At 41.2% G+C, this 144,179-nt stretch overlaps 2 protein-coding genes and 1 pseudogene across 2 annotated transcripts; 2 read left to right on the top strand and 1 right to left on the bottom strand.

The window, feature by feature from the left end:
- The first annotated feature begins 23,941 nt into the window (after nt 1-23,941).
- On the top strand, nt 23,942-30,506 carry LOC137250277 (long-chain-fatty-acid--CoA ligase 4-like; annotated as a pseudogene).
- A 12,564-nt stretch (nt 30,507-43,070) lies between these two features.
- LOC137250276 (myosin heavy chain, clone 203-like) lies at nt 43,071-120,432 on the top strand. The gene is made up of 2 exons (XM_067782778.1): nt 43,071-43,390; nt 117,322-120,432. The coding sequence occupies exons 1-2, from the start codon at nt 43,275-43,277 to the stop codon at nt 119,015-119,017; spliced, it is 1,812 nt and encodes a 603-aa protein (XP_067638879.1). The 5' UTR covers nt 43,071-43,274; the 3' UTR covers nt 119,018-120,432.
- LOC137250275 (uncharacterized) lies at nt 87,127-90,257 on the bottom strand. The gene is made up of 6 exons (XM_067782776.1): nt 90,155-90,257; nt 88,133-88,205; nt 87,999-88,064; nt 87,752-87,939; nt 87,451-87,610; nt 87,127-87,392 (listed from the first exon to the last, which is right to left on the bottom strand). Exons 2-5 carry the CDS (start codon nt 88,188-88,190, stop codon nt 87,509-87,511), a joined length of 414 nt encoding a protein of 137 aa, XP_067638877.1. The 5' UTR covers nt 88,191-88,205; nt 90,155-90,257; the 3' UTR covers nt 87,127-87,392; nt 87,451-87,508.
- Nucleotides 120,433-144,179: the final 23,747 nt, after the last annotated feature.

The following is a 144,179-nucleotide window of genomic DNA, read 5'->3' as shown; positions in this document are numbered from 1 at the left end:
CATTTTTTTTGACTATGTCGCGTGACCAGTCTTTTGGGCAACCGGGCCGCAATACTCCGTTCGGGAGTGCGGGGAATTTTAGGGGTAACCAGCACCGGGGTGGTAATAATAGGGGGGCTTTCCCCAAGGCCAAGCGTCCCTTGGTGGTACACACCCCAGTAAGTGGACAATACGGAGATCCCGCGGGAATGAACATGGGCTCGGACCTGAATGACCCTCGCGATAAAATGGACAGATCTGTAAGCATCAGTAATCTTAATGCGCCCCTATTAAACGCGCACGATATCTCGGGGCTAATGACCAATGTGTCGACTTATGCACCGGATGGAGCTGGTGCCTTACCATTACACCAAGGAGTTGAAAACTTTAGAGAAGCTGCAGGGGACCGGGCGAATACCCCAGGAATGCAGAACGAAGCTACTCGTGGAGACTCGTGGGTGGAAGTGCTGCACCGACTGTTCCAGGCTTCGCAGGAGGAAATGCGGAGGGAGATGGGGTCAATCAGAAACAATATGGACCAGCTCAACGCCGCTCTCGAATCTGCGCAGCAATCAATTCATCAGAACCGGAACGCAAATAGGATGGACCGTAACCCGCTCCAAAAAGTAGTACCAGCAATGTACCCTGTTCCGAGCAGCATAGTAGTGAAACCACAGGAGTGGAAAATCGCGTTCGACGGCACTGGAAGCGTAGCAGATTTCCTTTTTAAGCTAGACACCTTGTGTGAGCGCACACAATGCACGGACGAACAAATAACGGCTAGTTTCCACCTGTTTCTTTCCGGGCGGGCCGAAGAATGGTACTGGCTGTTCACGAAACAAAACCCAAATGCGACATATGCCTTTTTGTGCTACTCATTGAAAAGAGAGTTCGGTACTTTGAAAACGGCCCCGAGATCATGATGGAGATCTCCATGCGTAAGCAGAAAGCAAGCGAGTGCTATGACGTGTTCCACACAGACATTATATCCTTGAACGCGCGCTTAAGAGAACCCATGTCGGAGGTTCTATTGATTGACATAATAAAAAGAAACGTCAACAGTAGCCTTAAGCTGATGCTTTTCAACGCAGAGGTAAGCACCCTTCATGATCTACGCGATGTAGCACGCAGAGGTGAACAAGTGCTGAAAAAAAGCAAGCTGTTGGGAGCCACTTACCCAGGACGGCATGTAAACGAAGCACGCGTGACAACCCCGGACATGAGGATGGAAGGCGAGGATTGCGAATTGGATCCGCAGATAGAGGCGCTGGAATATCGACGCAACAGGAGACCGGACTATTCGGGAATCCAATGCTGGAATTGCCAGGCAATGGGCCACTCATACATATACTGCGAGGAACCCATTAGGAATCCTTTTTGTTTTAAATGTGGCCATAGGGGAGTATTAACTCCAAAATGCCATAGGGACCATCACAGGCAAGGAAACCAGTACCCGAGCGAGAAGGCGGGGGAACCTCGTTCGGCATCATAGCTCCCACACCAGCCAGTGCTCGAGGCGTCGCCCCGTGCACTGAACCAGAGGGTGAATCTCTGCATGGAGGTGGTGAGCTTCCGAGGTGCAGTAGTACCCTGGAAGAAGAACCCTCAAACGTGATAATAACTTACCCTGACAGTACGGACAATTGGAATAGTTCTGAATCCGAGAGTCAAACGTCCTCATCCGCGATGGGCGAAGCGACCAGAATACTGCAACGCCAGCATAGGGATGTCGCTTGCCAGACGCATTTTTCACCAAGTCTAGAAGAAAGCGAACCTAGGTATGAGCGAATAAGACATACCATTTTTGAACAATACCCGGTATCGGACAATATTTTGAAGTGCAGGAAGAGATACCACAGGAGAGTACAGGAGCGTAGACTACTGCCAGCCACCACGTTAACGCTTACAGAGGATTAAAGGCCTCTAGTAAAGTCTAAAATTAAAGCTAGTTTTATTGTAGGGTTGTTGAACTCGGGAGCCAACGTCTCCATCTTAGGGAAAAATGGATTAGACTTCCTAAGGGATAACGGCTTCGATTATCAGCCCTTACATGCACATGCGTTCGTATATACCGCGGGCGGCAACAAGCAAAAAATTTTAGGTTCAATATCTCTACCGGTCACCTTCAAAAATACCACAAAGGTTATTCGTTTTTACCTTGTTCCTTCATTGCTCCAAGAAGCGTACTTCGGGGTAGATTTTTGGAGAGCATTTGCGTTAGCTCCCGAAATATTCCCAAGCGTAGAGTGCATAGAGATTAGACCTGAAAAGGAAGAAGAACTTAACCTCCATGAATTGTCACCAGCCCGGAAATTAGAATTATAAAAGGTCATCGAGACGTTTCCTTCGTACGAGAAGTTAGGCCTAGGGCAAACTAAATTAATGGAGCATCACATTGACACCGGTGATGCAGTTCCCATAAAAAGCAAACATTTCCCTCTTTCGCCACCGAGGCAAGCCGAAGCTTTTGCGAACTAGACAGGTTACTCGAATTAGGAGTTATAGAAGAATCAAACTCCCCGTGGTGTAGTCCTGTAGCACTGATCCGGAAACCAGGTAAAGTTAGGCTGTGCATAGATTCGAGGAAGGTCAACGCGGTGATTAAGAAGGACTCATACCCCCTGCCTCATATCAACGGCTTATTGAGCAGACTGAAGGATACGCATTTTATTTGTGGCATTGATCTGAAGGACGCGTTCTTCCAGATCAAACTGACAGAGTCATCCAAGGAAAAAACAGCATTCGCAGTTCCGGGGAGGCCTCTGTACCACTTCAAGGTAATGCCATTTGGTCTGTGCAATGGACCGAAGACTATGAGTAGGCTGATGGACAATGCAATCCCTTCGCGTCTGCGAGAGAACGTCTTTGTCTACCTGGACGACTTGATGGTATGCAGCACTAATTTTGAAGACCACCTGAAATTGCTAGCGGAAGTGGCCAAATGTTCGAGAGACGCAGGGCTGACAATAAACGTGAAGAGAAGTAAATTTTGTCAGAAGGAAATACGCTACTTAGGGTATTTGATAGGCAGCGGGTGTTTAAAAGTGGATCCGGGAAAAATAGAAGCAATGCAAAACTTCCCGATCCCTAAATCCCCTCGGCAAGTGCGTAGGTTTGTGGGCATGGCGAATTGGTACAGGGCGTTTATTACCAATTTTGCTGACTTGGCAGGTCCCTTGACCGACTGTCTCCGTAAGTCATCAGGCCCGTTCAAGCTTACCTCTGAAGCTATAGAGGCCTTCGAAAAACTAAAAGTAGCTTTGAGTTCCGCTCCTGTCTTCGCCCAACCAGACTTTTCCAAAGAATTCGTAATACAGTGCGACGCTTCCAAAATAGGTGTTGGCGGAGTGTTGTTCCAGGTCGATGACGAGGGCGCTGAGCATCCGATCGCGTTTGTATCGAAACAGTTGAACAATGCTCAACGCAATTATACGGTAACCGAGCTGGAATGTCTCGCCGCCATAATCAGCGTGAAGCGCTTCCGACCCTATGTTGAGGGATTACCGTTTCGGATTATCACGGACCACTCCAGTCTCAAGTGGTTAATGACACAAAAGGACTTGAGCGGAAGGTTGGCGAGGTGGTCGCTCTTACTGCAAAGATACGATTTTAAGACGGAACATCGTAAGGGCACCCTGAATGTAGTACCTGATGCGCTTTCGCGGTTTGATGCTGATAAGTTAACTTTCACTACCACACCCGGGGAAATAGATTTAGTCTCTCCCGAATTCAGCAGTAATGAATATTTAGACCTGATTCGGACCATCGCCGAAAATGAGGAATCGCTTCCGGATTTACGAGTGGTGGACGGGGTAATTTTCAAAAGAGTTAAATTTCGTAAGGGGGTGGAAGGGGAAGAAGACTCGCTGTGGCGATTATGGTTACCGAAAGGGTTGACTGAGGAAGCAGTGAGACTAGCACATGACGCTAACCGGAGTTACCATGACGGGTGGCAGAAAACCATAGAACGCGTTAGGTAGAAATACTTCTGGCCGCAGCAGGCTAAGGACGTCAGGGACTACGTCCAGCGTTGTGATACCTGCAAATCAGTAAAACCTACTAATCAGCATTCGAGACCGCCTATAGAAAATACCTTTGCATCCGAGAGGCCATTTCAGCGATTATATTGCGATTTCCTAGGGCCGTATCCGAGATATAAGCGGCGAAATCAATTTCTTTTCATATTACTAGACCATTTTTCAAAATACGTTTGGCTAAAGCCCATGCAGAGAGCCACCACTGTTAACGTTATAAATTACTTCGCTTCAGAAATTTTTCCGGCTGTAGGGGTCCCTGAGTTTATTCACAGTGACAATAGTAAGCAGTTTATCTCGAAGGAAATGAACCAAATTTTTGCAAATTACGGGGTGACGCACGTGAGGACGGGGTTATATTCTCCACAAGCAAACGCATCCGAGCGCGTTAATAGAGAAATTGTTTCGAAAATTAGGATTTTCCTGAAAGATAAACCTGACCATACCGATTGGGATAATCCGAGATTTTATCTGTTTTGAGAAGTGATTTCCATACGGCGATTCAGTGCTCTCCGTACTTTGCATTATATGGCCAAAATATGGTTGAACATGCCTCAACGTACAAAATTTTAGAGAAACTCGGCAGCCTTCGGGAAGACCAGGTTACGGTAGTAAGCAGAACTGACAAGTTGACTAATATTCGTGAGCAGATCCGTAGAAATTTAGATCAGGCCAAGGATAGGGGAGTAACCACCTATAACAAGCGCTCTAGGCAAGTCAACTATAAGGAAGGTCAGGAAGTTTTTCGGAAAAACTTTGCCTGAAGTAACTTCAAACAGGGCATTAACGCCAAATTTCTGCCAAAATACCTGAAGTGTAGCGTGCTCCGAAAAATAGGCAATGCACTGTATGATCTCGAAGACCTAAACGGGAAATTGATAGGTCGCTTTCACGCTTCGGATATTTGTCCGCAATGAACCAGAAAGAACGTTTCTTTGCCAAATTACAATTTGATTTTTTTGTATATCTACCTACCAATCGGACTTTTTTTTTGTCTGGGCGTTTTGGCGGTCGGGGACATCTCGCCCAGTATTCTCCCCGAGCACTGACCTCATAGGATGTTCACACGCGGACTCACCGAGGACCGTGAACACCCTGGCAGTCGGACTAGACTTTCGGAGTTTGGACGAGTTCTCCATATCAAAATGTCTACACCTTTTTTTTGTTTTGCCTTTCTGTGGGGGCGATAGCCACTAGAAATAAAATTTCGGAGTTTTGACGAGTTATCCATAACAAATGTCTAATTGCCGCAAAGCCCTTTTAAACTAGGAAACAGAATTAATTCCCAACTTGACTTAATTTTTTTTGATGGACCTATGTTGCCCGGCTAGCTTCGTAGTAGGACTTTGAGACTCTTATCTCAGGGGTGAGTCGTGCCCCACGTTGCTTGTCGTCGGAGGTCCCTGGCAGTGGCTTCCCACAGATGATCCGGTTTCCTGTTCGCTTCGTCGTCAGGTCTTCAAAGCGAAGCAGGTTTGTTACGGTCTGCTGTTATGGTCTACGGTTACGGTCCACTTGGGAGCGTTTTCGTGCGAACACACCTAATGACTAGTGATGGGACCAAAAAGTTGCGATGCAATAGTATCGAAACAAGAAAGAAAAGACCGGCGATCACTAGCGAAAAAAGCCACGAGTTTCCGGCCGTAGAAACACCAAGAAGGAGGATACAAATTTTAAAAAAGTAAAGAAAAGATAGCCACGAGTTTTCCGGCCGGGAAAAAACGCAAGAATTAGCTTTTTACTTGCGCAGTTAATCGGAAATTTTTATAAAACCAAAAAGGTTTATCGCAAAATTAGTCCTATAAGGCGTTATGCCAACGAGAGGATTTGTGATTTGCTTCAGCCTAAATTTTGGCGGCCCTGCGACCATACCAAAGGGATCGTATAACATCTAGGACACAACTTCAACACCAAAGGCGTCAAGCTCAGAGACTGCTTCATTAGCACTATTGCTTACCTCAACTGCACGTCCCCAACCATATTCAACTCATCGAAAAACACCCTCACGTGCTGTGCATATTTTCAAGAGAGTATTGTGAAGAACCAAAGGACTGCAACGAGGAACCGCCGGCCGATTCCTTAACCCAACTACAAAAGAATAAACCGGGAAATGCCCATAAACTAGGATGAGTCGATAGCGCAAAGTACCGACACAGTCCATTCCGACAAGCCTCGTTTTACTCGTCTATTTCGGGGTGGTAATAAACCTTACAATGGTTGTGTGGTGGTGACACAAGCTCCACGTATAGAATATCCAGTTGAAGTGGGTTGGCGTTTCACAGTCACACCTAGTGAGGATAGTTCTGGTGATTCGGATTCGGATTCGGACGGCACTAAACTAAATGGCGATGAGAACCCTTGTTATCCGAAGATAAACCCCTTTCTCTACGTTTACGAAGTACACTACCACCTTCGGAAAAGAGTCCGACACCACTTCTGCCTCCAGGGCCAGCAGTACGATGCCGCGTAATACAACTAACGCCAAAATTACCAAGTCATCCAGATCGTAAAGGTCAGCACGAAGTTTTATCGCCAACAGGTTCACTCGATTACCTCGGACCAGAGCGCAACAACCACCAACAGTACCAACACAGCGCGCCCAAGACCGCGCGCCATAACCAACAACGGCGACGGCTTCACCAGTAACAACAACATCACCAGTAACCACGCCGGCAGAGGCCCATGGTACGTACTCTGGCGGCTATGTAAGTACCAGCAAAGTATAACCTTAGATGTAAATAGTTAAAAGAAACTTCTAAGCAGTACCTAGAGAGTTTTATACAGCGCGGTTGAACCATTTAACAAGGGTCGATTTTTTTCGTCAAATTTTATTATTGAATACTTGAAATTGTTAGCTTTACAACAAAGGACATACATTTTTTTTTATATCATTTTAATAATATATTTTGTCGCTTTAAAATGGTTGAAGTTAGCTCTATAAATTTTATTCATAATAAGCCGTCTTTATCACGTGAAACGTTTTAGCGATCCATTTTTGGAGCTCAACCATAAATTGTTAGAAAAAATTTGCGACCGCAGTATCGTTCGAACAACCAGAAGAAAATAATATACGTGCATATAATACATAGCGCTATCACAATTTCATCTTTATTGCTTTTATAACAAATTTTCTTAGTACATATTACATATTAGTGTCATTAGACTATGCCGTTATACCAAATTGATATTTTGTTACACTCAAAAATAAGTCCTACTACAACAACATAATAATTTTGTAAGAGAGCCCCAATTATCGGAATTTGTATCCAAACTTTATAGCCCTAGAATATGTTTTGTGAATGAAAAAAAGGGTATTCAACCAAATTCTTACTTTGTATGTAGTGTATTTACTATCCATAAGTACATTTAATTACATAATTTTTTTTTCACACAAAGCGTTTATAAAGCTTATCAAAAAAAAAAGGGGGAGACATAAATATACATACATATGTATAACTTGAAATATTACGAGCAAAAGTAAGAGAAAAGAAAAGAACCACCAACAGAACAAACGTAGCCAGACTTAAGTATTCATATTAGATTTCGTTTTCGATTTCGGCCCAATAAAGTGTGAACTGTTGGATCATTTTTTTTTTCTCTCACTTTATATACTACACACACTTACATACATTTTCATAGTGTAAATAGCTATTCGTAGTTCAACATTTTTTTTCTCGTTCTGAATTTGTCTTGGGACGATGCTATAAGCAGCCTTGTTTTGGCTTTGGAGCCTATGCTGTAGCCCTGGTTAAGAAACCTGCACTATCGTATTTTTTTTTGTAGCATACATACGTTAATAGAAATGAGTATTGAATAAAATTTGTAAATAAAATGGGAATGCTGGTGTTCTGGCTCATTTAGAAGGAACGTAGGGTTACCAGGCAAGGGGCCACCGAAATATAGGTGCGTCGGTGGCCATGGTTTTTGAGGGTGGGTATATGCACCGGGCGTCGCAACAACACCCGCGGCGCCCCCAAGTTATATTCGGCCCTTTTTGTTTTTCTTATTTTAATTTTCAGCGTTTTTTTTTGCATTTCAGCGTTAGTAACCGGCCATGTCCGGTTCGGTAAATTTTTTTTTGCGGTTATTTCTTTTCGGATTTTAAATTTTGAATGTTAACGGTCTGTCCGTGACATCCGGTTCGGCCGGATGTTGTTTTAGTTTGAATTTATAAGCGTTTTGAGTCGGTCTCTGCGCTTTTTTCGGTTTTTTTTGAACTTGACAGCTGCTAGTTTGATAGGCATGATAGGAACTTTTTTCTGTTTATGGCGCAGGAACAGTAAGGTTGGCAAGGACCCGCCCCAGCCGACAATGACTAGCCACTGTGCACCACCACATCATGCCGACCGCCTTTCTTACTGCTTCCACCGAAAATGCGTAACCATAACAATATGCTATAGGAGGCGTTTTATCACAACTGGTCGATGGACAGGAGAAGGTAGTGGCATATTACAGCCGTTCGATTGGAAAACCAGAGAGGAACTATTGCGTTACACGGAGAGAGCCGTTGGCATTTGTAGAGTACATTAAACATTTTCACAAATACCTCTACGGCCAGCGATTCCGCGTCAGGACAGATCACGCAGCGTTGAAATGGCTTCTGCAGTTCCGTAATCCGGAAGGACAATTGGAACGGTGGATCGAGCGACTACAATGCTATGAGTTTTCCATTGAGCATCGAAAAGGTAGTACCCATGGAAATGCTGATGCAATGTCACGAAGACAATGTAGTTTGGAATGCAAGCACTGTTCAAAGGCCGAGGCTAAAGAAGACATTATAGATGTCCGGCTATAACGTGTACGGATGAATGGGACAAGGAACAACTAAGAAAGTGTCAGCTAGAAGATACAGATCTGTCACATGTTATGCAAGGGCTCGAACGAAACGAAAGACCAAGCAGAGAAGAGATGCCAGCAGAGAGTCCCATTGCGAACTCATATTGGGCACAGTGGAACAGTTTAGAATTGATATCCGGTTGCTTGCATCGAGTATGGGAGAGTGAGGATGGTCAATGCAAGAAGAAACTGATAGTTGTTCCCAGAAAGAAGATTCCTGACGTGCTCAGCGAGCTGCATAATGGTCCAAGCGGAGGTCATCTTGGAATCACAAAGACGCTCGAGAAGATTAAACGGAGATTTTATTGGGTTGTTTGCCGTCAGTCGGTCACCTAGTGGATTTCGAACTGCGAGGTTTGCAGCAGAGCGAAATTGCCCAAAACCCGAAGTCATGGCCGGATGAAGCAATATAACTCAGGTGCGCGTTTTGGAAGGGTCGCTATGGATGTCGCAGGTCCATTTCCTACTAGCAACTGCGGACACAAATATGTACTGGCGGTTATGGATTATTTCAGCAAATGACCAGAGGTATACCCAATCCCAAATCAAGAAGCGGAAACAGTAGTAGAAGTGTTTATAAACAATTGGGTTGCAAGGTATGGGATACCAATGGAGTTACATTCTGACCAAGGCAGGAATTTCGAATCAGCTGTGTTCCAGGAAATGTGTAAATCATTGGGCATTCGAAAAACACGGACAACTGCATTGCATCCTCAGTACGATGGTATGGTGGAACATTTCAATAGAACCTTGGAAGAGCATTTAAGGAAAGTAGTAGACAAGTACCATAAGGAGTGGGATACCCGCATACCATTATTCTTGATGGCTTACCGATCAGCAGTGCATGAGGCAACGGGCCAAACCCCTGCAAAAGTAACTTTTGGCAATGACCTTCGACTGCCAGCTGATTTGAAGTTTGGGATAGATGCCGATGCGGAGAGAATTGTCAAGAAATCCACTGGTGTCTTGGAAGAAGAGCTGAGAGAGATACACGATCTTGTAAGGCAACGAGCAAAGATTATGAGTGACAGCAGCGTTTAGATCGAGAGATTTGTCTGATCGGGACGATCAGACTTAGGTGGAGGGCACTGTAACGAATAATAGCAGAACTAAGGGATACTATCATGTCTAAGCCGATGCTAAGCAGTGACTTGCATGCACATCAATAATTCAATCATTATGTCTACACATATGTACATACACGCAGCGGAGAATCAACGGCCAACCACTTGCATAAATCTGAGATACTCCCGAAAGTATGCAATGGTTGTGCAAGTGTCGCTCACACATACAAACACATGCAGATATCTTATCTGAGATGCTCCCAAAAGTATGCAATTATAATTGTGTTCACACATACACGCGCATATGAGAAGCTAAAGACGTAGTAATTTTATAGCTGATGGCCAACTAGTAGATTCTGGAAATGGAAGCGCCTAGAAGATGCGAACGAGAAATCACAGAGTATAAAAAGGCGCAAAAGTGGAGGCGCGACAATCAGTTTCATTTAAGCAAGCTATTGGTTGTGAAGTATCAGTGTTATTGTGAAGTACTTTAATAAAGGTCATTTTGCATTATTGAATATTGGAGTTATTTATTCAACAGTTTAGTGATACGGACGTTAGTACAAGGTTGCAAATAAGGGGAATTGCAGTAAATTCGTTACAATATCGATCTTTTAGGAGGGACTACGACAAGAGCACTAGGAGCAGTTTTTTCTTGATTATTTTGCTCTAATATCTGATCAGTGGGCGGGTTGCAGGAATTTCAGTCGAAGTAGATGCAAAATTAGCGTCAGAAGCTGTCACTTGAATCGAGGCAGAGGTAGACGTGGACGAAGCCCCAGCGTCCTTACAAATGTTCTCTTGAACTAACGCCGTTTTAGACCTGGTCATATGTTAGGTTAGGTTAGGTTCAAGTGGCTGCCGTCCACATTGGAGCGGCACACTTAGGCCTTTACAGGCCCATTTTGAAACCACACGGATTTGTTCCTACTCTCCTAATCAAACCACTCCGTTGAGTTTATGAAGCTAACTAAGCGTCGTGTATTGACCTCAGCTATATCAGTCAGATCTACGAGAAACATCTTGCCCATAAAACGTTGCCGTCTTCTACCGAGCGCTGGACATTCACAGAGTAGATGCCTAACAGTTTCAGGTTCTTGTTCGTTGCCGCAGCTTCTACAATAATCATTAAATGGAGCGCCAATCCTTTCCGCATGCGGTCCAATACAGACATGACCCGTAAGAAGACCTACAACTAAGGAAATATCCCTCTTACGGAGGGTGAGAAGCTCTCTCGATCTCTTCTCATTCCATTCTGGCCATGTGAGTTTTGCCGTGTGGCATCTATCATGATGCTTCCACCTGGCTCCCGATTCCATCAGTTGAGCTTGCAGGTGGAGAGCGGCATGCCCAACCTCTTCCAGGATGGCGAAAGTGGAAGGGATGTACCCTTTCTTGCAAGCTCATCCGCCATCTCATTACCTGGTATTCCCTTATGTCCCGCAACCCATACCAGATGCAGAGTAAACTGTTCAGCCATCATGTTAAGTGATCTGCGACAGCATACTACAGTTTCAGAATTAGCTGTGACAGAGTCAAGGGCTTTCAGTGCTGCCTGACTGTCTGAGAAAATATAAATGTGTTTCTGAGAGACTGCCTTCTCCCTAAGGCAGTCCACAGCGTCTTGTATGGCCGCAAGCTCGACCTGAAATACGCTACAGTGATCCGGAAGGCGAAACGATCTTTGTATCCCCAATCGTTCCGAATAGACACACCCTCCGACCCTGTTATCCAGTTTATATCCATCTGTGTAGATCTGAATGCTGTTAGTGGGCCAATCAGAGTCATTCGTCCACTGTTCCCTCTCAGGGATTAATATCTCATATCCCTTGTTAAAGTTGGTATGTGGTTTGCAGAAATCTGTCCATTCTGGTATGCAGAATCTGTCGAGAATTTCAGTATGTTTGCCGTGCGACCATGTGGTCAGTTTCCTCAGCCTGATAGCTGCACATGCTGCATATTTAATGCCTACTATATCTATGGGTAGTAGGTTCAGTATTACATTCATAGCCTCTGTTGGCGTTGTGCGGATGGCTCCGCTTGCCTTGCCTGCCACGACACCTCCTATTATAGCATATAGCCAGCTAGTGCTGCATTCCAGTGACTGTTGCAGTTGTATAGGTGTAACTCCGTTCGGCCCTGGAGTTTTGAATGCTTCAAAAGATTGGATGGCCCAAGATATCTTATCTATTGTAATTAGGTTGTGCAGTATAGGTTGCACTGTTTCTTGTGTCAAGCTTTCTGTGCATCTGGAAAGCCAGAGGCTTTAGCTGCATTGAAAGTGGTCCTACTTAACCTGCGAGGGTTTTCTATTTGTGAATTCCACATTGGTGGCTTCTTTTTACCCCTTTGAATTCTCTTGGGTCAGACTTTATCTAGTGCCTTGCGGCATGCCCCCGTGAAGTTATTTACCAGTCTTTCCAGTTCTGGTATGCTACCTGGTGTTTCGGGTACGCTCTCAAGTGGCACTATCTTAACTAGTTCCCTATTGTATTCTTGCCAATTTGTATTTTTAATATTTCTGATGGCAGCGCTCTGCTTTTTCACCAAGCCTAAGTCGAATTGGATGTAACGATAGTCAGGGAATGAGTGGTCATTAAGGACCTTCCAGTCTCTGACCAACTCTTCCGCATCTTCTGAGACTAAGGTGACATCGAGAAATTCCCTTCTTGTTTTTGTAATAAAGGTTGGTTCAGTTCCCCTATTGCTTATGGTTAGTCTAGAGTTTAGAATGAAATCAAAAAGTAACTCACCCCTTTCGTTTTCGTCATTACTCCCTCAGGTGGAGTGGTGCGCGTTCACATCTCCTCCAAGTATTAGAGCACCTGATGTAGCTTCCACCAGCTTCCTGACGGTCGATATCGGCACCGTCTTCTCATGGGCTAGATAAATTGATCATAGCCTGATTTGGCCCATACTCATGCTCAGGCTGATCGTTGTTGTGTCTTCATCACTAAATTGAGGAAGAAACAAAACATTAAGCTTGATACTAACAAGTATACACGATCTTGGCTTTCCCGAGGTGCCACAACTTACCAGTGTGTAGCCGGTGGACTTGAGTCCGCAAATGTTTTGTCCTACCACCCACGGCTCCTGGATGAGGACAATATCAGCTGCTTCTTTAGATGCCAGTGGGAGCAGCAGTGCAGCGGAAGCTGCTTTACTATGGTGCATGTTTATCTGGAGGACCCGCACCAACATCGCACACTTTCTCTCCCTCCTTGCGCGTAGAGTTAGCCGCATCCTCCATCATCAGCTCCTCCTCCGTATAATGCAGGTGTAACCCGCCTATCCCCATGGATGAGGTAGACGAGGCGTAGCCGTCCCGCGTATCCGGCTCTCCCCCATCTGCCTTCGTAACCACGTCTTCGTCGCTACATTCTCCTTCTTCTTCTGGCTCCAACTCGGCTGCCATGTTCCTAGCGGCGTTGACGTCGTTACTGTAGACCCTTACAGTCACGATGTCTAAACCATAATTTATCTTGCCTCCAGTTTTCCTCAATACTGTCAGCTATTCTTCATTCAGTAGGAGGACAGCCTGACGTGTGGCTCTGTCCCCCTTTTCCACGCTGACAACTCTCCAGTTGGCGGCTGGAAGCGTCGGGTTGAGGATCCTTATCATACTGAGTATCCTCTCTGGTTAAGCTAGTTTTGCCGGTAGCCACACCCTTGCTCGTGGCCGTGACGGTATGTCTTTGAAATCGACCTCTCGTCCCCGCATGCCACGATTTTGATACTACCCTGGAACCACCCCGCATCCTTTCATACCGCTGGCGGTCCAGGATTGCGCATAAGAACGTCCAGGGTGATATTCGACAGCTCGCTTTTAACCCATTTCCATTTGTCTTTTTTATTGCGCCGTCTTCCTGATTGTCGTCAAGGACCCCTAGCAGGATTTTGTCCTTAACTACTTCTGCAAAAGAGCGCCCATGCACCTTCGGCCTCTTTGGTTTGGTAGGCACTACTTCCGCCGACCTCGCCCTTTTGGTTGCCACTTGTGGCCCCCTTTCTTCTGCCAGACGAAAATCGGGTATCATCTCTGCCGCCCATTGAATCTCTGCCAGTATTTCTCATACGCTGTCGCTTTCCGCTCTACTCTCGAGGTCTGGCATACGTGCGGATCTGGTTAGGATCCTTGCAGCCGCTCTCCTGTGCTTGTATCCAACTTCACTGGGATTTGGCCGCTCACTAGGCTTCGTGAAAGCCGTGGGTGTCGGGGGTGGGCCACGCGGGGCCTGCGCACCAGCTTCAACCGAGGCTGCATACTGCATACCTGCTGCGTCTCTGCCTAAAGTTTTTTTGGGGAGAGGGTTCTTACCCGGCATCGCCACTGGTCTTGAACCATCCCCTTTTTAGCCATATTCTGGCGGTTAGAATGACCCTGCATCGCACTGGTCACCGTTGTGGTGGGCAAAAGCCCTCCCGGCCTTTGAAGAGCGCCGGTCTCTTTTTGTTTTTTTGTATTTTTGTTACTTTTGTTCATGTTCCCACGAGTGGCAGAGAAAAGGAACGTCCACCCGGGCAGAGATCCGCAATACCCGGGTAAGGTCTCCATACAACCTGGTGCGACCTGGTGCCAGGAGGGCGTTCGCGACTGGGATATTTAGGGCCCCCAGCCTGGCTGATCCTTGGCACGGAAACGCATAACGCCTTGATCCAGCCCCCGAGAAGGAAAGGAAACAGGAAAGAAAGAGACAGAGAGAAAGAGTAAAAGAAAGAGAGAGAAAGATACCCCAGAAACCACGGTCAAGAATCATTTCCGTGTAGCCAGGCCATTAATGAGTCAGGCACACAGCCCTGATTCCTGATCTTAGCTGGACACCGTCCTGACATCGTACAGGCCAGGCATGCTTAACGAACGAAACGATATCATTTCGTTACGATAATCAACGCTAATAAACGAAACGAAGTCACTTCGTTTCGTTTATTAACGTTAAGATCGTGAAATTAACGTTAATTAGACGTTCTTAACGTTAATAAACGAAACGAAGTGACTTCGTTTCGTTTATTAGCGTTCATTATCGTAACGAAATGATATCGTTTCGTTCGTTAAGCATGCCTGGTACAGGCTCAATACTGTAGTGTCCATTTCCAGTCGGCACCCTCGTGGAGGGTTCAGTTGGGGATTTACGCCGACCTGGTCATACGCCTAGTATCATTATCTAGTTCAAGGCATGGCGTGTTAAGATCGAGCAAGTCAGGGGAGTCTATATTTTTCCGTTTTAATTTTCAGCCGTTTTTAGTTTTCGTTTGTTTCAGCGTTTGGTAACCGGTCATATCCGGTTCGGTAATTTTTTTTTTTTTGCGTTTGATTCTTTTTTGAATTTTAAAATTTGAATGGTTAACGGCCTGTCCGTGGCATCCGGTTCTGCCGGATGTTGTTATATCTTGAAATGTAAGCATTTTGAATGAGTTCTGCGCTTTTTATACTCAGTTGAGCAGAGCTCACAGAGTATATTAAGTTTGATTGGATAACGGTTGGTTGTACATATATAAAGGAATCGAGATAGATATAGACTTCCATATATCAAAATAATCAGGATCGAAAAAAAATTTGATTGAGCCATGTCCGTCCGTCCGTCCGTCCGTCCGTTAACACGATAACTTGAGTAAATTTTGAGGTATCTTGATGAAATTTGGTATGTAGGTTCCTGAGCACTCATCTCAGATCGCTATTTAAAATGAACGATATCGGACTATAATCACGCCCACTTTTTCGATATCGAAAATTTCGAAAAACCGAAAAAGTGCGATAATTCATTACAAAAGACCGATAAAGCGACGAAACTTGGTAGATGAGTTGAACTTATGACGCAAAATAGAAAATTATTAAAATTTTGGACAATGGGCGTGGCACCGCCCACTTTTAAAAGAAGGTAATTTAAAATTTTGCAAGCTGTAATTTGGCAGTCGTTGAAGATATCATGATGAAATTTGGCAGGAACGTTACTCTTATTACTATATGTACGCTTAATAAAAATTAGCAAAATCGGAGAAGGACCACGCCCACTTTTAAAAAAAAAAATTTTTTTAAGTAAAATTTTAACAAAAAATTTAATATCTTTACAGTATATAAGTAAATTATGTGAAGATTCAACTCCAGTAATGATATGGTGCAACAAAATACAAAAATAAAAGAAAATTTAAAAATGGGCGTGGCTCCGCCCTTTTTCATTTAATTTGTCTAGGATACAAACGCCATAAGTCGAACAAAAATTAACCAATCCTTTTGAAATTTGGTAGGGGCATAGATTTTATGGCGTTAACTGTTTTCTGTGAAAATGGGCGAAATCGGTTGATGTCACGCCCAGTTTTTATACACAGTCGTCCGTCAGTCCTTCCGCATGGCCGTTAACACGATAACTTGAGCAAAAATCGATATATCTTTACTAAACTCAGTTCACGTACTTATCTGAACTCACTTTATCTTGGTATGAAAAATGAACGAAATCCGACTATGACCACGCCCACTTTTTCGATATCGAAAATTACGAAAAATGAAAAAAATGCCATAATTCTATACCAAATACGAAAAAAGGGATGAAATATGGTAAGGTAATTGGATTGTTTTATTGACGCGAAATATACCTTTAGAAAAAACTTTATAAAATGGTTGTGACACCTACCATATTAAGTAGAAGAAAATGAAAAAGTTCTGCAGGGCGAAATAAAAACCCCTTAAAATCTTGGCAGGTATTACATATATAAATAAATTAGCGGTATCCAACAGATGATGTTCTGGGTCACCCTGGTCAACATTTTGGTCGATATCTGGAAAACGCCTTCACATATACAACTACCACCACTCCCTTTTAAAACTCTCATTAATACCTTTAATTTGATACCCATATCGTACAAACTCATTCTAGAGTCACCCCTGGTCCACCTTTATGGCGATATTTCGAAAAGGCGAACACCTATAGAACGAAGGCCCACTCCCTTTTAAAAATACTCATTAACACCTTTCATTTGATACCCATATCGTACAAACAAAGTCTAGAGTCACCCCTGGTCCAGAAAGGCCCACTCCCTCTTAAAATACTCATTAACTCCTTTCGTTTGATACCCATATTGCACAAACGAATTCTAGAATCACCCCTGGCCCACCTTTATGGCGATATCTCGAAACGGCGTCCACCTATGGAACTAAGGATTACTCCCTTTTAAAATACTCATTAACACCTTTCATTTGATACCCATATCGTACAAACGCATTCTAGAGTCACACCTGGTCCATCTTTATGGCGATATCTCGAAAAGGCGTCCACCTATAGAACGAAGGCCCACTCCCTTTTAAAAATACTCATTAACACCTTTCATTTGATACCCATATCGTACAAACAAAGTCTAGAGTCATCCCTGGTCCAGAAAGGCCCACTCCCTCTTAAAATACTCATTAACTCCTTTCGTTTGATACCCATATTGCACAAACGAATTCTAGAGTCACCCCTGGTCCACCTTTATGGCGATATCTCGAAAAGGGGTCCACCTATAGAACTAAGCCCCACGCCCTTTTAAAATAATCATTAACACCTTTCATTTGATACCCATATCATACAAACAAATTCTAAAGTCACCCCTGGTCCACCTTTATGGCGATATCTCGAAAAGGCGAACACCTATAAAACGAAGGCCCACTCCCTTTTAAAAATACTCATTAACACCTTTCATTTGATACCCATATCGTACAAACAAAGTCTAGAGTCACCCCTGGTCCAACTTTATTGCGATACCTCGAAAATGCGTCCACCTATAGAACTAAGGCCCACTCCCTCTTAAAATACTCATTAACTCCTTTCGTTTGATACCCATATTGCACAAACGAATTCTAGAGTCACCCCTGGCCCACCTTTATGGCGATATCTCGAAACGGCGTCCACCTATAGAACTAAGGCCCACTCCCTTTTAAAATACTCATTAACACCTTTCGTTTGATGCCCATATTGTGCAAACAAATTCTAGGGTCACCCCTGGTCCACCTTTATGGCGATATCTCGAAACGGCGTCCACCTATGGAACTAAGGATTACTCCCTTTTAAAATGCTCATTAACACCTTTCATTTGATACCCATATCGTACAAACACATTCTAGAGTCACCCCTGGTCCATCTTTACGGCGATATCTCGAAAAGGCGTCCATCTATATAACTTAGGTCCCCGCCCTTTTAAAATACTCATTAATATCTTTCATTTGATACCCATATCGTACAAACGCATTCTAGAGTCAACCCTGATCCACCTTTATGGCTATATCCCTAAATGGCGTCCACCTATAGAACTATGGCCCACTCCCTCATAAAATACTCTTTAATGCCTTTCATTTGATACACATGTCATACTAACACATTCCAGGGTTTCCCTCGGTTCATTTTCCTACATGGTTATTTTCCCTTATGTTGTCACCATAGCTCTCAACTGAGTATGTAATGTTCGGTTACACCCGAACTTAACCTTCCTTACTTGTTGACATTTGATTTTGAATAGGCATGACAAGAATTTTTTTTTGCAAAATAAATTACAGAGTTATACAGCCTTAAAAAATCAGCTATGTTGAGGCGGACAGCATAGCAAAAAGTATGGTGAATTCCTCTTACAGCCGTCCCACAATTTCCACAAAGCTTTAGAACTCTACAATGTACCATCTTATATTTAGAGCTGGGCTATTCATTTCATAGCACAATTGTGCCCTCTCAATCCACACGCATATGATTCGCTCTGTTGTCGTTAATTGAGTTAAGCTGGAGACATTGGTGCTTTATCGGTAACCGTATCGGTAACCTTTTAACAGCTGATTCGACCAACCTTATGAGAATCAATGCAATCGATTATTGGTGCCGCTAAGGTCGTAACCGTATCGTAGCCAACCAATTGGGTTTTGGTTTACCGTCGAAACGATAAACAGCTGATTACGTTAGGGATACGGATACAGCGATACGACATACGGCACCTATGAGTCCGGCTTTATTTGTCGCTTGGCACCATTGTGAATGATGACTAAGTGTGTTATCTTATCTGTCAACTGCCTGACAGGCTGTTCAATATGGCGGCGCCTATCTTCAGCGGGTGATAGAAAGAGAGACAGCGATAGTCAAATACAAACCAGGTGATCACTTTGGAATTTTGACGTTTATGCAGAAGATATCACACTTAGCCATCATTCACAAGGCTTGGCACTTGGCGTAGGAACATCAGTGGTTGGTATCGGCTGATTGGTATCAAAATATGTATGAAAAATTATGAGCGATACATATGTATCCTTGTTGTTAGCTCGTTGCTTGCTAGTAAGCGACTAACGCGCCGATTCTGAGCGTTACCGGTAAAATAGTACCCAGAACATTATGTAACCGAAAATCGTTACCAGTTCATTTATTCGCGATTCTGGCCAAAGTGGAAACGCTGTCATCACCGAAGAACTCACCAATGTCTGTGGTGAAATTTAAAAGTTAGGTTTCTTCGCTTTATCCATGGCGGAACGATACAAAGTGGCAGCATGCGACAGCTGAATATAAACTTTTTTATATGATTTGATACATTAACTTCCGGCGCACTACGATTTTGACATTCGTCCATCGAATTTACAAAAACAAAGTAAATGCAATTTTTATTTATGTTTGTATGTATGTCACCATGCTGCCACCTTGTATGGTTCCGCCATGGCTTTACCGAAAATGTGTCACTCGTAGATACGAGGTTAACGAATAAACGAGACGATGTGTATATATGTACATACATGCATAAGATTTTAAATAAAAATAAATAAATGTAAGGCGCGATAACCTCCGAACAGATCTAAGGCCGAGCTTCTCTTCCAATTTGCGTCGTGCTCCTCTTGATTTTCCCTACAAATTGGCCGGACGGGACCTACATGCTGTATGCCGACTCCGAACGGCATCTGCAAGGCAGATGAGTTTTCACTGAGAGCTTTTCATGGCAGAAATACACCCGGAGCGCTTGCCAAACACTGCCGAGGGGCGACCCCGCTTAGAAAAATTTTCCTCTAATTGAAAAACCTTATTTCTAAAAATTTTGATGTTGCTTTGCCCGGGAGTTGAACCCAGGGCATACGGTGTGATAGGCGGAGCACGCTACCATCACACCACGGTGGCCGCCCGAGATAAGATAAGATTTTACATAGTTATATTGTAATTTATTCTGTAAAAGAACATAATGTATACAAATATATAATATATAGCAAGAGGCAACACTTTTTTACTATTAACTTTACTTATTTCCGCTTACAATTCGTTATTTTTCAGTTTTGCCTTTTTCTAAACAACAGCTGTTGTGTGGGTATTTCGATGTAACCACCTACCTTTGTGGGTAAACAATTATCCGGCTACTTTCGCGGATAGAATACCAAAAGGGTGTAAAAGTTTCCACATGATTTCGTTACCGTGGCGAAGAATGTTGTTACCACACTAGAATCGGGGCGTAAATGAAAAATCAATTCACCCGCACGATCATCGCGACGATTGCGCTCTCACTAATACAGGTGCACTTTCAGTTTTGAATAGCCTTGAATTAGAAAGTCTTTGCTAATGTGCAAATTTTCTGTCAATCATTATTTGCTGAAACTGTGCAAATGTATGTTCTGCGCATGCGCGGACTTTGTTAGTGTTAGTGAATTGTAGTAGCGTGTGTAAAACAAAGTATTAAAGGGTAGCACTATCCCCTTTACCCAACTTCTGCATACTAATTGTTATAAAATCTCAGCTTAGTCGATTAAACAATGAAAAGGCCAACAAATACAATACAATGCTTGATGTATTTATTATTTAAACATGGGCTGCAGCCATTTACATACGTATATCTGCGCACAAATCGGTAATGCTATTCTGCGGAGTTCTTAAAACAATTAAAATTTTTTAATACTAATGGAAAACAAAAGCTTACTTTTTCATTTGGAGAATGAAATAGCCTAATGTACAATATTGATAGAAGCAAGACGGCTTGTTGAATTATACATATATTTAAGCCCCTTTTTTACAAAAATTTAACGACAGCCTTGAGATTTTGTCTCCTTCTCTCGTTGTATATCTGTCCTGTAATGTTTGACAGGCTGCACAGTTCAGTAGTAGTGATATAGAAGTATTACATATATGGTGCCCCTAGAACTGATAACGCTAACTCGATTACATTGATGTCCATAAGGTAGGTTCGATCAGCTGTTTTATCTGGTTATGGCTTTATGGTTATAAGTCACCATTTTCGCCCTTTAAGGGCGTATTAAACTTCTTTAACCCTAACGCCATAGTCGTAACCATACCCATATCCATAACCATCTCCAATGTGATCGATTAATGGTGCCTTAACTAAAAATCGTGAGAATTTCATAAAAATGAAGAAAACGCAAAAAATTACAAACATATTCCACAAAAAATAAGTCTCTTAGTCATAACGTATCCAAAACAATGAATAAAATCTACAAGAAGTTTTTAAATTCACCAACTCAATTATTTTTAGGTTATGGATATGGCGAGAGATCAAACACCAATTGGTTGGCTTTGGTATGGTTATGGCTTTAGCGTTATGGTATGGCACCATTAAGCTGGAGACATTGGTGCTTTATCGGTAACCGTATCGGTAACCTTTTAACAGCTGATTCGACCAACCTTATGAGAATCAATGCAATCGATTATTGGTGCCGCTAAAGTCGTAACCGTATCGTAGCCAACCAATTGGGTTTTGGTTTACCGTCGTAACGATAAACAGCTGATTACGTTAGGAATACGGATACAGCGATACGACATACGGCACCAATGACTCCAGCTTTAATCGATTGCATTGATTTCCATAAGATAGGTTCGATCAACTGTTTTATCTGGTTATGGCTTTATGGTTATAAGTCACCATTAATTGGCCTATAACTTGTTAGGTTATGTATATGGCGAAAAACCAAAAACCGATTGGTTGGCTATGGTACGGTTATGGCGTTAGCGTTATGGCATGGCACCATTAAGGGCCAATTAATGGTGACTTATAACCATAAAAACATAACCAGATAAAACAGCTGATCGAACCTACCTTATGGAAATCAATGTAATCGATTAATTGTGCCATACCATAACGCTAACGCCATAACCATTCCATAGCCAACCAATTGATTTTTGGTTTCTCGCCATATCCATAACCTAAAAATATTTGAGTTGGTGAATTTAATAATTTCTTGTAGATTTTATTCATTGTTTTGGATACGTTATGGCTAAGAGACTTATTTTTTGTGGAATATGTTTGTAATTTTTGCGGTTTCTTCATTTTTATGAAATTTTCACAATTTTGAGGTTAAGGCACCAATATGCGATCACATTGGAGATGGTTATGGTTAAGACTATGGCGTTAGGGTTAAGGAAGTTTAATTGGCCCTTTAACCAGATAAAAAAGCTGATCGAAACTCCCTTATGGAAATCAATGTAATCGATTAATTGTGCCATACCATAACGCTAACGCCATAACCATACCATAGCCAACCAATTCGTTTTTGGTTTCTCGCCATATCCATAACCTAAAAATATTTGAGTTGGTGAATTTAATAATTTCTTCTATGGCGTTAGCGTTATGGCATGGCACCATTAAGGGCCAATTAATGGTGACTTATAACCATAAAAACATAACCAGATAAAACATCTGATCGAACCTACCTTATGGAAATCAATGTAATCGATTAATTGTGCCATACCATAACGCTAACGCCATAACCATACCATAGCCAACCAATTGGTTTTTGGTTTCTTGCCATATCCATAACCTAAAAATATTTGAGTTGGTGAATTTAATAACCTTTTGTAGATTTTATTGTTTTGAATACGTTATGACTAAAGGGCCAATTAATGGTGACTTATAACCATAAAACCATAACCAGATAAAAAAGCTGATCGAAACTACCTTATGGAAATCAATGTAATCGATTAACGGTGCCATACCATAACGCTAACGCCATAACCATACCATAGCCAACCAATTCGTTTTTGGTTTCTCGCCATATCCATAACCTAAAAATATTTGAGTTGGTGAATTTAATAATTTCTTGTAGATTTTATTCATTGTTTTGGATACGTTATGACTAAGAGACTTATTTTTTGTGGAATATGTTTGTAATTTTTTGCGTTTTCTTCATTTTTATGAAATTTTCACGATTTTTAGGTTAAGGCACCAATAATCGATCACATTGGAGATGGTCATGAATATGGGTATGGTTACGACTATGACGTTAAGGAAGTTTAATTGGCCTTTTAAGGGCCAATTAATGGTGACTTAGAACCATATAACCATAACCGGATAAAAGGCCTATTAATGGCGACTTATAACCATAAACAGATAAAATAACTGATCGAACATAGCTTATGGAAATCAATGTAATCGATTAATGGTACCATACCATAACGCTAACGCCATAACCATACCATAGCCAACCAATTGGTCTTTGGTCTCTCGCCATATCCATAACCTAAAAATATTTGAGTTGTTGAATTTAATAACTTCTCGTATATTTTATTCATTGTTTTGGATACGTTATGACTAAGAGATCTATTTTTTTGGAATATGTTTGTAATTTTCTACGTTTTCTTCATTTTTATAAAATTTTCACGATTTTTAGGTTAAGGCACCATTAATCGATCACATTGGCGATGGTTATGGATATGGGTATGGTTATGACCATGGCGTTAGGGTTAAGGAAGTTTAATTCACACTTAAGAGACTTATTTTTTGTGGAATATGTTTGTAATTTTTTTCGTTTTCTTCATTTTTATGAAATTTTCACGATTTTTTGGTTGAGGCACCAATAACTGATGCCAATTTGATATGGATAAGTAAAAATATCGTTACGACTATGATGTTAGGGTTAAAGAAGTTTAATTGGCCCTATATGTGACCGAGCTATTATGATAAGTAGCCCGTTTCTATAACCTTGCGTTATAACAACGAACGATTTGCTATCGCAATGCTCGTATCACTTTCGATATGAAAAGTGTTTCTGTAACGCACTCAATTCACCTTGCGATATAATAGTGGGGAGTTTTTATCATATCGATGGAACAATCGAAATGGAACATAGGATCTGTCATCAATAGCTAAAAATGTAATAACAAACACAAATTCTGTTTTCGTTGTTGTATTCCATGAATTAATTCAAGAGAAAAAGTTCAATATTCATTATATAAATCGTCAACTCTTATTTAAGTTGGTATTTTAAGGAATTGACAATCATCCCTTGACTATAATAATAAAGGAAAAGTATTGTGCTACGGGTATTTACTTTGGAAGATTCAATTCCCAAAACCAAAAAAAAGCAAATCAGTCCACCGAGAAGCTATAAGTAAGTAAATGTGTACATATATGCATAGAAAGAGTTAACTCGGGCCACGTTACTTTACAAATTGCCTTGTGCTCTTTAAGTTTTACTAATATGTATGTACTTTTTTCGCAGGAAAAATGTTTGCGGCTGCACTATTTGCTCTGGCAACTGACCAACAAAACATGTTGCGCATACACACACGACATTTACGGGATGCAACGGACCCCTTTCAGTTACCTGAAGTACGCTTCGAAGAGCTCTTTCGCTTCAAAAAAGAAGCAGCTATCGTGTTGCTCGGCGAAATCAGCCCGTACATGAAGAACGGGCAAAGAACGACGTTTGTGCCAAAGGCACTTAGAATGCTGTCAGCACTACATTATTTTGCAACTGGCTCGTTTCTTCGAGATGTTGGGCAGGATTTTGTTTGCTTCTTCAGCAAGACGATGGTCAGTAGATCGATTAAGGAGGTTGCGCACGTTATAGAAACAGAATTGATGTGCAGCTACATCAAATTTCCTACTACGGTCGATGAGCAAGATGCCGTAAAACAAATGTAAGTACTTTAAGAGCAAGCGGGCAAGCTTTTCAGTGCTGGTTTAAACTCCAGTCAAAGTTGATCATAGTTTAACCTTGCCACTTTGGCTACACTTATTATTAAAGCTGACCCACTCAGCATTTAGGTGATAAAATTTTGAATCAAAATTCAAAAATCAAATCAAATCAAAAATTTTTAACAATTTTTCATTCAGCTTTCTGAATCTTTTCTGACAATCTTTGTCGACTGAATAATGAATTTCATACTTGTTAAAATTTCACTTTTGATTGAAGATCTTATTTTTTCGCATACACACATTTTTTCAATCATGAAGTTCAGAAAAAATATATTAAAATTTTATCTTCAAGAGAAGAAATAATGTATATACTGCGCCTAACAAAAGATTTCCCGAACCATTTCTCCACCTTCGGCTTCCCAGAAAATATAAATCCAACCATTACACAATACAAAAGGTTGTGAACTATTTGAACCCCAGGTAAGTGAAACTCTCTTGACATATGTACCTGGATATGGCTTCAACATCCCGTACCATATCGTATTTTAAGATGTTGACGATCATATCTGATGCTGGATGTTGTAGTCGCAGATGTATATTGGTCTAGTTTGTTTGCGAATTACCTTTGGTTCAAATAGCTCACTTCGGCATGCTTTCTTCCCCTAATGAAATAAGATTAGCATGTAGTATCTTATTTTGTATGAGATATGAAAAATAAATGCATGATAATCGCATTCAAAAATGATTCAAAAATCTCAACCAAAATGCCTGAAATATGTTTACGAATATGATCAGAAAATGATTATGAAAAACATTCAAATATTACTCTAAAACAATTAAAGCCCAATTTCACAATGATATCAGATATGCACAAAAAGCGTTTCGAAATACATATGAATCATAAATGATGGTTCAAGAATAATCACATTTATGGTACATTTTTCTCCCGACGATACGTTAATTTTTGAACAGAGAATGCTTTTAAATGGTTCGGGAAATCTTTGGTCACAAGCAGCATTTACATTATTTCTTGTCTTGAAGAATATGTATAATTATATAAATAATAAAATTTTTATATATTTTTTCTGAGCTTCATTATTGAAAAAATATGTGTATGTGAAAAAATAAGATTTTCATTGAAAAGTAAAATTTTAACAAGTATAAAATGCATTATTCAGTCATCAAATATATTCATAAAAGATTCAAAAATCTGAATTAAAAATGATTATAAATTTTTGATCACCTAAAGTAAATACATTTGATTCAAATAAAATTCCAAAATGTGATTGAAAAACTATATTTAGTTTTTGATCATCAAAGGTAAGCATATTTGATTATTCCTTTTGCTATTTTTTATGAAATATAAAAATTTAATCATCAAAGGACTTCAAAAATGATTCCAAAAAGTGATCGAGAAATGATTTTCAGTTTTTGATCATCAATAGTATTCATATTTGATTATTTCTTTTGTTCAATTGTATGACAAATCATTATTTAGTCGGAAAGAGTAATCAAATTGTATTGATATGTAGGTAAATTCAAAATTTAATCATCGAAATGCTGAGTGGGATGGTACATTTTTCTCCCGACGATACGTTAATTTTCGAACAGTGGATGCTTTTAAATTGGGACGTTTTTGATCATCTTGGGGCATGATATTTGAATATTTTTTGATCAAAATTTTCAAAAAAATGCAAGCTGGGGAGTGTATATATGAAATATACTTATACCAGTTAATTTCGTTTTCAGATTTTACTCTGCTACCGGCTTTCCCGGATGCATTGGCGCTATTGACTGCACACATGTAAAAATTAAGAAGCCGGCAACCGACATTGAAAACTGTTATATAAATAGAAAAGGATTATTTTCAAAAAACGTGCAGTTAATATGCGATTACAACCTACGTATACTCGCCGGCAACGCACGTTTTGGTGGAAGTACCCACGATGCTTTTATATGGGAAAATAGTCTTTGTAAAGATTTCTTGGGAAGGCAATACAGCCTAGGTGCAAATACGAGTTGGCTTATTGGTGATCCCGGATATCCGCTGCAGCCATGGCTTATAACACCGTTTCGCGCTCCGACAACAACTGGCCAAACCAATTTAAATTTTGCGCATATAAGAGCTCGAAACTGCGTAGAGAGACTAAACGGCGTTGGGATTCAGGGGGTTGTGTAGCGCAACATATATCTTCTCCAACCCAATTGTCAACCTCACCTTCGAGCGGCGAATCCCGTTTCACTAACAGACGAGGCTCTGGCGACCCCAAGCTCCTCATGGAACTTGGGGGTGGGGAGGGAGGGATGGCCTGAAGGTTCAATGTGGCCATATAAATCGTTCCCGAGATGGTCGGGCCAGCACCTTAATGGTGCTGTGTTACCGGAGCGTATCGGATCTGTATCCGACAAAGGACCATCACATCGATAACACTCCCCAAAGCCTTCGGGGAGTAACCTAATTGCTACAACAACAACAACTAAACGGCGTTCTAAAAAAAGTGTTTGCGTGTTTGTCCCATGAGCGCGGAGTGTTGGTGAAGCCTGAGTTTGCAGGCGCAATCATAAACGCGTGTCTAACTTTGCACAATTTTCGACTGCAACATAGGCAAAGTATGCCAGACACAGCAAATGCGAATGGAAATCCATCAGAAGTAGATTTTCTTGAGGAAGACCGCCCAAACGACAGCTTACTACAACAAGGTTGGACGGTTCGGGAGAGGATAGTTAGGCATTATTTCAATTAATCTTATACACTATTATATCTATATATATAAAAGAAAGTGGTGTTAGTTACACTATTTATAACTCAAGAACGGATGAACCGATTTGGCTGAAAATTGGTGGAGAGGTAGCTTAGAACCAGGAGACGGACTTAGGATACTTTTTATCCTGTGTGGCTAGGGTCTTGAGATCAAAACATGGACTTGGTGTCAGCGAAAATGACGTCACAACAGTAATTACGTCACGTGAGCTGCTGCCCAAATTTAAACAGTTATTGGACAAGTGTCCTAAGTTTCCTTCCATTAGCACATGTTTTCATGCTACTCGCCAAGAGTGTTTGCTTAATAACTGGAGTGCCTATTGGCTATTCCACGCCATTGACTTTAATTGATACCAGCAGTAAGATAATGCGAAGGTGATGCGGTTGTATTAAAACCTACGTGCATGACTTCCGTACCGGTTAGTATAGATTTTTACAATATATATTTTTTTGCTTGAGTACAATGATTTGGTTTTCTACTATTTTTTTTTTCTTTTAGCTAATTCTGGATCAAACACCGTTAATTGATAAGTAAATTATAACAAACGCCGTTAATTGATAAGTAAATTATAAACGGCATTTAAAACAAATATACATTTTATTTATATTTCAATTCGCTTATAAAGATTGGTTTTCCAGAATGTTGTTAAACTTATGGGTGGACGTGTGCACTTCATTATGTGCGGTGGATGGCAAAATGTGGTTTAAGACTGGTGATATTGGTGAAATGCATCCAGATGATGTACTTAAAATAATTGGTGAGTGTGCGTATTCAATATTTTACATTCTGTTAATTATTCCGCTAAAAATTGTGTCATAGATTTATATGAATTAAATAATGGGGTCGACTAAGTCCATAATTATCTCCAGATAGCTAACGTTAATGCAAGGGGATTTGCAGTTGTTGTTGTAGCAGTGATTTCCATGAGTATTTGGCAGTTCTGCCATATATATGATTTCTTCCTTGCATATCGCGTCTGCCACATCAAAGCCTATCAAAGTTCAAGCCTCACCTACGCTTGATGTACACTATACAAAATATGTACATAGATACCAAATAAAGAATGTGGGTATTGCAGATAATACTTAGGTATTGAACACGACGTGTTTGCATCTGTACTTTTCAAGATATGCTGTTTTCAATCAAGTCAGAATATAGAGCTTTTGATATGATATTTTTATTTAATATTCGATAAAAAGGTCAAACTTTGATTCCTTATACGTGCAACTGTAGATACTGCTAACACTTAACGAAAATTTGTTACAAATCTAATCAGAAGCCGTATTAACAACTTTATATGGCGTTTTTTTTTTTTTTTTAAGAAAGTATGGTTGGAAAAGTGTATTGAATGCTTCGTGCACTATGGTTAACACAGTAGTTCACACCTATGCATATAAGACTACTTCTGGCTAAAGCGTACTTAATACCTACGCTACTCTAGGGTTGTGAGATTTACTTAAATTGTGACTTGTCAACTTTTATCTACCTCGGTATCTTTCTCCATATCCAAATAACATTAATTTACTTTCATTCCCTTCCAGACCGTAAAAAGGATTTGGTTAAACTGCAGGCGGGCGAATACGTTTCTCTGAGGAAATTTAGTCCGAATTGAAAACGTGTCCTCTTGTGGAGAATATCTGCTTTTACGGCGGTCTAAACAATTTACAGTGGCGTTGCTAGTTCCAAATCAGAAACATCTGGAAGAACTAGCGGAACGAAATGGTTTCCAGGGTAAATCGTTTGAGTAATTATGCGCGCCAACAGCTATGGAGAAGGCAGTTATTAAGGAAATTGACGAACATGCTAAAAAGTGTAAGTGCAAAAAATAAAATAAAAAAACAACTTCCAAAAGAATTATGTTTATCGAATTTCCGTGTTAAAGACCGGGTTATTATTTATGGGAGAAAAATATTAACAGATTAACGGTTTCATAAATTTAGATTTGTCAATCCTTTTTACGGATGTATTTAAATACGACGCATACAAATTTAAGAGGTCAGCTGAATTGCCTAAATAACTTAGCACATTTGACATACATACGTGGGCTGTTGGATTGTACTTTTTATTTTAATTTTATATGATAACCAACAACAAAGCATAAACGAGGGTTTTTAAAATCATAAAATATGCGAAGAAAAGGCGACCATATAAATTGCCTACTTTATTTTATAAAAATAACAAACCCGGTCTGGAACACAATTGATCATAAAATATGCGAAGAAAAGGCGACCTTATAAATTGCCTACTTTATTTTATAAAAATAACAAACCCGGTCTGGAACACAATTGATTTGCAAATAGCTAGCACATCAGTAAAGGTACGATTTTACATCATGCTCTTTAACATTTACCATCCAGGCAAATTACAAAAGTTTGAAGTACCCGCAGCTATTACGCTCTGCAAAGAAGTTTGGTCGCCGGATATGGGTCTCGTTACGGCCGCTTTCAAATTGAGACGCAAGGAAATTCAAGATAAATATCAGCATGACATCAATCGCATGTACGCTTCAATAAAATCAATATATTGATTTGATGTTGCGGGAGAAGTAAATTAAAGCGTACATTTTTCCGCTGAGCATGCAGAGTTTTTCGAAAAGGAAATTAATTTCAATATTTTCCAAATTGTAGAAAAGAGGATACTGGCCATTGATTGGCTACGAATAATTGTACAATTAGACTAGCAAGAACGCAATTAGTGACCAAGGTGAAAAAGGCAAACAAGTTGCATTAAATTATAAACAATAGACAAAAAATGAGATATAGATGATATTTTTTTTTGTAAATTATAATTATTAAATATAATGGAAGTTGTAATGTGTTCTTAGGTGCGTTATGACGTTTATATTTGAATTGTGTAATGAGTTAGAGAAAAAAGAAAACGTTATCTATTTGAATGTTGATTTATTTAATTACTAGCCTTTACCCGCGGCCCCGTCCGCAAGGAGAAATTTAAATATATGGGCTATTCGCGTTAGCCTGCTTATTATCTGTGTAAAATTTTGTTTTCTGTCTAATGCATTTTATTTTTGTAATTGAGTAAAAAAAAGAACTAAATGAGCTGATAACCTGAGAGGATCCCAAATGATCCCGAAATTATCCAGAAAAAGCTACGAAATGACCCCCACGCTATCGCGGACGGATCCCGAAAACCATCCAGAAATGCCCCAAAAGGGTCTCTAAAAGTTCCCCGAATAGTCCCAAAAAAACCCGAAATGACAGCGAAACGATTCTAGACGTATCCAGAGACCCACGCAGAAATGATCCCTGAAGGTGTTCCAAAATGATCCCGAAAACGTTCCGAAATGACCCTGACGGGCTCCCGGGCGGATCTCAAAAACCATCCAGAAAATATCCAGGAAGGGTCCCTAAATTATCCCGACATACTCCAGAAAAAGTTCCGAAATGGCTCCGAGGGGATCCACGACAGATCGCGAAAACCATACAGAAATGATTCCGAAATAGTCCGGAAATGACCCAGATGGGATCCCGCACAGATCCAGAAATGATCCCGGAAGGGTGCAAAACTATCCCGGAAAAGTAACATAAAATCCGGAAATGGCTCCTACGGCATCCCGGACGGATCCAGGAATGATCTCGGAAGGGTCCCCAAATGATCCCAAAATAGTCCCGAAATGACCCTGATGGATCCGGCAAACCATCAAGAAATTATGCCGAAAGGGTCCCAAAATGATCCCGAAATAATACAGAAAAAGTCACGAAACGATCCCTAGAGGATCCCCAAATGATCTCGCATTATCCCCGAAAAGGTCCCGAAATAACCCCAACGGAATCCCGGACAAATCCCGAAAACCATCCAGAAATGATGCCGAAAGGGTTCCCAAATGATCCCGTATTAGTCGCGAAAAAGTCCCGAAATGTCCCCGACGGCATCCCGGACGGATCCCGAAAACCATCCAGAAATGATGCCGGAAGAGCCCCAAATGATCCCGAAAAGGTCCCCAAATGACCCCGACGAGATCCCGGACGGATACCGAAAACCATCCAGAAATGATGCCGGTAGGTACCCCAAATGATCCCGAAATAGTCCCGAAATGACCCGTCCGGATCCGGGACGGATCCCAAAAACTATTCAGAAATGATGTCGAAAGGGTCCCCAAATGATCCCGTATTAGTCGAGAAAAAGTCCCGAAATTACCCCGACGGGATCCCGAAAACCATACAGAAATGATGCCGGAAGAGCCCCCAAATGATCCCGAAAAAGTCCCCAAATGACCCCGACATACTCCAGAAAAAGATCCGAAATGGCTCCGAGGGAATCAACGACGGATCGCGAAAACCATACAGAAATGATTCCGGAAGGATCCCAAAATGATCCCGAAATAGTCCGGAAATGACCCAGATGGGATCCCGCACAGATCCAGAAATGATCCCGGAAGGGTCCAAAAACTATCCCGGAAAAGTAACAAAAAATCCCGAAATGGCTCCTACGGCATCCCGGACGGATCCAGAAATGATCTCGGAAGGGTCCCCAAATGATCCCGAAATGACCCTGATGGATCCGGCAAACCATCAAGAAATTATGCCGGAAGGGTCACCAAATGATCCCGAAATAAAACAGAAAAAGTCACGAAACGACCCCTAGAGGATCCCCAAATGATCCCGTATTAGCCCCGAAAAAGTCCCAAAATAACCCTGACGGGATTCCGAAAGGATTCCGAAAACAATCCAGAAATTATGCCGCAAAGGTCCTCAAACGATCCCCTAATAGTCGCGAAATGACCGTGACGGGATCCCGACAACTACCCAGAAATGATGCCGAAAGGGTCCGCAAATGATCCCGTATTAGTCGAGAAAATGTCCCGAAATGATCACGACGGGATCCCGGACGAATCCCAAAAACCATCCAGAAATGATGCCGGTAGGTATCCCAAATGATCCCGAAATGACCTCGTCGGCATCCCGAACGGATCCCGAAAATTAACCAGAAATGATAACGGAAAGGTTCCCAAATAGTCCCGAAATCACCCTGATGGGATCACGAAAACCATACAGAAATAATGCCGAAAGGGTTCCCAAATTATCCCGTATTAGTCGCGAAAAAGTCCCGAAATGACCCCGACGGGATCCCGAAAACCATCCAGAAATGATGCCGAAAGGGTTCCCAAATGATCCCGTATTAGTCGCGAAAAAGTCCCGAAACGACCCCGACGGGATCCCGAAAACCATCCAGAAATGATGCCGGAAGAGCCCCCAAATGAACCCGAAAAAGTCCCCAAATGACCCCGACGAGATCCCGGACGGATCCCGAAAACCATCCAGAAATGATGCCGGAAGAGCCCCCAAATGATCCCGAAAAAGTCTCCAAATGACCCCGACGAGATCCCGGACGGATCCCGAAAACCATCCAGAAATGATGCCGGAAGAGCCCCCAAATGATCCCGAAAAAGTCCCCAAATGACCCCGACGAGATCCCGGACGGATCCCGAAAACCATCCAGAAATGATCCCGAAAAAGTCCCCAAATGACCCCGACGAGATCCCGAACTGATCCCGAAAACCATCCAGAAATGATGCCGAATGATCCCGTATTAGTCGCGAAAAAGTCCAGAAATTACCCCGACGGGATGCCGGACGAATCCCGAGGACCATCCAGAAATGATGCCCAAAGGGACCCAAAATAACCCCGAAAAAGTCCCGTAATGATCCCGGAAACCATCAAGAATTTATCTCTCGAAGGTACGCAAATGATCCCGAAAGTACCCCGACGGGATCCCGGACGGATCCCGAAAACCATCCAGAAATGATGCCGGAAGGGTCCCCAAATGATTGCGAAATAGTCCCGAAATGATTCCGGAATAGTCCCGAAAATGTCCCTAAATAACCCCGACAGGATCCCGGACGGATCCCGAAAACTATACAGAAATGATCCCGGAAGGGTCCCAAAATGATCCCGAAATAGTCCCGAAATTACCCCGGCGTAATCCCGGACCGATCCCGAAAACCATCCAGAAATGATCCCGGAAGGGTCTCGATATGACCCTTACGGGATTACAAATAAGGTGAAGCTAATTATAAAACCATGTTAATAAGGCAGCAGACGCATTGGAGCGAATAAAAAGTTACATAGAAACATACAGGTAAAGCTAATAAAAGCGTGCTAATAAAAACCATTGATGGAGGGCGGATGGCGGGAGTAGAGGAGAGGACCACTGATCGTCCCTCCAAAATTGTCTAGATCTCGTTCTGTATGTACCAGATACCAAAAACTATTGATTTAGGAGAAAATCTATATAAAAATTATAACAATTTATAGATTTTACACCAGAGGGGTAGATAAAGGGGGACGGGCGGAGGGTGTCACTGCTTACTTTGTAAGCCCTCGACTTATTTGACCCCTTGAGTCTGTGATATTGGTGAAGGCCAGTATACGTAAAGTTATAATGTGTAAAAATTATTGAAAAATAATTCTCGAAGGGGTCGTGGGACCTCCGCCCCTCTTTCCATGTTCGAAAAAAATTTCGCTAGTAGACTACTGTCTGTGTCCCAAATTTCATCAAAATCCGTGTAGCCATTCTGGCGTGATTCAGTCGCAAAGACGAAAAAATATAATAATTAAATTATAACTGTTCCTAGGGGGCGGAGACCACGCCCCTTTTGAAAAATATATAGCTAGTAGATCCTTCTAGACTATTGGCTATATGTGTGCAAAATTTCATCCAAATCGGTCCAGCTTTTCTTGCGTGATAGAGTCACAAAGACAAACGTCTGGACAAACATCCAAACATCTTAACATCCAAACTTTCCCATTTATAATATACTAGCCTTTACCCGCGGCCCCGTCCGCAAGGAGAAAATGAAATATGTGGGCTATTCACGTTAGCCTCCTTATAAAGTTATCTGTTTAAAATTTTTTTTCTGTCTAATGCATTTTATTTTTGTAATTGAGTAAAAAAAGAACTTTATGAGCTGATAACCTGATAGGATCCCAAAATGATAACGAAATTATCCAGAAAAAGCCACGAAATGACCCCGACGCTGTCGCGGACGGATCCCGAAAACCATCCAGAAACGCCCCGGAAGTGTTTCCAAAAGTTCCCGAAGTAGTCCCAAAAAAACCCGAAATGACGACACGATTCTAGACTTATCCAGATAACCACACAGAAATGATGCCTGAAGGGTACCAAATTGATCCCGAAATAGTCCCGAAAAAGTTCCGAAATTACCCTGACGGGCTCCCGGACGGATCTCAGACACCATCCAGAAAATATCCAGGAAGGGTCCCAAAATGATCCCGAAATAATACAGAAAAAGTCACGAAACGACCCCTAGAGGATCCCCAAATGATCCCGTATTAGCCCCGAAAAGGTCCCGAAATAACCCCGACGGGATCCCGGACAAATCCCGAAAACCATCCAGAAATGATGCCGGAAGGAATCCCAAATGATTCCGTAAAAGTCCCGCATTGATTCCGACGGGATCCTGAACGGATACCGAAAATCATCCAGAAGTGACGCCGGAAAGGTCCTCAAATGATCACCTAATAGTCTCGAAATGACCCTTAATGGGTCATGGACGGATCCCATAAACCATCCAGAAATGATCCCGATATATTCCCGAAGAAGTCCCGAAATGACCCTGACGGGATCTCGAACGCACCCCTAAATGACCCTGACGGGATCCCGGACAGATCCCGAAATCCATCCAGAAATGATTTTGGGAGGGACCGCAAATGATCCCGAAAAAGTCCCGCAATGATTCCGAGGGGATCCTGATCGGATACCGATAACCATCCAGAAGTGATGCCGGAAAGGTCCTCAAATGATCACCTAATACCAAAATGACCCTGACGGCATCCCGGACTGATCCCAAATCCATCCAGAAATGATCTTGGGAAGGTCCCAAAATTATCCCGAAATAGTCTCGGAAAAGTTCAGAAATTACCCTGACGGGTTCCCGGACGAATCCTGAAAGCCATCTCTAAATGATCCCGAAAAAGTCCCGAAATGACCCTGACTGGACCCCGAAAGGATCCCGAAAACAGTCCAGAAATGATGCCGGAAATGTCCTCAAATGATCACCTAATCGTTCCGAAAAGACCCTGACGGCATCCCGGACAAATCCCGAAATCCATCCAGAAATGATCTTAGGAAGGTCCCAAAATGATCCCGAAATAGTCTCGGAAAAGTCCAGAAATTACCCTGACGGATACCGGACGAATCCTGAAAACCAATCTTAAATGATGCCGAAAAAGTCCCGAAATGACCCTGATGGGACCCGGAAAGGATCCCGAAAACTAACCAGAAATGATGCCGGAAAGGTCCTCAATTGATCTCCCAATAGTTCCGAAAAGGCCCTGACGGGATCCCGAACGGATCCCGACAACTATCCACAAATGATACCGAAAGGGCCCGCAAATGATCCCGTATTAGTCGAGAAAAAGTCCCGAAATGACCCCGACGGGATGCCGGACGAATCCCAAAAACCATCCAGAAATGATTTTGGAAGGGACCCCAATGATCCCGAAAAAGTCCCGCAATTATTCCGACGGGAATCTGAACGGATACCGAAAACCATCCAGAAGTGATGCCGGAACGGTCCTCAAATGCTCACCTAATAATCCCAAAATGACCCTGAGGGCATCCCGGACAAATCCCGAAATCCATCCAGAAATGATCTTGGGAAGGTCCCAAAATGATCCCGAAATAGTCTCGGAAAAGTCCAGAAATTACCCTGACGGGTTCCCGGACGAATCCTGAAAGCCATCCTTAAATGTTCCCGAAAAAGCCCCGAAATGACCCTGACGGGATCCCGAAAGGATTCCAAAAACTATCCAGAAATGATGCCGGAAAGGTCCTCAAATGATCCCCTAATAGTTCCGAAATGACCGTGACGGGATCCCGAACGGATCCCGACAACTATCCAGAAATTATGCCGAAAGGGTCCGCAAATGATCCCGTATTAGTCGAGAAAAAGTCCCGAAATGACCCCGACGGGATCCCGGACGAATCCCAAAAACCATCCAGAAATGATGCCGGTAGGTATCCCAAATGATCCCGAAATAATCCCGAAATGACCTCGTCGGCATCCCGAACGGATACCGAAATTTATCCAGAAATGATGCCGGAAAGGTCCACAAATGATCCCCTAATAGTCCCGAAATTACCCTGATGGGATCCCGGACGGATCCCGAAAACCATCCAGAAATGATGCCGGAAGAGCCCCCAAATGATCCCGAAAAAGTCCCCAAATGACCCCGACGATATCCCGGACGGATCCCGAAAACCATCCAGAAATGATGCCGGAAGAGCCCCCAAATTATCCCGAAAAAGTCCCCAAATGACCCCGACGAGATCCCGCACGGATCCCGAAAACCATCCAGAAATGATGCCGGAAGAGCCCCAAATGATCCCGAAAAAGCCCCAAATGACCCCGAAATACTCCAGAAAAGGTTCCGAAATGGCTCCGAGGGAATCAACGACGGATCGCGGAAACCATACAGAAATGATTCCGGAAGGATCCCAAAATGATCCCGAAATAGTCCGGAAATGACCCAGATGGGATCGCGCACAGATCCAGAAATGATCCCGGAAGGGTCCAAAAACTATCCCGGAAAAGTAACAAAAAATCCCGAAATGGCTCCTACGGCATCCCGGACGGATCCAGAAATGATCTCGGAAGGGTCCTCAAATGATCCCAAAATGGCCCTGATGGATCCGGCAAACCATCAAGAAATTATGCCGGAAGGGTCCCCAAATGATCCCGAAATAAAACAGAAAAAGTCACGAAACGACCCCTAGAGGATCCCCAAATGATCCCGTATTAGCCCCAAAAAAGTCCCAAAATGACACTGACGGGATCCCGAAAGGATTCCGAAAACAATACAGAAATGATGCCGGAAAGGTCCTCAAATGATCCCCTAATAGTCCCGAAATGACCGTGACGGGATCCCGACAACTATCCAGAAATGATGCCGAAAGGGTTCCCAAATGATCCCGTATTAGTCGCGAAAAAGTCCCGAAATGACCCCGACGGGATCCCGGACGGATCCCGAAAACCATCCAGAAATGATGCCGAAAGGGTTCCCAAATGATCCCGTATTAGTCGCGAAAAAGTCCCGAACTGACCCCGACGGGATCCCGGACGGATCCCGAAAACCATCCAGAAATGATGCCGGATGAGCCCCAAAATGATCCGGAAAAAGTCCCCAAATGACCCCGACGAGATCCCGGACGGATCCCGAAAACCATCCAGAAATGATGCCGGAAGAGCCCCCAAATGATCACGAAAAAGTCCCCAAATGACCCCGACGATATCCCGGACGGATCCCGAAAACCATCCAGAAATGATGCCGGAAGAGCCCACAAATGATCCCGAAAAAGTCCCCATATGACCCCGACGAGATCCCGCACGGATCCCGAAAACCATCCAGAAATGATGCCGGAAGGGTCCCCAAATGATCGCGAAATAGTCCCGAAATGATTCCGGAATAGTCCCGAAAATGTTCCAAAATAACCCCGACGGGATCCCGGACGGATCCCGTAAACTATACAGAAATGATCCCGGAAGGGTCCCAAAATGATCCCGAAATAGTCCCGAAAAAGTCCCGAAATTACCCCGGCGTAATCCCGGACCGATCCCGAAAACCATCCAGAAATGATCCCGGAAGGGTCTCGATATGACCCTTACGGGATCACAAATAAGGTGAAGCTAATTATAAAACCATGTTAATAAGGCAGCAGGCGTATTGGAGCGAATAAAAAGTTTGATAGAAACATACAGGTAAAGCTAATAGAAGCGTGCTAATAAAAACAATTGATGGAGGGCGGATGGCGGGAGTAGAGGAGAGGACCACTGATCGTTCCTCCAAAATTGTCTAGATCTCGTTCTGTATGTACCAGATACCAAAAACTATTGATTTAGGAGAAAATTTAGATTGAGTTATAACAATTTATGGATTTTACACCAGAGGGGGAGATAAAGGGGGGCGGGCGGAGGGTGTCACTGCTTACTTTGTAAGCCCTCGACTTATTTGACCCCTTGAGTCTGTGATATTGGTGAAGGCCAGTATACGTAAAGTTATAATGTGTAAAAATTATGAAAAATAATTTCTCGAAGGGTCGTGGGACCGCCACCCCTCTTTCCATGTTCGAAAAAAATTTCGCTAGTAGACTACTGTCTGTGTCCCAAATTTCATCAAAATCCGTGTAGCCATTCTGGCGTGATTCAGTCGCAAAGACGAAAAAATATAATAATTAAATTATAACTGTTCCTAGGGGGCGGGGACCACGCCCCTTTTGAAAAATATATAGCTAGTAGATCCTTCTAGACTATTGGCTGTATGTGTGCAAAATTTCATCCAAATCGGTCCAGCCGTTCTTGCGTTATTGAGCCACAAAGACAAACGTCTGGACAAACATCCAAACATCCAAACATCCAAACATCCAAACATCCAAACATCTAAACATCCAAACATCCAAACATCTTAACATCCAAACTTTCCCATTTATAATATATATTAGATATTAGATTAGATAATTAATATGTATGTACTACCATATGAACTACTTCGCGATTATTCAATATTCAATATTTCTTTATTTAATTAATTTCATAAATAAAAATAAACAAATATAAATTCATTTCATAAGTAGTTTTGTATGAAATAGTTACTTTTTATGTATGTACAGCTACTTAAAAAAAAAATATCAAAATTAAAGCACAAATATATGTAAATTCTATATATTTTACGTTGTTTGGTCAATTTCTAAATTTTTTTTACATAATTTTATGTCAAAAAGCGTAGTAATTGATTTGAAACTCCTTATTCAAAATTCTAGAAACTTTTTAAAAGTCATCACAAGTTTTAAAATTGTTTTCTTATAATTCGTAGAAACTTTCTGAATATGCATTTTTGTACCCCCATCCATCAATTCTAGCTAAACAAGATTCAACTTTAATCTTCCTAAAATATCCGCTTTTTAAGAATTCTAAGAAAACAATTTTAAAACTTGTGATGACTTTTAAAAAGTTTCTCGAATTTTGAATAAATAGTTTCAAATCAATTACGATGCTTTTTGACATAAAATTATGTAAAAAAAATTTAGAAATTGACCAAACAACGTAAAATATATAGAATTTACATATATTTGTGTTTTAATTTTGCTCCTATATTTTTGACCACGGCTACGTATTTTTTGTCGGTCGCTTGAGATATGTTAGTATAATAGTAAGAGTAGTAATTCAGTCATTAATTGATTGTGGTTTTAACGCCATGTCTATTGATTTTAGCGTTTCATGCATGTCTTTCAGCGTATTTAAAATTTCGTTAGTTAATTTTTGTTGCCCATTATTGAACTGTCTTTGTCTTTCATCCTAGTCTTCCATAAACTTTTTTATTTCGGCGTAAGCACTTCCAAAAGTATTATGACCACGTGGGGTCGATTGAGAAGCGGCTGGGTCGAGTACGGTAGCGTTTGGGTTTGGAGTCGCCCTTGAAGTCACTTTTGGAGTTTCTTTTGTGAGATCCAAAAATTCTATACCTTCTTCTTTTATTTCATTTTTCTGCAAATAAAAACATAAAATCATATATGTAATACTCCTATATTGCTAATAGAAAACGCTCGCAATGTGTTTTGAATTCGAAATCAAAACAAGACAGCCTATAAAATTATTGTGATTTTAAAAGCATAAGCGTGACAAGAAAAAATTAAAATTTAGGTACATTCGATTATTCAATACAAAAAAAAAACGTTTAAACAGCAATATATCGGCACTCTGATGTTTGGGAATGTACCTAGCCTTTTGTAGCAATGTAGGCGTATTACATATATGCATAAAATGTTAGTATATATAAACAAACAGCAATAAAAATTTGTGTTCACGACACAATCCAAAAAAAAAACCAATCTCCTTGCCGAACTTATTTTGAACATTTGGGTTGCGAAGTTTTTCCCGAGAATATTTATGTACATTTACCTCAGTAAATCCCGCTTCCTTTGTTCTGCCATCTCCGTCTATTGAATCTGATGGTAGAAACTCCAAAACTTCCACATCAACTCCCTCGAGTGGAATAGGTCCCTCGCTTGCGGGGAGATTGCCGGTTCTATTTCGGAATTTTTTATTTTTTGCCTCCTGCTTTTTCACGGCACACTTCCAATCGGACCAACTCTATAAATAAAATAATACAATACATATATATATTACGTTTAGTTCCATAGTATATACGCACTTTTTCCACTGTTCGGCTGTCTTGAAAGCTCCCCCACCGCATTTAGCTCAAGAGCAACGGCTTCCCATACACTGCGGCTCAGGTTAGCACTATTGGGACCGCTAAAAGTCCCCATTGCCACTTTTTTATTGGCCTTCATCAATTCCACCAGTTTCACCTTCTGGTTTTTTGCGATTTTTCCACTTCTGGTTTTTTTCTATAAAATAAAAAATTAATTAGAAAACAAAAAATCCAATTCAGTTTCAAACTAACGAACTTCGCTCATTTTCTTTTTATAGTTTGATACTATCACGACCTTCGGAGCTAGTGATATGAATATCGCAAGAAATATCGAAAATGCATACTCACCACTCGTACAGAAACACTACCTTGCGATAACCATGAATTAGGGTTGCATTTTGCGATATATTTCATATCGCAAGGATACAGAAACGGGCTAAAGTCTTCGTGGGGTATTTGTGTTTATTTTATTGATTGTATTAAATTAATTAATTAATTCTCTTTCCAAAAATCGTAATTATGCAGTCACTTTACCGCATAAATATATAGGATTCAGTTAAAAAAAACTGAACAAAACTTCCCTGAGAATCACATTCGACATGACAGGGTTGCTTTGGCAACAACAAAGTATCGAGTGATGCCTCTTAACAAATATATACTCTTTGTGCTAAGATGAAAAGGTAAACTTGGCGGAATTTCACAATAGCTATCATCCGGTGGCAAAATCCTGAGCCAGATAAATAATTTTGCATGTAAATGCAACAACAACGATTTGAGCCAGATAAATCCAGATAGAAGTCTGGTTCAATTTGTGAGCCAGATAATTTGTTAATTACTTCTTTTTAGGTTGGAAACGCGGCCTTTGATATACTTACTTTTTCAAAAATAGATGTCGCTGCTTAGCCTTTCGCCGTATGAGTTAAATGAAAAACAGCGGCGACATCTGCCTAGCACATTTCTCGTGTGTGAAAATTTCACGACATCTGCTTCTCAAGTCTCTCAATGATCCAGAGCATTCCTGTGAGAATTGAGCGTGAGCCGGAGCTGTAAAACTCACTGAAAGACGGCAAATGATTTAAGCTGCCGGGCAACGCACAAATTTACTTGATGGCTACCATAGCAACGGGTAGTTGTGTGCATATTGGGTGATTGTCGCTTGCCCGGCCACCACACAAGCATAAAGCATCAAGCGCCATTTGCATTGAAAATTCGTAGCGTGCGGACATATACATGTCATCGGATAACTATTTTTTATTGCTTATAAATTTTGCGAATTTTCATAAACATATTTGAACTTTTTTCTAAGAATTTTTTCGAGTATGAAGTTTTGTAGCTCATTCAATTTTAATATTATAAGATGCTAATCTTAAGCCACTAAGAAAATTACCTGATTTTTGGCATTTTTGTTTTCCATCCGACCTTTGCATTCGTAGGTTTCAATAAACCGCAATGTGGAATCTTTTAATGCTTGTCAACCACGTCGGCCACGATCAAATAGACCAGCTATCAAGCGAAAAAATCTAAAAATTTTGATTTTCATCAACGCGAAGCCGACAACAAATACGTGTGTGTGAGCACGCCATCGCCCGATACGCACACAACTACCCGTTGCTATGGTAACCATCAAGCAAATTTGTGCGTTGCCCGGCAGCTTTAATTAATGTATACCATGATTTATACTTATAAATAGGGGAATTACACTAATAAATGTCAAATTTCTTAAAGCCTTCCGCGATTTACAACCAGATTGACTGAATTTTTGTATGTGTGCGTGTCGGGTATTTGACGCTTGCCCCGCGACTATCAAATAAAAAGCCATCAATCAACATTTGCATTGAGAAACCGTAGCGTTCGGACGTGAATATGTCGTCATCGGATGATGACTTTTTTTTACTTGCAACTACAGCAGTTTTATTAAATAATAAAAAAATGTATAAACATTTTATTAAATAATAATAAAAGCGTTACATTCCATAAAGCTAGTAAACATTGATAATTTTCAATAAATTTTAATATGAATTGCAGTTCTTCCGCGCACTTGTTCATTTTGAATGTCGACACAAACTAAATACAACACTGCGTTTTGTCAATCACACCCCGCGACTATCAAATAAGCTAGCGTCAAATGAAAAAATCAAAAATTTTTGATTTTCATCAACGTGTAGCCGACAACAAATACGTGTGTCACGAAGCCACCCGACTGCACTAACACACACAAAATTCAGTCAATCAGGTTGTAAATCGCGGAAGGCTTTTACACAGCATGGTAATATTCCACCCATAGCGGAATGGTACAAGGTGGCAGCATAAATAAAAATTCCATGTACTTTGTTTTGTAAATTCGATGGTCAAATGTCAAAGTCGTACGGGCACCAGAAGTTGATGTATCAAATCAAATAAAAAAAGGGTATAATCAGCTGTTCCATGCTGACACCTTGTGTCGTTGCGCCATGATTCCACCAATTTTCAGATCAGTAGTTTATCAGCTTTTGATAATTTCAGCTTTTTGCTAACTTTAAGTGGCGTTGGGGAATATAGTGTGTCTTGGGCAAGAGCTTAAACGGAATAATGCCTTGCCTTACTTGTACGATTTGTTCAGAAGTTTATTCCAACAATGATGTTATTTATAGTACGGCGTGTGGGCATATATTTCATTTCGCATGTATGCAACAATGGCGAAGTCGGTAAGTAGACAACCTTTTTTTTATTGTCAATGGAGTGCAATATGAGCAAAAGGTAATAGTCTAGTTGAGGGGTCGACTGCTAATACGCTACCAAAAATATCGAAACCGGGGGTCGGATCCATAGTATTTTTGCGCAGAACATCTTTCTGAGTTGGCGGCCTTCGGCCGCGCTTATGACAAATAACCCTGGGCTACGCCATGCCAAGTCCGGGTGTGTGGTATAACCGTGGCTACCGCCACGGTGATGGACAATTTTTTTTGTGGGTACGAACACAACAACAACCATATGGAAATCGCCAACTTCAACTGCAAATATCTCCGGACAGAGATAAAATTTTTCCGCCTTCGGATTATTGTTCTCGAGATTAATACGCGTCTTTTGACACCTCACCCGATATTTTTGGTAGCATATTAGCAGTCGACCCCTCAACTAGACTATTACCGAGCAGAATTCTTGTATGTATGTATGTCTATACTACGGGGAAAAGTACATAGAACTCCATTTGTCGAGTTCTGGGCAGACTGTATTCCGCTATCTAGATAAGAAACTGCAGTAGCATAGTGAGCAGTTCGTAAAATTGGTAAAGTATGACAGATGCGAAAACTGATACGTCACCTATCTGTAGTTTTAGAATTAAAATTCAGTCAGCTCATCTGTAAGCTACAGTCAAAGTTGAGGTAACGTTTTACAAGACGGTGCACCACCTAATTTTTATCAAATATTGTCAAAGGTGGTATCAAAAGACGCGTCTTGACCTCCATTTTTAGAATCAGGAAGCGAAAATTAAAATTTTTTATTTCTGTCAAATGATATAAGCAAAACATCGGTTAAATTTTTCATGTGGTTGTTGTTTTTTTGCCAGATATGTTGTACACACACGCACCCTAATGCAGAAAGGTGTTCTGCGCGCATTTAGTTTTGATCCCCAAACCGGTGTTGGACCCGCCCAGGGTAATTTTTTAGCGGCCGAAGGCCGACAACGCAGAAAGGTGTTCTATGTAAAAACACTATGGATCGAGCCCCATATTTCGGCCTCTCGGGGTCATTGTACGGTTTTTGTTAATAACTTTCGACAGAAATACAATTTTTGATTTTATTTATTTATTTATTTATTTGTTAGTCTACAAATTTTACAATCAATCAGACTAAATATGAATGAATGAATGAATATAAATGCGGATTACAGTGTAAAATTAACAAGCATACATAGTGAGCAAGATTATATTATAAAATATGTATATACATATATTATTGAATCAGTTGTCGGGATGGACTGTGATGCCGACCAACGGAATTGATTATCAGTGCTGTCGGAATGGACGTGATTTCGAGCAGCTGATGTATATTTAACACACAATAGTAGGGCTTCAATGTGTGGGAGGTTGGAAAGGACGTGATTCCAACCCACCCGCCCAAAGTAACTATTGATTATTAGTGCTGTCGGAATGGACGTGATTTCCAGCAGCTAATGTATATTTAACACACAATGAGTAGGGCTGTGATGTGTGGGAGGTTGGAAGGACGTGATTCCAAGCCAACCGCCCAAAGTAACTATTGATTATTAGTGCTGTCGGAATGGACGTGATTTCGAGCAGCTGATGTATATTTAACACACAATGAGTAGGGCTGCGATGTGTGGGAGGTTGGAAAGGACGTGATTCCAAGCCACCCGCCCAAAGTAACTGGAGCAGGTAACAGATTTAGTTTAACATGTAATTTTGAAACCGTTATGAGTTCAAGGCAGTGAGAATATATTTTTTATACTGTAAAGTGCGTCGCAAGTATCAATACTATTGCAGTGATTACTGAAATCTTGACACAGACAACGAAAAGGTTCATGCATTTGAAAATTCGATCTACATGAATTAAAAATGGTTGGAAATACCGAGAGGGCCTAAAAGGGACATTAAACATCACCTCGCCAAGCAGAAATGGACTGTTTATCATCCCCCTTAATAGTTTTACCATAAATAAAACGCCAAGCATCTCCCTACGGCTCAGTAGTGAAGGCAGCTGTAAAAGTTTTAACCATAGGGCGGTAGGTTCTTTGATGGATCCCAGGGCAAATGATTTAAAGCAAAGAGCAAAAATTGCTTCTGGACCGATTCCAATTTTTCGCTATGAACCTGATAACGCGGGTTCCAGATAATGGAAGCATATTCCAATATAGGTCTTACTAACGATAAAAAAAGAGTTAGTGACAGGGGTCATTGAATTCCTTTGACCACCTTTTTACGAAAGCCAAAGTGCCTCTAGCCCTATTCACACACGATTCGATATGTAATTTGAAGTCCAGTTTAGGGTCCATTATAACGCCAAGATCAGTAAAGTTTGTGGCTTTCGGATTCTTAAAACGGAGGTAGAGACGCGTGTTTTGATACCACCTTTGATAATTTTTGATAAAAATTAGGTGGTGCACCGTCGTTACAAAGTTTACTAGAGTTTAACACCCCAGCGGGTTAGGGGTCAGAATATAACCGCGGCAGGTATGCCTGTCGTAAGAGGCGACTAAAATACCAAATCCCAAAGGGGCTGTGTACCAAGCGGTAATTCTATACGACAGCATGACACTGCTAATACGCGTCCAAAAACAAACAAATAATCCAACAAATAAAGACAACAATAATCCGAAGCCGGAAAATAAAAATTTTATCTCTGTCCCGAGATATTTGCAGTTGAAGTTGGCGATTTTCATGTGGTTTTTGTAATGTAGTACCCACAAAAAAATTGTGAACATAAGTGTTTTGTGCGATATAGTTTTGTTCTCCAAACCGGTGTTGGACCCACCCAGGGTAATTTCTTATAAGCCCGGCCGAAGGCCGCCAATGCAGAAAGGTGTTCTGCGCAAAAATACTATGGATACCACCCACAGTTTCGGAGGGACCCGCGGGGAATTTTTCGGTTTTTCGTTAATATCTTTTGAACGAGTTAAAATTTTTATTTTCCGGTTTCAGATTATTAATACTGATGGACGCGTATTAGCAGTGTCATGCTGTCGTATAGAATTACCGGACCATCACATCGATAACACTACAACAACAACAACAACTAGAGTTTAACCTTGCAACTTTGACTAAAAGTCTAGTTAAGGGTCGACTGCTAATACGCTTACCTACACCGGCAGAGAGGTTACAAGTCTTTAAGTGCTCCTCCCATTTCGCCCGCTTGTGTCCATCCACTAGCAATCTGATACGTTGGTTTATATCCCTTGTTTGGGGGGTCGCCGGGTTGTTGTTGTTGTAGCAGTGCTTCGCCCCATCCAATAGGTGCGACCGATCACAAATTGTCATCAATATCCTCTAACGGGAGTCCAAGGAAACTTGCTATTTCAACAGGGGTGGACCATAACAACCCTAGAGGCGTTGGTTCCACAATACAGTTAAAGAGATGGTTGGTGTCATGTGGGGACACATTACAAGCAGGACATATGTCTTATATGTCGGGGTTGATTCTGGATAGGTAAGAGTTTACTCTGTTACAGTATCCAGCTCGAAGTTGAGCTAGAGTGACTCACGTTTCCCTAGGGAGAGTGCGTTCCTCTTCTGCTAGTGAGTACAGGATTCACCGGGCAATTCCTGGCATAGAGGTCCGACGCCTGTTTGTGGAGTTCACTGAGGACCTGCTAGTGTTTTTTAGCTTCACACGGTGTTCTCAGGAGCCGTATTTCCTCATAATGCTTACGGAGATGCCCCTGGGCGGTATAGCCACATCAATCAGATGTCTGTTGGGATGCCCAGGTTTCTGGGTATTCAATAAAAACTGTTTGGTTAATGGTGTTCTGGGGACATAAGGAGACAGCCCGTAGCGGTCCTGAGGGTGGTATTTTGGCAGACCTATATTTTCTTCCAGTGAGTAGCCGTTAGGCTTGGCGACCATATCGGGGACGCGTAGCATGCAACCGGCTGGTCAATTGCCTTGTAAGTGATAATGAGCGTTTCTTTATCTTTACCCCAAGTACTGCCAGCAAGAGATTTGAGGATTTTATTACGACTCTGGATTTTCGGTACAATTGCGGCTGCATGCTCACCAAAATGTAGATCCTGATCGAACGTCACACCCAAGATTTTGGGGTGTAAGACAGTCGGTAGCGTAGTGCCATTGACGTCGATGTTCAAAATGGTCGATATTTGGGACGTCCATGTTGTAAATAAGGCGTTGATGATTTAGTCGGTGATAATGTCAGGTTTCGCGAGGTGAAAAAACTAGAGAGATCAAGGAGGTAGCCGTTTATTTTGTTGCAAAGCTCATCACTCTGTGGGCCTGGGCCTATGGCCATTATTGTGCAGTCATCGCCGTAGGAAACGATAGTAAATCCTTCTGGTGGCGAAGGTAGCTTTGATATGTAGAAGTTAAACAAAAGTGGGGATAGGACACCACCCTGTGGCAAGCCTTGTTTAATTCTGCTTGGTTTCGATGGTGCGTTTCTAAATTGCACCGATGCCTGCCGGCCAGCCAGATAATTTGCGGTCCACTTTTTAACCCTAGAATATCATACTTATTTTTAATACGAAAACATCATACTTCGTCGAATCGACTACGGTAATATTTAAAAGGGTACAAAGGATGTCTCCTATTTAAAAAAGATGTTTAAATTTGTATTAATAAATTCCTTTTAATGTATTTTATTGAAATAAGACAAAAACAGTTTAGCTTTTTAATATTATCTATACAAAAAATCAGCAAAAAAACATATAATTTAAGGAGAAAACCCAAAAACAATAACATGCGTCGTCGTTTCGACGAAGTATACGTTTTGAAGAATTCAGAATAAGTAATTTGCCCTTGCGAATATTTCAGAACTCAGCACTCGTTCATGTTCATAAAAGGTGTGTGGGGTACTTATTGCGTTAAAACGTTTTTACAGAGCAATGCATCCGGTACGTTTCGGTACCAATCATCTCGCGAACGATTTGTTATGACCACATGCGACCTTCTTGATCATCCCGCCCTCCCACCCCCTACAGCCATGAGGAGTACGGGGTCGCCAGAGCCTCGGCTGTTAATGAAACAGGATTCGCCACTGACAGGTGAGGTTGACAATTGGGTTTGGAGAAGCTATATATTGCGCTGGCAACCTGAAAGGGTTGCGCTACACAACCCCTTGAATCTGGTATTTTAGTCGCAAGACGTCGAGGCCTATCCGTCCGGTCAGGCGATGCAAACCTAGAAATTATAAACATTTACATCCCTCCTGCCACCTGTTGCCCCAGTGGATACCGCCCTAATATTAGCGCCTTACTCACTGGCAACAATCGCATTATCTTAGGCGACTTTAATGCCCATCACGATCTATGGCATTCAAACTTGCGGGCGGACAGTAGGGGTGAGATGTTGGCGGATCAAATAGAAGAAACGACGTTCTGCACAATAAACGGAGACGCCCCCAAACGTATGGCAGGAAGCTGTCACAGTTCGCCGGATATCTCAATCGTGAGCGCAGAACTCGTAAACTGCGTCAACTGCGATGGTAACATTGGCATCCGACCACCTGCCTATATTTATTTCGTTCGAGCGTACCGCCGTTACAGAAAAGAGCATTTTCATAAACTTTAATAAAGGAAAGTGGGACGAATACAAATCTTTTACAGACAACCTCTTTGCTGCCCTCCCTATCCCGACTGATGCCCACCAAGCGGAGCGTGCTTTCCGCAAGGTCATTGAATCCGCCTCGGCATGTTTCATTCCCGCCGGGAGAATTCGCGAAATTCGGCCTCACTTCCCGGCGGAGGCCGCAAATTTAGCGAGAGAACGTGACCTTATAAGACAGCTCGACCCAGGTGACCCCCAAATAAGGGATATAAACCAACGCATCAGATTGCTTGTGGATGAACACAAGCGAGCGGAATGGGAGAAGCACCTAAGAGGCTGTAACCTCTCTGCCGGTGTGGGTAAACTTTGGTCCACCGTAAAGTCCCTATCGAATCCGTCTAAGCACAATGACAAATTTTCTATCGCCTTCGGCGATAAAGTGCCAACAAGTACCCGCTGCTGCTCGCGCCCCACGGCGCCAACAACTCAAACAGCTGCTACCACTCATAACTACAATCTTCGTAGTAGAGTCGGAAGCAATGCTGAGCAACAGCCCCTGCCCCCGTCTTCTCCCCCCCCCCCCTCTTTTCCGGCAGCAATCGTGTAGGTCAGGGAAACAGACTCTTAGTCTCTACCTCCGTTTGCACCGTTTGCACCGTTTGCCAGCACAGAATATATATGTTTGCGACATCCGCCCAATGCAGCTCCTGCCTTGGGTGGTGCCACTTTCCTAGATGTTCTGGTCCCCGCGACGGCAACCCCCCGACGGGTTTCATCGCGCCATGTTGCCAGGTCGCAAACCCAAATCATCCGGGTACCCCAATGTTTGCCCAAGGACGCCCAGTCCCAGGGCCACAACAGCAATTGCGTCCTGGCCATCCTCAACCCAGTCGTAGTCACCCGTCACTTACCCCCAGGGTGGCGACGTCTCCCCCACATTCACTTCAGAATTCTGCAGTTAAACTGTAATGGACTAACTGGGAAGATTACGGAGATAGTCGATTTCATGAAGCGGCACAACATCCGCATTGCTGCGATTCAAGAGACTAAACTCACAGCACGATCTGCATTGCAGACCTGCTCTGGGTATATTGTCCACAGAAAAGATCGCGAGAGCGGAAATGGAGGCGGCCTCGCGTGTATAATACACCACTTTGTGCAATATTATATATTTGATCCTGGCATCGACCGCAGGGACAATGTCTTAGAACGTCAAGGCCTATCTGTCCGGTCAGGTGATGCAAACCTAGAAATCATCAACATCAACATCCCCCTGCCACCTGTTGCCCCAGTGGATACCGCCCTAATAGAGCCTTACTCACTGGCAACAATCGCATTATCTTAGGCGATTTCAATGCCCATGTTGTTGTTGTTGTAGCGATTAGGTTACTCCCCGAAGGCTTTGGGGAGTGTTATCGATGTGATGGTCCTTTGTCGGATACAGATCCGATACGCTCCGGTAACACAGCACCATTAAGGTGCTGACCCGACCATCTCGGGAACGATTTATATGGCCACATTGAACCTTCAGGCCATCCCTCCCTCCCCACCCCCAAGTTCCATGAGGAGCTTGGGGTCGCCAGAGCCTCGTCTGTTAGTGAAACGGGATTCGCCGCTCGAAGGTGAGGTTGACAATTGGGTTGGAGAAGCTATATGTTGCGCTACACAACCCCTTGAATCCCCATCCAACCTCTTGAATGCCCATCACGATCTATGGCATTCAAACTTGCGGGCGGACAGTAGGGGTGAGGTGTTGGCGGATCAAATAGAAGAAACGACGTTCTGCACAATAAACGGAGACGCCCCCACACGTGTGGTAGGAAGCTGTCATAGTTCGCCAGATATCTCAATCGTGAGCGCAGAACTCGTAAACTGTGTCAACTGGCAGCCGATGGTAACATTGGCATCCGACCACCTGCCTATACTTATTTCGCTCGAGCGTACCGCCGACTTCATCGTCACCGAAAAACGCACTTTCATAAATTTAAAAAAAGGAAAGTGGGAAGAATATAAATCTTTTACAGACAACCTCTTTGCTGCCCTCCCTATCCCGACTGATGCGAGCGTGCCTTCCGCAAGGTCATTGAATCCGCCTCGGTACGTTTCATTCCCGCCGGGAGAATTCCCGAAATCCGGCCCACTTCCCGGCGGAGGCCGCAAACTTAGCGAGAGAACGTGACCTTATAAGGCAGCTTGATCCAGGCGACCCCCAAATAAGGGATATACACCAACGCATCAGATTGCTTGTGGATGAACACAAGCGGGCGAAATGGGAGGAGCACCTAAGAGGTTGTAACCTCTCTACCGGTGTGGGTAAACTTTGGTCCACCGTAAAGTCCCTATCGAATCCGACTAAGCACAAAGACAAAGTTTCCAGCGCCTTTGCCGACAAAGTGCTGTCGGATGCGAAAAAATGCGCGAGCGGTTTCTGCCGGCAATATATAATGCGTTCTACGGTCGACAAAGATAGACGGAGGGCCAACAGACACGCACATAAACACAAATTCAGCGCGTCACCAATCACCATCACCGCTATAGAGGTTGAGGACGCCATTGGTCGCGCTAAACCACCCAAAGCAGTGGGCCCAGACGGCATAGCTATGCCGATGCTTAAAAGCCTAGGGAAAGAGGGTTTCAAATATTTAGCGCAGGTCTTCAACCTGTCTCTTTCCACCTTTGTCATACCCGAGAAATGGAAAATGGCCAAGGTGGTCCCGCTACTAAAGCCTGGTAAACCAGCTAACTAACATAGGAGAGTCGTATCGTCCGATATCTCTCCTATCGCCAGTGGCAAAGACGCTCGAAGCCATTTTGCTCCCTTATTTCCAAGCAAATTTGCAGCTAGCCTCTCATCAGCATGGCTTCAGAAAACTCCATAGCACTACCTCCGCGCTAAATGCCATTAGCACCCAGATAAATTGCGGTTTAATTCAAAAACCCCACCATAGAACAGTACTCGTAACGCTAGACCTATCAAAAGCTTTTGATACGGTCAACCATGGCCCGTTACTGCAAGACCTGGATGGGTCTACCCTTCCCCCATGTCTTAAAAGGTGGACCGCAAATTATCTGGATGGTCGGCAGGCATCGGTGCAAGAAACGAAACATCAAAACCAAGGAGAATTAAACAAGGGGTGCCACAGGGTGGTGTCCTATCCCCACTTTTGTTTAATTTCTACATATCTAAGCTACCTTCACCACCGGAAGGAGTCACAATCGTTTCCTACGCCGATGACTGCACAGTAATGGCCACAGGCCCAGGCCCACAGATCGATGAGCTATGCAATAAAATAAACGGCTAAATCTGTACTAATATACCATATGTCGCGAAGTAATCCTTAGGGTCTAGAGTAACAAAAGCCGCGTTTGTAATTGTATGTGAGTTCGTTTACAATATTCCCAGCTCTTCAAATTATAATTGAAACGTGTATGACGATAATACAGGGAGAATAATGCTGCTTTGTACGAAAGGTAGGATATACATGCATATGTATATTTTGCCTCTTCCCTAAACTGGAAAAGAAAGTAGGATAGATATTCACACAAATTAGAAAAAGTACGAGAAATGAAAAGAGACATTTTTTCACATATGATCTGGCAACTCTGTTCGTGTGAAGTATTGTTTTAAAGTGAGCGCGCAAATAATTCAAAAATTGTATCATTTCTGTCGAGAATTTAAGATAAACTTTCAAAATCTCTAGCAACTCCCAAAGTGTGAAGCACGGAGTGCAGCTGAAACTCATCATTTGTAGTGAATTTAATGAGAATCACAATTGTCATAATACAATAACAACAGTGGTACAACAAAGAAAGTTTGATAATATACATAGCTACCAACAACTGAAAATCTCCCGGCAATTCCTGTGCTGAAAGCTTTTAGTAATTCAACAATCGCATTCGCGCCATCTATCGGTTGATAGCCTAAAATAAATTATACCGCCTACGCCTGTGCTGCCACCTGGTTCCAACTCATCTATTTTTTGGAGTATTTTTTTGGAACACCATGTCTCAAAATTCTGGAAAGCGTCGTGGCGAGACCTTGGGCAATGAAGCTGAAATAATTAAAAAGGCTCCTCGTCTAAGCGATTCATCTCCTAACCTCATCCGTACAATCGACCAACGACTCATAAAGTACAATGACTCGTTGTCCAATAAAATTATGGAAGCAGAAAAGCGTATGATGGAGTTTACATGCAGAAAACTGGAAGATAAATTTGAAGGCCTGAAGGAGTTAAACGAGTTAAGTGGTAGAATTAATCGCATGGAGGGTATGTTTGAGAGCATTGGGCACCTCGAAAATGAAATAGCCACACTAAAACAGAGAGTATGTAAGCAGGAAAACTTTATATCTAAGCAAGAACTCCAAATTGCTGCATGCGACGTCCGAGTTCATGGGATTCCCTTCGAGGAAGGGGAAAACTTACAAAAGATTTTCCACCACCTCTGCTTCACGCTAAACTTACAGCCACTCCCCTTAAAAAGTGTTTTTCGGCCGAAACGCAAACTACCCCAGGGTACGGTTGATCCGGCCGTTATCATTAAATTTTACACACCCGCGGACCGAAATACGCTGTTGAAAACGATTGCGAGCTTCAGGCGCCACAACAACACCAAAGGGCTAGATAAGAAACTGCAGTAGCATAGTGAGCAGTTCGTAAAATTGGTAAAGTATGACAGATGCGAAAACTGATACGTCACCTATCTGTAGTTTTAGAATTAAAATTCAGTCAGCTCATCTGTAAGCTACAGTCAAAGTTGAGGTAACGTTTTACAAGACGGTGCACCACCTAATTTTTATCAAATATTGTCAAAGGTGGTATCAAAAGACGCGTCTTGACCTCCATTTTTAGAATCAGGAAGCGAAAATTAAAATTTTTTATTTCTGTCAAATGATATAAGCAAAACATCGGTTAAATTTTTCATGTGGTTGTTGTTTTTTTGCCAGATATGTTGTACACACACGCACCCTAATGCAGAAAGGTGTTCTGCGCGCATTTAGTTTTGATCCCCAAACCGGTGTTGGACCCGCCCAGGGTAATTTTTTAGCGGCCGAAGGCCGACAACGCAGAAAGGTGTTCTATGTAAAAACACTATGGATCGAGCCCCATATTTCGGCCTCTCGGGGTCATTGTACGGTTTTTGTTAATAACTTTCGACAGAAATACAATTTTTGATTTTATTTATTTATTTATTTATTTGTTAGTCTACAAATTTTACAATCAATCAGACTAAATATGAATGAATGAATGAATATAAATGCGGATTACAGTGTAAAATTAACAAGCATACATAGTGAGCAAGATTATATTATAAAATATGTATATACATATATTATTGAATCAGTTGTCGGGATGGACTGTGATGCCGACCAACGGAATTGATTATCAGTGCTGTCGGAATGGACGTGATTTCGAGCAGCTGATGTATATTTAACACACAATAGTAGGGCTTCAATGTGTGGGAGGTTGGAAAGGACGTGATTCCAACCCACCCGCCCAAAGTAACTATTGATTATTAGTGCTGTCGGAATGGACGTGATTTCCAGCAGCTAATGTATATTTAACACACAATGAGTAGGGCTGTGATGTGTGGGAGGTTGGAAGGACGTGATTCCAAGCCAACCGCCCAAAGTAACTATTGATTATTAGTGCTGTCGGAATGGACGTGATTTCGAGCAGCTGATGTATATTTAACACACAATGAGTAGGGCTGCGATGTGTGGGAGGTTGGAAAGGACGTGATTCCAAGCCACCCGCCCAAAGTAACTGGAGCAGGTAACAGATTTAGTTTAACATGTAATTTTGAAACCGTTATGAGTTCAAGGCAGTGAGAATATATTTTTTATACTGTAAAGTGCGTCGCAAGTATCAATACTATTGCAGTGATTACTGAAATCTTGACACAGACAACGAAAAGGTTCATGCATTTGAAAATTCGATCTACATGAATTAAAAATGGTTGGAAATACCGAGAGGGCCTAAAAGGGACATTAAACATCACCTCGCCAAGCAGAAATGGACTGTTTATCATCCCCCTTAATAGTTTTACCATAAATAAAACGCCAAGCATCTCCCTACGGCTCAGTAGTGAAGGCAGCTGTAAAAGTTTTAACCATAGGGCGGTAGGTTCTTTGATGGATCCCAGGGCAAATGATTTAAAGCAAAGAGCAAAAATTGCTTCTGGACCGATTCCAATTTTTCGCTATGAACCTGATAACGCGGGTTCCAGATAATGGAAGCATATTCCAATATAGGTCTTACTAACGATAAAAAAAGAGTTAGTGACAGGGGTCATTGAATTCCTTTGACCACCTTTTTACGAAAGCCAAAGTGCCTCTAGCCCTATTCACACACGATTCGATATGTAATTTGAAGTCCAGTTTAGGGTCCATTATAACGCCAAGATCAGTAAAGTTTGTGGCTTTCGGATTCTTAAAACGGAGGTAGAGACGCGTCTTTTGATACCACCTTTGATAATTTTTGATAAAAATTAGGTGGTGCACCGTCGTTACAAAGTTTACTAGAGTTTAACACCCCAGCGGGTTAGGGGTCAGAATATAACCGCGGCAGGTATGCCTGTCGTAAGAGGCGACTAAAATACCAAATCCCAAAGGGGCTGTGTACCAAGCGGTAATTCTATACGACAGCATGACACTGCTAATACGCGTCCAAAAACAAACAAATAATCCAACAAATAAAGACAACAATAATCCGAAGCCGGAAAATAAAAATTTTATCTCTGTCCCGAGATATTTGCAGTTGAAGTTGGCGATTTTCATGTGGTTTTTGTAATGTAGTACCCACAAAAAAATTGTGAACATAAGTGTTTTGTGCGATATAGTTTTGTTCTCCAAACCGGTGTTGGACCCACCCAGGGTAATTTCTTATAAGCCCGGCCGAAGGCCGCCAATGCAGAAAGGTGTTCTGCGCAAAAATACTATGGATACCACCCACAGTTTCGGAGGGACCCGCGGGGAATTTTTCGGTTTTTCGTTAATATCTTTTGAACGAGTTAAAATTTTTATTTTCCGGTTTCAGATTATTAATACTGATGGACGCGTATTAGCAGTGTCATGCTGTCGTATAGAATTACCGGACCATCACATCGATAACACTACAACAACAACAACAACTAGAGTTTAACCTTGCAACTTTGACTAAAAGTCTAGTTAAGGGTCGACTGCTAATACGCTTACCTACACCGGCAGAGAGGTTACAAGTCTTTAAGTGCTCCTCCCATTTCGCCCGCTTGTGTCCATCCACTAGCAATCTGATACGTTGGTTTATATCCCTTGTTTGGGGGGTCGCCGGGTTGTTGTTGTTGTAGCAGTGCTTCGCCCCATCCAATAGGTGCGACCGATCACAAATTGTCATCAATATCCTCTAACGGGAGTCCAAGGAAACTTGCTATTTCAACAGGGGTGGACCATAACAACCCTAGAGGCGTTGGTTCCACAATACAGTTAAAGAGATGGTTGGTGTCATGTGGGGACACATTACAAGCAGGACATATGTCTTATATGTCGGGGTTGATTCTGGATAGGTAAGAGTTTACTCTGTTACAGTATCCAGCTCGAAGTTGAGCTAGAGTGACTCACGTTTCCCTAGGGAGAGTGCGTTCCTCTTCTGCTAGTGAGTACAGGATTCACCGGGCAATTCCTGGCATAGAGGTCCGACGCCTGTTTGTGGAGTTCACTGAGGACCTGCTAGTGTTTTTTAGCTTCACACGGTGTTCTCAGGAGCCGTATTTCCTCATAATGCTTACGGAGATGCCCCTGGGCGGTATAGCCACATCAATCAGATGTCTGTTGGGATGCCCAGGTTTCTGGGTATTCAATAAAAACTGTTTGGTTAATGGTGTTCTGGGGACATAAGGAGACAGCCCGTAGCGGTCCTGAGGGTGGTATTTTGGCAGACCTATATTTTCTTCCAGTGAGTAGCCGTTAGGCTTGGCGACCATATCGGGGACGCGTAGCATGCAACCGGCTGGTCAATTGCCTTGTAAGTGATAATGAGCGTTTCTTTATCTTTACCCCAAGTACTGCCAGCAAGAGATTTGAGGATTTTATTACGACTCTGGATTTTCGGTACAATTGCGGCTGCATGCTCACCAAAATGTAGATCCTGATCGAACGTCACACCCAAGATTTTGGGGTGTAAGACAGTCGGTAGCGTAGTGCCATTGACGTCGATGTTCAAAATGGTCGATATTTGGGACGTCCATGTTGTAAATAAGGCGTTGATGATTTAGTCGGTGATAATGTCAGGTTTCGCGAGGTGAAAAAACTAGAGAGATCAAGGAGGTAGCCGTTTATTTTGTTGCAAAGCTCATCACTCTGTGGGCCTGGGCCTATGGCCATTATTGTGCAGTCATCGCCGTAGGAAACGATAGTAAATCCTTCTGGTGGCGAAGGTAGCTTTGATATGTAGAAGTTAAACAAAAGTGGGGATAGGACACCACCCTGTGGCAAGCCTTGTTTAATTCTGCTTGGTTTCGATGGTGCGTTTCTAAATTGCACCGATGCCTGCCGGCCAGCCAGATAATTTGCGGTCCACTTTTTAACCCTAGAATATCATACTTATTTTTAATACGAAAACATCATACTTCGTCGAATCGACTACGGTAATATTTAAAAGGGTACAAAGGATGTCTCCTATTTAAAAAAGATGTTTAAATTTGTATTAATAAATTCCTTTTAATGTATTTTATTGAAATAAGACAAAAACAGTTTAGCTTTTTAATATTATCTATACAAAAAATCAGCAAAAAAACATATAATTTAAGGAGAAAACCCAAAAACAATAACATGCGTCGTCGTTTCGACGAAGTATACGTTTTGAAGAATTCAGAATAAGTAATTTGCCCTTGCGAATATTTCAGAACTCAGCACTCGTTCATGTTCATAAAAGGTGTGTGGGGTACTTATTGCGTTAAAACGTTTTTACAGAGCAATGCATCCGGTACGTTTCGGTACCAATCATCTCGCGAACGATTTGTTATGACCACATGCGACCTTCTTGATCATCCCGCCCTCCCACCCCCTACAGCCATGAGGAGTACGGGGTCGCCAGAGCCTCGGCTGTTAATGAAACAGGATTCGCCACTGACAGGTGAGGTTGACAATTGGGTTTGGAGAAGCTATATATTGCGCTGGCAACCTGAAAGGGTTGCGCTACACAACCCCTTGAATCTGGTATTTTAGTCGCAAGACGTCGAGGCCTATCCGTCCGGTCAGGCGATGCAAACCTAGAAATTATAAACATTTACATCCCTCCTGCCACCTGTTGCCCCAGTGGATACCGCCCTAATATTAGCGCCTTACTCACTGGCAACAATCGCATTATCTTAGGCGACTTTAATGCCCATCACGATCTATGGCATTCAAACTTGCGGGCGGACAGTAGGGGTGAGATGTTGGCGGATCAAATAGAAGAAACGACGTTCTGCACAATAAACGGAGACGCCCCCAAACGTATGGCAGGAAGCTGTCACAGTTCGCCGGATATCTCAATCGTGAGCGCAGAACTCGTAAACTGCGTCAACTGCGATGGTAACATTGGCATCCGACCACCTGCCTATATTTATTTCGTTCGAGCGTACCGCCGTTACAGAAAAGAGCATTTTCATAAACTTTAATAAAGGAAAGTGGGACGAATACAAATCTTTTACAGACAACCTCTTTGCTGCCCTCCCTATCCCGACTGATGCCCACCAAGCGGAGCGTGCTTTCCGCAAGGTCATTGAATCCGCCTCGGCATGTTTCATTCCCGCCGGGAGAATTCGCGAAATTCGGCCTCACTTCCCGGCGGAGGCCGCAAATTTAGCGAGAGAACGTGACCTTATAAGACAGCTCGACCCAGGTGACCCCCAAATAAGGGATATAAACCAACGCATCAGATTGCTTGTGGATGAACACAAGCGAGCGGAATGGGAGAAGCACCTAAGAGGCTGTAACCTCTCTGCCGGTGTGGGTAAACTTTGGTCCACCGTAAAGTCCCTATCGAATCCGTCTAAGCACAATGACAAATTTTCTATCGCCTTCGGCGATAAAGTGCCAACAAGTACCCGCTGCTGCTCGCGCCCCACGGCGCCAACAACTCAAACAGCTGCTACCACTCATAACTACAATCTTCGTAGTAGAGTCGGAAGCAATGCTGAGCAACAGCCCCTGCCCCCGTCTTCTCCCCCCCCCTCTTTTCCGGCAGCAATCGTGTAGGTCAGGGAAACAGACTCTTAGTCTCTACCTCCGTTTGCACCGTTTGCCAGCACAGAATATATATGTTTGCGACATCCGCCCAATGCAGCTCCTGCCTTGGGTGGTGCCACTTTCCTAGATGTTCTGGTCCCCGCGACGGCAACCCCCCGACGGGTTTCATCGCGCCATGTTGCCAGGTCGCAAACCCAAATCATCCGGGTACCCCAATGTTTGCCCAAGGACGCCCAGTCCCAGGGCCACAACAGCAATTGCGTCCTGGCCATCCTCAACCCAGTCGTAGTCACCCGTCACTTACCCCCAGGGTGGCGACGTCTCCCCCACATTCACTTCAGAATTCTGCAGTTAAACTGTAATGGACTAACTGGGAAGATTACGGAGATAGTCGATTTCATGAAGCGGCACAACATCCGCATTGCTGCGATTCAAGAGACTAAACTCACAGCACGATCTGCATTGCAGACCTGCTCTGGGTATATTGTCCACAGAAAAGATCGCGAGAGCGGAAATGGAGGCGGCCTCGCGTGTATAATACACCACTTTGTGCAATATTATATATTTGATCCTGGCATCGACCGCAGGGACAATGTCTTAGAACGTCAAGGCCTATCTGTCCGGTCAGGTGATGCAAACCTAGAAATCATCAACATCAACATCCCCCTGCCACCTGTTGCCCCAGTGGATACCGCCCTAATAGAGCCTTACTCACTGGCAACAATCGCATTATCTTAGGCGATTTCAATGCCCATGTTGTTGTTGTTGTAGCGATTAGGTTACTCCCCGAAGGCTTTGGGGAGTGTTATCGATGTGATGGTCCTTTGTCGGATACAGATCCGATACGCTCCGGTAACACAGCACCATTAAGGTGCTGACCCGACCATCTCGGGAACGATTTATATGGCCACATTGAACCTTCAGGCCATCCCTCCCTCCCCACCCCCAAGTTCCATGAGGAGCTTGGGGTCGCCAGAGCCTCGTCTGTTAGTGAAACGGGATTCGCCGCTCGAAGGTGAGGTTGACAATTGGGTTGGAGAAGCTATATGTTGCGCTACACAACCCCTTGAATCCCCATCCAACCTCTTGAATGCCCATCACGATCTATGGCATTCAAACTTGCGGGCGGACAGTAGGGGTGAGGTGTTGGCGGATCAAATAGAAGAAACGACGTTCTGCACAATAAACGGAGACGCCCCCACACGTGTGGTAGGAAGCTGTCATAGTTCGCCAGATATCTCAATCGTGAGCGCAGAACTCGTAAACTGTGTCAACTGGCAGCCGATGGTAACATTGGCATCCGACCACCTGCCTATACTTATTTCGCTCGAGCGTACCGCCGACTTCATCGTCACCGAAAAACGCACTTTCATAAATTTAAAAAAAGGAAAGTGGGAAGAATATAAATCTTTTACAGACAACCTCTTTGCTGCCCTCCCTATCCCGACTGATGCGAGCGTGCCTTCCGCAAGGTCATTGAATCCGCCTCGGTACGTTTCATTCCCGCCGGGAGAATTCCCGAAATCCGGCCCACTTCCCGGCGGAGGCCGCAAACTTAGCGAGAGAACGTGACCTTATAAGGCAGCTTGATCCAGGCGACCCCCAAATAAGGGATATACACCAACGCATCAGATTGCTTGTGGATGAACACAAGCGGGCGAAATGGGAGGAGCACCTAAGAGGTTGTAACCTCTCTACCGGTGTGGGTAAACTTTGGTCCACCGTAAAGTCCCTATCGAATCCGACTAAGCACAAAGACAAAGTTTCCAGCGCCTTTGCCGACAAAGTGCTGTCGGATGCGAAAAAATGCGCGAGCGGTTTCTGCCGGCAATATATAATGCGTTCTACGGTCGACAAAGATAGACGGAGGGCCAACAGACACGCACATAAACACAAATTCAGCGCGTCACCAATCACCATCACCGCTATAGAGGTTGAGGACGCCATTGGTCGCGCTAAACCACCCAAAGCAGTGGGCCCAGACGGCATAGCTATGCCGATGCTTAAAAGCCTAGGGAAAGAGGGTTTCAAATATTTAGCGCAGGTCTTCAACCTGTCTCTTTCCACCTTTGTCATACCCGAGAAATGGAAAATGGCCAAGGTGGTCCCGCTACTAAAGCCTGGTAAACCAGCTAACTAACATAGGAGAGTCGTATCGTCCGATATCTCTCCTATCGCCAGTGGCAAAGACGCTCGAAGCCATTTTGCTCCCTTATTTCCAAGCAAATTTGCAGCTAGCCTCTCATCAGCATGGCTTCAGAAAACTCCATAGCACTACCTCCGCGCTAAATGCCATTAGCACCCAGATAAATTGCGGTTTAATTCAAAAACCCCACCATAGAACAGTACTCGTAACGCTAGACCTATCAAAAGCTTTTGATACGGTCAACCATGGCCCGTTACTGCAAGACCTGGATGGGTCTACCCTTCCCCCATGTCTTAAAAGGTGGACCGCAAATTATCTGGATGGTCGGCAGGCATCGGTGCAAGAAACGAAACATCAAAACCAAGGAGAATTAAACAAGGGGTGCCACAGGGTGGTGTCCTATCCCCACTTTTGTTTAATTTCTACATATCTAAGCTACCTTCACCACCGGAAGGAGTCACAATCGTTTCCTACGCCGATGACTGCACAGTAATGGCCACAGGCCCAGGCCCACAGATCGATGAGCTATGCAATAAAATAAACGGCTAAATCTGTACTAATATACCATATGTCGCGAAGTAATCCTTAGGGTCTAGAGTAACAAAAGCCGCGTTTGTAATTGTATGTGAGTTCGTTTACAATATTCCCAGCTCTTCAAATTATAATTGAAACGTGTATGACGATAATACAGGGAGAATAATGCTGCTTTGTACGAAAGGTAGGATATACATGCATATGTATATTTTGCCTCTTCCCTAAACTGGAAAAGAAAGTAGGATAGATATTCACACAAATTAGAAAAAGTACGAGAAATGAAAAGAGACATTTTTTCACATATGATCTGGCAACTCTGTTCGTGTGAAGTATTGTTTTAAAGTGAGCGCGCAAATAATTCAAAAATTGTATCATTTCTGTCGAGAATTTAAGATAAACTTTCAAAATCTCTAGCAACTCCCAAAGTGTGAAGCACGGAGTGCAGCTGAAACTCATCATTTGTAGTGAATTTAATGAGAATCACAATTGTCATAATACAATAACAACAGTGGTACAACAAAGAAAGTTTGATAATATACATAGCTACCAACAACTGAAAATCTCCCGGCAATTCCTGTGCTGAAAGCTTTTAGTAATTCAACAATCGCATTCGCGCCATCTATCGGTTGATAGCCTAAAATAAATTATACCGCCTACGCCTGTGCTGCCACCTGGTTCCAACTCATCTATTTTTTGGAGTATTTTTTTGGAACACCATGTCTCAAAATTCTGGAAAGCGTCGTGGCGAGACCTTGGGCAATGAAGCTGAAATAATTAAAAAGGCTCCTCGTCTAAGCGATTCATCTCCTAACCTCATCCGTACAATCGACCAACGACTCATAAAGTACAATGACTCGTTGTCCAATAAAATTATGGAAGCAGAAAAGCGTATGATGGAGTTTACATGCAGAAAACTGGAAGATAAATTTGAAGGCCTGAAGGAGTTAAACGAGTTAAGTGGTAGAATTAATCGCATGGAGGGTATGTTTGAGAGCATTGGGCACCTCGAAAATGAAATAGCCACACTAAAACAGAGAGTATGTAAGCAGGAAAACTTTATATCTAAGCAAGAACTCCAAATTGCTGCATGCGACGTCCGAGTTCATGGGATTCCCTTCGAGGAAGGGGAAAACTTACAAAAGATTTTCCACCACCTCTGCTTCACGCTAAACTTACAGCCACTCCCCTTAAAAAGTGTTTTTCGGCCGAAACGCAAACTACCCCAGGGTACGGTTGATCCGGCCGTTATCATTAAATTTTACACACCCGCGGACCGAAATACGCTGTTGAAAACGATTGCGAGCTTCAGGCGCCACAACAACACCAAAGGGCTGCGACTCGTGCATGTGGGAATAAATTCCAATGAGCCTATCTTTGTTAGCATCGCTGACCAAAAACAACTATGAGATCTTCAAGGCTGCGATCCATCTAAAGAAGAGGAAAAAGGTTTCATCGGTGTTCACAATGTGGGGTATGGTGCATATAAAACGAAAATTCGGCGACCGACCCGAAGCAGTCCCCAGCCTGAGTTTTCTCGAAAGTCTCGACCCGGAAAACAATACTTCCTTTCGTGAAGACGACACGCCGGTTGCGAACAACGCCCTGGAGGGCCACCAAAGGCTTAACTAACAGCCCCCTGCTAATAAATATTTCTCTTTGCTCTCTTCTAATCTATTCCTTCTCTGTCTTTTTCTCCACCTACAACATCACAAAATCATTAATTATGTTGTTAGCCAAATTCAGTGTAAATCATTCACTTAATTATTTTTATAATGTTGGTCTCCGATAATGAGTCCCCGAGTTCCAAAGACTCTATCTACTTTGTTGCGCATAGTCAGCAAAAAAGCCAACGGGCTGAAAGTTATTCATATCAATGCGCAAAGCCTTTATAAAAAGCTTGACGAGTTGAGGTTTCTGTCAGAAGGCTCCGATATTGATGTCATATGTGTTTCAGAAACATGGTTTTCTTCGTTTCATAGAAATGATATGGTGAAGATAAATGGATACCAACTTTTCAGAGTTGATAGAAGTGGTCATGGTGGTGGTGTTGCGATATATGTAAAAAGTAGTATGTCCTGTAAATTGTGTTGTTGTTCTAGTCCAGGTGATCCTGTGGAATATGTGTTTGTTCATATGTTTCTGATAATAATAGTAGGCTTCTTATCGGCTGTGCATATAGACCGAATCGACTAGTAGATTTTTCCGCGTTTATTGAATTTCTTCAATCGTTACTATTAGACTATGACAATATTATCATCGCTGGAGATTTTAATAGTAACCTACTGGTGGATGCCACTTTAAAACAAAGCATGGAATCTCTGGGACTTTTTCCCACAAACTGTGCTATACCAACGCATTTCACAAATACTAACTCTTCTCTATTAGATTTATTTTTTGTCAATGATCTTCATAAAATGATTCACTACACGCAACTATCCGCCTCCTGCTTCTCAAAACACGATCTGATATTCCCAAACTACAACTTCCAAACATCATGCAGGACAAGTTCGTTCGCGTATCGCGATAACAGAAGTATAGATTATTATTCTCTTGCTGAGTCCGTTTAGTCGGTTGAATGGAGCTTGATTCGTACGTTAACATCGGTTGATGACCAGACAAAGTTTCTGCAGGATAATATAAATAAGTTATTCGATGATCACGTTCCACTAAAAATAAAAACACCTAAATACAAGAATAGCCCTTGGTTCAATGTTACATTAAAACACCTTATCCACCTTCGTAACCAAGCCTACTCACGGTGGAAAAGGTACAAAACAGTCGAAGCGCATAGCTGCTTTAAAACAGCTCGGCTTACTGCAAACAAAGCCATAAGGCTGGCCAAGGCAAATTATTTTAAGTATAAGTTTAGTTCTGCTTTGAATACAAAAGAAAAGTGGAACAAAATCAAACAAATAGGAATTGGTAAGCCCAAAAGTGACCTGTCTCATCCCCCTGATGTCGACATCAACGAAATAAATAATACTTTTGTAAGACTACTCAAGAAAACTCAGCCGACAATGTGTGTATTGATAACTACTCCGTGCGTGTTAATGTTGACACTAGCCCTTTCGAGTTTGTTTGTGTCGATAATTGTGATGTTGTCCAAGCCATACTTTCTGTGAAGTCTAACGCAATGGGGCTTGATGGTATATGTTCAAAGTTTTTAAAAGTCATTCTTCCCAAAATCCTTCCCCACATTACTTACTTGGTCAACTCAATTTTGACGACCGGTGTCTTCCCAATATACTGGAAAGCTGCAAAAGTTATTCCAATCCGTAAACAAAATAATGAGTATCGACCAATAGCCATAGTCCCTCTCTAAGGTCGTTGAACGTATCCTACATGGGCAAATCGTATCATATGTACATGAATACAAGCTCCTGTTAGACAGTCAGTCCGGTTTCAGGCCAAAGCGCAGCGGTACAACGACACTATTATCTGTGACAGAAGAAATTCGTGAGCGAGTGGATGAAAGTTACATTGCCTTCTTAACACTTCTTGACCACTCTAAAGCTTTTGATTCTGTAGACCACACTCTGCACTGTAGGAAGCTGGAAAACTTATTTCACTTCTCTGGTCATGCAGTTGCCCTTATAAGATCATATCTTGGCGATAGGACTCAAGCAGTATGTATAGATGGTGAAAAGTCTGATTTCCTTCATGTCTTAAGAGGCGTCCCTCAAGGCTCTTTCCTGGGTCCTCTGTTATTTGTTCTGTACATCAATGACTTACCCGATGTCCTTAAGTATTGTAATGTTCATATGTACGCTGATGATGTGCAGTTGTTTACGTGTTGTCCTCGTGATCAAACTAGCTTGTGCATAAGTAACTTAAACCACGATTTGAATCAAATATTTTCATGGGCTGCTATGAATGGCTTATGTATAAACCTGAATAAGTCAAAATGTATTGTTATTCATAGAAGGTCTTTTCCCACTAATGATTTAGAGAATGTAGTGTTCGACAATTCCGTTATAGAATACCTAGATACGGCGAAAAACTTAGGCCATATTTTTAGAACGGTTGGGAAAGTGTATGGAATGCTTCGTACACTATGGTTAACACAGTATTTCACGCCTTTGCACATAAGACTACTTCTGGCTAAAGCGTACTTAATACCTACGCTACTCCATGGTTGTGTGATTTACTCAAACTGTGACTATCTGTGCAAGAACAAACTAAATGTTGTTTACAACAACATTGCTAGATATGTTTATGGGTTGAAAAGATTTGACCACGTATCTCAACATGCTGAAAGGTTGCTAAACATTTCTTTCGAAAATCTTTTAAAAGTCAAAACACTGTCCTTCCTCCATAAATTGATACACATGAAGGAACCTGACTACCTATATCGTAAGCTTATTTTTCTGCAATCATCAAGATCGGTGCTTCTTCTTAAGCACATCAGATACCGCTCGCTAACCTCTGAGCGCCAATTCTTTGTTACTGCAATACGTCTTTGGAACTCGCTACCTACAAGTCTTCGACTCTTAAGTAATGCTCTGCACTTCAGAAAAGAACTAACATCACTTTTTAACGACTCTTAAACTGGATCTCAAATTGTTGTTCTTAAAATGTTTATTTCTAAGTCCTTTTCCTTTCTCTGTGTCTTCTTTCTTTATTTGTTAAATACTATTCAATCTATAACCAGCCAAAGGTTATCATCACTACTGCTGTCTTTTAATATTTATTAACTACTTCTCTTTAGTTTTAAGATTTACATTTACATACATAAATATTTCACTATTGTCCGTTATATTTAATTTAATTTGATTAATCTAATTTATTGTTATTATAAATGTTCAATTTTTATAGCTCATGCTATTCAGGACTAGCACTGTTAAATAATTTGTCAAAATTGTTGTGCTAGGAACAAATTTTCAAATAAATACATACATACATACATACATTTTTGCAAAAGTTATGGCGAAAATAACCTTTGACTTGAAGATTTCCCTTTTGAAGTATTGTTACAGATCAATGATATCTTATCCATTTTATTTTCATTCTTGTTTTTAAACTATCACCATACAGGTAAATAAAATTATTTCTAAAGTTTCTTTTGCAAGAGTCATTCGATTTTGACGTTCAACCAAAATTATAAGGCAATTGGTGACTGAACGTCAGATACTCGACCAGAGAAATGGACTCGTGTTTAACTGCTCAATAACATAAGGAATTGCTATAAATCGAATTTTGATCAAATGGGCGAAATTTAATAAGTTTTAGTTTGGGGTCTTACTTTATTGCACAAAACTGTAAAGAAAATTTTCATTGAATTTCGTTCATAATTACTTACACGAAAATTCTGAGCTCCTGATATATTTTATTGAATATTTAAAAGAAACCAATCAAATTAATTTGCAAATATCACAGATACTACTTATACGTGATGCCTTTGTAACCGAAATTTACATTAGCCGACTAACCCCTAGTGTGCGGTTAATCGACTAACCGTAAATGGGCGGTTAACCGAATAGTCTAAATGTTTTGACTACTCTAATGACCTTGCGGAAAGCACGCTCCCCTTGGCGGGCATCAGTTGGGATAGGGAGGGCAGCAAAGCGGTTGTCTGTAAAGGATTTGTATGCGTCCCACTTTCCTTTTTTAAAGTTAATGAAAGTGCGTTTTTCTGCGACGATGAAGTCGGCGGAGCGCTCGAGCGAAATGAGTATAGGCAGGTGGTCGGATGCCAATGTTACCATCGGCTGCCAGTTGACGCAGTTTACGAGATCTGCGCTCACGATTGAAATATCCGGCGAACTGTGACAGCTTCCTACCATACGTGTGGGGGCATCTCCGTTTATTGTGCAGAACGTCGTTTCTTCTATTTGATACGCCCACATCTCACCCCTACTGTCCACCCGCAAGTTTGAATGCCATAGATCGTGAGTACGGCGCTGATATTAGGGCGGTATCCACTGGGGCAACAGGTGGCAGGAGGGATGTAGATGTTTATGATTTCTAGGTGTGCATCGCCCGACCGGACAGGTAATCCTTGACGTTCTAAGACACTGTCCCTGCGGTCGATGCTGGGATCAAATATATGACATTGCACAGAGTGGTGTATGATAAACGCGAGGCCGCCACCATTTCCTCTCTCGCGATCTTTTCTGTAGACATTATACCCAGAACAGGTCTGCAATGTATATCTTGCTGAGAGTTTAGTCTCTTGAATCACAGCAATGCGGATGTTGTGCCGCTTCATGAAATCGACTATCTCCGTGATCTTCCCAGTTAATCCATTACAGTTTAACTGCAGAATTCTGAAGTGCATAGGGGAGACGTCGTCACTCTGGGAGTAAGTGACGGGTGACTACGCCTGGGTTGTGGAAGGCCAGGACGCGACTGCTGTTGTGGCCCTGGGACTGGACGTCCTTGGGTAAGCATTGGGGTACCCGGTGTATTTGGGTATGCGGCCTGGAAACATGGCGCAATGAAACCCGTCGGGGGTTGTCGTCGCGGAGACCAGAACATCTAGGAAAGTGGCACCGTCCGTGGCAGGAGCTTCATTGGGCGGATGTCGCAAACGTATATATTCTGTGCTGGCAAACGGTGCAAAGGGAGGTAGGGACTAAGAGTCTGTTTCCCTGACCTACACAATTGCTGCCGGAGAAGAGGGGGTGGGAGAAGACTGGGGCAGGGGCTGATGGTCGGCATTGCTCCCGACTCTACTACGGAGGTTGTAGGTATGAGTGGGAGCAGTCGTGTGAGTTGGTGGCGCCTTGGGGCGTATCGGGGGAGCGCTAAGGTGTAGACTACGGGACGTCCTAGGGCGTGAACAGCAAGGAGCCACAAAAGATTTATAGAAGTTACGTGGACGTCTGGTTTTAGGATCTAGCCCAGAACAACCTGTCCGATGCAACCATCCCTTACACGAGACACACTAACAAGAGTATGACCGTCCCCTTCCGGCAGATGCAGCAAAACCATTTCTCAGGACCAGGGTCAGCAGACGGACCCGGATTTGGTTCGATACCTTCCCGGAGCAAGAGAATATGGAGCAGTCCCGCTGCAAGGAGCTGCTGGGAGGATGACACTTTGTGGGAGGGACGCAACAAATTAAATGGGGTTACACTGAAATGGCAGTCCTTGGTCGGGAAAAATCCCGAGTCGCTCCGGTACATAGAACCGACGGCCTTGGGAAGCGTTATCTGGGTGCTGATGGCATTTAGCGCGGTGGTGGTGCTATGGAGTTTTCTAAAGCCATGCTGATGACAGGCTAGTTGCAAATTTGTTTTGAAATAGGGGAGCAAAATGGCTTCAAGCGTCTTGGCTAATGGCGATAGGAGAGATATCGGGCGATGCGACTCTCCTATGTTAGCTGGTTTTCCAGGCCTTAGTAGCGGGACCACCTGAGCCATTTTCCATTTTTTGGGGATGACAAAGGTGGCAAGGGACAGGTTGAAGATATGTGCTAAATATTTGAAATCCCCTTTACCTAGGCTTTTAAGCATCGGCATGGCTATGCCGTCTGGGCCCACTGCTTTAGATGGTTTAGCATGACCGATGGCATATTCAACCTCTTTGGCGGTGATGGTAATTGGGGACGCGCTGAATTTTGTTTATGTGCGCGTCTGTTGGCCCGCCATCTATCTTTGTCGACCGTAGAATGCATTATATATTGTCGGCAAAAAGCGCTCGCGCATTTTTTCGCATCCGACAGCACTATCGCAAAGACGATGGAAATTTTGTCATTGTGCTTAGTCTGATTAGATAGGGACTTTACGGTGAACCAAAGCTTACCCACACCGGCAGAGAGGTTACAACCACTTAAATGCTCCACCCATTTCGCCCGCTTGTGTTCATCCGCAAGCAGTCTGATGCATTGGTCTATATCCCATATTTGGGGGTCGCCGGGATCCAGCTGTCTTAAAAGGTCACGTTCTGTCGCTAAATTTGCGGCCTCCGCCGGAAAATGAGGCCGAATTTCGGGAATTCTTCCGGCGGGAATAAAACGAGCCGAGGCGGATTCAATGACGTTGCGGAAAGCACGTTCTACTTGGCGAGCATTAGTTGGGATAGGGAGGGCAGCAAAGCGACTGTCTGTGAAGGATTTGTACTCATCCCACTTTTCTTTCTTAAAATTTATGAAAGTGCGTTTTTCGGTGACGATGCAGTCGGTGGTTCGCTCAAGCGAAATAAGTATAGGTAGGTGGTCAGATGCCAATGTTAATATCGGCTGCCAGTTGACGCAGTTTACGAGTCCTTTGCTCACGATTGATATTATAACGAATGTTAGCAGCACTGAGCGATGCTATCGTCTCTAAGCCGATGCTAAGCATCCATAGATCAATCATTATGTATCTACATAAACGAAACACTAATTGCGTCTACACATATGTATGTACTATGTACGTATACGAGCAGCGGAGAGTCAATGCACAAACACATGCATATATCTGAGATACTCCTGAAAGTATGCAATGAGAAAAAAACTGTAAAATCGTGCAATTGTAGTTACAGCTGAGAAGTTTGAGAGCTGCTGGACTAGTAGATTCTGGAAGCGCCTAGAAGATGCGAACGTTGAAATCAAAGAGTTATAATTCCGGTTTATTTGTAATAATAATGCCAAGGTTGGGTTTTTTATGTATATCTGTTCGCATTCAGTGCTCTATTCTCAATCAATCTTCTTTCTTTTTTTTTCGTGTCTCTATAATTGCCATATTTGCACATTTTTTTAAACATCTTTCTTATAATAAGTTATCGATGTTTTCCTACAGAGGGCTGCGTCAGCTAAGCAAGAATCAAAGCGAGCACCTGATTGGCTGATCGCCAGATTCTTGCCTAAAAGACAGCGCTGCCATACTTATATTTTTCACATTACACCTTCTGCTCGTGCAACCGATCTGACTGTTAGATGGCGTTGGCTGCAATCCATCCAGTGACTATTAGGGCTGGCACACAATTATTACTAACGACGAGTGTCAGTACCTTCATTTCTGATGGATTACAGCTTCGGCCAATCTGACACTATAATCGACCACGATTATTAAGTCACTTATTTCTATTTGTAACTATAAGCTAAATTGTTCTTACTTAAAATAAACACAATATACTTGAAATATATGGAGTGTCGCCTAAACGGGAGTTGAGTGGCATTCAGATGCATCGGCAGACCACATTCTAATGCGCGATGCTTCTATAATACCATCATAGGGTAACTGGGTTAACTGGCAATTTTCTATGTCTTTCATTACGTATCGGTCATGTGGTAATACCTTATGAATTACGTATGGGCCTCTATATTTTGGTATAAAATTTTTATTAGAACCGTCGATGTATCTACATTACGTATGACAACAAAGTCACCGACACTGTATGTCTCAGGAAGCTTGGAGCGATTGGAAAAGTATTTTGAGTTATATTCTTGTGACTTTTCTATAGCAGCTAAGGCAGACGCACGGGTAGCCTCAAGGTCACGAGGTGCACTGTAATGGTTTTTATCCTCTAGGTGTTCTGTCAATTCATCGATTATCGCTCCTCTCTGTTCCTCACCGAACAGCAACATACTTGGTGCGTAACCAGTGGTGGAGTGTATTGTATTATTAAGACCGTATTCTACTTGACCTAACTTGGCTGACCAGTTGGCATGGTTAATCGGCTCGGAGATTTTACTCAACATGGCCTTGATTATTCTATTCACCCTTTCTACCTGTCCGTTTGCTTGTGGGGAAGCCGTGGTACTTTCACGTGACATATGTTGTTTTTTAACAAATACGCGTCGGATTCGAGAGAGGTGAAACAAGAGCCGCGGTCAGATATCAGCCTCTTGGGTCTGCTGTAATAACTGAAGTATTTGTCTAGGGAAGCTATGACTTCTTTCGTACTCGTTGAGTTTACTGGATACAAACGAACGAACTTCGTGAATGCATCAACAACCACTAAAATATATTTGCGCTTCGAGTTAATGGAGGGCAGGGGGCCAAAGTGATCAACATGTATGGTGTCGAATGGTATCGGTATTTTAGCAATGCTATGCATATTTCGCTTGTTCACGCGGGCTGGGGCTGAGTACATGATGCATTTAATACAATTTCGAACAAAGTTTTCTACTTTATCTTTCATCTTGGGTAGCCAATAGTGTTTCTTTAGTTGATCGCACGTCTTATCGACGCCTAAGTGACCAATTTTCTCATGAACCAGTCTAATAATTTTATTCTCCATTTCATTCGGGACGTACAACTGTAGCCTCCCCTCCCCCTCTTTCCTAAAGACGAGACCGTCTACTAATTCAAAGTTCGGCACGGGACCTGTCTCTAGCTTTTCTCGTAATTGTTTTATGTTATTGTCGCGGTATTGTGTCGCTTGGATGTGAAAATCTGCTTCGTCAGCATCCGCGGCGAAGACCATTTCGCAAAGTTTTGTTATTCCCGCAGGCTTCTTGTCGATAGTAGCGACGATTGATTCGGATTCATCGGCAGTTCCGGCTTCAGGGCAGCGGCTAAGCGCATCAACGTGTCCCATGTTAACTCCACCTCTGTGTTGAATTGTATAGTTATAATTTTCAAGCTCTAGAGCCCATCTGGCTATCCGCGGGTTAAGTTGTTTTTTACTTAAAGTCATCGTAAGGGAGTTGCAATATGTGACTATCTTGAACGGAATTCCTTCCAAATAAACTCTAAACCGGCGTAGAGCGTATATGATGGACAGGGTTTCCAGTTCGAAGCTGTGGTATCTTGCTTCCGCGGGTGAGGTGGCTTTTGAAAAGTACATAATCGGGTGCAAACGACAGTCCGTTTGTCTTTGGAGTATGACCGAACCGAAACCTGCTGAACTTGCATCGCAGTGCAACTCAGTTTGTTTCTTCGGATCGTATATTGCAAGCACTGGGGCGGACGACAGTTTTATTTTAAGTTCCTTAAAGGCTCGTAAACAGGCTTCTGAGGGTTCGAATTTAACACCATCTCGTGTCAGTTTTTGTAATGGTCCAGCTATTTTAGCAAAATTCGGAATAAACCTTCTGAAGTATGAGAAGAGGCCTAAGCAGGTCTTAAGTTCTTTACAATTTTTCGGGAGCCTATATTTTTTGATTCCTTCTATGTGCGCATCGCTGGGGCGAATGCCATCCGAACTGACTGAATAGCCTAAATATTCGAGAGTATTAAACCCGAACATACATTTATTTAGCCAAAGTTCTAAATTCGTTTCCTTCATTCTTCTAATTTGCCGAGGATCTTAACGTGGGTTTGGAATTCTACCGTGGCTACAATTAAATCATCCATATATATCATTATCGATCCATCGTCAACCAAATCTTTGAAAATGTTGTGGACATATCGCTGGAATACAGTGGGGGCGTTTTTTAACCCAAACGGCATACGCATACATATATTCAAATTGACCGTAAGGCGTTACAAAAGATGTATATTTAATGGAATCTGGGGCCATTTTAACATGGAAGACCCGTTTTTAGGTCTAGTGTTGGGAAAAAAATTTTTCCGCCTAGATAGTCGAGGCAGTCTTCGATCAAGGGGAGCGGGAAATTGTCCCGAACTGTTAATTTATTCAGCGGTCGGTAATCAACACATTTACGAATTTCGCCATTCTTTTTTTTACTTATACAACCGCAGAGGCATATGGTGAATCGCTTGGCCTAATGATACTTTTCCAATAATTCATCCGTTATCTTTCTAAGTTCAGATTTTTCATAATGAGAAAGTCGCCTTGGCAACGCATGGAATGGTTTATCCTCAACTAACCTTATTTTCATCTCGTAATCATACGGTTTAGATTCGATATTTTTTGGCCTCAAATAGTTATCTTCTAAGGTCTTTCTCAATACATCAGTACTATTTTTTTCTAATTCTTGATTTATATTAATTTCAGATATGCAGGCGGCCTGTTTATTAAAAATATTCTCACTAAAATTTTGATCAAGTGGGCATAACCCATCGCTGCAAGCCTCATGAGACACTACGTTTATTTCTTCGAGCTCAACATCTTCTACCCGTATACTGCTATTTGGTACAGAGATTTGTAATTCTGAATGCCTCTTTTCACCCTTAAGACTAGGTATATTATTCAAGTTAAGCGCACAGAAATAAGAAGTGTTATCTGGCATATCATTATTTTCTTGTTTTGTATGTTTAATTGTCGCATCACCTAATAAGCATAAGCAAATATGAAATCTTTTTAAAAAATCTCTGCCTAAAATTAGAGGAATCTCCATAGTGTCATCAGGCACCACATTTAAAACAAATTCATCTATTTTATTTTTAAATTTTATTTCGCATTTAATTTTTCCAAAAATCATTAATTTGTTATTTCCCAATCCTCAATATTTTGACTGCTTGACGACTCCGCTCACATCAAATGGCACGGCGGACTTGCGAACAAAGCTAGTTGGACTGCCAGTATCAAATAGAGATAAACAGTCCATAAATCTTTTGCACTTAACTTGTTTTGTTACATAGGCGACACTTACCATATTCATAGATCCTAACATTTGGTAGCAACGTTCTTCATCCCCATTTTCAGTGTAGGTCCCGACTGCAGCAATGGTTTTCTTCAAGTTTAGTACCTTTTTTGAGTTAGTACAACTGCGGTGGTCATGGCCCATCTTCCAGCAACGGAAACAACTTCCCACCGGCCTTTTTTCGTATGGACATTTGCTCTGAAAGTGTCCCATATGGGTGCAATTGAAGCAGCGTATTTCTGCTGCATCAGTTTCATCGTTCTTTGGCGTATTTGATTTTGATGGTTTCGGTTTTTGAACGTTGTCGTATATAGATGGGCGAGATGAGCGACGACGCTCGTATAGGTCAAGCGATTGTTTGAATTCTTTCATCGTCCTTGCGTTTATTAGGATATATATTTCCGGGGACCTGTCTTGGAGGCCATCAACTATAAAGTTGATCAGTTCAAATTCGTCGACATAGTCACAACGAGCAGCGATGTTTTCCATTTCCAACACATATCGGCGAATGCTGCTTTTTTATCCCATTTATGAGTGGCCAACGCTTTGTATACTTCGTGACGGCTCACCACCCGACCAAATTTTCTAACCAAAAGCGATTTTAAATCTTCGTAATTTAGAACGTCTCTATACAGTAAAAGTTTAGCGTCACCGCAAAGAGAATTGCACAAGCAAGTGTACTTAAAAATGTCGTCCGCATTTACCATCTGCATGACTCTATCAAAATTGCGAAGAAAGTCGTGCACGCTATATGCTTTATTTTCACCGTCAAATTTTGTGATGGTATGTTCGATGTCCCGAAAAGTTAAACGATTTGGGATTTGTAGCCTACCGTTACCAATGGCGGTGTCGTTTCGTGCGTTTTGGAATTTACGTTTTAAGTCCGCAACGGATTTTTCCAACGTCAGTATTTCTTTTTCCTTTCTTAGGATTTCTATCCTTTTGTTCAGTTCATCTTTTATATGTTGTGGACTGTTAGGCATTTCCCCGTATAATATGCCTGCAGTTTCTTCAGTGAACTCGGTTGTGGTATTGGCCATAGTGGCAGCGGTGGTGATGGCGTCGGTATTGGCAATGACAGCGGCGGTGGTGATGGCGTCGGTAGTGGCAGTGGCAGCGGTGGTAGTAATGGCGGCGGTTTCAGCGTCGGGAATGGCGATGACAGCGGCGGTGGTGATGGCGTCTGTAGTGACAGGGACTTCGTGACAGCGGCATCGGTTACGGCAGCATCAGCAGTGCCGGAAGCACCAGAAATAATAACATCATTGGTAATGTTTTGGTTATCCGCGGCAAATGAATCATTTGTATTAATAGCTGAAGGAACGCGTACTGCAATATTGGTGGAAGGGATTTGGCCAGTCCCAACCACGTTTTTTAACAATTTCCGCAACTGCGTTGTTGTAGCTGTTTGTGGAAATTCCACTCCAGCATCAGCCAAGATATTGGCCATTTCCTCACGAATGTTCATTTTTCAATTGTTTTTGTGGTACGTGTGGTACACCTGAGCTATAATTCCGGTTTATTTGTAATAATAATGCCAAGGTTGGGTTTTTTATGTATATCTGTTCGCATTCAGTGCTCTATTCTCATCTTCTTTCTTTTTTTTTTCGTGTCTCTATCATTGCCATATTTTCACATTTTTTTTTAACATCTTTCTTATAATAAGTTATCGATGTTTTCCTACAGAGGGCTGCGTCAGCTAAGCAAGAATCAAAGCGAGCACCTAATTGGCTGATCGCCAGATTCTTGCCTAAAAGACAGCGCTGCCATACTTATATTTTTCGCATTACACCTTCTGCTCGTGCAACCGATCTGACTGTTAGATGGCGTTGGCTGCAATCCATCCAGTGACTATTAGGGCTGGCACACAATTATTACTAACGACGAGTGTCAGTACCTTCATTTCTGATGGATTACAGAGTATAAAAGGCGGCAATTGTAGAGGCGCTGGAATTCAGTTTGATTTGAGATTTCGATTAAGACGCTATCTAGCGAGCAAGAGCAGTATTATTTTGAATAGTAGAGTTTCATTTGAGCTATCAATCAGTTTGGTTATTAAGCAAGCTATTCGTTGCAAAGTTTGAGTGTTATTGTGAAGTACTTTAATAAAGGCCATTTTGCGTTATTAAATATTGGAGTTACTTATTCAACAGCTTAGTGATTCGAACTTAGCAGAGGATTGCAAATAAGAGGATTTGCAAGTAAATTCGTAACAATATATATGGCAAACTGTACAGCTTGCTACCATACGAGTGGGGGCGTCTCCGTTTATTGTGCAGAACGTCGTTTCTTCTATTTGATACGCCAACATCTCACCCCTGCTGTCCGCCTGCAAGTTTGAATGTCATAGGTTTGAATGTCACCACCTAACATTGGGTGGACAGATTACCTTCTCCCTTGATACTGACTGTAGATACGGGCGCATCTTATTCCATAATCCGATCTGATTTGGTCAATAGGAGAGTAAAGCCATTACACGGAACAAGATTGCGTGCGGTCACTGGCGAATACAACCAAGTACAGGGAGAAGTGACTTGCGAGGTTATAATTGGAAAAGACTCCATTCTACACAAATTCGTTGTGGCAGAGATTGTTGATGAAGTCATAGTCAGGAGTGGACTTCATAGTTGACCATGGCATCAAGATCGACAAGCAAAGAAGGATTATGCCCCATAAGAACAAGGCCATGCCACTTAACTTCAGTTTTGAGAAGGGGTTCAGCAGTAAGCTGGTGGGGGAGATTCGACAAAGACCACAAAAGTCAAAAGCAGTAAATTGGGCAAAGATTGGTGGAACGAATGGAAGACATAAATACAAATCGAATGAACCTGCGGGGAAAACACTGGCATTGCCATACCCAAATGGACGCAATAAAACGAAGAAAAGAACTTCCCAGAAATGCAAGGGGTGGTTTCAAGTCAGGGCGGACTACTGTTGGGAAACTTCAAAACGATACTGATTATGCAAAGCAAATCCTTAAAGCTCAAGCTCTTCGAAGTAGTCCACTAGCTAAACAACAGAGTGTGAGGCAACGAACCAGGGTCATGAGTAGTAAGATGAAAGACAGGTACGACAGAATATACCCGCGGTAGGTATGCCTGTCGTAAGAGGCGACTAAAATACCTAATAGATTCAAGGGGTTGTGTAGCGCAACCTTTTCAGGTTGCCAGCGCAATATATAGCTTCTCCAAACCCAATTGTCAACCTCACCTATCCGTGGCGAATCCTGTTTCACTAACAGACGAGGCTCTGGCGACCTCAAGCTCCACATGGAGCTTGGGGGTGGGGATGGAGGGATGGCCTGAAGGTTTAATGTGTCCACATAAATCGTTCCCGAGGTGGTCGGGCTAGCACCTTAATGGTGCTGTGTTACCGGAGCGTACCGGGTCTGTATCCGGCAAAGGACCATCACATCGATAACACTCCCCAAAGCCTTCGGGGAGCAACGTTATCGCTCCAACAACAACGGGTAGGTACTGTTATACAACCCTTATCGGCGGAAAGGTGTTCCATCAAAATGTCACTGTAGCTGGGAAAGTCTGTATAATGTGAAGCGAATCAGTGATGTCTTCTACCGCATACAAGCAATTGGGAAACTACGAAATAGAATGGTGGTTTATTTAGAGAGGCTAGCAGCAGTTGGATCGATAGATTTGTCTGACCCCAAAGGGGTTATGGGGTTAGAATATACCCGCGGTAGGTATGCCTGTAAGAGGCGACTAAAATACCTTATAGATTCAAGGGGTTGTGTAGCGCAACCTTTTCAGGTTGCCAGCGCAATATATAGCTTCTCCAAACCCAATTGTCAACCTCACCTATCCGTGGCGAATCCTGTTTCATTAACAACCGAGGCTCTGGCGACCCCGAACTCCTCATGGATCTAGGGGGTGTGACGGCGGTATGGCTTGGAAGGTCGCATGTGGTCATAACAAATCGTTCCCGAGATTGTCGGGCTTGGTACCGGAACGTACCGGATCTGCATCCGGCGAATGACCGTCAACATCGATAACACTCCCCAAGGCCATCGGGGAGTGTCCTTATCGCTACAACAACAACAACAGAGATTTGTCTGATCGGAACGATGAGACTTAGGTGGAGGACAGTGTGGCGAATATTAGCATTTAGATACATCAGTATGCTGCTACTAAATAAATGCACAACAACAGTAACGCAAGCAGCCGCACATATATACATGTAAACATCAAAGTAAGCAGCCACTTATAATATAAAAAGAGACATGTAGTCAGCACCTAAGAGCAGAAGTATTTATTCACACATATACACGCATATAACTAGTAGACGAACGTGAATATCAGATATAGAAATTAGAAATTGTAAATAAGCAGCCGTTCAAGACGGCTGTTCGTGAAAATTCCAAACCTTTAGAGAAATGGGCGAGCGAGGTAACCGAGAGTATAAAAGCAGCGCAAGCTGCGAAATAATGAGTAAGTTTGATTTTAACACGCTATAAGTAAATACGCGGGTATTGTAATTGTGAAGTACTACTACAACAGTAGAGAATAAAGAAAATTTTGCTATACTGAATATTTGAGTTATTTATTCGACAGTTCGAAGATTCGAACGTTTACAGAAGATGCAAAATAATCAGGAATCCCCCAAAATTCGTTACAATACTAAACGGCAGCCCTTCGGAGCGGATATCTGTTGTAACTGATCTAAGTGTTATTTTTGAGCCGAAATTAAGATTCACCACACATATCTCAACCACTATAAACAAAGCAACTGGTGTACTAGGATTTACCAAGCGTTGGACTAAAGAGTTTGACGACCCTTAGTTAACCAAGATCCTTCATACTTTGCTGGTACGTCCTATTCGCCAGTATTGTTCATGTGTTTGGTCTCCAACCTATCAAAGCCATATAAATCGGATAGAGTCGATTCGAATTGATTCTCGCAGCAAACCGTTTGAACTGCCTACGACCTACTTCTACCCTCATGATCCCATTCCAAGCGCTCCATTTCCACTTCTGTCGACCACTGCTCCCAGGCGTTGGACAATTCTTAGTGCTGCACGGTGCTGCGACAGACCTCTCTTAACACCTTTGCTCCGTACTCCCCACTCTACTACTCCGTTTTCATTTGTATGCTTTTCCAACACGGAGTTCATTGAATCAGCACTACCCTAGTTACTCGAGTCCGACGCACCGCTTAATGCGTTCTTGTCATCCTTAGCTTGCGACTCAGTCCTCCCTTATCATCGTCCTTATTAGATATGGCATCGTTTATCTTGCTCGTACGCCCACCTGCCCGACAAGAGGGGTTCAGCGGCCCAGTATTATATACGGGGAAAGAACCGTCCGGCACAGCAGCGCCCCTTACTATGGTAAGGCCATCAATATTTCCCGAGGTGGCCCGGCTGCAAATCGACCAATAGCCACAGTCCGCATAACACCCAGCCGCTCTCCTATGAGGCGAAACGGCGTAGATGCCAGTCCTAAACTGCTCTGCCTCATAGTCGGGAGCTATAGAGTTCGGCTAAGCCCTCACATCAACGACAAGGTGCCATAGTGAGGGTAGAATCCAAAACAAAATAAAGTAGTGACATAGGTATAAATATGCCATACAAATTCTTTTTATACTCAGTTGAGCAGAGCTCACAGAGTATATTAACTTTGATCGGATAACGGTTGGTTGTACAGGTATAAAGGAATCGAGATAGATATAGACTTCCATATATCAAAATCATCAGGATCGAAAAAAAATTTGATTGAGCCATGTCCGTCCGTCCGTCCGTCTGTCCGTTAACACGATAACTTGAGTAAATTTTGAGGTATCTTGATGAAATTTGGTATGTAGGTTCCTGAGCACTCATCTCAGATCGCTATTTAAAATGAACAATATCGGACTATAACCACGCCCACTTTTTCGATATCGAAAATTTCGAAAGACCGAAAAAGTGCGATAATTCATTACCAAAGACGAATAAAGCGATGAAACTTAGTAGGTGAGTTGAACTTGTGACGCAGAATAGAAAATTAGTAAAATTTTGGACAATGGGCTTGGCACCGCCCACTTTTAAAAGAAGGTAATTTAAAAGTTTTACAAGCTGTAATTTGGCAGTCGTTGAAGATATCATGATGAAATTTGGCAGGAACGTTACTCCTATTACTATATATATGCTTAATAAAAATTAGCAAAATCGGAGAACGACCACGCCCACTTTTAAAAAAAACTTTTTTTTAAAGTCAAATTTTAACAAAACATTTAATATTTTTACATTATATAAGTAAATTATGTCAACACTCAACTCCAGTAATGATATGGTGAAACAAAATGCAAAAATAAAAGAAAATTTAAAAATGGGCATGGGTCCGCCCTTTTTCATTTAATTTGTCTAGGATACTGTTACGTGGCTGACTGTTTGGGTGGCGAAGGAGCGGCGGCAAGCAGGTATGCTTGCGGGCCCAGGCTAGCTCGTCGTCTTGGGCGGGGTATTTCACCACCGTCCTCACCCGCAGCCACATGAACAAAAAGGGGGTTCATACCTGCATATTTTGTAAAAGAAGGGAAAACTGAAACAAATAGAAATAAACGTGAGGGGCAGAGTTAAGAGGGGAAAAAGATGGAGGCCTGTCCTGTCAGGTGGAGTCTACCCTCCCTCTGCAGTGCAACTTGCACTGCACCGTGGGCACTGTGCTGACTCCTGTTTACCTTACAGTGCCCCCAAACCTGACTTAAGTCTGTCCATCCGTCAATAAGTCTTTTCCCTATCACTCACCTTCACCTTACCTTACGGCGCGCAAGCGCAGCACCAACACCAAAATTCGACTTAGCCCTGCATTATTGAAAATATTAAAATTTCATCCAAACATAATTCTTATGATTTATTTACAAAATTTTTTGGTTTCCAAATTACCAACTAGTAATAAGTGCAATAATTTCAACAAACTTTGAACTCAAAGTTTACGACAAAATAATTTGCCAAGGATTCCAAAAGGCTTAACTAGTATCAATTTCTTAAACTCCTACTTACTCGAAGTAAAAAAAAAATACTCAAATATAATACTGAACCTTATTACTAGCTAACATTACAAATTCATGTGAAGGCAGGACGAAGTAGATAAATTCCAAATTCCATACAATACAAAATATTTATGACTACTAGAAAAGTCTCTGAACTCAAATGAAAAAAAACTTTTAAACCTTTAGGGCCACCCTAATGACATATTATTAATAGGAGCTAATTCTAAATGATAAAATTACAAATTCAAATAAAATGAAACAAAATAAGAGGGCGAACAAAAAAAATTCAAGTACCCTAATCTCTGACCTACCGCAACCGCTCAAGTAAACATAAGATCAAATATGTACAACGCAAAAGTAGGTCATCAAAGCAAAAGAATTTATGTTTATGAAAACAAAATGTATGTATGTAAGTGCAAATGTACGTTTGTGACGTTTTTCATGCATGCACGTATGTTCGTTGCAATCTGTTCTTATTTTTCTGATTTGCTAATTCCTGTTCTATTTGTGGAAGAGCAGGAATCTGTGCTAACACATATACATACAACTAAACAGGTGTATTTTGATAAATTTTTATGTTTCACTCAAAACACTCACCAAGTTACTCTTCTCGTCCAACGGCGCCGCTGCAGTTGAGTAGCTTTGCTGAAAACGCTGAAAAGAAATACTCTTAGCATGCATACAATTCTACAGGCCACGCCCACGTTGGCCACCCGCAATCACTCACCAAGATCACTCGCTAGTGATCTTTAGTAATGAGTGCTTTGGTAGTATTAATTCTACCAACGTGACGGTGAAACGTGTTTTAAAAAAAAGTATATTCGCACCAGCAAAACAAAGGATGCCTATGATGCTGAAGGCATCATTACAATTTCGGGGTGAGTGACCAATAACGAGGTATATTGGCCGGAATAAAAATAAAAAAAAAATATTTTTTTTTTTCAAAAATCAAAAAAAACCGAAAAAAATATTTTAAAAGCTCAAAGTTTAACGATTCTGAGTTACGGCTACCATGCATAGCCAAAAGAAAGAAACACCTAAGAAAAATATGTATCTGGTAAGGAAAGATAAAAAAGGGAAACACCAAAAAAACAAAAAAGGGATGAAAGGAATAAACGAATGAGAACATTTAAATGGGAGGGAGAGTGCCACCATTAGGAAGTATGGTGTTAAAGTGAATCCCAAATAGGCGTCTGACCCCTGAAACTAAATGACCCCTGTTGCCCGTTTCCTACTAAAAGTATGCTCCTTCCGACAATATAAACGAGATATAAATAAGCGTAATAATAAAAAAATACAATAAAAAAAATAATGTGGTGACCAAATCCAACGCCGGGACCGTTCCTCCCTCCGCCTGTGCTTGTGGTAGTTTGTAAGGCCAAAATGTGTAAATGTTGCTGCCAACTTTATTGTGATAGTTGCTGCCGTTTTTCTTTATTTGTTGTGTTAGCTCCCTAGGATTTTAGTTACCTGTGGTGTCGTTGCCGTTGTTGTTGTATTGCGCGCCAATACATAACGACTTAGTGTGGCGCTTGTGGGTATTGTTGTTGCAACCCAATGCCGCTGGTGGAAAATGCTCCTCCTCGATATTGCCAAGTTCTTGTGTTTTCACTGTGGTTGTAGTGTATGTGCCGCCAAATAAAATTATAGTCTAGTGATTTTGGATGTGTAGTAATAGTTGTTGGGCGGTGCGCCGCCAATCTCACAAAAATTGTGTTGTTGTCGCCGAGCGGTATGTCGCTAAGATGGAAATATATACAAGTTGTGGTTGTTGCGGCCGTGTGTTGCCAACAAAAAAAATTCTGTAGTGGATGTTGTTTGCCGGTACCAATGTAGTTGCTGTTGTTGCTGCTTTCTAACCCCTCCAATAAGACATGTTGCTAAAATTGCTTTGCCGTCGGCTAAATAATAAAGTGTTGTGACGATTACTGTTGGCGTTGCGCCGCCAATACCAAAACTCGTGGTTGCTATTGTTGGAGCGGTATGTCGCTAATTCGGCCTTTAGCCGCAAACCGTAATTTTCAATGCTCTGCCCAGTGCGTTCTTTCCAAAAGGGAGTGTCCTGTTAATATAAGGAAAGAAAAACATTATTCTTGGGGAATACCTAGTGCAAGAAGCCTGGTGATGCTAAAACTATTTTTTTTTGTTTTTTTTTTGTCTGCATGATTGATATACACACCGACATACATATGTCTGTACGGAGGCGTGCATATATGCATGCAAATTTGCTTTTGGCTTGGAAAATTGGCTATGTGGACGCCAGCTTCCCAGTGGGCATGCCAAGTTGGTGGGAGATAGAAAAAAATTCAAGGGCAGAGAAAACCATTGTACTTACCAGGAACTTCTGCTGCTGTCCTGAGTCGGGAACTGCTTGGTGGTGGACAGGATATCCCTAGCCTTTACTTCTTTGTGCGTCGTTTTTTTTTCACGTTTCGCGAAAAACTTTTCGGCGCGCACAACTTTCACAAGTTTCGCTTTTATTCACGCACAACAACCTTTTTTTTTTGTTTCGCTTTAAGCCGCGCACTTCAAACTTTTTAAAATATTTTTCGTGGCACAAACTTTTAAATATTTACTCACTCACACTGGGCACTTCATAAAGTAATACTTTGTCCGTTGCCTAACGTTGCGCCCTTTTATAGCTACCGCCGTGGCAGAGAACGTTACTTAGAACGGAAAATTTTTACCTATACGTGCAAAGCTATCTTTCGGTTTTCCCGTATTTTCATTTATGCATCCATACACTCATACATTCACACGCTTACCGCTCCACAAAACGAACACCTACACAGATACATTCGGTTCGTGCCTTGACCGCTCACACTGATGCACTCACACGCTCATAGCCTTGCCAAATACACATCCTCATACACACCAGAACAGAACAAACACATATGTAGGTACATGGCATTCGTCAATGCTGCTAGGTTGCTAGCAACATGGTGAGATTTTACTTATGATAACAGCATGATGCCAAGCGCAACATCTTATTTCCGTTGCAACATTGTGTTCACTATAGGTACAATGTTGTCAATGTTAAAGCTGTTATGATAATATTATGTTAATGGCAACATTGCGGCTAAGGCACGGACCTGGACACAAAACACATAGACACATATACACGCTGTCACCCATTCAAGACAGTATGGAGACAGGCTGTCGTTACAGGCTCGCAACCGCCGATGGTGCCTGCACTATGGAGCGTGTGCGTAGAAAAGTTTAAACGCAGCCTGGCAAGTATTATTTCCCGCGTCCAACGTGTGGCCTCGACCCACGACTCAATGCCGGGCCTATTTCTCTTCACGCCTTTAAATTTTCACACTGCTTACCTACAAACTAAATCACCGGGTTAATGCTACTACTTAAACCTATATCACAGATACTACTCTACATATCTAATAGTAAATAAAATATCACAGATAAAAAAAAAATAAATAAAAAAAATAACATAACAGATCAAATAGTCAAGTAGGTAAAATAAATAAATAAATAAAAAAAAAATAAATACAAAAATAATCAAATAAATAAAAAGGTCAAAAAAAAAACATAAATAAAAATAATTTAATAATACAATCACATACGTCAATAAATTAATAAATACAATACGTCAATAATTAAATAAATACCATAGGACAAAAGTACTAGCACTACAAAAAACATTAAACTATTTTGCAGAAATGTCTTTAGCGTGGTATACGCCGATCTTTTTCCCACTACTATCGCCAAGTTCATACATAGAATTCCCTATAACGTTTAAAACAATACATTTGACTTGTTTTGGTGCTAATTTGGCGTTGTAATTATCAACTTGGGAGCTTTGTTTGAAGTTGCGGCGATATACCACTTGTCCAATCTGAAACTTTATATCCTTACTCCTGGTGTCGTAGACCTTTTGACTTCTATCGTGGGCCAGCTTCAGCTCCTTCATAATTCTCTTTCTTATGAGCTGCATTTTATCACCAGCCGTATCTATCTCCACGTCACCATCCTTCAACGCCGCCAACTTTCGGTATAGCTCATATGATGCAGCATGCTGTATCATAGGCACACCGAAAGTGGCATAGTATGGTGACATGTTGATGGCTGAGTGAGTAACGTTGCGTAGTGCAAATGCGGCATCGCTGACGCATTTGTCCCAGTTCTTTTGGTTGCCCTTTATGAAGGACCTAATTATCTGCAGCACAGATCGGTTGACTCTTTCCGCAGCGTTACCCTGAGGTGAATAAAATGCAGTTCTCGCGTGTGTCGTGCCTCTTTGAATATTTCCGAGACGAATTGTTTGCCGTTGTCCGAATGGACATATTCGGGGACACCAAACACGTGAAAGACTTCTTTCTCTAAAAATTTTATAACCTCAGCTGAAGTGGCCCTTCTCATAGGTTTTAAAAACACAAACTTAGTAAAGTGATCTAGACAAACAAAGACATACACGTTACCATCTACAGTACGCGGATACGGACCCATACATCAATATATGATATACACGTAAGCATTTGGTGAAATTTGAAGCTTCTAGCTGTTAAAATGGGGCCGAAATCGCAAAAAAAATATATATATACTATATATATATACTATATCTACCATCATATATATATTATATATATCACCGATCTCTATGATTTTTTGACACAACAATACATACTATATACGTAAGCAATCGGTGAAATTTGAAGCTTATAGCTGTTAAAATGGGGTAGAAATTGCGAAAAGTTTCTTATCTGAACAATCGGTTGTATGAGATATATACTATATATACAACCGATCTCTATGATTTTTTCAGACAACAATATATGCTATATACGTAAGCATTTGGTGAAATTTGAAGCTTATAGCTGTAAAAATGGGGCAGAAATTGCGAAAAGTTTCTTATCTGAACAATCGGTTGTATGAGATATATACTATATATACAACCGATCTCTATGATTTTTTCAGACAACAATATATGCTATATACGTAAGCAATCGGTGAAATTTGAAGCTTACAGCTGTTAAAATGGGGTAGAAATTGCGAAAAGTTTCTTATCTGAACAATCGGTTGTATGAGATATATACTATATATACAACCGATCTCTATGATTTTTTCAGACAACAATATATGCTATATACGTAAGCAATCGGTGAAATTTGAAGCTTATAGCTGTTAAAATGGGGTAGAAATTGCGAAAAGTTTCTTATCTGAACAATCGGTTGTATGAGATATATACTATATATACAACCGATCTCTATGATTTTTTCAGACAACATTATATGCTATATACGTAAGTATTCGGTGAAATTTGAAGCTTCTAGCTGTTAAAATGGGGCTAAAATTTGCGAAAATATATATGTATACTATATATACCACCGATCTTTATGATTTTTTCAGACAACAATATATGCTATATACGTAAGCATTCGTTGAAATTTGAAGCCTCTAGCTCTTAAAATAGGGCAGTAATTACGAAAAGTTCCTTATCTGAACAATCGGTTGTGGGGGATATATACTATATATACGACCGATCTCATCAATTTTTTCAGGGAACAATATGTGGAATATACGAAAGTATATGGCGAAGTTTGAAGCTTCAATCTGTTAAATTGGGTAAGATATTACAAAAATCCTCTTTTTCTGAAAAATCGGTTGTATGGAGGATATATGCTATAGTGGTCCGATCCGGTCGGTTCCGACAAATGTCTAATCGGACACCCAAATACACCCGCTCACCAAATTTTATCAAGATATCTCAAAAATTGAGGGACTAGTTTGCATACAAACAGACAGACGGACAGACGGACATGGCTAAATCAACTCAGCTCTTCAACCTGATTATTTCGGTATACTTAATGATGGGTCTATCTATCTTCCTTTAAGGACTTACAATTTTCGGTTTCGTGACGAAATTAATATACCATTTCATTTTCATGAAAGGTATAAAAATAAAATTAAAATAATTCAAAATCCTAATTAAACAACACAGTGATTAAAGGTACATTTGCACATTTCATAATTAAAAATAAATTAAAAATAATTCAAAATCCTACTTAAAACTGAAACTTTAATGGTCCTATTCCTGTGTGTTTGCTTTTTTATTTTCTTTATAGCACTTTTTCTTGGTGAAGCGTCCCTTGGCGTGTTTAAAGAATGCTATCGAAGTTCGCTCGAAATCTGAATCTGTCGAGTGCGGGAACTTGGACGAAAATGTACCTAAATACAAAAACAAATAATTAGTGCTAAAGGTATTTCACAATTGGTAGTATTATACTTTTTAAGTAGGACGTCACACTGAGTGCTCTTACAGCCTTTTTTTCGTTTGTCCCTTTTCAACATAGCTGCTGAGCAACACCGTCTGTCAATATTTTCCGCCATGCATTTCTAACGAACTTTTCGCCAGTGTGAGCCATTACGGTGGATAATTCGTCTTTCTGAAAATATACATTTTTGGAAAACTTATAATGTAGATAAAAACATAGTTAGATAATATGCAAATATTACGCTTATTTTTACAAAGCACTATTGAAAATAAATTATTCATATATGTACGCCATTAAGTATTAATATATTACCAGGTTTTCATATTTGCTGCCATGGTCCTGCACTTCCTTTTCAAAGTTTTGAAACTTTTCCAAATCATTGAAAGGAGTTTTCAACAAAAGATTGCTCCGACGCTTTTGGCTATGGTTTGTTCTCTGCTTCGTCTCTTGTAAGATGCGCGTCATAGTCCTCTTCACAGATTTTTCATTATGATGCGTTTCTGTAAAATAAAGACATATTAGTTACTGATATATTAAACAACTGTAGGTCCTGGTTTACCTTTGAGCATTTTTTGCTCCGATGCTTTTGTATGGTCCAATATTTTTTTTCCGAACTCTTCAAGATCTGGTTAAACAAAAAAATATCAAAATTGTTTATTACTTCGAATACTTTATTGATTTAAAAATGTTTACCATTTTTTGTTATGGGGCTGTCATCTGTGGCGCTTTCAAAAAATCTGTTGAAATTCATTCTGTCTTCGTCTGTCTGTTTGAAAAATATACGTTCTTTTGAATCAGTAAGTTTTAATTTAAAGAATTTGAAGCTAAATGTTTATACATATGTGTAAATTAATGAAGGAAAGGTGCAAAAAAATGGAGGTCGCTGTCATAAAAATTGAACTTTATTACTTTTCCTGAAACTTCGTTTAAGTTATGTTGAAATATAGCGTTTGAAAACTGCAACTTACTGGTTGATTTTATTTTAGACGTCCAGATCGTATAGGTGCCTCAAAAAAATTGTCTAAATTTAATACTTCTTTCCCTAAAAGGATGGCGTTTTGGTTAATAGCCTCTATTTTATAAAACTTCTCAGAAACAGTGTAAAAATTGTCAGGTTCCTTACGCGAAAAGTAAAATGATGAAGATTTTACATATGAGAGTGAGCCATTTATAAAACTCCCCTTTTTCAGCTCTATTACTGGGCTTGTTTCATTTTTTGAACACATGCTTTCTTCCACGATACGATTATATACCTGTGCAGCGACATTGTTATGCTTCCGAATTTTTCGTTTCAATTTTGATAAATAATTTTCGAACTTAAAGGCACTAAAAGTTTCCAGAGGTCCAAAATGCAAAGTATCACTTGCCAAATGGGTTAAGCAATGGAAATTGAAGGTTGGAAAATCACTATCATAATACTCGGGTAGAAGTTCTATAAATTTATCCAACATATGGCTAGCTCATTCATTGTATTTAATACAGTGATCTTTATTTAATAGTATTCTGATGCTTAGAGCAAAAACTGGGTCCAAAATATCTTTCAATAAAAAAATTCCTGTGTAAAGTAAGAATGCCCTCAATTCAGTGGCTGTGAATCGTTCAAGTTCTTTCAGGGATCGTGGACGTCTAGAAAATTCGTTTGGCACTTGGCTATATAAGCACTGCAGTCTTGAGTTTATTAACTGTATTTGTTGATTTGATAGTGAATAGTGTCTATTACGTTTCCTTAACCAAGCCATCAATAAAGTTTTAGTAACTCCAAGACAGACTATGTGCATATAGTCCAAACCAAAGCTTTTCACAATATCTATTGGAAGTTTTTCAATCGCGGTTGGCTCTGAAATAACATGATGCCGTTTATCTAAACGCGCTCGGAAGTCTGAATCAGTTCGAAGGGAACAGTTTTCTTTAATAAACACCATTTTATGATTTTTTAACTCCCCTTTTTGAGTACATTTAGGGCAACAGGAATACTCCGAATGACTTTTAATACCAAGAATATATGCTCTTGCGGGTGCGTCACATATAAAGGCTCGGCAAGTCACAGTGTAAAGCTTTTCGTTAAAGAGTAATCCATTTTCCATTAAACAATGTAATTCATCAATAAAATTACTTAGAAAGTTGTTCGCACTCGCTGATTTGCAATAAGCTCCAATAACCCTAACATCATCTGACCCGTTTATATTAACTAAAATTGGCCATATTTGTAAACTAGAACTCTTGGCCAAAGGAAGTCCGTCAATGTTAATGTTTAAATCCAAGCGAATATCACGAAAATCATTCTTGCGCAAGAAATCCATTAACGATTTTTTAACTCCATAGTGAATATATTCACCCGAACCCATTTGTACTCTTTTTGATTCTTTTGGCGTATTCTTGAGGGTCCTAGAGCATAAAGGAAGTCCTGAAATGCGTTTCCCCAAAATTTTCAATAAAGCGTCAGTCGCAGCACTCGATATATTGAAGTCGACGGCCCAGTCGGACAAGTCTTGTCTCAAGTCTGTATCTTCCTGCTCTGATTCATTGTCATCTGTATCACTATCGTATGTTTCACTACTATGTATTGTGTCTAAGTTTTCAGTTCCAGTTATTCCCTCAGGATTGGCCTAAGCGTTGGTTTGAGCTGCCGATGAGGAAGCGTTTTCTTCATGCCATAGCACTTCAATAATTTGCTCGCTTTCCCTTTTTAATTTTTTTTTATTCATTTTCACTTACTATTTTTGTTATAAATAAAATAAACTTATTTCACAGCTAATAAAATATCTCAGCACAACTTTTCACTATTTTTATTTTGTTGGTATAACACTAAGGATGAGTGATCATGTCGTGCAAATAATCGATAACTCTGACAATAATCATAACATCGCATTTCTAGTGTTATTCGAATCGTTCCACAGTCGAATTCTAACCTAGTTCTCTAACCTAGTTTTCGATTCGAAATACATTAGAGAACTACATTAGAATTCTAATGTAAAATTACAATATTTCTCTAACGTTAGAAGCAAGGCTTCAGGAATAGGGGCATTAAGACCTCTGGGATCCCCTACTGGTGCGCCCATCACTGGAACATCGCCCCCTCGGGCACCCTCATCTCCGCTATCCGACATTTGGCACACCAAATCGATCTTCTGGGAAAAGTTCAATGAATTTCAGCCTCACTGACTGACACCCCGTTCGCGACAGAGATCCTAATCGGGCGTTCAGGGCCAAAAGATCCGAAGATCCGCGACGCGCACCTATTAAAATAGTCTGTGGGCACAAAGCCGACGGCCCTCGGAATACCAGTGTCGATCTGGTTGAAAACTGAACCCACGATTTGATCAAGCGCTCGAGTGTGACTTCTCGTAACGCGCCTATCGGAATTTAAAATCCCCAATCCCCCAATTACGCGGTTCTCTGTCTCTTTATCAGACATTCACTGTCTGAACAATAGATTTATGTAAAAAATTTGAAAAAAAAAATTAAATAAAAGAATCTATTTAGCCAGACACCCTAATATATCCAAGGACACGATATCCAAACCGCAACCCAAATGGAAAAAAAGAAGAGAAAAAAAAAATTATGCGAAAAAGAAAAAAAAATGAGATGCAAAGAAAATATCCCGATAAAACCAATCTGCTTGTACTTGCAGATCCAACAAATAATAAAAAAGTAAATACTATAAGATAACAGGTCCAAATTCACCCAAAACCCAATAAAAAAATATATAAATAAAGGATATTAAATAATGGATATAAAAATTACAATATATGTATGTATATAAAAATTCAATTCAATTATTAAGTGATAGGTTTGTATGTATGTATGTATGTGTATGGTAATTCAAGTGATTTGTGGGTTTATGCGTATGAGGAAAAAAAACTTATACGCTAGTATCAAAAACAAAAATGCTTAAGTATATAAAAAAAATTAATTAAAACTGAAGTTAAATTCAGGGGCTATGTGCGTGTGTGTGTGTGTGAGAATTAAAACAAGGTTTGTTTGGGTGTAAAATATTATGTATATGCTAATCGAAACATAGAAACTTAGGACTTGCAAAAGGGAGAATTCAAATTATATGTTGGCTCTTGTGTGTATGCGTCGCAAGACAAACCTTTTTTTTTTTTTTCTGCCTTAAATGTCTCGTATCCAACCCAAAAATATGATCCAAAACCAAAAACAAAATAACTCAGGGATCAAAAATTAAATGCGAATAATATTTTTGATACCTAGTGATCTAGGTTTGACGATTTAAGGGTCTGACCCAGAATCCAAAAAAAAAAATACCTCAGGGATAAAACTGAAAACAAAATTAAACTAAAACTAAAACCAAACTCTAATACTATGTTTGTGTGGGTGAGCTAGTTGGATGTAAATTTTCGAAAAAAAAACGCAATTCAAGCAAGATGTTTGGAAATAATCCTCCTAAGAAATATTCAGTAAAAAAAAAAAATTTTTTTAATAATCTCGAAACTCCAAGAATATTAAATTTTGAATTTGAAATCAAAAGTTTCCAAATGAAATTTAATGTATTTGTATTGGTGTCTGTGGTGCTGCCTTGGCGAAGGTTCAGCGAAGGTGGTTAGTCCGTCTCTATGTATATGAAGTCTGGTCAATCGTGCTGTCCGTGGAAGTGTGGCACTTCACGTTCACGAACTTATACCTATGAGTGGATGCCACACCTCCTACTCCTAAATATCGTGGCGACGACTGTAAACCTCACTTACCGGCAGTGCTGGACTCCCGGTAAGGTAGCTTGAACAGCTCGCCACGATCTCCTACCTAAGTCCGTCGCTAGCTAAGTGTCATACCAGTTACCACTTTGTCGAGCTGTTAAAGTTCAACAAAGGAACCCTGACATGGACACTCAGCTAATCCCTATCATCTGGTCATGATGACACTTGTCGATCAGGTGAACTCAACCGGCGTTGCCATCATGACTGTCCCTGTCCTGTCAAAAGACGGAAATAAGGATTGGGTTTGGAAGGGTAAAAGAAAAAAAAAATGGAAAATCTAAGAAAGGAAAGGTTGAAAAAAATTAAGAATTTCAAAAATGACAAATAGGTTAGTCCGTCTCTATGTATTTGAAGTCTGGTCAATCGTGCTGTCCGTGGAAGTGTGGCACTTCACGTTCACGAACTTATACCTATGAGTGGATGCCACACCTCCTACTCCTAAATATCGTGGCGACGACTGTAAACCTCACTTACCGGCAGTGCTGGACTCCCGGTAAGGTAGCTTGAACAGCTCGCCACGATCTCCTACCTAAGTCCGTCGCTAGCTAAGTGTCATACCAGTTACCACTTTGTCGAGCTGTTAAAGTTCAACAAAGGAACCCTGACATGGACACTCAGCTAATCCCTATCATCTGGTCATGATGACACTTGTCGATCAGGTGAACCCAACCGGCGTTGCCATCATGACTGTCCCTGTCCTGTCAAAAGACGGAAATAAGGATTGGGTTTGGAAGGGTAAAAGAAAAAAAAATGGAAAATCTAAGAAAGGAAAGGTTGAAAAAAATTAAGAATGACAAATAGGAAATAATTAATTAAAGTAAAAATGGGAAATTTAAAACAAGAGATCATTAATTAACGTGTAAATGAAAAATTGGTCGAGCTATTAACGTTCGGAATACCAAAGCTAAAAACTGATAGAAAATTTTGGAAACTACAAAAAAAAAAATGTAAGCGGAACTTGAAGGATTAATGGGGATCGAGAAAAAAAACTGCAAAACAAAATACAAATTTAAAATTGATAAAAAGGGAAAAGGAAGAGTGAAAAAGGTGATCGGGCTATTGTCGTTGGGCGCCATTGTTACGTGGCTGACTGTTTGGGTGGCGAAGGAGCGGCGGCAAGCAGGTATGGGTGCGGGCCCAGGCTAGCTCGTCGTCTTGGGCGGGGTATTTCACCACCGTCCTCACCCGCAGCCACATGAACAAAAAGGGGGTTCATACCTGCATATTTTGTAAAAGAAGGGAAAGCTGAAACAAATAGAAATAAACGTGAGGGGCAGAGTTAAGAGGGGAAAAAGATGGAGGCCTGTCCTGTCAGGTGGAGTCTACCCTCCCTCTGCAGTGCAACTTGCACTGCACCGTGGGCACTGTGCTGGCTCCTGTTTGCCTTACAGTGCCCCCAAACCTGACTTAAGTCTGTCCATCCGTCAATAAGTCATTTCCCTATCACTCACCTTCACCTTACCTTACCGCGCGCAAGCGCAGCACCAACACCAAAATTCGACTTAGCCCTGCATTATTGAAAATATTAAAATTTCATCCAAACATAATTCTTATGATTTATTTACAAAATTTTTTGGTTTCCAAATTACCAACTAGTAATAAGTGCAATAATTTCAACAAACTTTGAACTCAAAGTTTACTACAAAATAATTTGCCAAGGATTCCAAAAGGCTTAACTAGTATCAATTTCTTAAACTCCTACTTACTCAAAGTAAAAAAAAAATGCTCAAATATAATACTGAACCTTATTACTAGCTAACATTACAAATTCATGTGAAGGCAGGACGAAGTAGATAAATTCCAAATTCCATACAATACAAAATATTTATGGCTACTAGACAAAGTCTCTGAACTCAAATAAAAAAAACTTTTAAACCTTTAGGGCCACCCTAATGACATATTATTAATAGGAGCTAATTCTAAATCATAAAATTACAAATTCAAATAAAATGAAACAAAATAAGAGGGCGAACAAAAAAAATTCAAGTACCCTAATCTCTGACCTACCGCAACCGCTCAAGTAAACATAAGATCAAATATGTACAACGCAAAAGTAGGTCATCAAAGCAAAAGAATTTATATGTTTATGAAAACAAAATGTATGTACGTTTTTCATGCATGCACGTATGTTCGTTGCAATCTGTTCTTATTTTTCTGATTTGCTAATTCCTGTTCTATTTTTGCAAGAGCAGGAATCTGTGCTAACACATGTACATACAACTAAACAGGTGTATTTTGATAAATTTTTATGTTTCACTCAAAACACTCACCAAGTTACTCTTCTCTTCCAACGGCGCCGCTGCAGTTGAGTAGCTTTGCTGAAAACGCTGAAAAGAAATACTCTTAGCATGCATACAATTCTACAGGCCACGCCCACGTTGGCCACCCGCAATCACTCAGCCAAGATCACTCGCTAGTGATCTTTAGTAATGAGTGCTTTGATAGTATTAATTCTACCAACGTGACGGTGAAACGTGTTTTAAAAAAAAGTATATTCGCACCAGCAAAAGAAAGGATGCTTATGATGCTGAAGGCATCATTACAATTTCGGGGTGAGAGACCAATAACGCGGTATATTGGCCGGAATAAAAATAAAAAAAAAAATATTATTTTTTTTTCAAAAATCAAAAAAAACCGAAAAAAAGATTTTAAAAGCTCAAAGTTTAACGATTCTGAGTTACGGCTACCATGCATAGCCAAAAGAAAGAAACACCTAAGAAAAATATGTATCTGGTAAGGAAAGATAAAAAAAAGGGGGAAAAAAAAAAAAATGGAACGTCAGACCAAAAAAACAAAAAAAAGGGATGAAAGGAATAAACGAATGAGAATATTTAAATTGGAGGGAGAGTGCCACCATTAGGAAGTATGGTGTTAAAGTGAATCCCAAATAGGCGTCTGACCCCTGAAACTAAATGACCCCTGTTGCCCGTTTCCTACTAAAAGTATGCTCCTTCCGACAATATAAACGAGATATAAATAAACGTAATAATAAAAAAATACAATAAAAAAAATAATGTGACCAAATCCAACACCGGGACCGTTCCTCCCTCCGCCTGTGCTTGTGGTAGTTTGTAAGGCCAAAATGTGTAAATGTTGCTGCCAACTTTATTGTGATGGTTGCTGCCGTTTTTCTTTATTTGTTGTGTTAGCTCCCTAGGATTTTAGTTACCTGTGGTGTCGTTGCCGTTGTTGTTGTATTGCGCGCCAATACATAACGACTTAGTGTGGCGCTTGTGGGTATTGTTGTTGCGACCCAATGCCGCTGGTGGAAAATGCTCCTCCTCGATATTGCCAAGTTCTTGTGTTTTCACTGTGGTTGTAGTGTATGCGCCGCCAAATAAAATTATAGTGTAGTGATTTTGGATGTGAATAGTTGTTGGGCGATATGTCGCCGATATACGAACGTTGTTGTACTGGTTGTTGGGCGGTGCGCCGCCAATCTCACAAAAATAGTGTTGTTGTCGTCGAGCGGTATGTCGCTAAGATGGAAATATATACAAGTTGTGGTTGTTGCGGCCGTGTGTTGTCAACAAAAAAAAATGCTGTAGTGGATGTTGTTTGCCGGTACCAATGTAGTTGCTGTTGTTGCTGCGTTCTAACCCCTCCAATAAGACATGTTTCTAAAATTGCTTTGCCGTCGGCTAAATAATAAAGTGTTGTGACGATTACTGTTGGCGTTGCGCCGCCAATACCAAAACTCGTGGTTGCTATTGTTGGAGCGGTATGTCGCTAATTCGGCCTTTAGGCCGCAAACCGTAATTTTCAATGCTCTGCCCAGTGCGTTCTTTCCAAAAGGGAGTGTCCTGTTAATATAAGGAAAGAAAAACATTATTCTTGGGGAATAACTAGTGCAAGAAACCTGGTGATGCTAAAACTATTTTTTTTTGTTTTTTTTTGTCTGCATGATTGATATACACACCGACATACATATGTCTGTACGGAGGCGTGCATATATGCATGCAAATTTGCTTTTGGCTTGCTTGGAAAATTGGCTATGTGGACGCCAGCTTCCCAGTGGGCATGCCAAGTTGGTGGGAGATAAAAAAAAATTCAAGGGCAGAGAAAACCATTGTACTTACCAGGAACTTACACATCCTCATACACACCAGAACAGAACAAACACATAGGTTGATAGCAACATGGTGAGATTTTACTTATGATAACAGCATGATGCCAAGCGCAACATCTTATTTCCGTTGCAACATTGTGTTCACTATAGGTACAATGTTGTCAATGTTGATGCTGTTATGATAATATTGTAACGAATTTGCTTGCAAATCCTCTTATTTGCAATCCTCTGCTAAGTTCGAATCACTAAACTGTTGAATAAATAACTCCAATTTGTAATAATGCAAAATGGCCTTTATTAAAGTACTTCACAATAACAAACTGTGCAACGAATAGCTTGCTTAATAACCACACTGATTGATAGCTCAATGAAACTCTACTATTCAAAATAACACTGCTATTGCTCGCTAGATATCGTCTTAATCAAACTGTTTGACAACTCAAATCAAACTGAATTACTTCTTACTCGCCTGCGCCACTTTTATAGTTTACGCTGCATACATCTAGGCTCTTCTATTTCCAGAAGTTACTAGTTAGTTTCGGCTACAAAATCGCCAGCCACAACTACGTGCACAAATTATTGCTCTCTCTTGTGACAACTCAGATAAGATATATGCATGTATTTGTGCATTGCCGCTCCGATGTTCGTATACGTACATATGTGTAGACGCAATTATTTATTCGTTTATGTAGATACATAATGATTGAATTATTGATGTGCATTCACGTCGCTGGTTAGCATCGGCTTAGAGACGATAGCATTGCTCAGTGCTACTAACATTCGTTACAATATTATGTTAATGGCAACATTGCGGCTAAGGCACGGACCTGGACACAAAACACATAGACACATATACACGCTGTCACCCATTCAAGCCAGTATGGAGACAGGCTGTCGTTACAATACTTTTAATGCCATAAGTCGAACAAAAATTTACCAATCCTTGTAAAATTTGATAGGGGCTTAGATTCTGGGACGATAACTTATTTCTATGAAAAAGGGCGAAATCGGTTGAAGCCACGCCCAGTTTTTATACACAGTCGACCGTCTGTCCTTCCGCTGGGCCTTTAACACGATAACTTGAGCAAAAATCGATATATCTTTACTAAACTCAGTCCAGGTACTTATCTGAACTCACTTTGTACTGGTATAAAAAATGGCCGAAATCGGACTATGACCACGCCCACTTTTTCGATATCGAAAATTACGAAAAACGAAAAAGTGCCATAATTCTATACCAAATACGAAAAAAGGCATGAAACATGGTATTTGGATTAGTTTATTGACGCAAAATATAACTTTAGAAAAAAACTTTGTAAAATGGGTGTGACACCTACCATATTAAGTAGAATGAAATGAAAAAGTTCTGCAGGGCGAAATAAAAAACCCTTGAAATCTTGGCAGGAATACTGTTCGTGGTATTATATATACAAATAAATTAACGGTATCCAACAGATGATGTTCTGGGTCACCCTGGTCCACATTTTGGTCGATATCTGGAAACGCCTTCACATGTACAACTACCACCACTCCCTTTTAAAAGCCTCATTAATACCTTTAATTTGATACCCATATCGTACAAACACATTCTATAGTCACCCCTGGTCCACCTTTATGGCGATATCTCGAAAAGGCGTCCACCTATAGAACTAAGCCCCACGCCCTTTCAAAATACTCATTAACACCTTTCATTTGATACCCATATCGTACAAACATATTCTAGAGTCACCCCTGGTCCACCTTTATGTCGATATTTCGAAAAGGCGACCACCTATAGGACTAAGCTCCACTCCCTTTTAAACTACTCATTAATACCTTTCATTTGATACCCATATTGTACAAACGCATTCTAGAGTCACCCCTGGTCCACCTTTATGCCGATATCTCGAAAAGGCGACCACCTGTACAACTACCACCACTCCCTTTTAAAACCTTCATTAATACCTTTAATTTGATACCCATATCGTAAAAACACATTCTAGAGTCACCACTGGTCCACCTTTATCGCGATATCTCGAAATGGCGTCCACCTATAGAACTAAGCCCCACGCCCTTTTAAAATACTCATTAACCCCTTTCGTTTGATACCCATATTGTACAAACGCATTCTAGAGTCACCCCTGGTCCACCTTAATGGCGATATCTCGAAAAGGCGACCACCTATACAACTACCACCACTCTCTTTTAAAACCTTCATTAATACCTTTATTTTGATACCCATATCGTACAAACACATTCTAGAGTCACCCCTAGTCCACCTTTATGGCGATATCTCGAAAAGGCGTCCACCTATAGAAATAAGCCCCACGCCCTTTTAAAATACTCATTAACACCTTTCGTTTGATACCCATATTGTACAAACGCATTCTAGAGTCACCCCTGGTCCACCTTTATGGCGATATCTCGAAAAGGCGACCACCTATACAACTACCACCACTCTCTTTTAAAACCTTCATTAATACCTTTAATTTGATACCCATATCGTACAAACACATTCTAGAGTCACCCCTGGTCCACCTTTATGGCGATATCTCGAAAAGGCATCCACCTATAGAACTAAGGTCCACTCCGTTTTAAAATACTCATTAATACCTTTAATTTGATACCCATATCCTACAAACAAATTCTAGAGTCACCCCTGGTCCACCTTTATGTCGATATTTCGAAAAGGCGACCACCTATAGGACTAAGGTCCACTCCCTTTTAAAATACTCATTAATACTGTTACGAATATTAGCAAAACTAAGGAGTGCTGCCAGCTCTAAGCCGATGCTAAGCAGTGACGTGAATACACATCAATAATTCAATCATTATGTATCTACATAAACGAAACAATAACTGCGTCTACATATATGTACCATGTGCGTATACGAGCAGCGGAGAGCCAATGCACTAACACATGCATATATCTGAGATACTCCTATAAGTATGCAATAAGAAAAACTATAAAATTGTGCAATTGTAGTTACAGCTGAGAAGTTTGAGAGCTGCTGGACTAGTAGATTCTCGAAGCGACTAGAAGATGCGAATGTTAAAATCAAAGAGTATAAAAGGCGACAGATGTAGAGGCGCTGTAATTTAGTTTGATTTGAGTTGTCAAGCAGTTACGACTAAGACGATATCTAGCGAGCAATAGCAGTATTATTTTGAAAGCCAATTTCCTTTAAGCTATCAGTTTGGTTATTAAGCTATTCGTTGCACAGTTTGAGTGTTATTGTGAAGTATTTTAATAAAGGCCATTTTTTCATTATTCAATATTGGAGTTATTTATTCAACAGTTTAGCGATACGAACCTAGCAAAAGGGCAAATAAGAGGATTTGCAGAAAATTCGTTACAATTGGTGTCAGAAGAGGAATTCTTGAATAAATTCCAGAGGACAACAAGGACATGGCAAAGTTCAGTGAATTGAAGTTCCAGCAACTAAAGAAGGAGTTGGAGAGCCGTGGATTGAATACAAGCGGCGTTAAACTTGAACTTCAGGCACGGCTACGAGAGGCAATGGAAGCAGAAGGAATTGATGTGGAAGAGTATGACTTGCATCTTGATAGCGAGGAAATAACAAAAATTGAAGAGAAAAACGAAACATCGCAGACAGTTACGAGCACAGACTTGAACATGATTTTGGCTGCAATATCTGCTCAAACATCGACAATTTCATCACAGATGGAATCCCAAGAGACACGAATAACATCGAAAATTGAAGCACAAGAAACGCATATGTCAGAAATGTCGACACAGATAACATCCAAGATGGATGTACAGGAGGCACGCATTTCAGAAATGTCGTCAGAAATAACATCTAAAATTGAAGCACAAGAGGCACGTATATCAGAAATGTCGACACAAATTTCAGCACAGGTATCATCGCAGATCTCTGCACGACTACAATCGCGTATGGAAGAGAAACTAACACAGTTTCAGGAAGGGTTCAGTGGTCGACAAGATAAAATGGAGGCCGAGATAGATACTTTGAAAGGTCGGATTCAGGAGTTACAATTGAACCGTCCAATCACTTCAACGTCTACTCTGAAGGTAAAATCCCCAACGTTTGATGGTTCTGTTCCATTCCAGGTATTTAAGCTCCAATTTGAGAAGACGACGGCAGCGAACAACTGGAATGCTGAAGATAAAGCTGCAGCTCTGTTCGTGGCATTGAAAAAGCCAGCAGCCGAAATCCTACAGACGATTCCCGAAGGAGAGCGGAACAACTATGAAGCATTGATGGCCGCTGTCGAGAGACGTTATGGAAGCGAGCATAGGAAACAGATATTCCAAATTGAGTTGCAAAACCGTCACCAAAGAGCGAATGAGACTTTGCAGGAGTTTGCCTCGGATGTTGAAAGGTTGGCTCATCTCGCAAATGCGGACGCACCCGTGGAATACACTGAAAGGGTAAAGATTCAGAGCTTTATAAATGGCATACGATATGTGGAAACGAAGCGGGCTACATATGCGAATCCAAAACTAACATTTGCTGAAACGGTATCGCATGCTCTGATTCAGAAAACAGCGTCGCTTCTGTGTAAGCCAGTTTTCAAAGCACGCCGTGTGGAAGTAGAAAGGCCAGAGTGGGTAGACACAATTTTGGAAGCACTGAAGGGATCTCAACAGAAGAATGCCGGAGTTATTAAATGTTTCAAGTGCGGCAACCCAGGTCACATTGCACGTCATTGCGATCTTGGTCCTAATAGTTCCAACAATGTGGGTCGCCGTAAATGCAAAGCTGGCGGAAATGAGCAAGAGCGTGTCGGATGTAAAGAACGAAAACTTGCCCCGGCTATTGAATGCCCTGTGATATCTGTGTCGCAGATTGGAAGGAAATCAAGCAGTCTTACTATCAGAGGGAATGTGGATGGTAAAGAGCGTGTACTGACTGTAGATACCGGGGCATCTCATTCCTTGATTCGATCTGATTTGGTCTACAGGAGAGTAAAGTCATTACCTGGAGCAAGGTTGCGTACGGTCACAGGCGAGTATAATCAAGTCCAAGGCGAAGTGGTATGTGAGGTATTAATTGGAAAAGTCATGGTTCTACACAAATTCGTTGTGGCAGAGATCGTTGATGAAGTCATATTGGGAGTGGACTTCTTGGTTGACCATGACATCAGGATCGATATGCGGAGAAAAATTATGCGCTATAAGAACCAGGACATACCACTTAACTTTAGTTTGGAAAAAGGGTTCAGCAGTAATCGGGTACTGGTGGAAAAGACTCGACAAAGACCACGAAAGTCAAAGGCAAAGGTTGATAGATCGAATGGGCCAAATAAATCAAAATCAAAAGTACCTGTGAGAGAAACACTGGCATTGACAAAACCTAAAAGACGCAGGAAAACGAAGCAACGAATTTCCGAGAAAGAATGCGAGGGTAGTTTCAAGCCAGAGCGCACTACTGTGGGGAAACGTGGGAACGATACTGATTATGCAAAGCAAATCCGTCCAGCGCAAGCTCTACGAAGTAGTTCATCGGCCAAACAACAGAGTGTGAAGGAACGAACCAGGGTATTGAGTAGTACGATGAAACACAGGTACCATGAGAACAATAATTCGAAAGGTTTCTTGGCGGGAGATTTGGTACGGTTATACAACCCTCACCGGCGGAAAGATGTTCCATCCAAATTTCGGTGCAGATGGGAAGGCCCGTACAAGGTTGTGAAGAAGATCAGTGATACCATCTACCGCATACAAAGCATTGAGAAACCACGGAGTAGAAGAGTGGTACATTTGGCGATGCTAGCAGCGTTTAGATCGAGAGATTTGTCTGATCGGGACGATCAGACTTAGGTGGAGGGCAGTGTTACGAATATTATCAAAACTAAGGAGTGCTGCCAGCTCTAAGCCGATGCTAAGCAGTGACGTGAATGCACATCAATAATTCAATCATTATGTATCTACATAAACGAAACAATAACTGCGTCTACATATATGTACCATGTACGTATACGAGCAGCGGAGAGTCAATGCACTAACACATGCATATATCTGAGATACTCCTATAAGTATGCAATGAGAAAAACTATAAAATTGTGCAATTGTAGTTACAGCTGAGAAGTTTGAGAGCTGCTGGACTAGTAGATTCTCGAAGCGACTAGAAGATGCGAATGTTAAAATCAAAGAGTATAAAAGGCGACGGATGTAGAGGCGCTGTAATTCAGTTTGATTTGAGTTGTCAAGCAGTTACGACTAAGACGATATCTAGCGAGCAATAGCAGTATTATTTTGAAAGTCTATTTCCTTTAAGCTATCAGTTTGGTTATTAAGCTATTCGTTGCACAGTTTGAGTGTTATTGTGAAGTATTTTAATAAAGGCCATTTTTCCATTATTCAATATTGGAGTTATTTATTCAACAGTTTAGCGATACGAACCTAGCAAAAAGGGTAAATAAGAGGATTTGCGGAAAATTCGTTACAATACCTTTAATAAGATACCCATATCGTACAAACACATTCTAGAGTCACCCTTGGTCCACCTTTATCGCGATATCTCGAAAAGGCGACCACCTATACAACTTCCACCGCTCCCTTTTAAAAGCTTCATTAATACCTTTAATTTGATACCCATATTGTACAAACGCATTCTAGAGTCACCCCTGGTCCACCTTTATGGCGATATCTAGAAAAGGCATCCACCTATAGAACTAAGGCCCACCCCCTTTTAAAATGGTCATCAACCCCTTTCATTTGATACCCATATCGTACAAACAAATTCTAGAGTTAACCCTGATCCACCTTTATGGCGATATCCCTAAATGGCGGCCACCTATAGAACTATGGCCCACTCCCTCTTAAAATACTCTTTAATACCTTTCATTTTATACACATGTCATACAAACATATTCCAGGGTTACCCTCGGTTCATTTTCCTACATGGTTATTTTCCCTTATGTTGCCACCATAGATCTCAACTGAGTATGTAATGTTCGGTTACACCCGAACTTAACCTTCCTTACTTGTTTATTGCTGCAGTCTAACAAAAAAGTTTAAACAAAATATTTGCCAACAATTGAAGCATTGGCGTTTGTTTGAAAAATACCTTTTTAGAAATGCGCAAATAACACGATTCAATCACAAGAGGTTTAGGTTAGGCTAGGTTGAACTGGCCGGTCCATGAGGACCTCACATAGACTGATTGAGTCCGTAGTGTTACCAGAAGTTTTTTTTTTAACGACCAAACTGAAAAACCCTATCAAAAACCAGGATCTATGTTATAAAATAACTCCGTCCTTTTGGCAAATACTAGAAGCTTCCTAGGACATAGGCCACTTGTTGCTTCTAGATATGACATCTGTATCACTCCTAATAGCTGGATTCTTAGCCTGGCAAGTGCAGGGCACGAGCACAGAACGTGCTCGATCGTTTCCTCCTCCAACCCGCACTTCCTACATCTGCTATCACTGACCAAGCCTAATTTAAAGGCATGTGACGCCAGAAGGCAGTGTCCAGTCAGAATACCCGTCATGAGTCTACAGTTCTCTGTTTTTAATGATAGAAGCAACTTTGTTAGTCTAAGGTTGTAAGACCTACACATAATCTTCGACACTTTACAGCCTCGCGCTTAAACCCACGCCTTTCCCGCTTGGTCGATCATGTGCACCTCTCGCCTTCGCTTAATCTCGCCTAGTCTAATTTGGGCGTCAAGCTTCAAGGGATCCGGCTTTTTTAGCTAGTTCGTCCGCTTTTTCATTCCCATCTATTTCAATATGCCCTGGGACCCAATATAGATGTATGCTTCTCCCTGTCTCGATTCTCTCCAGAGACTGCTTACACTCTAACACGCATTTAGATGCTGTGCTATGCGAGATTCTTACCTTAATTGCTGCTTGACTGTCAATATAAAAGTTAACACGGCTGCAGCTTAAGCTATTCTCTTCCAGGGTTTCTACTGCTTTGGTTACGGCTAATATTTGCGCTTGGAAAACGCTACAGTAATCCGGCAGCCTGTAGGATCTGCTTATTTCCGGATCAGCACAGTATACCGCAGACCCTACTCCCACTACTTTGGAACCATCTGTGTACACATGTATCGCCTCGTCCGCCATTTGCGCACCCTTGCGCCAACCGTCCACCTCTATTGTGGCCTTAAGATCTCCCTCGAAGCGAAGATAGGGAATCAGGTAGTCTGTTCGTCTTGTGATTGATGACGCTATACTACTATGGCCATATGGTCGGCGCTCAAGCTGCCCCGAGGCACCGAGCCTGGTTGCAGTTGTTAACGCTATGTTCTTTGCTACCAGGTCTACAGGTGGAATGTACAGAATGGCATACAGTGCAGCCGTCAGGGTTATTTTCAGGGCTCCCGTAATGCTAAGCATCGCTAGTCTGCATACCCCTCTAATTTTGTGAGGTATGTTGTTTTTTGTGTGGCTTTCCACCAAACAAGAACTCCATAGTATAGAATAGGGTTTACAAACGTTGTAAAAGCCCAACGAGAAAGAGAGGGCGATAAGCCCCACGTACACCCCAGCACTCTTTTACATGCATAGAGTGCCGTTGAGGCCTTCTTCCCCCTCCTCCACGTTGAACTTCCATGACAGCTTACTGCCTATGGTGATTCCTAGATATTTTGTGCAAGGTTTCTCCTGTAATGTCACCCCTCCTAACTTAGGCCTGGTCCAATTTGGGACCTTGTACCTCTTTTTAAACAAGACCATATCCGTCTTCTCCGCATTGACTTTCAACCCGACATTAGATGCCCAGGTATGAATATCCCGAAGCGCCCGATCCATCAAAGAACTAATCGTTGGAAGGCACTTTCCACTTATGACAATTGCAACGTCATCTGCGTAAGCCGTAAGTTTTACGGGTCCCTCATCGAATTACCTGAGCAGTTGGTTGATGAGCAGCGTCCACAGCAGAGGTGATAGCACCCCTCCCTGCGGCGTGCCCCTGTCCACTGATTTCGTGGCCTCGTACAATCCCCATTCTGATGTAATCTTCCTCCAATTTAACATGCATCCGATCCATCTGATTAAGGCGGGATGTACTGTAATGTAATTAAGACCATCGATAATCGCGCTTTTAGAAACATTATTGAAAGCCCCGGCAATGGCCAAGAAACCTCACAAGAGGTTTGCTCGGCTGACAAAAATGTTTGACAATTGCACCCATTTTGCTCCCAAATCGAATTGACATCCGTTAAATGTGTTGTTTCTTTGCGATTTTTTGAAAAATATTAGTAGTAGAAATAGGAAGCAATCAGTTTACAAATACCCGATAAGTACTGAACTACATAATTCCTTAGGACATTTTCGTAATTTTCTGATGAATTTATTAACTATATAAGATAACTACGGTTATCTTCTGCTACCCAAGAATTAGGTGGAGATTCATGCCGTACCCGGCCATGCACACACAAATATGATGGAAAAATAAGTGGGGTTACCTTCTACCCTTTAGGTTAGCGCGGAGGGCGCCGCCACCAAACTGTTGGTTCTGTAGAGTTTATGATGATTGTCTGGGCGGTCTTTTCCGCCAGGTACACATTAGAAATTAATTAAAACTACTTTTTTATTTTAAAATGTTAATTCGCGTTTATTTAATAAACTTTTTGTGAGCACGTCCGACACGTATATTTGCCAAATTTATAATGATGGCGGTGAAACCAAAGAGGATGAATACAATAAGAGCCGTCACTCGTTATTTTGTGGCGAGTATCTCGCTGAAAATTGAAAAAATTGATGCCGAATGTTTTCTGAGAGGGACATTTTTAATTGTCTCGAATTTATCCATGCCGTGTAGGCCCCTTGTGCAACTGTAATTTTTGGAAAGAGAATTAAATAAATTAATTAAATACAGTCGAAAAATAAACACAAATACCCCACGAAAATGTATAGAAGACATTTATAAAAATCTCGCCCAAAAAAAAAGTAGCGACTACCTCTCAGTATACATCGAGTAAATGCCAAAAAAATAACGAGTGACGCCTCTTATTGTATTTATACTCTTTGGTGAAACATGAAAGTGTCGATGTCACTCTTGCCAATCGTTTTTCATGTTTCACTCCACATATATCTGGTTCATTCTTACATACTACATTACAATATCTCATGACGTATTATGTTTATGTTTTATTCATTCTGTTTTAATATTCACAATTAAATATCACAATTAAATATCATTAGAACAAAATTATTGTTCTGGCCTTGAGCTCGAATCGAACCTTGAATCATTTATCAACAGGCCGATAAAAACAAAAACAATTGTTAATAAACCATGAGCACTTGGGAATGTCAAACAAAGTAATTGACAATAAACAAAAATCCAACATTATCAGTGATTTGCACCAGATGGCGCAACGCTGAATAAATATGGTTGGTAAAAAGGAATAGAAGTAGCAAATTTGCCAGTCAAACACACCACCGCTGTATAGCTAAATGGTTAGCACAGCATGCCTAAAGCGTACTGATGATGAAGGCTTAGCACCCTTCGAAATGGATCTATCTGCGCAGCTATGGCAGGTTGTCTGAAAAATTTTCTACTTACTATTCCAAAAACAAAAATCCAATTTTTCAAATTTAGAAAAATTAAAAAATAACAATAATTATCATTAGAAAAAAATTATTGTTCTGGCCTTGAGCTCGAATCGAACCTTGAATCATTTATCAACAGGCCGATAAAAACAAAAACAATTGTTAATAAACCATGAGCACTTGGGAATGTCAAACAAAGTAATTGACAATAAACAAAAATCCAACATTATCAGTGATTTGCACCAGATGGCGCAACGCTGAATAAATATGGTTGGTAAAAAGGAATAGAAGTAGCAAATTTGCCAGTCAAACACACCACCGCTGTATAGCTAAATGGTTAGCACAGCATGCCTAAAGCGTACTGATGATGAAGGCTTAGCACCCTTCGAAATGGATCTATCTGCGCAGCTATGGCAGGTTGTCTGAAACATTTTCTACTTACTATTCCAAAAACAAAAATACAATTTTTCAAATTTAGAAAAATTAAAAAATAACAATAATTATCATTAGAAAAAAATTATTGTTCTGGCCTTGAGCTCGAATCAAACCTTGAATTATTTTGATTTATGACAAAATATGTTGAATGTTTCTGTTTTTTGTAAATATTTGTGTTTTACATATTCAGTTTAAAGTTTTATATTTTGTATTACATATTAAATTTTTACTTTATGCGTTACAGACAATTTTATAAGAAAGTTTTTTTTTTTGAGTATACAAAATTCGTATTTTCTCTTTTTGCTTTTTGGTTTAACAGTTTTTAAGCCTTCATGGCTGCTTAAGTGCTAGTAAGTAAATTTTGTGCTTTTCAATCAAATTTAAAGTTTAGTGAGAGTATTAAAGTAATGTTAATTTACTTTACTTAGGCGGTTTTTATGTACCACTTTTTCTTTGTTTTTGACTTCATCGAAAATAGTTACATTGGGTTCGTTAATTTTGGTTATTGTAAACGGACCTTGATAAATATTTTCGTGTTTATGGTGTGGTTCTTTTTGTAAAAGTACTTTATCTCCGATTTTTACAATTAAAGGTCGTGCCGTTTTATCGTACAAATTTTTACTTTGTAATTTATTTTTATTAATTAGATTTTGTGCCATTTTGTGCGTTTTCTGCATCCTAAACTTAACTTCTTTGGCATAGTTTTCGACGATATAAATTGGGTCAATTTTTTCTTTTGTTAATTCATTAGGCAAAGTTACCTTTTTCCCAAAGACTAACTCGTAAGGCGAAAATTGGTTGTCGAAAACTGTGCTACTCGTAGTATTGTGTAGGAAAGTAAAGTATTTTAAATAAACATCCCAATCAGAAAAATTGTCTTTTAAATATGCACGCAAGTATTCATTAAAAACTCTATGATTACGTTCAATCGTGCCAACAGTTTCATGATGGTATGCAGTTGAAAAATTATGTTGGATATTTAAAAGTTTAGTTAATTCTTCGAATAATTCATTTTTAAATTCAGTACCTAAATCTGATTTTATGGCATTCATTGTGCCGTAAGTTAAAATGAATCCTTCAAAAATAGCTGAAGCGATTGTTTTTGCCGATTTGTCTGGTACAGCGACTGTTACCAGATATTTAGTCATGTCGCAAATCATGGTAAGTGCGAACTTGTTACCATATTTGGACTCAGGTAGGGGTCCTATTGTGTCAATTACTAGTATATCAAATGGTTTACATGGAGTTGGTGTTAAAACAAGTTTTTCTTTTGTTTTAGGTTTAACCTTGTTTAAAAGACAATCCTTACAATCTTTGATATATTTCGATATATCACGAGTCATGTTCTTCCAATAAAATTTTGTTCGCAATTTTGCGTAAAGTCTTTTCATTCCGCAATGTCCACCGGAAATGGGATCATTATGGTAAATTTTCATAAGTTTTAATTTTGTATCTTCGTCTGTTACTGTCTCCACTGGATCTGTTAAAATAATTTCTAATGATTTTAAAATTTTATTTCCAATATTTTTGAAATTCGTAATAGTATAATGTTCGAACATAATATCGTTTTTAGGCCATTCAATCTGCTTAATTTTGCGTTTGCCGGCTTCTGATTCAAGCCTCGAAAGTAATTTCTCTAAAGTCATTATTTCGTTAACAAGCTCAAAACTAAGTAACTCGAGTTTCTTATGTTTAATATGCGCAAAGATTCTTAAATTTGTTGTTTTATTATTTCTATCGTGCGTACTTGCAGATCTTATTCGTGGGACTTTTTTCGAAAAATTAAATGAAAATTTGACATAGACATGTAAAGTAAGTTGTTTTTCGTCGGTTTTGTCTGTTTTTCTATGTAAATTTTTGTCGCTTGCCTTTTTTGTCACGGCTCTTGTCTGTACTGCCAAAATTTGTTTGTTCGATTCTTTAACCTCATCGATTGTAATACGCGATAGTGCATCAGCACAAACGTTTGATTTACCTTTTGTATATACAATAGTAAAGTTTTTTTCAGATAGTTCCAGTCTTATTCTTTAAAGTTTTAAAGATGGGTCTTTCATTTTGAATAAGTATACTAGAGGTCTATGGTCTGATTTTACAATGAAATGGGTACCATACACATATGGTCGAAATTGCTTGATTGCAAAGTAAATAGCTAAAAGCTCTAATTCTATAATAGGCTTTTTCTGCTCAGCTTTATTAAATGCTTTAGAAGCGAAACAAATTGGTAAATCACTACCTTGTTGTTCTTGACTCAGAATAGCGCCACATCCAGTTGTGGAAGCATCAACTGTAATAATGAATTGTTTAGTAAAATCTGGATATTGAAGTAATTTTGGTGAAAGTAACGCTGCTTTCAAAGATAAAAATGCTCTTTCGCACTCTACATCCCATACAAATTCAACTCTTTTTCTGCTTAATCGATTTCGAGGCGCTGCCAGAGACGCAAAGTTAGGTATAAACCGTCTGTAATAGTTTGCAAACGCGACAAATCGTCGTACCGCGTCTTTGTCAGTCGGTGTTGTATACTTTTTAATTGCGTTTATTTTAGAGTCGTCTGGCAACAAACCTTTGGCTGAACATTTATGACCTAAAAATGTAACTTCTGGTCGTAAAAAGTTGCATTTATTTGGGTTAAGTTTGAGATTAAAATATCTACAAGTATCGAAGACTTTTGAAAGATTTTTAATGTGGTGTGCTTCGCTACACCCTATGACGATAATATCGTCGACGTACAAAAATGCGACATTGGGTGGTATACCCAAAAAAGCTATGGTCATCATTCGCGAGAATGAATTAGGTGCTATATTTAAGCCGAATGGAAGCACTTTCCATCTAAATGCACCACGGTCAGTGCTGAAAGACGTAATGCAAGGGGATTTGATGAAATCCTGAAAAAAGATCTAATGTGGAAAAATATTTTGCTATACCGAGATTGTCTAAAATATCGTCAACTCTAGCTAGTGGGAATTTATCAGCAATGAGTTTTTTGTTTACCGCGCGAAAATCTACGCACATACGATAAGCTTTTTGACCATTGGTATCTTTCTTTGGGACTACAATCAAAGGACTATTGTAATTCGAATAACTAGGTTCAATCAAATCATTGTCTTACAATTTATTTACTTGGCGATTTATTTCTTCGCGTTGAGAATATGGCAATCTATAATTTTTAACATATACCGGATCGTTGTCTGTCAATCTTAGTTTTTGCTCGTAAAAGTTATTTAAAGTCATTTTGTCCGTGTCAAGAGCGAAAATGTCGGCATAATCTATGCAAAGGTCAATTAATTTACTATGAGCATGTTGAGGTATTTGATTTTTTAAAATCGAAGTTAGTTTTTTGGTACGTTTGTCTTCTGTTTCTGTCTTGTTAATTGTATAAACATTGTAGTTTGAAAGTTTTTCTGTCCGAATACTTTTTCTTTTCACATACTTTTTATCATCTGTGGTATTTATGACTTTAATTATTGGGTTACTGGAATTAACAATGCACCGAGCTGTGAAAACACTTTTTTCAATTTCCTGCGAGTCCACGAAAAGTGGCTCGGGTGAATTTCCTAAATCAAAAAGTCTGAATATTTCGCATCTTGGAGGAATGATACAACTGTCGCTTTCTGTTCCGTGTAGGATTGGTATCGCGACTTTTTCATTACTTACCCAAAAGGAAATACTATTTCTTTCATAATTAATAATGCATTTGTTAATTTTCAGAAAATCTTTACCCAGTATGCCATCGGATGGAATATTAAAGTCTTCATTCACTACATGTAAAGTATGTTTAATAGAAAAGTTTGAAAAATTTTAATTTGCTGTAATTTTACCTAAAGTGGAAACTGAATTAGAAGTGACACCGGTAATGTTAATAATGTCGTTCGTATTTAAGGAAATATTTCTGTCTAGACATAATATTTTTATTAAGGAAATGTCGGCTTGAGTGTCTACTAGGAAAGAACAAAATTTTTGTGACTCGTTTAGTTGTAATTCTATAAAATCAGAGTAATTTAAATTTAAACAATAGATGCCTATTGGTGAGGGAAGTTCGCTTACTGGCTTAGTTCGTCCTCCCTCAGTGTTCGCTCCTGAGGAGCGCTGGCTTTTAAAGCGCAAACGTTTGCGTTTCGACCTCTACCATTGGCTGATCTCGAATTGTTACCTCTATTGTTACTATTGTTTGAATTAGGATTTGTATTTGAACGCGTATTATTATTGTCGTTATTTTGGTATCTATTTCCGTTATAATTCCTATATCTTTGATTATTATTGCCGGTATAGTTGTTATTGTATGAAAATGAATTATTGTTTCTATAACCAGTATAGCCACGGTTTGGGTAAAAACCTCGATAACTACCACGTGAATTTCTAAATGTACTGTTACCACGTGATCGAAAAGCTAAAACCTGACGCTCAGTTACTTCATTGTTTTGTTCCACAATTAATTTTGCTACTACGTCTTTCGGATCAGTAAATGCCGTTGAGGCTAAAATGGTTTTTACTAAATTGGATTTTGCGTTTAAACGACACACGTTAACAGTTTGTTCGACTGCCATTTCATGAGCTTTCGTTTGAGTTGTCTGGTTTGATCCTATTACGTAGAGCTGTTTTAATTTCGTTGACTGAAGCTACTTGTGTTGGTAGTGCTTCACGAGCTTTACCCTCTAATTTTGATTTTAACAATGCTATAAAAGTATCGGTTAAATATGCAGTGGCGAATTGTTCGAGTAATGCAATTTTGTCTATAAAAGAATCAAGTGCTAGTGGATCACCACTGTAGTTTTCTCTAATAGAATTAGCACATGTGTTAATAAAATTTCTTTTATCCTCTGGTGTTGCCATGATTTGATCGTTAAGATCTGGAGCTGAATTAGAAGAAGATGAGGCCACGTTTGTACTATTTGGATCGTTAGGATCTGATTTTAGAGTAGAAGTTAAAATTTCACTATTTGAATCGTTGAGATTTGAAACTAAATTAGAAGTTGAATTTTTAATGGAAGAATTTTCGAAGCCTGGAAAATCTGTTGATAAAGAGAATCTATTTTCCTGGTTTGTGACTTTTTCGGTCGATGATGAAGCTAAACTTTCGTAGCTTGAGCCTGATTTATCTGAATCGGATTCTGAATCTGAAGTTTTTTGCACTTGTCTACCACTTCTAAGGTTGTACATATGAAATTACTAAAGCACTTGTTTGAATGTTGAATTTAAGATTGAAGTTAAATTGTTGAGGAAAAAGAGCGAAGGGGGAAAAAAATTAAAGAAATATTTAACAATTTATTAGAAGAATTAATTGCAACAGCAGTAAATTTTTATGAAAAATTTTTAAAAAGTAATTGAATTTAAAATGGCTCAAAAGTATGTAAGTATTAATTGGTAAAAGTCTTAAAATGTACTCACGGACGCACCGCTTTATTCAAAAAAATCTCAATTTGGTTTTTCACGGAACCACCGCATGTAATAAAAAAAAATCTTAATTGGTTTTTAACGGAACCCACCTTATGTATCAAAAAAAATTTAATTGGTTTTTCCGAAAACCACCGTATGTATTGTCAAAAAAATCCAAAATTTATATTGAATGCGAAATTAATTTAATTGGAATACGAAGACACCAAATTTAATATGAAATTTAAATTTTTAATATACATACATATATAATTTTAAAGAAAAAGTACCCGTGGGCAAAAGAAATGTTTAATACATATATGTATACTTATATTTGGTCACTGCTGCTGCTGCGCTGGCAGACCTGAATCGCTGCTGGTATTGTTGCTGCTGGTGTTGTTGCTGCTGCTGGTATGTGTCTTCGATGTTGTTGTTTTACGTCTTAAAGTTGGTGGTGGAAAATTTTGGGTGCCGTTAGTTTCGCCGTTATGCGTGGCGTGGTGCGAGTGCCGTTATGTAAAATTTATAGAATCTGTAAAATTTTGAGTTAAATTTTCATTATTAAATTGTATTTTAATTTTGTTGAATTTTGCTTTTGTTAAATGTTGATTAATAAAATTGTTCTTGTGGTTTATTAAATTCAATGTAGAAAATTTGTACTGTCGTTTATAAATTTAGTTTATAGAATTTAATCGTAGAATTGTTTAAAGTTGTATTAGAAAAACAGCTTGTAGATTTGTTAAATTTTATTTTAAGAAATTATATCGTAGTTTAGTAGAATTTTATTTAGAAAATTGTATATTTAGGTTTTATTGAATTTTACTTAGAAAATTGCATGGTAGTTTATTAAAAATTTATATTAAAAAATTATGTATTGCAATTTAGTTGAATTTTATTTAGAAAATTATATCGTAGATTAGTAAAATTTTAGTTAGCAAATTGTGTATTGTATTTTTATTGAATTTATTTAGAAAATTACGCCGTAGGTTAAAATTTTAATTAGAAAATTGTATTATTAAATTTTGCACATTTTTCGCACCACACTCACTTTTACTTTTTTTCTCTTGTCCAAAAATACTGCTGTCCTCCGAAAAAAAAATTTTCCACTCACCGTAGCTGATGTGAGAACGTCCGGTTCGTTGCGTTGCGAAATTGAAAAAAAAAGAACGAGGCTCCAGCCTCACGGTCGCCATATAAGATAACTACGGTTATCTTCTGCTACCCAAGAATTAGGTGGAGATTCATGCCGTACCCGGCCATGCTCACACAAATATGATGGAAAAATAAGTGGGGTTACCTTCTACCCTTTAGGTTAGCGCGGAGGGCGCCGCCTCTAAACTGTTGGTTCTGTAGAGTCTATGCTGATTGTCTGGGCGGTCTTTTCCGCCAGGTACACATTAGAAATTAATTAAAACTCTACTTTTTTATTTTAAAATGTTGATTCGCGTTTATTTAATAAACTTTTTGTGAGCACGTCCGACACGTATATTTGCCAAATTTATAATGATGGCGGTGAAACATGAAAGTGTCGATGTCACTCTTGCCAATCGTTTTTCATGTTTCACCCCACATATATCTGGTTCATTCTTACGTACTACATTACAATATCTCATGACGTATTATGTTTATGTTTTATTCATTCTGTTTTAATATTCACAATTAAATATCATTGTGAGTAACAATGTTGAGATGTTGCCAGATGATTATTAAAAAGTTAATTCGGGGGATTTTATCCTCACAACTATGCCGTGATTTATAAGTGTGGGTGAACATAGGTCTTATGAAAACTACGGACACCAAGGAATCGTGGACAAGGAGCTATGAACATGCGAAATCTAAACCAATTCAAAATTCACAGTTCAGCGTCAAAAACTTGACTAGTAAAATGTCATTAGTAATTAATAGAGATGCCATAACGAAATGTACTCATTGAGCACGTTAAATTATTCATTCCATATGTTCGGAACATACGTCTCCATTTAAGAATTTGTGTAATCGTTTTATATTTGGAATATTATCTATATATTTATTTGGAATCTTCGGACCACGTGAGGTAGTATCAAACGAACGTGTTCCGAATATTCTACATTAACAGTTTATCCGCAATATTTCCATGAATACTTAAACGGAAAAGAGCTTTCCGAAATTTTAGAATGAAAAGGAAAATACTCCCTGTGTAGCAGGACCGCACAAAAGCTTAACTCTTCTTCAAATTCAAGGCCGGAATATAAAATTCTAAGACAATAAGCCATTTACCCCCAGCGGGTTAGGGGGTTGGAATATACCCGCGGTAGGTATGCCTGTCGTAAGAGGCGACTAAAATACCAGACTCAAGGGTTGTGTAGCGCAACCTTTTCAGGTTGCCAGCCCAATATATAGCTTCACCAAACCCAATTGTCAACCTCACCTTCGGGCGGCGAATCCCGTTTCACTCACAGACGAGGCTATGGCGACCCCAAGCTCCTCATGGAACTTGGGGGTGGGGAGGGAGGGATGGCCTGAAGGTTTAATGTGGCCATATAAATCATTCCCGAGATGGTCGGGCTAGCACCTTAATGGAGCTCTGTTACCGGAGCGTACCGGATCTGTACCCGGCAAAGGGCCATCACACCGATAACACTCCCCAAAGCCTTCGGGGAGCAACCTTATCGCTACAACAACAACAACAATAAGCCATTTTATTTTATTTTTTTGTCAGTTAATTGCGGCTGCTGACTAGAGTATCACTCCATGTCGGCTCCTAGTTCGAAATCATCCAATCTCGAAATATTTATAAAAAAATTTGCATTTCAGGATTTTTCACAAAAACCCTCTATATCACAATTAACTTGAAGAACGCCTTATCTCAGAATGCTTTTCATTAACTCCATCTTATGGCAAAATGCATTTGACTTTTGCTCAGATAGGGAGTTTTTGAATTCTTCAAACAAATTCTGAAAGAATAACCAAACCAACACAACATAATGTCAATTCACGGAATATTTAGTAGAAAATGAACTATTTCCCCCAAAACTTGTTGGCGTTTACAAATTTTTTATCACTACTAATATACTACTACTGGTACTTTTCTACTGCAATTTTCCCTGAAGGGGATTGCATTAATCCCCGTTGTCCTTACCTCGTAAAAGCAACTCGTCCAGGTTTTTAAATTTGGGAGTGTCAAAGGTCTGTCATCATTAGAGAACAAACCTCTAGTAATTAGAGTGATTAGAGTTGTGCTTTTTCCTTCATTTCAGAGATTCGAATCTCGTTCTTTTTCTGATGAACGAACAAGTTGTTCTTTTTGTTCATTTGTTCTTTTTTTTTTTCAAGCAAATTTGTTCACTGCTGCTCCGCGGAAAAAGCCAACAAGTATAGATTGGGGTGTGTATGCAGCAATGCTTTGTGTAGGTATATTTAAATGTGTTATGAATAAATAAGTTAATATATATATATGTATAATTAACTTTAAAAAAAAAGTTACAAATTTTGGAAGATCCAGGAAATTGAAAGAGTACAGACACAAATTGTAAATATGAACTTTTCAAGTCATCGACATTCGTGCTCACTGTGAATTTCTGCGTATGTATGTATGATTAGATTTGTGCTTTTTCCTTCATTTCAGAGATTCGAATATTTCGTTCTTTTTCTGATGAACGAACAAGTTGTTCTTTTTGTTCGTTTGTTCTTTTTTTTTCAAGCAAATTTGTTTACTGCTGCTCCGCGGAAAAAGCCAACAAGTATAGATTGGGGTGTGTATGCAGTAATGCTTTGTGTAGGTATATTTAAATGTGTTATGAATAAATAAGTTAATATATATATGTATAATTAACTTTAAAAAAAAAGTTACAAATTTTGGAAGATCCAGGAAATTGAAAGAGTACAGACACAAATTGTAAATATGAACTTTTCAAGTCATCGACATTCGTGCTCACTGTGAATTTCTGCGTATGTATGTATGAATTCACGTATGTATGTTCGCGAACGAGATGAGAGAAAGAATAACATTAGATAAAACGAGCTAAAAGAACAAATGAACTAAAAGAACAAATAGAACCGAAATCGAAGATCTAGTTCACTTGTTCAGTTGAGAGACCCGGTCAATTGAACAAGTTCAGAACGAAACGACCCAACTCTATAATTGATTCATGCGCAAATAAACAAAAGCCTCCTCCGATGTTGCGCTTGTTCAGCGACCTCTAAACGAAAGAGAATATATACATATGAATGTATGTGTGAAGTGAGTGCGAATAATTATTTCACTAGATGACCACTGATCTAAACAACATCTTTAATTTTGTTTCGCGGTTTTTCAATGGTTTTATGCGGGAAACAACATCGTTGGTCCGTTTTAAAACATTGCATAGGCTTTCCCAGTTACACTGAAATTTCGTAGAAAACCCTTTTTTTCGTTGTGGGTTGAATAGAAGTACCAAATCTCCTTCCAGGAAACTCCGAAATAATTACTTTGTTGTATCTGGCTTTCGTCTTGTCACTCATAATCGTGTATCTCTCTCATTTCTTCTTTCTAGATAAGCCGGGTACTTGCTAGTCTTATATGTTTTAGAAAAAGTTTAAACAACATAAAACAGCAGCGCGTGCAAGGAGACAACTGTTTCGATTATAACTTGTACATCTCCTACAATTGTCGTACTCTAGACTCTTTGTGCCCGTTATCTACAATGGCACTACGCCTCAATCTTTATAGTTATAGTTTTCATAAAATGATGAAAGTGTGGCAGTCACAATTTCTTATAGTATCCAAATTCTTTATACAACCGCCAAGCGGTGATTCCTAGCAAATTTGGTTATCAAATAATGTTATCTTCATTTTTCTCCTTTAGATCGACAAGCTGCCCACAGTGCAGAGAGCATAACCCAACAACGCATAGAATATTTCTAGATTTTGAGGAAACGGCTAACGAACAAAAGCTAAATGAGACCCAAACTCTCCTGGATCAAACACAGAAATCAAGAAGTGAATTACAGTTGCAGCTGGATGAAGCCGAACGAAATGTCTATGATATGCAACGTTTGTTGGTTGAAGCCGAAGAAAAAAATACAGATCTTGAAAGTGCTAATCAATATTTAAAAGCACAGAATGAGAGCAGGGAGGATGAAATCGGGAAACTAATAAATAATTGTAACTTGAAGGCTTCGGAAGAAGCAGAACTTCTACGAGTCCAATTGACTAGTTTGGAAGAGAGACTTAAAGACATTTTGCTAGAATTGGAGCAAAAAAGCGAAGAGTGTCTCAAGCTATACGAGGCAAGTAATAAGCATGAAAAGTTGGTGGAACGGAATGACGTACTTTATGCAAGTACTCGTAGACAGTATGAAGCAGTGGAGAAAGGTCTCAAAGTGCAAATCGAACATTTAAAGCAAGAAGTTATTACGAAGACTACGATAATTGACGACCAGAAAAAGTTCATAGCGGAACTTAGCACTAATGAAAAATCGTCAGAAAAATCTGCAGAAAGCGACAACTTGGACTGTGAATTTAAAAAACAAAATTTTACATCATATATCGATAATAATTCAACTGAAATCCGTATGCAAAAATTGAAATTAGAAAGGGAACTAGAAAAAAGCTCCGACAAAATATTGGAATTAGAGGAAAGCCATATAAGAAATATGGAAATGTTGAACCTCGAAATAGAGAGTTTAAAAGCCGATATCGAGCGTAAAGATAACGAAATCAAAAATAGGAAAGATGAGCATGCGAAAATGATGAATAGGCTCAGTACATTGGGCTCGAAGGCAACAGAAATTTCCTTGCGTAAGCGTAATGAAATTTTGATCAACAAATTGGAGGAAACGCGTTGCGAACTTGAAAAAGCATTTAAAAGTTGTGCTGAAAAAGATGCTGCGATACTAAAATTAAAGCAATCGGAAACCATCGAGAAATCAAATTTGGATAAATCAGCTAATAAGCAACTGCAAAATAAGGTTGATAGTTCAGAGAAAAAGTCAATTAATAAAATCATAAAGCAATCTTTAGACGGTACTTTATTTGAAGATCAAAAAATAGAATCAAATAATACCAAGATTGTCACCAGTGTTTTCTTAACTGGGGTTCCTAAAGGCGATATTAAAAACCCATTAATTAATACCGTTTTAATGTATACTGAAATTATGGGGATACCATGCAATACTGCTGATATCAGAGGTGTATTCGAACAAGGACCAAAAGAGCAGAAAAACAAAGATCAAAAAGAAATAACCTGTCTGCATGTTAAATTTGCCACTCTTGACAAGAAAGTAAAGTTTTTAACTAACAGAGACATGTTAAGACCGAGAGGCATCCACGTTGCAGAGTATCGAGAGGATAAGGAAAAAAATGCTCTTTTTCATCATGCGAAAAAACTAAGAGCCGTGGGTTACAGCACTGTTTTCTGCAAAAATAACAAAGTATTCGTTAAGTTAAATAAGAAAGCACCGTTAATTAAAATAAACTGCATGCGAGATGTGGATGATCTTGCCAAAGAATCTAAACCACCACAAAATGAAGAATGTGACGATAATTATTATAGAGTGTAAACCTGCCAAGTCGCCGTTTTGTCAAAAATGAACTTTTGGTGCCGTTCGGTTGGGCGAAGCTGACAAAACAGTTGCGACAAACCGACAAACGACGTATCTCAGGGAACTTGTGAGGAAAACCCTACCTCCAATCAAAAAAATGTTAACACAAGATGACCGGCCGTAAGATTTTAAGATAATAACCCGGTTCCTGGGGATTAGATAAACTATTGTGAATTTCATGTAGATTAGTGCATACATGGACTAACGGCCTAGTCCAGAACTCTTTTGTTTATTTGAACTTGTTTCAAAAACGCGCCATTTCAACATAAATTCAACAAGGGCGTCTTTCAAACGAATTTTAAGATAGAGTATACTCAATCAAATTATAAGGTACCGAGTTTTTGAATGAATAAATCCGTGATGGGGTTTCTAATTCTTAGATACTGCGTTATTGAATTGGCAGTCGAGATGAAGTGTTGTTCCACTCAGGCGTAGATATGAGAGGCAGCACGTTTACACTGTAAGGCCCGGTTTTTCGATGCGAGCTTAAGTTAATTTAATGGCGTGTTCTCTTCTGAAAATCAGACACCTAGTTCAAAAGATAGAATTTAAGAGGGCGTCATGAGGGTAAAATTTTTACAGAAAATAATACGCCATAAATTTAAATCTGCCAATTTCGGCTGTTTAACCAAAGAGGATTGATATAATAAGAGACGTCAGTTCATACTTTTTGTGAAATTTATTTGACCATTCATTCTCTTTCCAAGAATCCAATATATATTAATATAAATTATTTAAAAATGTGTAGAAGGTAATTTTGTAATACCCGCCAATCAGGTACATTACAAATGTAAATGGAACTAAAAAAAAAAAAAAAATGGAACTATTTTATATATTATTATATATATTATTCTCTTTGGTTTAACTAAAAGGAACAGCGAAATTTAATGTTGACAGCCAAGATGGTGAGTTTAAACTTAGCTTAACCTTTGTTTTAGATGAAATGTGCTGTGAAAAACCAGGGCCCATATTACGTTTTATGTACAATCAGTGACTGCAAACCATTTTCACTCAAGCGATGACTATGCAACTGAAGATATTTCCAAAAATTATAACAAGCTAGTTCACATACGCCATTTCAGGCCTATTGTGATTTAAAAATGGGTTTCGATATCACGGATCCCAAAATGTAATACTGGTCCAGGCCTTATCATCAAAAATTACAGGGTTAAACGTAAAACTGTAGTTTAAGCTCGCATTGAAAAACCGAACCTAATCGGGCATTTAAGTATTTTTTTTTGTCATAGCCTTTACTTTTATTTCCAATGAATTTCATCGATAATGAATCATATATTTGGCTGTGCGTACATTCTTGTTCACAAATTCATATGCATGTACAATCCTCAATAAACAGTTTTTATTCATCCAATTTATATGTATAATCTTTATATTCTTCTCGTAGAAATGCTTCGCTCGATCCAATATTTGCGATCACTCACAAATTGTCATCTATATGCTCTAGCGACTCAGTGTTGATTAGGCGTAAGGCCTCCTAATGGTTACCTAGATCAAACAGCTGAGTTGGTAGGGGCCTTATAGAGGGGGGAGGTTGGGTTAGATCTGCAGTTGTTTGCTGGGACGTCCTGGTTTGTGACATTTCAGCAAATAACCGTCTGTTCAGCATTTCATTATGCCCTTTTATTTCATTTGCAAAGATAGTACAATAAGATCAACGATCTATTATAGTACAACAAAAGTAAATACTGATAATAATAAAATATATATATAATAAATAGTCTAACATATTCAGCGCAATTCCTCGTATTTTAAATAAAAAATCAATGCGATTTTTTTCACATTTCCCTCTCCTCCTATTCTGAACAATGTTTGAAAAAGGGAAAACCGGTTAATGGAGAAAAGTAAGTATTATGAATGTGATTGAAAGGTTAGGTTAGGTTAAGCTGACCGGTCAATAAAGAACACACATAGACTGAATGTGCCATAGTGTTACCAGAATTTGTTTGACGACCAAACGGAATAATCCCAATCAGGTGCCAGGACTTATGTTATAGAATAACTCCGTCCACGTGGCAAATACTAGCAGTTTTCTAGGACCCAGCTTAATTGCTGCCTCGAGATCTGGCAACTCTGCCGCCCCTAGTAGCTGGAGCGTTGACCTGGCGAACGCAGCACACGAACAAAGAACGTGCTCAATCGTTTCTCCCTGCACGAGCCCCAACTAATAAGCATGTGATGCCAGAAGGCAGTGGCCAGTAAGTCGTCTCTCCAGAGATATCACCCACTTTGTGAGTCTTATATCGTGGGCTTTGCACATGATCTTAAAAATTATGCAACCCCGCGCTTTTGTCCGCGCCTTTCCTGCTTGATGGATCACCAGCCCCTTGAATCAATTTTGTATTTTAGTCGCCTCTTACGGCAGGCATACCTACCGCTGGTATATTCTAATCCCCTAAACCGCTGGGGTTATTTCTGGCTCAACACAGTAAACAGCAGACCCAACCCCTCCGTATATACGTGTATAGTATGTTCTGTCATATTTGCACCTTGGCACCAATCCTCCGCCTCAATTGTGGCCGCAAGATCGCTTAGGAAGCTCAAGCACGGGACCATTTATTCCGTACCTTTTTCAAAATCTCTCGGTAATAGTCTAGTTGAGGGGTCGACTGCTAATACGCTGCCAAAAATATCGAGAGAGGTGTCAAACGACGCGTCTTGACATCAGTATCAATAATCCGAACCGCGGCCGAAGGCCGCCAACGCAGAAAGGTGTTCTGCGCAAAAATACTATGGATTTTACCCCCGGTTTCGGAACGACCCGCGGGTCTTTTTTCAGTTTTTCGTTACCATGTTGTTGTTGTTGTTTCGTTACCATCCTTTGAACGAGTTAAAATTTTCGTAATAGTCTAGTTGAGGGGTCGACTGCTAATACGCGTCAAAAAATATCGAGAGAAGTGTCAAAAGACGCGTATTGATCTCGAGAACAATAATCCGAAGGCGGAAAAGAAATTTTATCTCTGTCCGGAGATATTTGCAGTTGAAGTTGGCGATTTTCATGTGGTTGTTGTTGTGTTTGTACCCACAAAAAAAATTGTGCATCACCGTGGCGGTAGCCACTGCCGCTTAGCCTTTTTTTTATGTATGCATGTATGTATGTATATATTTGAAAATTTGTTCCTAGCACAACAATTTTGACAAATTATTTAACAGTGCTAGTCATGAATTGGCGGCCACCGTAGTGTGATGGTAGCGTGCTCCGCCTATCACACCGTATGCCCTGGGTTCGCACCCCGGGCAAAGCAACATCAAAATTTTAGAAATAAGGTTTTTCAATTAGAAGAAAATTTTTCTAAGCGGGGCGCCCCTCGGCAGTGTTTGGCAAGCGCTCCGGGTGTATTTCTGTCATGAAAAGCTCTCAGTGAGAACTCATCTGCCTTGCAGATGCCGTTCGGAGTCGGCATAAAACACGTAGGTCCCGTCCGGCCAATTTGTAGGGAAAATTAAGAGGAGCACGACGCAAATTGGAAGAGAAGCTCGGCCTTAGATCTCTACGGAGGTTATCGCGCCTTACATTTATTTTATTTTTAGTCATGAATAGCATGAGCTATAAAAATTGAACATTTATAATAATAAATTAGATTAATCAAATTAAATTAGATATAACGGATAATAGTTAAATATTTATGTATGTTGATGTAAATCTTAAAAATAAAGAAAAGTAATTAATAATTATTAAAAGACGGCAGTAGTGCAGCACTGTATTATTAACAAAAATAGGATTGGCATTTGACGCCATGTTTTGCATAACATATAAAATGCCCTAACTTTTCTTATATCTTGAATCTTGAATAACCTTTGGCTGATTATAGATCGAATAGTATTTAACAAATAAAGAAAGAAGACACAGTGAAAGGAAAATGCCTTAGAAATGAACATTTTAACAAAAACAATTTGAGATCCAGTTTAAGAGTCGTTAAAAAATGATGTTAGCTCTTTTTTGAAGTGCAGAGCATTACTTAAGAGTCGAAGACTTGTAGGTAGGGAGTTCCAAAGACGTATTGCAGTAACAAAGAATTGGCGTTCAGAGGTTAGCGTGCGGTATCTAATGTGCATAAGAGGAAGCACCGATCTTGATGATTGCAGAAAAATAAGCTTACGATATACATAGGCAGGTTCCTTCGTGTGTATCAATTTATGGAGGAAGGACAGTGTTTTAACTTTTAAAAGATTTTCGAAAGAAATGTTTAGCAACCTTTCAGCAGAGAGCGAGTCCAGAGTGTCGTCAATTCATGGCAGTGGGTAGCTATCCTTTTTCGTGACGTCGTTCAACTTACGGTAGTCCACGCAAAACCTCATTTTCCCATCCTTCTTCACAAGTACCACAGGTGAGCTCCATGGACTAGCTGATGGTTCGATGACGCCGCTGTCGCTCATTTCTTCTACGATTTGACTCACAACTTCCCGTTTTGCCAGTGGAACACTACGAGGAGCTTGACGTATCCGCCTGATGTTCCACAACATTGGTGCGGCCTGGTTTGGAACCATCCTGGTCAAATATGTTTGCGTACTTTAGGAGCAGTTGCTTTGCCTTACTCTGATAATCTTCCTCTAGCCCCTCCGTCCATGCAGTGATGTCATTTGAAAGATCAGTATTACTAGATGAACCGTGTTCCTGGAGCTGTTCACAGTTAATAACTACTTCAGCCTCTTGGCATCTTCCCAAAATAGCTCCTTTGGTCAGTTTGAGTGTTGACTTGAACTCATTGAGTACTCTTACCGGAATACGCCCATCTTGTTTTGACATAGCCAGGGTTTTTCCTACAAGTATGTTCGGTGCTGATTTGTTTGCTGCTTCGACAACCCACAATTTGTTTGTCCCACAATCTCCATCAACCTTTGCGCAGATAACTGCTTTGGATTTTTGTGGTATTTGCTGACTCTCTTCCACCAGAACTCGTTTACTGCTGTAGCCTCTCCCGTAGCCGAAATTAAGTGGCACATCCATGTTCTTATATCGCATCGTCTTGCTTTGCATATCGATCTTGATGCCTTGGTCGATTAAGAAGTCCACTCCAATTATGATTTCATCAACAACCTCTGCCACTATAAAATTGTGACGTTCCCAATTGCTGCTTCACATGCTACTTCTCCAATTACCTGGGTGTCCTCCCCGTGGCTGTACGTAATCTTGCTCCAAGCAATGGTCTTATCTTCTTATTGACTAAATCTGATCGAATGATGGAATGGGATGCACCCGTATCTACTGTCAGTAAATTTGCGAGATAGAGATTATGGGGCATTCAATTGAGGGAGCCAGCTGTCGCCCCTTGTGGCTGACTGGCTTTAGTTTAACGATTGAGTGGATTTTGAGATTTGCTCATCTCCTTCAGCTCTGCGTTTACGACCACCCACATTTTTTGAACTGTTAGGGTTGGTGTTTCAATAACGCACAATGTGCCCTGGCTTTCCACACTTAAAACATTTGACTGCATCATTATTCTTCTGCTGCATACCTTTCAATGCTTCCAAAATTGTGTCTACCCACTCTGGTCTTTCTACTTCCACACGATGAGCCTTATATGCTGGTTTACTCAATAGGGAGGCAGTTTCCTGAGTCAATGCATGTGATACCGTTTCAGAAAATGTTGGCTTTGGGTTTGCGTATGTGGTTCGCCTCGTTTCGACGTCCCGTATGCCATTTATAAAACTCTGGATTTTTACCCTCTCGGTATATTCCACGGGTGCGTCCGCATTTGCCAAATGAGCCAACCTTTCAACATCCGAAGCAAACTCTTGCAAAGTCTCATTAGCTTTTTGGTAACGGTTTTGCAACTCTATTTGGTGTATCTGCTTCCTGTGTTCGCTTCCGTATCGCCTCTCTAGAGCACTCATCAATGTTTCGTAGTTGTTCCGCTCCCCCTCGGGGAATAGTCTGTAGGATTTCAGCAGCAGATCCCTTCAATGCCACGAATAGTGCAGCAACAATATCTTCAGCACTCCAGTTGTTCACTGCTGCGGTCTTCTCAAACTGAATCTTAAACACCTGGAAAGGAACAGAGCCATCAAAAGATGGAGTTTTTACCTTCGGATTGCTTGCTGAAACAGCTGGACGATTTAGCTGCAGCTCTTGTATACGACCTCGCAATGTTTCAATCTCGGCATCAATTTTGTCCTCGAGTTGTAAAATTTCTGTATCTTGTGCCTCCAGCTTCGACGATACCCTCATCTCTTGCGCCTCCAGCTGCGAGGATATGCGAGCCTCTTGTGCTTTCAACTATTCAGCCAACTGAGATGTCATATATGTCTTCTGTTGAAGTTCAGTTGAGTTTCATCTTGGATGTAATCTGTGTCGACATTTCTGAAATGCGATTGTGATGCCATATATCTCTTCTGTTCTTCCAGTTGAGATGACATTTGCGACGACATTAATGTTACTGTCGATGTTTGTGCAGATATTGCAGCCAATATCATGTTCAAGTCTGTGCTGGTAACTGTCTGCGATGTTTCGTTTTTCTCTTCAATTTTTGTTGTCTCCTCGCCATCAAGATGAAAGACATACTCTTCCACGTTAATTCCCTCTAATTCCATTGCCTCTCGTAGTCGTGCCTGAAGTTCGAGTTTATTGCCGGTTGTATTCAATCCACGGCTGTCCAACTCCTTCTTCAGTTGCTGGATCTTCAATTCACTGAACTTTGCCATGTCCTTGTTGTCATCTGGAATTTATTCAACAATTCCTCTTCTGACATCAATTGTAACGAATTTACTGCAAATCCTCTTATTTGCAACCTTCTGCTAAGTTCGAATCACTAAACTGTTGCATAAATAACTCCAATATTTAATAATGCAAAATGGCCTTTATTCAAGTTCTTTACAATAACACTTCATAAAAAAAAAAAAAAAATAACAATATAATATAATATAACACTACAACTGATTTTCAAAATAATACTGCTATTGCTCGACAGATAGCGTGCTTAATCGAAACTGATTGTAGCGCTCTATTGTTGAGGCCTTTATACTCTTTGATTTCCTCGTTGCATCTTCTAGTTGGTTATCTGTTATAATTATAACTACAGATGTACGTGTATAGCTCTCATATGCGCGTGTGTTTGTGAGCGACACTTCACAATTATAATTGCACTAGCCTTTACCCGCGGCCCCGTCCGCAAGGAGAAAATGAGATATATGGGCTATTCACGTTAGCCTGCTTATCAAGTTATCTGCTTAAAATTTTTTTTCTGTTTAATGCATTTTATTTTTGTAATTGAGTAAAGAAAAGAACTAAATGAGCTGATAACCTGATAGGATCCCCAAATAATCCCAAAATTATCCAGATAAAGCCACGAAATGACCCCGACGCTATCGCGGACGGATCCCAAAAACCATCCAGAAACGCCCCGGAAGGGTCTACAAAAGTTCCCGAAATAGTCTCAAAAAACACGAAATGACAACGACCGATTCTAGACTTATCCAGAGAACCACACAGAATGATCCCTGAAATGACATTGACGCGCTCCCGGACGGATCTCAAAAACCATCCAGGAAGGGTTCTTAAATTATCCAGAAAATGTTCCGAAATGATCCTGAGGAATCCACCACGGATCGCGAAAACCATAGAGAAATGATTCCGGAAGGGTCTCAAAATGATCCCGAAATAGTCCCAAAATGGCCCCAATGGGATCCCGCACGGATCCAGATGTGATCCCGGAAGGGTTCCAAAACTACCCGGAAAAAGTAACAAAAAAAATCTCAAAATGACTCCTACGGCATCCTGCATGGATCCAGAAATGACTTCGGAAGGGTCCCCAAATGATCCCAACATGGTTCCGAAATGACCCTGATGGATCCGGCAAACGATCAAGAATTGATGCCGGAAGGGTCCCCAAATGATCACGAAATAATACAGAAAAAGCCATGGAATGACCCCTAAAGGGTCCCCAATTGATCCCGAAATTACCCTGATGGGTTCCCGTACAGATCCCAAAATCCATCCAGAAGTGATGCCGGAAGGGTCCCCAAATGATCCCGTATTAGCCCTGAAAAAGTCCCGAAATAACCCCAACGGGATCCCGGACGGATCCTGAAAACCATCCAGAAATGATCCCGAAATAGTCCCTAAGAAATCCAGAAATGTCCCTGACAGGATCTCAAATGGATCCCTAACAGACCCCGACGGGATCCCGGACAGATCCCGAAATAGTTTCGGAAATGTCCACAAATTACCCTGACAGGATCCCGGACGAATCCTAAAAACACTGCTTAAATGATCCCGAAATGACCCCGACGGGATCCCGGAGGGATCCCCAAAACCATCTAGAAATGATGAAGGAAGGTACCCAAAATGATTCCGAAAAAGTCCTGAAATGACCCCGACGGGACTCCGGACGGATCCCTAAAACCATCCAGAAATGGTGCCGAAAGGGTCCCCAAATGATTCCGTATCAGCTGAGAAAAAGTCCCGAAATGACCCCAACGGGATTCCGGACGGATCCCGGAAACCATCTAGAAATGATGCCGGAAGGTACACCAAATGATCCCGAAATAGTCCCGAAATCACCCCGACGCACAGTGTTTCGTGTAGAACAAGCTAGCTGGACAAAATTATTTTATGAGATTTTCCGTTTCATATGCAGTCATTTATTACAACTACGTCATTTTTTTCAGCCATATGTTCTTTTTTTTTATTTTTTTCCAAAATTTTACTTCATATGCATACATTTGCTTATTTCATATACAGTAACTCATGTGAATAAGTGACATAGATCCAAAAAAATTTAAAGGACTTAAGAATATTACTTTATTGTACTCAAATTGAATGTACTACAAATCTCAATACTTTAAAAAATTGAAATTTTTTATGAAAATTCGAAAAAATGTTTCAAACAGTTTTTAAATATAATTTAGTTTTTGTTAGAGATCGTGACAAATTTTCGTATGGGAAATTAGTTAAAATAAATTTGAGAAAGCGAAAATTGTAAGAGTTGTCCAAAAAGGGGTTTCTATTTATTTATGTGAGTGACTGTACATACATATTTTGTATTTATTTGAGTATTTATCCTGGCACTACAATTTTTACAAAATTATTTTATAGTACCAGTCAGGAATGTAAAAGTGAATTACAATAATAATAATAACAATGTAAATAATTTAATTAATTATGTGAAAATTACTTATTACAAAAACTTAAAAGTAAAGTATCATACAAAGTAGAAAAGACAATAGATTTAAATTAAATAAAACCTGATCCAACAAAAAGTTATAGGGTAGGTTGTCTTTTATAATTCAGACCAATTCTAAATATCCTCGCGGAATTTTGTTCTCGCAGATTTTTTTATTCCCGCGGAAAAATTCCTCCAATTCTTTTCTCCTAGGGAGAAGAATAATTGGGGAATAGGAATTTCAAATTTTCGAACTCAGCTGTTTTGTCACTTGAAATTTCGTTGCGCATTTCTTATTTTGTTTAAAACATTGAAAAGTTTAATTATTGTTGCGAATTTGTTTGAAATTAAGAAATAAGGTATAAACAATGCACATTATTGCATTTCATGTGGTATTCACTGGAATAAGTAATGAATTGGTGCCACAGCAACATCACCAAAGGAGCATAAGAAGAAGAAGACGGCGTGATAACACACATCCGCCGGAGTTGCATGCATTCATTCTGCAAAGCAATTTTCTGGCGGCCAAGTCGAGTTGAGTTCGCCTTTCGCCATATGCCAAAATCTATATAAGCCTTCTTAAAAAATCCTTGCGCAATTTCTGGATGGATGCATCAAATATACGAAGAGCTCTTCCATTGCTTATGATATACTTTTCGATTTAAAATAAAGAATATTGTGGTTGTTGTTGTTGTATTAACAGTGAGAATATTGTGGTAGAATGTAAATACATATTTTAGCACAAATTTGTACAAATAAGTGTTCTTTTCTAAAAGAACGAATTTCCTTTAACTATTTTGATGCATTCCCTTTAATTTAACTAGTGAAAAAACTCCTATGAAATTGCAGAGAAATCTCCCTCTCCCTCACATTCATAATACCTACTTTTCTCCCATAACCGGTTTCCGCTTTTTCGAACATTGTTCAGAATAGGAGGAAAGGGAGAAGTGAAAAAACTCACAGGAATTTTTATTTAGAATACGAGGAATGGGAGAAGGGAAAAAACTCGCACGGAATTTTCGTTTAGAATCGGGCTGATTATGTTATTATTCGCTATCATCACTTTCATTCGATAAGTCACTTGTGGAATAGTCATGAGCATCAGCAACACTACTGTGAAAGCTTGAAACAACTGGGGTATTCATTGACTCCTCAACATTATCGGGGTACAGTAAATTTAAGACTTCTGAGGTCAAACTTTAAAATTTTTTCTTAGGTATCTCCCTAAAACTGTTAACTAAAGGATCCGATGTTATAAGCAACATATTCATAAGATCTCTATTCGTGGCTTCACGTGACTGTTTTTGTGTGTTATCATCCCTGAATCGTCTCAAATCTTTGTTACGGGCTTCCTGTGCTTCCTCAGAAAGTTGACCAATAGGTAAAATTGCTGATTTTGTAATGTCAGTACTATGCACTAAGATTTTATGAACTGTAACAGGCATATTAAATCATGGATAGAGATCTATGTAATGTTTTTTAGTCTCGACCGCAAATTTTTCAAATCTTTGGATATTTATATTGTACCCAGATCCTAATGCGCGAAGGAGAGTGTCGAATTTTTTGATAAGCGGTACATCCAATCCCGTTATCTCAGCACTAGCCTCAGAATTTTCGAAAACCCTACGAGCAGTGTTGCCGTTATTGGTATTGCCGAAACCTGGTTTTGGTTTATCTACTATCAATCCAAGTACACTTAAATTTATTCTGGATTTCGTTGGAACGTAGCTTTACACTCTCTTTATCTGCCTCATTCCTAAGCTGCCATTTTTTTACTTCGAGGCGATAACTTATGTGAAGCAAGCATTCAAAACATCTTATCCATGCATGGAGAGTAGACAAACCAAGATTATCTCGGTTAGGCGTAAAGTCCCGTAACTCATTATTCATATCTTTTGGAGTGGCACCACAAATATAACACTTTTGTGCGCAAGAAGTTTCAGTCAAAGCATTGCAAACTTTTCCGTCAATCATTGTTAGAAGCATATTGTGATTTACGGAAACTTCGTATTCTTCGAGCATGTTCTTTGTTGGCAACAACGCATTTATTTCCTCTAAAACTTTGTTCGTTTCAAAAACAATAAAATCTTTTGTTTCTTCATTTATTTATTTATCAGTCTACAAATTAAACAATTACACGACCAAATATACCGACACTTAAATCTCAGATGTAATACATGATATAAACAACATAACCAGTCATCAATTTTAAAGTAATATTTAAACAGTATTGAACCAAACGCTTGACAATTTCTTCAATTAAAGACTTAGAAGTAAGCAAAAGATAAAATGTTGTAAATGTGTTAAAATGTACTCATGAAGGAGCTAGTAAATAATAATTTATGAAATTGACAATAAAGCAAATTAATAGTAGATAAAATATATACAGAATAGAATTTATACAGAATTTCATTACATATAAAAATACTGATCACTACGCAATTTTGCAAACAAGTTTCAAGTAACTGGTGCTTCAAATTTGAAACAGGGGGGTTGAACAGTATATCACGGTTTAGCGTTCTTTGCTTTAGAAAAAATAAATTTAATTGGACGACAATACATGGTAGAAGAAGGTCGAGGATTCTGCCAAACAATGTTACCTTTTTCATCCTGTAATTGAAGAGGAACGAAAGAAAATATAAACAAACAGTATAAAAAAGCAACATTTCTGTTGCCGGACATACGCGTTGATACTTCTGCCATATAAAGTAACTCACTAGGACTTCTAGATTGCAAGCGGTCATCCACTCGACGCCGTTTGGTTGTTTCACTGCAGCTAACAAAGTCCTTCTTTCGTCTTCCGGGGCCGGGGTTACCTGAAGAAGTGGTTGGTTGGTATGATGGCAACTTTGAATCCACCGTTATTGTAAATGTGAAGTCTGGACCCGGAAGCCACTCCGAGTTTTTATTCAAAAATCGCTCCTTACGTCTTCCAGAAGTGTTCCACTTTTGATCCAGCTTCGACGAATGTGCCGATATTTGTAAGCTTAAACTTTTTATCGAATACTCGGCTGCTTCGCTTAAATCGAATGTTGAACCCAAATGTCAAAAAACTCCGTTCTTGGTACGGTTATAACTAAACTACTTTGTGTTGTTGATTTTCCGACAGGGTGAATAGTTGATGATTGTTGTGCTGCCATCTTAAGTGTCGTTGATCGTTCTGATTTGTTATCAGTTGTGCAGTATTTATATTACATTCAGGTATTGGCGTAGATGCCCAAATGGGGTTGTTTTGTGTAGCGTTCATGTGTGGTTATACCTGTATTAGGATTGCTTTGTATGTACCTGTTTTTATGCTTTGGTGACTGGTGCGGTAGGTTGTGGCAGGTTGAAGTCAGTGATCTTCGCCTTTTTGCTTTTGGTGTGCTCTTGTTGACCTTTATTTTTGTGTGTTTTATGGCTACGTGTTTGTTCCCTGTACCTGGGAATTGGTTTTGCCGTTTGTGGATCAGCTGTAAAGGTTCAAATATCTCTTCGGAGCTGGTACGTACATACATCCTATTTTATATGTAGAGAAAACTAAAAAAACTAAAAAAAAAAATTAAAAATAGATGTGCAAAGAATTCGCAATGGTTTTCTCTTTCGACTATTAGAAAATTCTTGCGACTATAACATATGTAAAATTTAGCCCGGATGTCCGCGGATGTATGTAACTTTTTTGTCCCTAAAGTTAAAAATATACCTTTTCTTCTTAATAACGGATTGTTAAATATATTGAAAATACTGTAATTGCGAAAGATTTACTATTAAAAAATTTTACTTACCTTCGAGCTTAGAATCCATCAAAAAAATTATATAAAAGTGTACACATAAAAGAAATATGAAGCTTAATATTCAACAATAATTTTGCAAATTAATCAATGCATTTGACGGCCACTCCTGCCTTCTTACTTCAATTACTCAATATATATGAGCAAAAATATCAAAAAAAAGCAGAAATCCCGTTATTTTGTTTGTTTTCTTTCATTTCTCATTACACTTTTCTTGGAATAAGAACTTTGTTTTTGTCCAGCTAGCTTGTTCTACACGAAACACTGTGCGAAGGGATCCCGAAAACCATCCAGAAATGATGGCGGAAGGGACCCCCAATTGATCCCGAAAAAGTTCCGAAATGACCCCGACGGGATCCCGGACGGATACCGAAAACCATCCAGAAATTATGCCGGTTGGTACCCCAAATGATCCCGAAATGACCCCGTCGGGATCCCAGACGGATCCCCAAAACTATTCAGAACTGATGCCGGAAAGGTCCTCAAATGATCCCGTATTAGTCGAGAAAAAGTCCCGAAATTACCCCGACGGGGTTCCTTACGGATCCCGAAAACCATCCAGATGTGATGACGAAAGGGACCCCAAATGATCCCGGAAAAGTCCCGAAATGACCCGACGGGATCTCGGACTGATCCCGAAAACCATGCAGAAATGATCCCGTTAGGGACCCAAATAATTCCGGAAGAGTCCTGAAATGACCCTGACGGGATCCCGTACGGATCCCGAAAATCATCCAGAAATGATGCCAGAAGGGACCCCAAATTATCCCGAAAAAGTCCCGAAATGACCCCGACGGGATCCCGAAAACCATCCAGAAATGATGGCGGAAGGGACCCCAAATGATCTCGAAAAAGTTCCGAAATGACCCCGACGGGATCCCGGACGGATACCGAAAACCATTCAGAAAATATCCCTGTAGGTACCCCAAATGATCCCGAAATAGTCCCGAAATGACCCCGTCGGGATCCCGTATTAGTCGAGAAAAAGTCCCGAAATTACCCCGACGGTGTTCCTTACGGATCCCGAAAACCATCCAGATGTGATGACGGAAGGGACCCCAAATGATCCGAAAAAGTCCCGAAATGACCCCGACGGGATCCCGGACTGATCCCGAAAACTATCCAGAAATGATGGCGAAAGGGTCCTCAAATGATCCCGTATTAGTGGCGAAAAAATCTCGAAAAGACCCCGACGGGATCCCGGACTGATCCCGAAAACCATCCAGAAGTTATGCCTGTAGGTACCCCAAATGATCCCTTAATAGTCCCGATATGACCCTGAAGGGATCCCGGCGGATCCCGGAAATTATCCAGAAATGATGCCGGAAATGATGGCGGAAGGGACCCCCAATTGATCCCGAAAAAGTTCCGAAATGACCCCGACGGGATCCCGGACGGATACCGAAAACCATCCAGAAATTATGCCGGTAGGTACCCCAAATGATCCCGAAATGACCCCGTCGGGATCCCAGACGGATCCCCAAAACTATTCAGAACTGATGCCGGAAAGGTCCTCAAATGATCCCGTATTAGTCGAGAAAAAGTCCCGAAATTACCCCGACGGGGTTCCTTACGGATCCCGAAAACCATCCAGATGTGATGACGAAAGGGACCCCAAATGATCCCGGAAAAGTCCCGAAATGACCCGACGGGATCTCGGACTGATCCCGAAAACCATGCAGAAATGATCCCGTTAGGGACCCAAATAATTCCGGAAGAGTCCTGAAATGACCCTGACGGGATCCCGTACGGATCCCGAAAATCATCCAGAAATGATGCCAGAAGGGACCCCAAATTATCCCGAAAAAGTCCCGAAATGACCCCGACGGGATCCCGAAAACCATCCAGAAATGATGGCGGAAGGGACCCCAAATGATCTCGAAAAAGTTCCGAAATGACCCCGACGGGATCCCGGACGGATACCGAAAACCATTCAGAAAATATCCCTGTAGGTACCCCAAATGATCCCGAAATAGTCCCGAAATGACCCCGTCGGGATCCCGTATTAGTCGAGAAAAAGTCCCGAAATTACCCCGACGGTGTTCCTTACGGATCCCGAAAACCATCCAGATGTGATGACGGAAGGGACCCCAAATGATCCGAAAAAGTCCCGAAATGACCCCGACGGGATCCCGGACTGATCCCGAAAACTATCCAGAAATGATGGCGAAAGGGTCCTCAAATGATCCCGTATTAGTGGCGAAAAAATCTCGAAAAGACCCCGACGGGATCCCGGACTGATCCCGAAAACCATCCAGAAGTTATGCCTGTAGGTACCCCAAATGATCCCTTAATAGTCCCGATATGACCCTGAAGGGATCCCCGGCGGATCCCGGAAATTATCCAGAAATGATGCCGGAAAGGTTCCCAAATGATGCCCAAATAGTGCCAAAACGACCCTGACGGGATCCGGGACTGATCCCGAAAACCATCCAGAAATGATGGCGAAAGGGTCCTCAAATGATCCCGTATTAGTGGCGAAAAAATCTCGAAAAGACCCCGACGGGATCCCGGACTGATCCCGAAAACCATCCAGAAGTTATGCCTGTAGGTACCCCAAATGATCCCTTAATAGTCCCGATATGACCCTGAAGGGATCCCCGGCGGATCCCGGAAATTATCCAGAAATGATGCCGGAAAGGTTCCCAAATGATGCCCAAATAGTGCCAAAACGACCCTGACGGGATCCGGGACTGATCCCGAAAACTATCCAGAAATGATGCCTGAAAGGTCCCCAAATGATCCCTTAGTAGTCCCAATATGATTCTGAAGGGATCCCCGGCGGATCCCGAAAACTATCCAGAAATGATGCGGAAAGGTTCCCAAATGATGCCCAAATAGTGGCGAAATGACCCTGACGGGATCCGGGACTGATCCCGAAAAACATCCAGAAATGATGGCGAAAGGGTCCTCAAATGATCCCCTAATAGTCCCGAAATGACCGTGGCAGGATCCCGAACGGATCCCGAAAACCATACAGAAATGATGCCGGAAGAGCCCCCAAATGATCCCGAAAAAGTCCCCAAATGACCCCGACATACTCCAGAAAAAGTTCCGAAATGGCTCCGAGGGAATCAACGACGGATCGCGAAAACCATACACAAATCATTCCGGAAGGATCCCAAAATGATCCCGAAATAGTCCGGAAATGACCCAGATGGGATCCCGCACAGATCCAGAAATGATCCCGAAAGGGTGCAAAAACTATCCCGGAAAAGTAACAAAAAATCCCGAAATGGCTCCTACGGCATCCCGGACGGATCCAGAAATGATCTCGGAAGGGTCCCCAAATGATCCCAAAATGGTCCCGAAATGACCCTGGTGGATCCGGCAAACCATCAAGAAATTATGCCGGAAGGGTCCCCAAATGATCCCGAAATAAAACAGAAAAAGTCACGAAACGACCCCTAGAGGATCCCCAAATGATCCCGTATTAGCCCCGAAAAAGTCCCAAAATGACCCTGACGTGATCCCGAAAGGATTCCGAAAACAATCCAGAAATGATGCCGGAAAGGTCCTCAAAGGATCCCCTAATATTCCCGAAATTACCGTGACGGGATCCCCACAACTATCCAGAAATGATGCCGAAAGGGTTCCCAAATGATCCCGTATTATTCGCGAAAAAGTCCCGAAATGACCCCGACGGGATCCCGGACGGATAAAGAAAACCATCCAGAAATGATGCCGAGAGGGTTCCCAAATGATCCCGTATTAGTCGCGAAAAAGTCCCGAAATGACCCCGACGGGATCCCGGACGGATCCCGAAAACCATCCAGAAATAATGCCGGAAGAGCCCCAAAATGATCCCGAAAAAGTCCCCAAATGACCCCGACGAGATCCCGGACGGATCCCGAAAACCATCCAGAAATGATGCCGGAAGAGCCCCCAAATGATCCCGAAAAAGTCCCCAAATGACACCGACGAGATCCCGGACGGATCCCGAAAACCATCCAGAAATGATGCGGGAAGAGCCCCCAAATGACCCCGAAAAAGTCCCCAAATGGCCCCGACGAGATCTCGGACGGATCCCGAAAACCATCCAGAAATGATGCCGGAAGAGCCCCCAAATGATCCCGAAAAAGTCCCCAAATGACCCCGACGAGATCGCGGACGGATCCCGAAAACCATCCAGAAATGCTGCGGGAAGAGCCCCCAAATGACCCCGAAAAAGTCCCCAAATTACCCCGACGAGATCCCGGACGGATCCCGAAAACCATCCAGAAATGATGCCGAATGATCCCGTATTAGTCGCGAAAAAGTCTCGAAATGACCCCGACGGGATGCCGGACGAATCCCGAGGACCATCCAGAAATGATGCCTAAAGGGACCCAAAATAACCCCGGAAAAGTCCCGTAATGATCCCGGAAACCATCAAGAATTTATCTCTCGAAGGTACGCAAATGATCCCGAAAGTACCCGACGGGATCCCGGACGGATCCCGAAAACCATCCAGAAATGATGCCGGAAGGGTCCCCAAATAATCGCGAAATAGTCCCGAAATGATTCCGGAATAGTCCCGAAAATTTCCCAAAATAACCCCGACGGGATCCCGGACGGATCCCGAAAACTATACAGAAATGATCCCGGAAGGGTCCCAAAATGATCCCGAAATAGTCCCGAAATTACCCCGGCGTAATCCCGGACCGATCCCGAAAACCATCCAGAAATGATCCCGGAAGGGTCTCGATATGACCCTTACGGGATTACAAATAAGGTGAAGCTAATTATAAAACCATGTTAATAAGGCAGCAGGCGCATTGGAGCGAATAAAAAGTTACACAGAAACATACAGGTAAAGCTAATAAAAGTGTGCTAATAAAAACAATTGATGGAGGGAGGATGGCGGGAGTAGAGGAGAGGACCACTGATCGTTCCTCCAAAATTGTTTAGATCTCGTTCTGCATGTACCAGATACCAAAAACTGTTGATTTAGGAGAAAATTTATATTGAGTTATAACAATTTATAGATTTTACAACAGAGGGGGAGATAAAGGGGGCGGGCGGAGAGTGTCACTGCTTACTTTGTAAGCCCTCGACTTATTTGACCCCTTGAGTCTGTGATATTGGTGAAGGCCAGTATACGTAAAGTTATAATGTGTAAAAATTATTGAAAAATAATTTCTCGAAGGGGTTGTGGGACCCCCACCCCTCTTTCCATGTTCGAAAAAAATTTCGCTAGTAGACTACTGTCTGTGTCCCAAATTTCATCAAAATCCGTGTAGCCATTCTGGCGTGATTCAGTCGCAAAGACGAAAAAATATAATAATTAAATTATAACTGTTCCTAGGGCGCGGAGACCACGCCCCTTTTGAAAAATATATAGCTAGTAGATCCTTCTAGACTATTGGCTATATTTGTGCAAAATTGCATCCAAATCGGTCCAGCCATTCTTGCGTGATTGAGTCACAAAGACAAACGTCTGGACAAACATCCAAACATCCAAACTTTGCCATTTATAATATACTAGCCTTTACCCGCGGCCCCGTCCGCAAGGAGAAAATAAAATATATGTGCTATTCACGTTAGCCTGCTTATCAAGTTGTCTGTTTAAACATTTTTTCTGTCAATGTATTTTATTTTTTAATACAGTAAAAAAAAGAACTAACTGAGCTGATAGGCACGCTTACATGAATAGTACAATACACTTTTTCGAATTAAAAAAAATACATTTTGTTTCTAAGTTAAACTAATTGATATGACAGGGGTGAAAGAATTACTACTCATAGAACAAAGGAGTGAAACTACAATTAGCTAAAACCAAAAAGAAGTTTTTAAATAAAAGCAGTGTTGCTTTTTCGGGTATTTAGTTGGTTAAAATATTACAAAAATTTTAATTATAGTTGTAATAGTTCGTTACAGGATTCATTTAAAAATAGAACGAAAAAGCTGTGATATATTAAAGATAAAACATACCGAATTTTAATTACGAATAATTTGCCGTAAATCCACGGCCATGTGTGCTGAATTACCGGTTTCGAAGAAACCTAAAATGATCCCGGAAGTGTCCCTAAATGACACCAAATAGTCACGAAATGATGCCGACGGGATCCTGGACAAATCTCGAAAACTATCCAGAAATGATGCCGGAAGGGTCCCAAAATAATCCCGAAGTAGTCACGAAAAGTCCCGAAATGACCCTGACGGGATCCCGGACGGATCCCGAAAACCATCCAGATTTGATTCCTGAACGGTCCGCAAATGATCCCGATATAGTCCGAAAAAGTCCCGAAAAAATTCTGACGGGATCCCGGACAAATCCCGAAAATCGCCCGGAAATTATCCCGGAGGAGTCCCAAAATGATTCCGAAATAGTAGTCACGAAAAAGGCCCGAAATGACCCTGACGGGATCCCGAAAACCATCCAGAAATGACTCTGGAGGGATCCCCAAATGATCCCGGAAAAGTCCACAAACCATCCAGAATTGATCTCTGAAGGTTCCGCAAATGATCCCGAAATAGTCCCGAAAGTCACGAAAAACTCAGACCCATCCCGAAAATCATGAAGAAATTATCCTGGAAGGGTCCCAAAATTACCCCGAAATAACTCCGACGGGATCCCGGACAGATCCCGAAAATCATCCAGAACTGAGCTCTGAAACGTCCGCAAATAATCCAGAAATAGTCCGGAAAAAGTCCCGAAAAAACTCCGTCGGGATCCCGGACAGATCCCGAAAATCACCCAGAAATTATGCCGGAGGGATCCCAAAATGATTCCGAAATAGTCCCGAAAAAGTCCCGAAATAAGCTTGAGGGGATCCCAGACCGATACCGAAAACCATCCAGAATTGATCTCTAAAGGGTCCGCAATTTATCCCAGATAAATTCGCGAAAAAACTACGAAGGGATCCCGAACAGATCCCGAAAATCATAGAGAAATTATCCCGGAAGGGTCCCAAAATGATCCCGAAATAGTCCCGAAAAGGCGCGAAATAACCCTGACGGGATCCCGGACGGATCCCGAAAACCACCCAGAAATGATCTTTAAGGGCAACTGACCCCGAAATAGTCGTGAAAAAGTCCCGAAATTACCCCGACGGGATCCCGAAAAGCATCCAGAAATTATCCCTGAAGGATCCCCAAATGATCCAAGAAATTCCCTGACATTTTACCGAAAAAGTAAAAAAATAAACCCGACGGGATATCGGACGGATCCCGAAAAAGTCCTGAAATGACCCCGACGGGATCCCGTACGGATCCCGAAAATCATCCAGAAATGATGGCGAAAGGGTCCCCAAATGATCCCGCATTAGTCGCGGGTTCCGAAATGAGCCTGACGGGATCCCCGAAGGATCCCGGAAACTATCCAGAAATGATGCCGGAAAGGTTCCCAAGTTATCCCCAAATAGTCCCGAAATTACCCTGACGGTATCCCGGACGGATCACGAAAACCATTCGGAAATGATGGCGAAAGGGTCCCCAAATGATCCCGCATTAGTCGCGGGTTCCGAAATGACCCTGACGGGATCCCCGAAGGATCCCGGAAACTATCCAGAAATGATGCCGGAATGGTTCCCAAGTTATCCCCAAATAGTCCCGAAATTACCCTGACGGTATCCCGGACGGTTACCGAAAACCATCTAGAAAAGTGGCCGGAGGATACCCCAAATGATCCCGAAAAAGTTCTGAAATGATCCAGACGGGATCCCGTACGCATCCCGAAAATCATCCAGAAATGATGAAGGTAGGTACCCAAATGATCCCGAAATAGTCCCGAAATGATCCCGACGGGATCCCGGACGGATCCCGAAAACCAACCAGAAATGATGCCGGTAGGTACAAATGGTCCCGATATGACCCCGTCGGGATCCCGAACGGATCCCTAAAACTATCCAGAAATGATGCAGGAAAGGTCCCCAAATAACCCCCTAATAGTCCCGAAACTACGCCGACGGAATCCCGGACGGATCCGGAAACTATCCAGAAATGATGCCGGAGGAGACCCCAAATGATCCCGCTAAAGTCCCAAAATGACCCCGACAGGGTCCCGGACGGATCCCGTAAACCATCCCAGAAATGATGCCGGAAGAGACTCCAAATGATCCCGCAAAAGTCCCAAAATGACCCCGACAGGATCCCGGATGGATCCCGAAAACCATCTAGAAATGATGCCGGAAGAGACCCCAAATGATCCCGCAAAAGTCCCAAAATGACCCCGACAGGATACCGGACGGATCCCGAAAACCATACAGAAATGATGCCGGAAGAGACTCCAAATGATCCCGCAAAAGTCCCAAAATGACCCCGACAGGATCCCGGACGGATCCCGAAAACCATCCAGAAATGATACTGGAAGAGACCCCAAATGATCCCGCAAAAGTCCCAAAATTACCCCGACAGGATCCCGGACGGATCCCGTAAACCATCCAGAAATGATGACCGAAGAGACCCCCAAATGATCCCGCAATAGTCTCAAAATAACCCCGACAGGATCCCGGGACGGATCCTGTAAACCATCCAGAAATGATGCTGGAAGAGACCCCAAATGATCCCGCAAAAGTCCCAAAATGACCCCGACAGGATCCCGGACGGATCCCGTAAACCATCCAGAAATGATGACCGAAGAGACCCCAAATGATCCCGCAAAAGTCTCAAAATAACCCCGACAGGATCCCGGACGGATCCCGAAAACCATACAGAAATGATGCCGGAAGAGACCCCAAATGATCCCGCAAAAGTGCCAAAATGACCCCGACAGGATCCCGGACGGATCCCGAAAACCATCCAGAAATGATGCTGGAAGAGACCCCAAATGATCCCGCAAAAGTCCCAAAATGACCCCGACAGAATCCCGGACGGATCCTGTAAACCATCCAGAAATGATGACCGAAGAGACCCCAAATGATCCCGCAAAAGTCCCAAAATGACCCCGACAGGATCCCGGACGGATCCCGAAAACCATCCAGAAATGATGCTGGAAGACACCCCAAATGATCCCGCAAAAGTCCCAAAATGACCCCGACAGGATCCCGGACGGATCCCGTAAACCATCCAGAAATGATGACCGAAGAGACCCCAAATGATCCCGCAAAAGTCTCAAAATAACCCCGACAGGATCCCGGACGGATCCTGTAAACCATCCAGAAATGATGACCGAAGAGACCCCAAATGATCCCGCAAAAGTCTCAAAATGACCCCGACAGGATCCCGGACGGATCCTGTAAACCATCCAGAAATGATGACCGAAGAGACCCCAAATGATCCCGCAAAAGTCCCAAAATGACCCCGACAGGATCCCGGACGGATCCCGAAAACCATCCAGAAATGATGCCGGAAGAGACCCCAAATGATCCCGCAAAAGTCCCAAAATGACCCCGACAGGATCCCGGAAGGATCCCGAAAACCATCCAGAAATGATGCCGGAATGGACCCCAAATGGTCCCGAAATGACACCGACGGGATCCCGGACGGATACCGAAAACCATCCAGAAATGATGCCGGCAGGTACCCCAAATTATCCCGAAATAGTCCCGAAATGACCCTGACGGGATCGCGGACGGATTCCGTAAACCATCCAGAAATGATGCCGATAGGGTCCCCAAATGATCCTGTATTAGTCGAGAAAAAATTCCGAAATGACTCCGACGGAATCCCGGACGGATCCCGAAAACCATCTAGAATTGATACCGGAAGGTACCCCAAATGATGCCGAAATAGTCCCGAAATGACATCGACGGGATCCCGGACGGATCCCGAAAACCATCCAGAAATGATGCCGGAGGAGACCCCAAATGATCCCGCTAAAGTCCCAAAATGACCCCGACAGGGTCCCGGACGGATCCTGTAAACCATCCAGAAATGATGCCGGAAGAGACCCCAAATGATCCCGCAAAAGTCCCAAAATGACCCCGACAGGATCCCGGACGGATCCCGTAAACCATCCAGAAATGATGTCGGAAGAGACCCCAAATGATCCCGCAAAAGTCTCAAAATGACCCCGACAGGATCCCGGACGGATCACGAAAACCATCCAGAAATGGTGCTGGAAGAGACCCCAAATGATCCCGCAAAAGTCCCAAAATGACCCCGACAGGATCCCGGACGGTCCCGTAAACCATCCAGAAATGATGCCGGAAGAGACCCCAAATGATCCCGCAAAAGTCCCAAAATGACGCCGACGGGATCCCGGACGGATCCCGTAAACCATCCAGAAATGATGCCGAAAGGTTCCCCAAATGATCCTGTATTAGTCGAGAAAAAGTTCTGAAATGACCCCGACGGGATCCCGGATGGATCCCGAAAACCATCTAGAAATGATGCCGGAAGAGACCCCAAATGATCCCGCAAAAGTCCCAAAATGACCCCGACAGGATCCCGGACGGATCCCGAAAACCATCCAGAAATGATGCCGGAAGAGACCCCAAATGATCCCGCAAAAGTCCCAAAATGACCCCGGCAGGATCCCGGATGGATCCCGAAAACCATCTAGAAATGATGCCGGAAGAGACCCCAAATGATCCCGCAAAAGTCTCAAAATGACCCCGAAAGGATCCCGGACGGATCCCGAAAACCATCCAGAAATGATGCTGGAAGAGATCCCAATTGATCCCGCAAAAGTCCCAAAATGACCCCGACAGGATCCCGGACGGATCCCGTAAACCATCCAGAAATGATGTCGGAAGAGACCCCAAATGATCCCGCAAAAGTCTCAAAATGACCCCGACAGGATCCCGGACGGATCCCGAAAACCATCCAGAAATGATGCTGGAAGAGACCCCAAATGATCCCGCAAAAGTCCCGAAATGACCCCGACAGGATCCCGGACGGATCCCGAAAACCATCCAGAAATGATGCCGAAAGGGTTCCCAAATGATCCCGTATTAGTCGCGAAAAAGTCCCAAAATGACCCCGACAGGATCCCGGACGGATCCCGTAAACCATCCAGAAATGATGCTGGAAGAGACCCCAAATGATCCCGCAAAAGTCCCAAAATGACCCCGACAGGATCCCGGACGGATCCCGTAAACCATCCAGAAATGATGCCGGAAGAGACCCCAAATGATCCCGCAAAAGTCCCAAAATGACGCCGACGGGATCCCGGACGGATCCCGTAAACCATCCAGAAATGATGCCGAAAGGTTCCCCAAATGATCCTGTATTAGTCGAGAAAAAGTTCCGAAATGACCCCGACGGGATCCCGGACGGATCCCGAAAACCATCCAGAAATGATGCCGGGAGAGACCCCAAATGATCCCGCAAAAGTCCCAAAATGACCCCGACAGGATCCCGGACGGATCTCGTAAGCCATCCAGAATGGATGCCGGAGGAGACCCCAAATGATCCCGCTAAAGTCCCAAAATGACCCCGCCAGGGTCCCGGACGGATCCCGTAAACCATCCAGAAATGATGCCGGAAGAGACCCGAAATGATCCCGCAAAAGTCCCAAAATGACCCCGACAGGATCCCGGACGGATCTCGTAAACCATCCAGAAATGACGCCGGCCCGAAATGACATCGACGGGATCCCGGACGGATCCCGAAAACCATCCAGAAATGATGCCGGAAGAGACCCCAAATTATCCCGCAAAAGTCCCAAAATGACCCCGACAGGATCCCGGACGAATCCCGAAAACCATCCAGAAATGATGCCTGAATGGACCCCAAATGGTCCCGAAATGACAACGACGGGATCCCGGACGGATCCCAAAAACCATCCAGAAATGATGCCGGAAGAGACCCCAAATGATCCCGCAAAAGTCCCAAAATGACCCCGACAGGATCCCGGACGGATCCCGAAAACCATCCAGAAATGATGCCGAAAGGGTCCCCAAATGATCCGATACCATTCGATAAAAAGTCCCGAAATAACCCCGACGGGATCCCGGACGGATCCTCAAAACCATATAGAAATGATGCCGGAAGGTACCCCAAATGATCCCGAAATGACATCGACGGGATCCCGGACGGATCCCGAAAACCATCCAGAAATGATGCTGGAAGAGACCCCAAATTATCCCGCAAAAGTCCCAAAATGACCCCGACAGGATCCCGGACGGATCCCGAAAACCATCCAGAAATGATGCCGGAATGGACCCCAAATGGTCCCGAAATGACAACGACGGGATCCCGGACGGATCCCAAAAACCATCCAGAAATGATGCCGGAAGAGACCCCAAATTATCCCGCAAAAGTCCCAAAATGACCCCGACAGGATCCCGTACGAATCCCGAAAACCATCCAGAAATAATGCCGAAAGGGTCCCCAAATCATCCCGTATTAGTCGAGAAAAAGTCCTGA

This window comes from Eurosta solidaginis, chromosome 4 (genome assembly GCF_040869045.1).
Source record: "Eurosta solidaginis isolate ZX-2024a chromosome 4, ASM4086904v1, whole genome shotgun sequence".
NCBI lineage: Eukaryota > Metazoa > Arthropoda > Insecta > Diptera > Tephritidae > Eurosta > Eurosta solidaginis.
This window is presented reverse-complemented; position numbering and strand designations above follow the sequence as displayed.

Excerpts from the sequence above, each read along its gene's own strand:
- LOC137250275 (XM_067782776.1), bottom strand. The coding sequence starts at position 88,190 with ATGAATTTCAACAGATTTTTTGAAAGCGCCACAGATGACAGCCCCATA. Across the intron at positions 87,940-87,998 it reads GGAGCAAAAAATGCTCAAAG|AAACGCATCATAATGAAAAA; the intron begins GTAAACCAGGAC and ends TTTATTTTACAG. Across the intron at positions 87,611-87,751 it reads GCAGCAAATATGAAAACCTG|AAAGACGAATTATCCACCGT; the intron begins GTAATATATTAA and ends GTATATTTTCAG.
- LOC137250276 (XM_067782778.1), top strand. The coding sequence starts at position 43,275 with ATGCCTTGCCTTACTTGTACGATTTGTTCAGAAGTTTATTCCAACAAT. Across the intron at positions 43,391-117,321 it reads ATGCAACAATGGCGAAGTCG|ATCGACAAGCTGCCCACAGT; the intron begins GTAAGTAGACAA and ends TTTCTCCTTTAG.